The sequence below is a fragment of the Sorex fumeus genome, unplaced genomic scaffold, assembly GCF_029834395.1.
Source record: "Sorex fumeus unplaced genomic scaffold, SorFum_2.1 ptg000072l, whole genome shotgun sequence".
NCBI lineage: Eukaryota > Metazoa > Chordata > Mammalia > Eulipotyphla > Soricidae > Sorex > Sorex fumeus.
In genome coordinates, this window is record NW_026606129.1 from 31,173,926 (window position 1) to 31,318,104 (window position 144,179).

At 37.8% G+C, this 144,179-nt stretch overlaps 3 protein-coding genes across 4 annotated transcripts in view; 2 read left to right on the forward strand and 1 right to left on the reverse strand.

Annotated features, from left to right (window-relative positions):
- The first annotated feature begins 18,052 nt into the window (after positions 1-18,052).
- Positions 18,053-73,948, forward strand: CMC1 (C-X9-C motif containing 1). The gene is made up of 4 exons (XM_056129518.1): positions 18,053-18,273; positions 27,741-27,830; positions 68,747-68,837; positions 73,570-73,948. The coding sequence occupies exons 1-4, from the start codon at positions 18,255-18,257 to the stop codon at positions 73,688-73,690; spliced, it is 321 nt and encodes a 106-aa protein (XP_055985493.1). The 5' UTR covers positions 18,053-18,254; the 3' UTR covers positions 73,691-73,948.
- A 2,254-nt stretch (positions 73,949-76,202) lies between these two features.
- On the reverse strand, positions 76,203-105,019 carry AZI2 (5-azacytidine induced 2). Of its 2 annotated transcripts, none has more exons than XM_056129500.1 (8): positions 104,736-105,019; positions 95,251-95,465; positions 93,808-93,933; positions 93,286-93,385; positions 91,984-92,132; positions 85,816-85,874; positions 80,800-80,918; positions 76,203-78,703 (listed from the first exon to the last, which is right to left on the reverse strand). In XM_056129500.1, the coding sequence occupies exons 2-8, from the start codon at positions 95,458-95,460 to the stop codon at positions 78,294-78,296; spliced, it is 1,173 nt and encodes a 390-aa protein (XP_055985475.1). In that variant the 5' UTR covers positions 95,461-95,465; positions 104,736-105,019; the 3' UTR covers positions 76,203-78,293. The 2 variants fall into 2 exon arrangements, with proteins under 2 accessions (XP_055985475.1, XP_055985474.1); XM_056129499.1 differs by having other exon boundaries at positions 104,662-105,019.
- Positions 105,020-129,612: 24,593 nt separating this feature from the next.
- Positions 129,613-144,179, forward strand: part of ZCWPW2 (zinc finger CW-type and PWWP domain containing 2) — a gene marked incomplete at its 5' end in the record, with an annotated part of 99,115 nt that continues 84,548 nt past the window's right edge. The window contains one exon of the mRNA XM_056129501.1: positions 129,613-129,929. Within this exon, the coding sequence (XP_055985476.1) occupies positions 129,613-129,929 (317 nt within the window). The remainder of the gene's footprint in view (positions 129,930-144,179) is intronic.

Below are 144,179 nucleotides of genomic sequence, written 5' to 3' on the forward strand. Positions count from 1 at the left end.
TAGAAAACTGGTTTTTAACATAAAAAGGAAAATTTTATTAAAATGTCACTTTTCAATGAGATAGTAAGTTTAAATTTTTTATTGAGGTTCTGTGATTTAAAGAACTGTTATTGGTAGTTTTCCATTCACATAATTTTAACACCTCATCCATCACCAATGTACCCACCTCCCTGCCCCACTAGCACTACCTTTAAACCTCTCCCACAAGAATTTTTTTTCTTTTATTCTTCATTTCTGTGGTACATAGTGCTTATTTCTAAAATATAACAGTTTCAAATTAAATGTTATATCATATTTAGCCTTATAAATATGATTTTTGAGAAATTATGATGAGATAAATTACTATATGAGCTAGGGAGAAATTTTATTATAATATGACAGTCATTTATTTAATATACTTCTAAGCTTAATGTGCTTCAAATCACATGATGCATTATTAAAAATTATTTACAATGATGTATCAGTTTTCAACTTGATTAGATGCTTCTCCGACTTTATGAAAAGCAGATAGTACATCTTACAACTTGTGAAAATTTTTTTACCAGTTATTAAAGTTATTTACTTGGTCAATAATGCCTGGCAAGTGTACAAAAAGAGCTTCAGAAAAAGTTATCAGATGATAATTAATTTCATTTTTTCACTTAGAGACAGTGTACCTTTGGATCCAAAATTAGTCAAAGCAGCATTGGTGGCATACTGGTTAGCATAGCTGCCTTCCAAAATTAGTCAAAGCTTATGCTTTAAAATCACATACACATATATGAATTCCACGTGTCCCTTTATTTTCTATAATCTATCCATAGCCCTTAGATTTGTGCCAAAGTTCAGTTTTCTAGGTCATTTCAAACAACTTTAATAATCATGACAATGGCTGGGGAAATAATTCAGTGGTCAGAGGCAAAGGCTTTGCATTCACAGGGACAAGAGTCTATCCCAGAATTGTATGACACCCTGATCACCTCTTAGTGTGGCCCTGACAATCCCCCAAGCCCCAATGGGCTGATCAATGTGGTATCACCAAGCCAAACACTATCTCAGAGTAGTTTGCTAAAGTTTGTTGAGAGTGGGGTGGTGGGAGCGATACTAAGATCACTGGTGGTAGAGAATGGGCACTGGTGGAGGGATGGGTACTCAATCACTGTAAGACTGAAACTCAAGCACAAGTCTGAAAGTCTGTAGCTATACCGCATCATGATTCACTAATAAAAAATTGAAAAAAAAGTTGTTGAGAGTGCTGCTACCCCCTGAGCACTATTTGTGAGAATCCCCATTATAAAAATGAGAGGTGTCATTCTATCTGTCTGTCTGTCTGTCTGTCTATCTATCTACCTATTCATCCATCTCTCTGAGTGTCTGAATGTGTGTGTGTGTGTGTGTGTGTGTGTGTGTGTGTGTGTAGCACTATAGCACTGTTCTCCTGTTGTTCATTGATTTGTTCGAGCAGGCCCAGTAACGTCTCCATTGTGAGACTTGTTGCTACTGTGTTTGGCATATCGAATACGGCACGGGGAGCTTGCCAGGCTTTGCCATGCAGGTGAGTTACTCTCGGTAGCTTGCCAGGCTCTCCAAGAGGGGCGGAGGAATCAAACTCGGGTTGGCCAGGTCGGCCACATGCAAGGCAAACGCCCTACCCACTGTGCTATCGCTCCAGCCATAGTAATATCATTTCAGGTGAAAATACAGAATGAAAACAACAGAATCCATCATTGAAATAGGGGTCTTAGTTTTCATTTATTTATTTGCCTTTTGGGGAAGGACAGATTTTGGAAACACACCTGGCAGTACTCAAGGACAATGCCTGGACTGGTTCTCAAGAGTCACTCCCAGTGGTGTTTGAGGTACTATGAGGTTATAGGGCTCAAACTAGGGCCTTCCGGATGCACTAAGCTCTTTGAGCTAACTTCCAGACAGTTAAAAAAATAAAGAGGTCTTAAATGAAACAATCTGAAACATGATTTTAAGGTCAGGGCTTTAAAAAATTAATATGAAAAGATGATATTTATATAAGCTAATGATTGCTGTATTTCTTTCTTTTGGGGAATGAGGAGATTGGAACTACACCTGCCAGTACTCAAGGATCACTCCCAATGGTGGCTGGGGCTTGCAGGGATTTAACTGGGGTCAGTCACGTGAAAAAATAGCACCTTAATCCATGTGCTACCTCTCTGTCCCAACAAAGTATTTCTTTTTATGTATTCTTATTGTAATAAATACTTGGCAGGAATGAACAAGTAATTGCAGATGTTAATTAGAAACACAGAAAGTTTAGTCTAAGTAAAAGCTACAAAAATATTACTGATGCATTTATAGATTCACTGACTTATTCTAGAAAATATCAGAGCTATTTTCTTCCCCTGGGCTGGAGCGATAGCACAGCGGTAGAGCATTTGCCTTGCACGCAGCCAACATGGCCTACCTGAGTTCGATTCCTCCACCCCTCTGGGAGAGCCTGGCAAGCTAACCCGTGACATACTTGATATGCCAAACACAGTAACAAGAAGTCTCATGACGGAGACGTTACTGGGCCCGTTCGAGCAAATCGATGAACAATCGGAGGTCTGTGACTGACTGTGATTTTCTTCCCCAAACATTACTGAATATTTACTTTATTTAATAATTCCTTATAAAGATAATAGTTATTTTAACTCACAACCTGAAAAAAAATGAACTTTGTTATATATTCATTTTATTGAAGTGGTAAACCTTATTGAAAATAAATTTTCATATTATTTTCTTGAAATAAGGCAAATTATTTGGCTAAAACAGTTAAATGGGGTCCTCTTATTGATGTTGAAGAAGTTCTTTCTCTTTAACAAAGAGGATAAAAATGTCCATAAAAATGCTCTTCATACATACACTTATTTCCTAATACTTTTTACAACTTGAAATAATCTAATTCTAAAATAAACATAGCAAGGAACTTTGTCTTGAATTGTTCTGTTTGTAAAACAATATTGAGATTTCTCAAAAAACTTATAATTGAATTTCCATACTACTCAGTGATTCTACTTCTTGGCATCTAACCCAAGGATCCTAAGATTCTATTTTGAAAAGAATCTGTGCTCCCCCACTATTCACAATAGCTAAGACATGGAACAACTCAAGTGTCCAAAAAATATGAGTGGATAATGAAATTGGTATATATACATAGTAGACAACTACTCAACTATAAGGAAAGTTGTATAATTGTAAATGATATTTGTTTAAAATTTTAAATTTTTATAATTTTATACAAATTATATAATTTATATTTATATGAGTTGTATAATTTGGCACTACCTGGATGGAACAAAAGGGTATCTTTGCTGAGTGAAGTCAGTCAGAAAGAGAAGGACAGATATAGAATATTATCTCTCGTTTGTAAAATATAAAGAAACAGTAGTGGAACGAGAGATGCAACAGAACTTGAGAGCTGGTCTACAGAACTGAGTTTACTTAGTGCAGGGAGTGGGATGGAAGAAAGGAGTCCTTTGGACATTGGAGGTGGGAAGGAAACACTACGGTGGTGGAAGCTGGAACAGTGCATGTGTGAAATTGTTATGAACAGTACTGCAATTCACAGCACTGTAGCACTGTCCTCCCGTTGTTCATCAATTTGCTCGAGCGGGCCCAGTAACGTCTCCACTGTGAGACTTGTTACTGTGTTTGGCATATCGAATGTGCCATGGGGAGCTTGCCAGGTTTTCCCGGGCGGGTGAGATACTCTCCGTAGATTGCCAGGCTCTCTAAGAGGCACGGAGGAATCAAACCTGGTTAGGCCAGGCCGGCTGCGCACAAGGCGAATGCCCTACCACTATGCTACACTCCAGGGCTGCAATTCACAGCACCTCAATTAAAATGGGGGAACATTGTACTAGTCCTGACTTTTTACATATACTTTTTACATATATTTCAAAAAATTCTTATGGTCTTTATGTCTGATGTCACATTTTGTCCTTAATAGAAATGCTTTATAAATAATAGGAAATCTAAAATTCAGAACTACATAGTTGTTTCTGGATAAAAGAGATCCTCACCAATATCAGTGTTTTGAATTATCTATGTATTTGTGGTCCCATAATAACCTATTAGAGCAAGATTCAGACAGTGTGAGTGAGACTTTTGTCTCTTTTTAGTGAAGAGTGAAACTACCACTATGATAGGAGAAGGAAAGCCACGCCATGTGAGTTCTTGATCACTAGAGTGTAATATTCTCAGATAAACTTTCAGAGTACAAAAGGAACTGATGAACTTCAAACTGGTTACTTAACTGTTCATGTTTGTGACATTCTGAGCCATTGTGACATGATGAGACATCATGATGAGACATGATGAGACATCATGATGGAGGGCAGGTTGGGCCACACCCAGCCCAACCTGCTCTGTTTCTCAGGGCTTACTCCTGGCTCTGTTCCTAGGTATCACTCCTGGTGGACTTGGGTGCCAGGAACTGAACCTGGTTGGCCTGCATATAAGGCAAATGCCCTGAATATTTTCCTGATCCTTGTTATTCTTTTAACAGGATTTTTCACTTTTAATTTTTAGTTGTATTGTTTATGTACATGAAAATGAGTTTAATCATTTATTAAAGGGGGAGAGATTTTAAAAAAAGAAATACATATGGAGAACCCCCAGGCTCTCAGCACCTCCGGAGAACTCCCTTACCAAAAAGCAAAACAAAGAAAAAACTCCAGAATACATTAATATATGGGTGATGATAATCAGAGAATTCCAAAATATAGTCTTCATAGAAATCATGAATAGCTATGAGAACTAACTGTTTAGTAGAATAATAAGTTATAATTTTTAAGAAATCTGTAGTAATTTGAAAGCTTCTATTTTATTTTTGTGTCTACCTGATCTTTCAGCATCAAATTTGTCACCAGTCCTACTAGACAATAAACAAAGAGCCCATGAATATTTATCAACTTTTCTTGTCATTTTGAAAAATATAGTCTATGGCTCAAACTCAATTGTGAAAAAATAGAAAAAGCAATGATTCATTTACAAATGGAGAACTATGTGCCCACTAAAGTATCATGTTGGATAGGTGAAGCATCTAATTAACTGTTCATAATACACATAGAGATTTGGTGACCATATTCTTTAGGATAAAAGTGGGCCAGAACTACAGCTTTTGAAAGAAGAATAATTTGCTCATTGTAAAATGAATCCTTGGTCAATGTCTGTTTTCGAAGCCATCTTGATAAGATCTCTGGAATCATTATAATTGGTTTATGTACTTCAGAAGTTCCTAACCCTTTTTGAGCAATAGAAAAATCTAAGAGTTAGTGTATGTAATCACTTTGATGGTTTATTTGAATATTTAAAGTTCATGTATTGAAAAATTGCTCCCCATTTAACTATGGGCTAGAAATTGATACAGAAATTGGTGATGAATAAATCAATGCTGTTATTCCTGTAGATTCGTATGTATTTTAATTAACTCATAATTACTGTAACTAATTTGAGACACAGTAGGAAGTTGTGGGGCTGTGTCACATGTATTTAGGAGAACCTAATACAAGCTGGGTTGGAGTGGGACTAAAGGGGAGCAGTAAAAGAAACTGACATTCAAATGTGATATTAGTTAGACAATTGAGACTTCAGAAAGCAAGACAGAAGAAAGGGTTTCAGATTAAGGAAAACACGGAAGGAAAAAATCTTAGTAGGTTCATAAAACCTAACTCATATGGCTGATGCTTAGACTGCAGACACAGGCCCCTCCTTCACCCATATCCTTTGCCTGAACATAAAGAACATGAACATAGTTGGTTTTGAACCTGAGAGCAAAGTCATTAAAATAGTGAAATGATATGAGGTTATATCTTATATTCAGAACAAGATATTCTAAGTCCCAGAGCTCATTCACTGGGGCTCAGAATGTCACAAACATGAACAGTTAAGTAACCAGTTTGAAGTTCATCAGTTCCTTTTGTACTCTGAAAGTTTATCTGAGAATATTACACTCTAGTGATCAAGAACTCACATGGCGTGGCTTTCCTTCTCCTATCATAGTGGTAGTTTCACTCTTCACTAAAAAGAGACAAAAGTCTCACTCACACTGTCTGAAGCTTGCTCTAATAGGTTATTATGGGACCACAAATAACAGAGAATAACAGATGTATCAGGTCCCATGGAAGAATTCATTTTATTAATGGTGAATCTTAGCAATTTAAATACTACAAGTTTCTTGGCAATTAAGATATGTTGGAAAAATAATAAAGTAGCTCAGTTCTGAATCTAATAAACTCTTACAGATTTATTCTTTGCTATATAAAGCCTTTTTCCATTACCATCTAGTCAGAGGCAAAATTTAATACAGATTTTACACAAATATTGACATTTTTTATCTTCTGAGTTACTGACAAAATAAACATAGAATATGAGGTGAATAGGAAAGTTGACTCATAGGTTTTGTTACCTTTCATTCTTATATATTTTGTCATTTTTTATACATTGATAAATTTCAGGTTAGAACAATAGCACAGAGGGTAGGGTATTTGTCTTGCATGGGGCTGACCCAGGTTCGATTCCTCTGTCCCACTTGGAGAGCCCGGCAAGCAAACAAGAGTATCCCTCTTGTAGGGCAGAGCCTGGCAAGCTCCCCGTGGCGTATTATTCGATATGCCAAAAAAAACAGTAACAACAAGTCTCACAATGGAGATGTTACTGATGCCCACTCTAGCAAATCGATGAACAGTGGGAGGACAGTGCTATAGTGTTACATTGATAAATTTATTACTGATATATTATTGATATACACTGTCCCCATTTCTTGTAGAAATCTCCCAAGATGATTACTCTTATGAAGAAAGACAATATCTCTTCAAACTTAGGAAATTGCCCACTTTTTGAAGAAGAGATCAAAGGATTAAAATAATGTTTAAATAATGTTTTTTAGATTATATATATCCATATATATGTATATATATATATCACCTATTATCCTGATTTGTTACCAGCACATTCTTTGAAGTGATCAAATATAATGAATTTCATCTATTAGTGATAAAATCAAGTTCTTGTAAATGAGAACTAGTTTCTGAAAGGAAGAAATGTCTCACTTGGGTTAATTTTTTTAACCAGTTAAAACTTTAAAGTTATTTGAAACTTGACATAATGACTTACTATCATCACTTGCATCCATCTGAAGTTGACAGTTCCTCATTGTATAACTGAAACCCAAGCACAAAAAATTGTAAGTCTACACCTGTACCACATGGTGTTTCACTAATAAAAATTTAAAAAAAGAAGTTGACAGTTCCTTCTTGTTTGTATCTAATCTACTGACATTATAGGGGAAATATATTATCACTTATTTATACTTAAACCAGGTCTACAAAGAAAAAATAAGCTATAAATTTGAGATGGTGTATTTCACTGTGAAAGTAAACAGATCATGCCATTTTTTCATGGCTAGTAATTTATATAATTGGAATATGATATTCTTCTTTGAATATAATTCTAATATAATTAATAATAGCATAACTTCCCAGCATAAGAAAAGAAGTTTCTCTTTCTTCAAGTTAGTTTCATGGATGTATAGGATAGTAAAGCTGGAATGATAAGCAGAAATAACAATGCAGTTACAGTTAATCTTTTAAATTAACCAAAGTTGACTGTAGAGGCCCCTCGGAGCTCAGTGCTCAGGAGTTGGCTTCTGGTGGCGTGGAGCTAAGAATGCAACTTCTTGCATGCCGAGTATGTGCTCCAGCCTATTGTATGATCTCTTTATTCCCACTCCAAAACTACTTTTCAATTCAGCTTAAATAATTTGATAGCATTTATTTTATCCTCGGGCTGGAGCGATAGAACAGCAGGTAGGGTGTCTGCCTTGCACACGGCCGACCAGGGTTGGATTCCTCCGCCCCTCTCGGAGAGCCTGGCAAGCTACCTAGACTATCTCCCCTAGGTTACTTCTTGCACGGCAAAGCCTGGCAAGCTACCCCTGACGAATTCAATATGCAATAATAGTAACAACAAGTCTCACAATTTGTTGTGAGATGTTACTGGTGCCCACTTGAGCAAATCAATGAACAACAGGAGGGCAGTGACAGTGACAGTGATAATTAATGAAGAGTCAGGTTATTTATATCTTCTGGAAATCGGGCTTATGTTGCCCTTTGTATGGTAAATGATGAGACTGTAATAATATCTCATAGGCAGATTACAATTATATTTCCTTCTTTTCCACAGTTTTTTATCCCCTTTTATAATTTAAAAGTTAAATAATAAATGACTTAAAACAGTAAATAATGCTACAATCTCATACCATTGTCTCAGGCAAGTCCTGAATCAAGGAATAAATATAAGAGAGAACTGATGAGTGATGGAATAATAAATCAAGACCAGTAGAAAAATGTTGATGTGTAGGCAGTAAGGAAAATAGAAGGTAAGGAGGGAGATTCAATGTGAATTCTTTCTCCTGATAACAATAACTGCCATGGGATAGGCCACTAGTCTTGTGACTATAACAAGTTTCAAAGTCCAGGAATCAGTGAACCAAATCAGATGAAGCAAAATGTCAGTGCTATTTTAATAGGAAGCAGAGGTCTGGGAGACAAGAGATCAGAGAACTAAAGAAAATAGTCTGATCCCAAAGAAGCAAAGAACTAAACCCAGGCAAACTGTGGAGTGTGCTACAGAAGAGCCTGCTTTAGAAACTCTGGAATGAAGGTCAGCTACATAGACATGTTGAATGTGAGATCTCATGAGTAAGGAAAGCAATGTATAAATAAGTTAAAATGCTCCTTTGATAGATTTTCAGATTCTTAGAGAATGACTGAAATCTTTTAGAGCATCAGAATTAACACATATTCTATCAATGCCTTAAACCTTTTACAAGTAATTCAATAAACTGTAAACAGAAATCCAACATCTAGAAAGCAGATAAAGCAGTGTTGCTTGTCAGACACTATGAGAATCATCAGAACTATAAAACCAAGTGAGACATGACCTTAAAGGTCAAAACTTAAAGACTAGTTAAGGAGAAAGACGTAAAGCAATCTAAATGAAAAATAACAGAAAACAAATATTTTAAAATACTCAAGAGAAGGGACAAGGATATAGTGGTGGAGCACAGACATACCTTCCATGTGTGAGACTCTGAGTCATGAGCTGAAGCTGGTACCACATGGCTGTCAGTACCGCTGGATGTGGTTGTGGTAGTCTCTGTGCACTTGGGGCTTCCAGTTATATCATCAAACCATCAGGCCTGCACAGCTCAGCCAAGCAACACTGGAAATAGTTCCCAGGTACCACCTCCTCTAGCACAGCAGGAGGCCCCTATTAAAAATAGAAACAAGCTTAGATATTAAGGGAAGTCAACATTTCTAAACTGTTTAGGAAATAGACTTCATTAGGCATAAAGGAATGTTCCAGGCTACCAAGTACTCGATCCAGGCATGCTGAAAATTTGTTGGTAGAATTTAAAATAGTTGGGGTTAAGAGGAGGAGTTAAAGGCAGGTAGAGGGAAGAGCTGTATTTAGCCTTACCTATAGGGCACTGCTTCTCAGAGTGGTTCAAGGATCAGTTGCATTAAGCATCCTTAGAAAGGGAAATTCCAAAGGCCTCACCTGCAGACCTTTGGAATTAGAAAGCCTAGGGAACAGACTCTTTTTTTTTTTTTTTTTAAAAAAAAAGCCCTCCTAGTGATTAGAGTACAGGATAAAGTTTTAAAATCATGGTTGCAAAAGAAAGTAAGACTTATAGGGATTAGTTAAGTATGGTCACAATTTCTTTTTAGGAGGAGAGCTTACCCTAGTATGGATGATGGACTAGACATAACTGAAGACCATGGTTATTGTAAAATATAATAATTTGCATTGCATTTGGCATGATGATTAAGAAGATACTTCATAGTCTATCACAAATTTGGTGTGGCTAATTAGGGGAGGACCAAATATCTCCAATGTTGAATTGTTCTGGGATGCATTCCTAAGAAGCAAGCATGAGAGTAACATGAAAGGAAGAAAAGAATGCATGGCTGTATTATAGTTTTCCACTTTATATTTGACTACTGCAGTATTCCAGAAAACCTTTGTATTATAAAATCTTCTTCAGAAATATCTTCCCAGGCTGAGGGCTAAGTGAAGAAGGAGAATGAGGATAAATTTATCCACTGCTGCATTCCATATATTATTTATCAAGGCAGTCACATGGATGCTAATGTCCCCTGAACATTTGGGTTCTATATGTGTTAAGACTCAGGGTCCACAGAGATGTTTATACCATAGTGTCAGGAAAACAGGTAAGAGGTATAAAGTATTGCCAGGTTGTACCTACAAGATGATGATGAAGGCTTCATGAAATTTGTGGTCATATATAAGGTTTGGAACAGAGATTTGAAGTTATAGACTTATCCTAAAGACACGTTTTTGATACTTTGAAAAAGAGTGAAAACCTGAAAAAGCAGCCATAGAGCTGAACTTTAAAGCAAGACTACCAGAGGCTAAAATTTCACCTGCACTTCACAGTCTGAGATCTTGAACCTTTTTGTCAAACTTTACCTTTCTGCATTTCATAGAGATAGTTTTCTCTACATGTTGAAAAATTTATCTCACTTTAAATATGAAAGACATATTTCTGCTTGATACCTTGCTCTTCTCTTAGATCATCTCCTAATTGATTATATGCTTTCTATGTCCACATGTGCTTTCATGACATCTTTAACTATACTCTATGAACCAACAATGGATGCCTAACTTTGAATAAGTCAGTCAAGCTTCGCCCTTAAGAAATTTTTTATTTGGATTTAAGTATATCTTTATTTTCCCGAGATTTGCTCGAGGCCCTCCCGTTGATCATCGATTTGCTCGAGCGGGCCCAGTAACGTCTCCATTGGAGACTTTGTTGTTACTGTGTTTGGCATATTGAATACGTCACGGGGAGCTTGCCAGGCTCTGCCGTGCGGGCGAGATATTCTCGGTAGCCTGCCAGGCTCTCCGAGAGGGGCGGAGGAATCGAACTTGGGTCGGCCGTGTTGGCTGCGTGCAAGGCAAACGCCCTACCGCTGTGCTATCAAAAATTTAAGTTATAGAATCTATTAGAAGATAAATTTCATCTTATTTATCTCCCTGGGATATTGCACAATGTATGACACTTGAGTAGTTTCTCTCATTGTGGGGGGGGGGGGGTGGATTATAAATTCAGAAATTTTGTCCTCTGTCAAAATAGCAATACAGAATCATTTGGTTTGAGTATTAAACTTTGTACTAACTTTATTTCCTACAAATAAGCAAAAGATCCCTGAGATGCATCCAGGGCCATTGTCCTTCTAACTAGAATGTCATTGATATTTCAGACTCATGGATAACAAAATGCACCACTGCTTTTTGCTTATCAAGTTTGTTGATTTCTGTGATAAATTATACAAAGGATCCCCATCATTTGCTCAAGACAAAGGTAAGAAAGCTCCACTATATCAGTTCATAGTATTATTATTGCCTTTAGTATTATTTTAATAATAAATCTTAAATCTTAATAGTAATAATAATAATAAATCTTAAAAATCTTAATAAATATTAATCTTAATTTTGTTAAGATTAAGAGTCTCTGACACCAGAGAAAATTGTGGTCGGTCTAAATTAGGCCACCTGGAAAATAATAAAAAGTAAAAACAAAACATATAATACAGAAAGTCTGCCACAGAGGTGAGAGGTGATTCTTTTCACACCTTTTTTTTCTGACCTGATAAGTGATAGGTGCCCTGTTAAATCTCCTATGCTCATTTTATGAACTTTCACATACACTGATTTAAAAATATAGTTACCTAGATTTCAAGATTTCAGAATAGCTCTGAACTACTGCATTAAAAACTATATTTAGAGTAGTACAATAATAGGCCAAAAGAACAGTTTTCTTTAAGATAATCACCCCAGTAGCAAAAGCAAGAATTTATGAGTCATCTAACAGGTATAGTACTAATAGGAAAGTACTATCAGAGTCTATTATAAGTGAACATTAATTTTCAAATTAATCCTGCAAAGATGGTGTTACTAAGAACACTCAGATTCAGGAAGAGAAATAATTTGCCAAATGTAATATTAGAAATAGGAGAGGGCTAGAGAAATAACTCAGTGGGATAGAATGTATGTTTTATATGAAGGAAAAAGTCAGTTTAAGTTCCAGCACTGATGGGATGGTTCCCCAAGCACTGTTGGGAGTGGAACCCTGAGCACAGAAGTATGAGTTTTCCCTGTGCATCAATAGGTATGCCTCCCATCCCTGCCAAATGAAAAACAAAACCCAAATAAATAAAAGAGCAGATATGTCCATCTATACAATAATATAAATCTCACATTTGAGCAAAAGAAGACAGAAAAAACTGCACTCTATATGACTATGTTTATAGAAAGCTTTAAAATATAGGGCGGGGGGAATCACACAGAAGTCAAGAGAGCAGCTACTTTTGTGGTGGGATGGGATTTGACTTGGAGGACATTCTAATCTAATGAACATTCAGAATGTTTAGCAATATCTATATCTTGAGATAATTTGTAGTTCAAAAGTTTATACATAAGTGAAAGCCACTAATTTGCTCAAAGTTCTGTGCCCTCTAAGTTTTATCTCAAAAAAAAAAAAAAGCTGGGTATATTGAGACACAGGACAGCAGGCAAGTTGCCTTTCACATGATTAACCCAGGTTCAATCCACAGCACCCTATATGATCCCTTTAGCCCTCCAGTAGTGATCCCTCAGCATAGATCCAAGAATAAATTCTGAGCACTGTTGGGTGTGATTAAAAAAAAAGCTAAAAAGAAAACTGGAAAGAAAAAATTAGACTTGTTTAATTGTTTTATTAGAATATGTTCAATTTCAAGGGTCTTATCACGTACACTTTCTGAAATCTATTTCAAATTTTTATATTTAACATGGGTCTTATTCATTTGTCTGGGGTAGTATACAGAAAATTTTTCATATATACTTCAATAAATGATTATAAGTAAATTAATATCATGAGTACCACAAAGTACAAAATCTTATAAAGGATGGTATTTAGAATAATTTGGAAATCGTCATGAATCTTGTTAAAGAAAAAAGGTTGGTTTTTCTTTTTTATGTGGGAATACACCGTAGGATTTTAGAGAAGAAATTTTTATAACTGTATTTGGTATTGTGAGTGAAATGGATAAGAAAATGAACAGGAAAAAATAAAGATCAGGAAAGAGAACAATTAGAAATTGTAATCATCTCTGAATAAAGTAAAATGATTTGGGCTAGGGCTGGAGCAATAGCACAGAGGGTAGGGCATTTGCCTTGCATGCAGCCAACCCGGGTTCGATTCCTCCATCCCTCTTGGAGAGCCCGGCAAGCTACCGAGAGTATCCTGCTCGCATAGTAGAGCCTGGCAAGCTTCCCATGGTGTATTCGATATGCCAAAAATAGTAACAAGTCTCACAAAGGAGACAATACTGGTGTCCACTCAAGCAAATCAATAAACAGGATAACTGTGCTACAGTGCTACAGATTTGGGCTAAAGATTATAATGTGTGGCTGGCAGATGAGATATTAAAAATGTAACATAGGGGCTGGAGTGATCGCACAGTGGATAGGTCATTTGCCTTCCATGCTGCCAACCCGAGTTTGATTCCTAGCATCCCATATGGTCCCCTGAGCATTGCCAGGAGTAATTCCTGAGTAGAGAGTCAGGAGTAACCCCTGAGCACTGCTGGGTGTGACCCAAAAAGAAAAAAAAAGGAAATATAAAGAAATGAAAAAAAAAACTATGGAATGAATTGTGTCCCCCATCCCAAATTAATATGTTGAAGTTCTAGGCTCCATTACCTTCAAATGTGACTGTATTTGAAGAAAGAATTTTTGAACAGATACTTAAGTTAAAGTGAGGTCTTTGCAGGTAGACCAGAGATGAATGGTTTCTTTATAAGAAAATAAAATTTGGTATTCTCATATATAGAGATAAGATGGTGTGAACATACAGGAAAAAGAATGCTCTCTACCAATTAGGGAGACATCAGATTAGACCTTGACCTTGATCTTGGAATTTTACCTTCCAAATGTGAGATGATTTATATTGTTTAAACCAACCGCATGACTGTGCTTTGTATGGCAGCCCAAGAAAATGAATTCAGATGTCAACCTGGACCCAAGTCCATTGAAATCAGAGAGAACATAGACTCTGGGATGCTGAGAGTTAAGTTAAATTAAGCTCAGAAAGCAGCCAGGATGACCAGCAACTCTTGGCGTATGATGTTCCAGTCAAGAACTAGTTCTAAACTCCATCTACTGGTAGAGATAGATAGGGCTTATCAGATTCTCCCAAACAGTTCTCACTGGCTTAAAGCAGCTCAGTACTATATGGGGAGAATCATTTATTCTGATTCTGAGGAGAGTGAGAAGCAAGCAGGGGCTAAATGACTATCTCAATTCTAAAAAGTAACTGGATAGAAAAATTAAGCAAGATGGAATGCTCAATTCAGCCAGAACTGACTCCGTCAGCAAAGAAGATTGTATCTGAATGTTCCTTTAGTAGTAAATATATGTATATGTGATAGTATTGATGTTCAGTTTACAAGCTAAATACCTCACTTTTCTTTACCTTCATGTAGTCTGCCATAGATCGAGCTTTGTCCTTGTCCTCTGGGGTTACTATGACTTCCTTTTAACTGGTTTCTGTTTCAGGACTGTTTCCACAAAAGCAGACAGCTAAGGCATGAATAGGTACACTGCCTGTATGTCACTTGTATTTATACATTTTCCAAGGAACAAGATCACATAGAAAATCTTTCTGATTCTTTGTTCTAATCTCATAACTCCAATTATGAAGATTCTTAGCAATTATTCTCATGCCCATCCTTTCCTTTTACTTCTAGATATCTTGGTACAGGCTGTTTGTGATCTTGTGTAAACTACTGCAACAGACTCCTGTATTGTTTATCTACCAACTTTCTCCTCACCACCTCAACCTATCTTGCACACAATCTTTAGAAAATATCATTTAACCACAATGCTATTTTCTACATTTTAAGTAGAAAAATGACTGCCTATAGCATTGAAATATGTTCAAATACCTGTAAGCCTCATGTGTTATGCTTTGGGTACTTGATCTTGCCCACTATTTACAGTCTCATTTATTATTCATTTCCATATCCTCATATATACTGAGATTCTTTCAGGCATTGTCCACCACATACCTGCCATGTATCCCTGGGCTTTCTATCCCCATGCATTCTTTTCCACGTACCACATATTCTTTAAAAACAAATCTCAGCTACCTTTACTTTTTCTCCTTTCTTCCATGCCTATTCATTCTACCTGTATTTCAAGGGAAACCATAATTTATATCTCTGGTTTGAGGTCTTTCCAAAGCACCTTCTCATTCAAACCTTTCTGCAAGGTTACCGCAGAGCTATTGGTTGCCTAGTAGTTTCATATCTCTTAGTTGGAAAATCTCAATTCCCAGGTTAATGTACTTTATTCCCTCATTAGGCTCACGTTTTATCAACTGCCTAAAATTGTCTATGAGTAATGCATTGCCAGGAAATTTCTTTTCTCTTGAACTGATGATTAAATTTTCTTGATTTAACTTAAACATAATGATTTTTGAGGGCCAGAGAGATAGTATGGTAGGCAGAATATATACCTTGGATGTGAATGACCTGAGTTCAATCTGCAGCATCCAATTTGATCCCCTGAATCCTCTAGGAGTCATCTCCGAGTGTAGAGCCAGGATAAGACCTGAGCATCACTAAATGTGCTGCACCCCAAGTCCTCCAAAATAATAATGTCTCGGGGCTGAAGAGACATTATACCGAAGGTAAGGTGCTTGCCTTGCATGAGGGTAATCCCAATTTGAACTCCTCACCACCTCAACCTATTTTGCACACAATCCTTAGAAAATATTACACTCTCTTTAGAAACATTGCTTTAGAATTCCTGGCACTGCATATGCTCCACAACCCAAGAGTAAGCCCTGTGCATCATCCCACGTTGCTCAATCCCCTCCTCCAGTGCAATGATCTCTCTTCTAGTAAGATTACAAAGATGGACTTTGCCCCCAAAGGATTCGGTTCATTATGAAAGAGAGCACTACACTCCTGGTATTATGTAACTAGCATGGAAGGATTAAATTTCATAAAGGCCATACCTGGTGCTGTTTGGGGGCTTAAAATCATACCCTGTGGGTGCTGGGCTGGGGTCATGCCTAGGTTAGAAGTTAAATCTTCACACATGCTAGGCTGGTGTTTTACCACTTGAGCCACATCCCTAGCTCCTAAGGTGCTATTTTTCTGGTGCCTCTTAATGTGGTATGCGTAGTCGTCTATTTTGCGAGGTACACAAAAACCCATGACTTTACAAAATTATTATCAGGATAAAGTTAAGCTAGAGGGTGTCCACTAAATTTTTATTTGTATGTGAAATGCTTTAACTAAGAATATGAATGTGTTAAATGATACTCAGCTATGGTTAAAACTATAGAAGAGGGCTTTCAACAACCTAAAGAGTTATTATACGCTGTAACACGCTTTACAATAAGCGTTCATGTTTCAAACTCAACCCCAGTGAAATGCTGGAAATAACTCAAGTCCAGAAGCTAGTAAGGTCAGGATGCAAGTACTTAGGTAAAGATACTCAGGTCTCTGACTAAAGCTCTTCAAGTTTCTTGACCTTTACTATGATTCCCTTTTGCAAATAGGAAAATTCAATGTAATTATGCAAATGTGAGTGATTGGCTTTTGTTTTTATATCCTACTTTATTTCCTTAAAAAAAATTACTTTCTAAATTAAATCCCTTGTCTCCAGAATAGGAGCAGGGGTACTTGCATGTGTTTTGGTGCTTTTCTAGGCACATTTATAAAACATGCAAGGAAAAGGGCCCGGTTTTCTTACTGGCTAAGCGAACCATTAATTCTTCACCTTGGCACCTCAACCTACAGCTGTAGCAGGGGCCGTTATGCCCAAATAGGCCCTTAAACGGAAGACCTGCTGAGCCGAGACCCACTTTCCCAGCCCTGCTCAACTGCCTTGGCTTTTCTGCCAACTGACCAGGCGGAAGCAGCAGCAGGGGAGGAGGGCCCGCAGGTAGGTGGGGAGGGGATCATTTTGAAAGCCTTAAATCCCTCACAGGGAAGAAGCAGCTGCTCCCTGTTTTTCTAACATCTGTCCCATCTGTCCCCGGACGCACCTCACCCTTTGGCGTCTCTAGCTCAACTTGGACACGAAAGGAAGCATTTCTGAAGGTTGACCTGTGAGTGGAAACGAGAGTGACTGGCACTCACAAAGTCTCTCTCCCACTCAAAGAGACGGTTTGGTTCTTCAGGAGGATAACTACCACCTCAGCCGTCTTTTCTTTCCTCACCAATAAATAAACAAATAAATAAAAATAAAAAAAATAAAATACAGATTTTGGTCGACAGGATTTGAAACATCTCCCACAGCCGACCGGATGCTCTGAGAATATTACTTCACAAAACGGTGGTACTCCAAATTTGGACTGGAACCTCGCGAAGAGGGTGTGTGTGTGGGGGGGGTGGTAGGGGGTCGGATTATCGACTTGTAATGACACTGTACGTACTCTAACCACTCACCTCTGTGCTACAACAAGCAGCGCATCTCGCGCGCGGGTGTCGCTTGTTTCCCCCCCCCCCCCCCCAGCAGCCTGTGGCGTGCATGAGAGACTTAACTCTTGGTTCTTTCCCCCTACTATTCAGAACGGTGACGGTAACCTAGCGGCCAGGAAATCGACATTTAGGAATGAACGTCGGCAGGTGTCTCCCTCGGGTTCTCCGAAGGCACGCCAGGAGCGAGCGGCTGGCACTCGGAGCGGGTCGCCCCGAGAGGCGCAGTCCCTGAGACCCTCGGCGTCACAGGCCCCAGCCGGGCTGCCAAGCCCCGGAATTCACGCTGCGCGGAGAACCAGGCGGCGCGCGCCCGAGCCGGCCCCGCCCCCCACGGCGGGCGCAGCCACGCCCCCTTCTCAAATCTCGGCCACTCGCGAACGGCAGAGCTCGAGGGCGGGGCCAGGGGACAACTCGGAGGCGGGGCCACGGTGGGGGGGAAGAGTTCGGGGGCGGGGCTAGAGGTAGCGCAGGCGCCTTGCGGGGGGCGGAAGTCTCGAGTAGGGGCAGGAAGCGGGCAGGGTCCCCCTCACCGGGCGAAGGGCAGCGGGCTCCTCCCTCGCCACCGCCTTCTCCTCTAGTCTTCCTCTTCCCGCGGGAAACTCCGGGCTCGAGCAGTTTAAAGCAGACTCCTCCTCTTCCCGCCCCCCTTGATAGGGAGCGGCCCAGCGGGCCCCTACCCCTGCGTTCGCGGTGATGGCCCTAGACCCCGCAGGTACGGGGCGGGGGTGGGTTGGCGAGCGGGGGTTGCGGAGGAGGCTGGCTGGACCGGGTCTCGTAACCGCGGGGCCTGCAAGCAGGGGGCCGGTGTGGGAGAGGAGCCGATCTCTGAGGTCGCACCTCTTCCGCAGGCGCCCGCTCCCCCACGGCCGGCCCCCTTTCGTGTTCCTGGCCGACTCCAAGCGGCTTTTTTGCTGTGGTCTTCAGTCATCTCGTGCTCCTTTGGGGTTAGGGCCTGCGGCAAGGGTGCGCGTTTTAGGTAAACTCGGGTCCCTTCGTGGCTCACACACGTTCTCCTTCCTGCGCCTGCTCCTCTCCGCATTGCGTTCCCTTTTTCCCATTGGAGCGCAGACTCCCCTAGTTAGCAACGTGCCCAGCTATTCCACAGGCCTCATGCCCGGTGGCAAAAGTCACGTTGCCCTGGAAAGGACATCCGGAGGCTTGGTCAATGTTATTTTAAACGTTGAAGCGTCCATCCACCCTACTAACATCTGCAGTTTCAGGTGCCCCTGAATTTCCCTCCTTTAGTGGTAGCTCCCACCTGTGGCGTGTTTTAAACTTTAAGCAATTTAGATTAAAAAAAATAATAAATGCATTTTGCGGAGCACCTGTAATTGGTCTCATCCCTTCCCTTCATTTGGTGGATATGAAAGCTCAAGGAATTGGGAGGTGAAAAGGCTTCAGAATTTTTGGAGATTTAGAAATGAAAAATCTACCCTCCAGAACCACGAACTTGTGTAGTGGACATTTCAGGAACACTTTATAATCAAGCCGAATTCAGCTTTCAGTTATCCGAACAACCCTTATGTGGCATGGAACCTCTCTGTTCTAGGGGTTAGAACGTCTAGGCTGAGACGATCAGGGCACACTCCAACATGAAGCATAGGGGGATTTCTGGAACACAAGAGTGATTACAAGAGTTTGGGACCTGCTGATTGCGTGAGGCTGTGAAGAGGTTCTTCATTGATCTGGGCTTTGGAGATTTGGGATTTCAGTGGTGGGATTTGGATAAGAGATGGCAGAATGAGCAGATGTGTAGGCAGTATCTTGCACAGCGTGATGTTTGGTTGCAGGGGAAATAACCCCGATTTGGTTGAGAGAGGGTATGAGGGGAGTGAAAGTATAGATCAGGAAAGGTAAGGTTGGAAAGTAAGTTGAGGCTCATATAACTGTAGTATTTCTGAGCTGGAAGACCTGTTCAGAGTAACCTCAGATTACAGATGAGCAGTTTTGAAATTTGACAACAAAGAAATATAAGAAAAGCATTTCGTAGTTGCCTTTACTTTTTTCTTTTCTGTTTTCTTACAGTCCATTTAATCTTACACATGCACTAGCCCAAGCTAGTTGCTTTATAGAGTCAAGTGTTTGGAAATAACTCAGATAATTTCATTTCCTGCTGAGTAGTATAGGCCATACCACCTCTTGAGTATTTATTAAGTAACCAAGTGCTCATACCATGTCATGTTCTATTTTAATGGTAAAAAAAATGCATATACTTAGACAAATTGTAATTATGGGATAAAATAACCTGTCATGTGGTGGGTGTTGAAGAGGGAACTACATTACTTCGGTAGTCCTATGAAGAGCTCTATGAGTAAGAACCTTTTGAGTTGGAATCTGAAGAGGTAACAGGCAGCAGTCCCCTGAAGAAATAGGCACTGAGTGTGCTAGCCAGTGGAAAGGGCAAATTCTGGATGAGGCAAGATGTGGAGGAGTTAGGTGATGGAAAAGTATGTAAGAGCAAGAAGTTGTAAGGCCTTGATGGCTGTCATAAATAAGAATTTGGACTTCCTTGATGTAGGAGCGGCAGTTGGAGGTTTTTAAAAGTGGCTTGTATTATTAAATAATTCCTGTCTTTGCTACTTTGACTGCAGTACTGGTAGAGGAGAGCCAGGAGACTCGAGATACACTAATCAAAGAGGAAGTCTTTGTAATTTGCTACCAGAATGGATGTGGAGAATTTGATATTGAGCAAAGTTACACAGAGGAAAAGAGATACAGAATGATCTTCTAGTACAAGATATAGTTGGAGAATAATAAATGCCCAAAGGCAATAGAAATGAAGAGAATGAGAACTGATCTTAAGTTAGAGGCTTGCCACTGGAGCATTGGGAGGAGACCAGAGAAAGGAAAGGCACAACAATAGTCAAAGGGCAATGGGCACTCCCGAAGAGGACTTGGTGCTGAAAGGGGGTAAATGGGTATGCATCTTCCACAGTATTGTAAACCACAGTACCTTAAAGGAAAGGAAACAGTGTCTGCCCTAGAGGCAGGCTGTAGGGCAGGAGGGAGAAGTAACATCTGGGAAGGGACTTAGGTACTGGTGAAGAAATTGGTATTGGAACATTTTACACCTGAAATTCAACCCTGAACTATCAATAGCTTTATTACTTTGTAATTCACAAGTTGGAGTTAGTGGGGGGGAGAGGGGACTGTAGTCATTCAGGCCAATTTTGTTAGTTTCTTGGCCTTGGATGACATTAGGCCATGGAGAGGAATTGTCTACTTGATAAGTTTTGTAGGAGAAATTGACGGGATCCGCAGTTGCACTGAATAAGTGCTGTAAGTGGGAGTGAGGGAGGCATAATTTCTAGGCTTTTACATCACAGGCATTGGGTTGGATAGTCTGATCTAACAACGTGATCTTTGGATATTTTGACAAAAGTGGGGAGGGAAGCAAGATTGAAATGGAAAGTAAGAAAGTAGAGTTTATTTGATAGGACATTTTATGTCCTAAATCTCCCTGTGTGTTTAAGTTTTTTAATACTAATGGATTGAAGATATTTATGTATTTTTTTCCAATCTAATTTTTTTTTGCTGCAATTCTAAGTAGAAGCATAGTTTCGTTTCACACTTGATATTATGCTCTTTTGAGGTTAATGTGACTTCACTTCACTAAGCGGTGTTTCCATCTACCTGAGAGGAGAGATGCAAATGAGATTTTTACTGTATGCCCTATCTTCAGTAAAGATTGTTTCATTATTGCATTTGTTGATGTTATACAAATTTAGACATTTGTGAGCTGATTTGAACTCATCTGTTGGATCCATTTTTTTTCCTCAAAAAGCTCTGGCCCCAGGAGTTGCAACAATACAGGGTGTAAATTGCATTTTTTGCACAGTAACCTAAGCTCCTCATAGTACCCACAGAGTACTACCAGGGGTGATCCCTGAGAACAGAGCCAGGAGTAAACCCTGAGCACTGATGGCTGTGAATCTCCCCCAGCCCCCCAGTATCTTCCACGAAACTTCAAACCCTACAACCATATTCGGGTTGCATATTTTATATACTTAATAATTTTTTTTTCATACCCAGCGGTACTCAGATCTTACTCTGCTCTCAAGAATTATCGGTGGAAGTTCTCAGGGAACAGTATGTGGTGCCTGCGATAGAACTAAGTTCAGGCATGTGCAAGACAAACACCCACTATACTATCTCTTCAACCCCCCCATACTTAATATTAGCACTTGAATCACTTGTCATCCGGTTGCTCATCAGTTTGCTCGAGCGGGCACCAGTAACCTCTCCATTCGTCCCTGTGGCGTGCTAGTGTAGTCCAATGTTGCCTGCTCGCTCCAGGAACACGAAGAGCATCAAACTGTTCATTCGGGGCTTTGACGAAGTAGTTTTGCTTCGTCCAAACTTAGTAATATATACAGATTTATTTTTCTTTTTGTTACTGTAATCAGTTTAACAATAACATGAGTTTGATTCTTCCGCCCCTATTGGAGAGCCCAGCAAGCTCCAAACACAGTAAGGATTGTCACAGTGGAGACATTACTGGGCCCGCTCGAGCAAATCGATGAACAATGGGAGGACAGTGACAGTTGTTACTGGAGAAGTAACAATAGCATTCTTCAAATTTTCATTGTTTTTTCTTTTTATTTGAATGCAAAGAGAAAAACATAGGGTCTAAAACACCCAGAAAAAGTGGCTGAGGAGAAATATTAAACTTTTAAAAGATTCAGTAAGTTATTTACTTAGTTTATCAGCATCAGCTGGAGCGATAGCACAGCGGTAGGGCGTTCGCCTTACAAGCGGCCAACATGGCCGACCCGAGTTCGATTCCTCCGCCCCTCTCGGAGAGCCCGGCAAGCTACCGAGAGTATTCGATATGCCAGACACAGTAACAACAAAGTCTCCAATGGAGACGTTACTGGGCCCGCTCGAGCAAATCGATGATCAACGGGAGGGCCTTTATCAGCATCAGACTAATGCATGTTTCCTTGTTTTCTTAGTGACATGAGCCATGCTACAAGACTAGGGCTCAACCAGTAGGATAGAGGGACCAAAAGAAGGAAAGAAGGTTGGAAAAGGGCCATGTTTTTTTTTTTTGTTTTTAAGTTAAAAAACACTGTTTTACAGGACAGAGATCTGAGTCCTGTAATCAAAGAGACATTCTGGCCAGACTGTAGTCATTCTTACTAGGATGATAAAGTTAAAAGGAAAGGGACAAGGGAGTTAAGGTAGAGGTACAGGCTGGAAAAATTAAGCTAGCATAGAAGTATCTTTAGGAGTAAATAACTATGAAACTTAAAAAAGAAAAAGAGGGATTTCCGTATAAGAACCAAATTGGTTCGAACATTCTCATTATTAGAAAGGTGTATCTTATTCTTTTACTTCTTTACCTAGGAAGATTCTGTTAGATTCTGATTAGCTTCCCGTTCTTTTTGTGGATTCATAGCAAGTGCGGTTGTCAGTAGCCTTATAATCTAGTGCTGCCCATATTGCAGGAACACGTGTGCCTTAAAGCAAAATCTGAGCTAACAAATTCAGCCGATGAAAAAGGTGAAAATTGACTTTCAGGTGATGATAGAATGTCGGGAAGTTAGAGCCTTGGAAATTTTCTTGGTGGCGTTATTCTGATTTTTTTTTTCCAGTATAAATTCATGTGCCTATATCATAGCAAATTCAAAATTTGATTTTTTTTTTGCAGGCTTTTGTGAAAATGTGTATAACATGTGCCCCACATGATATTGAGAGAATCACTTTAATTTCATGAAATTAGAAATGCTATGTTTATAATATTACTTCTGTTGAGGTATTTAATAACTTTGAAATATGTATAAAATCATAGCTGTCATAATAATTAATAGTGTATGGTGTGCTGTTAAATAGGATAATAAACAACAATTTTTTTTGTTTGTTTCTTTTGGTTTTTAGGCCATCCCCAGCAGTAGTACTCAGGACTTATTCCTGGCTCTGCACTCAGGGATTACTATTGGCAGGGTTTCAGGGGCCATATTGAATTCCTGGAATCAAACTCAGGTCGGCCAAATGCAAGACAAGCACTGTACTCACTGTATTATTGCTCAAGCCTTTCAACAGAATTTTTGAGATTCATTTATGTTGAGTATATTAGTAGCTGTTTTTTTGTTATTGGGCATTTAGGTTTTTTCAGTTTGTTACTATTTTGAATAATGCTTCCATACAGCGAGTAGGGCGTTTGCCTTGCACGCAGCCAACATGGCCGACCCGAGTTCGATTCCTCTGCCCCTCTTGGAGAGCCCGGCAAGCTACCGAGAGTATCTCGCCTGCACGGCAAAGCCTGGCAAGCTACCCGTGACATATTCAACATGCCAAACACAGTAACAAGTCTCACGATGGAGACATTACTGGACCCGCTTGAGCAAATCGATGAACAACGGGAGGACTGTGACCGTGATCTAGTATGGAAAAATTAAGAAACACCTGGGGTATGCTCTGAGTCTTAATCATAGTGCTCTTCAAAATAAACTTGTACATGTTTTATTATTATACATTTTCATTTATCTATGTTGGGTAGGTTAATACCTCAGAGAGGAAAATAGGTTGGGTGTATATTTAGTTTTATAAATTAGCAAGCAGTTTCCTAGAGAAGTTTTTCATTTCACACTCCCACCAGTTGCTCCACATTCTCCCCAACATTTGATGTCGTCAGTGTTTTTAACTTTAGTCATTCTGGTGGTGTGAAATGATATCATGGGCTTAATTTGCATTTCTTAATGACTAATGAATTTTCAGTACTGCTTCATATATGGTTTTACAATTTGTATATATTTTTTTGTTAGTCTATTCAACCCCTGTACCCCATTTTGTTAGGTTGTATTTTTTGTTATGGACATATGGTTCTTTATAAAATATGATTTTGAGTCCAATATATATGTAAAATACATGAACAGTTTGATACAGTTTCAAGTGAACAGTTTCTTTTGGCCTGTGGCTTAATGAATTGTAGATTTCATACATGACATGTAAAATATATTACCTTTTTCCTACTTGATGTCTTTGTAATCTCTAAGAAGTATGACTGTTTTAGTGAATTGAAGGATTTCTGTTTCAAAGTTTCCATTTTTTACACTGAGGTTTATGATCCATGGCAAGTTGACTTTGGGGATTTATTTTGTGATAGGGAGGTCAAATTTATTTTCATGTTTATCCACATACACCATACTTGTTGAAAGTACTTGTATTTCTTCATTGACTAGTTAATTTGTCAAAATGGTAACACTGTATATACATGGAAGTATTTCTGAACCTGACCAATCTATTTGTTTATTCTAATTAGTATATCACACCAGTTTGGCTGCTTTTTGTAGCTTTGTAATGGGACAATTACTTGTAACTTCAATGATCTGTAATTGAAATCAGGTAATGTAAGGCAAAATGTATTTGTTCTTCTTTTTATGGTATTTTGACTAGAATCACTTCCTCTATCATATATAACTTAAAATTGTTTTCTTATAACCTTACTTTGAAATAGTTTAATAATCCAGACTGCCAAATAGAGCAGTTTTCATGTACCTTTTCCGCTTTCCCTAAGTATCACATCTTAGGCAACTTGTGCTCAATAGGTGTGCTAACTGCTTTAATGAAGAAAAATTGTTATTGAGAGAGAAAAATCACCCCGTTAGATTATTCTTTTAATGTGTAAAACACTGTTCTATTTGTACTATGTGACAAAAAACATATCTATGGCATTCACACTTCCCTGGGACCAGATAGAAGAGTATCTGAAAAGGGTCCTTTGCAGAGAGAAATGAAAAACTAGTTAGGACACTGCTGTAATTTATTGTCACTAAGAAAACAAGGAAATATGCATTAGTTTGATGCTGATAAACTAACTTATTGAATCTTACCAGTTTTTATACGCACATTTTTACATGCATATATATAGTGCTTATGTAGTTGGATATTTTATTATGACTTGAGGAACTCACCACTGTCAGCATATAATTTAGAATTATTCTGTTGCCACAAAGAAAATCCTTCCTGTTACCCCCTAATAGTCACACTGTTTCTTCCCTTCTAACTATTGATAACCAGTACTGTTTTTCATCATTATAATTTAGTCATTTTAAGAATACCCTGTGAATGCCCTTGAGGTCTGTGCAAGTTCCTGCTTTTGTATGTTAGGAACCCATTCTATTATTGACAAACAAGTCATCATTTGAGAAATTGTTAATTCTACTCTTTTGTTGAAGGGTTTTATTTCCAGTTGCATGTTCCACTGTTATCCCCAGGTGAGACTCACTGAGTTCTCCAAGTCAGTTTTTTTGTGTATAAGCAAACCTATTGAAGCATAGAAATTCTGTGGGTTGTTTCCTTGCAACAGAGTTAGTGACTTCTTGATTCATCACTATTGAATCTCCTCACTATGTAGCTCTTCAACAGATTTAGACAATTCTTTTGCTCATTCGTTGCTGATTTCTTTTTTCTTTTTTCCCCTTATGACTATTTTTTCAAAATCCTTTCTGCAACTACTGTATCATTTCATAGCTATCTATGGCCAGAGGTTTTTGGGAACCACCCAATACTGGGAAAAGTTTGAGTTTCTGGTCTTCGTAGGTGTCCCTAGATTTACTACTGTTATGCACAATCTGAAGGCAGCAGAAGAGATAACCTGCTTGGTTCCTCCTGAGGCATTTCAACCATGAATGTTTTGGTTTCCTTCAGCAAAGTCTCTTGCTCTGCATTTTTGTTGCTGAGAGGTGAAGCAGGGACTGCCCGGTAAGCTCTTTAGACCTTGAGAAATCCTGTGATCCAGCCCTGCTACAAGATGAGACACACACAAATGCTTCTCATAGGTTCCCCATGGCCCATCTGCCTGTATAGTATAACCCACAGATGTTGTTATAAATGCCCCTGACAGAAAAAAAGTCCTCTTGCCCCTGCTTCAGAGCATGGAGCAGCCCCCACTTTTGACATCAGTATTTTTCTGGGGACAGTCTTTCAGTATATGCTTTCTTCCTTCTGTCTGATATCACCTACCTTTTGTCTATAAGAGATTCCTGTCTTTTCACGATCACAATCTTCCTGTTGATCTTCGATTGCCTTAGCAGGCACCAGTAACGTCTCCTTCGACCTAGCCCTGAGAATTTAAAAAGTGCCATATTCAAGGCTCTTTCAGGATTAGGAGAATGAGACCCATCTTTGTTACTGGTATTTGGCATATTGGGTACGCCACAGGGAGTTTGCCAGACTCTGCTGTTTGGGCAGGTTACATTCGGTAACCTGCCAGGTTGTCCAAAGCAAGAATGAGATAATAAGATGTCACGTGGCCACTTCTGGGAGGTGGGTTTTATAGTCACTGGGTCTTGGCCGTTGATGGGATTACACAGCGCTAGGGGAGAGGGGGTATCAGTTGGTGGGTGTGACCCCTGCCTACTGGAAGATGGAGGCTCTGGGTGGAGGATGCTCAGCCCCGATCCGAGCAGGCTTGGAGATCTCAGCCCCGGGACCCGCATGCCTTTGTTCCTCTGCCGGTACCTTCATGCATGTGGAGAGTTCGCTCAGCATGGTTGTGGCTGGTTCTGGAGGCCTTCGGCTGCCTGTCTTTTCATTCCCTGATAACACCCACCTCTTTGTTTTTCCTGGATTATCTAGGAATTAAAAGAAGGGGGGTGATTCTCAGCAGGTAAATTCTAGTCGAGCATAACTTAGACTAATTGTGGCCTGTGTGTAAAATGTGCAGAAACCTCACATGCGCTGTTTCTGTAGAAATTCTGCTTTTTTTGTCTCACAGTTCTTTTTTCCCCGTTAGGCTCCTTTTATTGCTCCATAGAGAAACTACTCATATAACTCTTTTTCTTGGCTCTTTCTCTCTCCTTAGATCTCAATATTGATAAAAGTCCTTTAGCATGAGTTATTTCAAAAAGGAAATGATGTTTTAGTCTATAAATATTTGGACTGGACTCCATGGAATATATGCTTAATAAAAGTTTCTCAGTATACTTTGTGAACATCTTAAGAGAGCTGTTGACTGTGTTTCCTGTTGTCTGTAATGCATAAGACATTTAGAATCATTTTCATTGAAAGTAAGAGAGTAATACCAATTTTATCGTTTATTAAAGAATCAAATTTTAATACAGTAGTGTAGGTGTAGGGTTTTGTTTTTAAGAATCCTGGAATGCTTACTTCCTCCTTAACAGCTAATTTATTTTGATTTCTACTATGTTAAAGACTTTTTAAATTTTTTTCCAGATCAGCATCTTAGGCATGTTGAAAAAGATGTTTTGATTCCTAAAATAATGAGAGAGAAGGCCCGGGAGAAATGTTCGGAACAGGTTCAAGGTAAGATTCAAATATTCATATAAAGATCAATTTCATTTTTTTAATAATATGACTGAATTTAATCCTTAGTCTCAGAGTCAAGTAGTCAGTGAATTAATATGTATGAATTACTTCTCACCCTCACACTAAGCTACCAGTATGTCAGCTTTCAGAACTTACTGGCAGTGTTCAATTCATTTACAATTTAACAATATTCTCTCAAATTACTGGTAAAAATTTTTCCCCAGAAGTGGTTTCATGTAAAGAAACTTGGTATGAGTATTTTGAAGAAACAAATTATTATGTGATTTTAATAGGGAATGAAGATATGTACATATAAAATGTAATATGTACCTGTGTTTTGTCTATCAACAATTCATATAGATATATATTCTAATGTGACTTTCATTGGTGTCATTGTTTTACTGAATTGCTAATGGAACCCTACTAGTACATGCGGTTGTTCTGATTTAGTTAAAAAAGAATTGTATAATACATTTCTAAGTGGAAGATATTTATTTATTCATTTTTTAAATTTTTATTAGTGAGACATTATGAGGTACAGTTGCAGACTTACACATTTCATTTTTGTGCTTGGGTTTCAATTATACAATGATCAAATACCCATCCCTCCACCAGTGCCCATTTCCCACCACCACAGATCCCAGTATCCCTCCCACCCCGCATCTCCCCCATCCCACCCTGCCTCTGTGGCAGGGCATTCCCTTTTGTTCTCACTCTCTTATTGGGTGTTGTGGTTTGCAAAAGAGGCAATGGGTGGCAATCATGTTTGGTCTATAGTCTACTTTCAGCATGCTTCTCCCATCCTGGGAGGATCCTCCCAACACCCTTTATTTGGTGCCTCCTTGTCTATCTGAGCTCCCTTTTTCCCTAGCATGTGTGGTTGGTCTCCAAGCCATGGAGTAAAAATTCCTGGTACTAATCTCGGCCATTCCTGGGTGTTAGTCTCCTATATTGTTACTTTATGTTCCCCAGATGAATGCAATCTATCCCTTTCTTTTCTGAGTCATTTCGCTTAACATGATACTTTCCATATAGTACCACTTGTATGTAAATTTCATGACTTCCTCTTTTCTAACAGCTACATAGTACTCCATTGTGTAAATGTACCAAAGTTTCTTTAACCAGTCTTCTGTTCTTGGGCACTCAGGTTTTTTCCAGATTCTGGCTATTGTAAAGAGTGCTGCAATGAACAAACAATTGCAGATGTCACTTCGACTATACTTTTTTGCCTCTCTGGGATATATTTCCAGGAGTGGTATTGCTGGATCAAATGGGAGCTCAATTTCTAATTTTTTGAGAATCGTCCATACTGTTTTCCAAAAGGGCTGAACCAGTCGGCATTCCCACCAACAGTGTAGGACTGTCCCTTTCTCGCCACATCCGCGCCAGCACCAGTCGCTTCTTGTTCTTGTGGATATGGGCCAGTCTCTGTGGTGTGAAATGATATCTCATTGTGGTTTTGATCTGCATCTCCCTAATGATTAATGATGTGGAGCATTTTCTCATGTGTCTTTTAGCCATTCGGATTTTTTTCTTTGTGAAAGTTTCTATTCATTTCATCTCCCCATTTTTTGATGGGGTTGCATGTTTTCTTTTTGTGGAGTTCAACCAGGAAGATACTTATTTAAATGCATACACTAAACATAGACATATGCATATTTTGTTTGGAAGATGATTTTTACCTGAATAGTTCTGAATGGTCCTTAACATGAATAGTTGTTTTACATGAATCTATAAATAAACCTTTGAATATGCAAAATGGTGGATAATGTGACAATAAAAGTGAAAGGTTAAAAAAATAAACAAGACCATGATGGATAATTAGAAATGCAGATAGCAATATTATTGTAATTATGTTCTTTTTAAAAGAAGTTACCTCTTGGAATGTCAGTCTAAAAGAGTAGTAGATAAACATTTTTTTTTTGTAGATTTTTGACACCACCAAGAACCCCAATAAACCCCCCAACCCACCCCGCTCCATGCCTGTGAGACAGATGATTTCCACTTAACTCTCTCTCTACTGTGATTACATTCATCATTTTTATTTATTTATTTTTTGCTTTTTGGGTCACACCCTGCGATGCTCAGGGGTTATTCCTGGCTCTGCACTCAGAAATTACTCCTGGCAGTGCTTGGGGGACAATATGGGATGGGAATCAAACCCGGGTCTGCCACGTGCAAGGCAAACGCCCTACCCGCTGTACTATTGCTTCAGCCCCTACATTCATTATTTTGACAAAAGATGCACCATTATTATTTGGAATTTTACCCCAACAATCAGACCTGCTGAAAAGGCATCGTGAAATAATTTGTTTTCTATTGCTGGTTATGAAGACCATATGATGTCGTGCAGCCACAATAGTGGCCATGCGATTTTGGATTTCTGATATTTTACTAATTAAGTCTGAAGGGATTTCTGCCAAAAGCTGCTGGGTTCCAAATTAGGTCTGTGTGCCTCTGGGGCCATGGCTGTGCTGGAGAGCTGCTGTGGGGGGAGGGCGGTTGGGGGGGTGGTTGCAACTCGTGGTCGCGGTAGGGCCAGAAGGACGTACCGATTCCACCCCCATCCCATGAGGCCGCAGTTACCCTGTCTCTGCCTGCTGATACCTGGCTGTCTTATGAGCTCTGAGGCAGTGGCCACTGTGCTGTGGAGCAGGGGGAAAGGCAGAAGAGACAAACACCCTTGGTGCCTTAGCTTAATGCATAACCCATTCACATTTCTGCCAAAAGCTGCTGGTTTCCGAATTAGGTCTGTGTGCCTCTGGGTCCATGGCTGTGCTGGAGAGCGGCTCATGGGGGGCAACTCGTGGTCTCAGCAGGGTGGGAAGCTTTCTTTTCTGGCTCTCTTCCACTTTACCCCTTATTATCATCGGCACTAAATGATTAGGGCAACTTAGAGCACCACTGTGAACTCCAGTGGACTGGAGTTCCACTCTAGGTTTTTCTATGAGGGAACCAGGCTCTATCAGCTAGATTGGTCTGTGTATTTGAATGCTGCTAGCATTTAAATGCATACTAATGGGGAAAGGGAAAGTAGATTCTAAGTCTTGTCATTGTGCATAGTCATTTCCATTTCTTAACTAAGTTACTGTGGCCTATTCCAATTTCGTCATCTATAAATTAGTTAACTGTAAATCCATCCATAAATATTAAGAAATTGTCAGTACTCTGTTAGTAATATTCTGTAGTATTACTTCCACTTTTACTATGAATCAATTGTTTAATCAGAGCATCTTCATTGTAGCTCCACCCCTAGGTGTCAGGAGAAATTAACCCAAAGGCAACTGCAATCAGGCTTGAAGCACATCAGGCATGGGCTGAGGTCAGGCTGATAGTCTCGAGATAATTCTTCACCTATCTCCTGGAATTTAAAAAAATATATGTTGAATCAGGTTAAGGAGAACAAAATTTTGAAATGGGAAATAAAATTGTTGGGTTAACTTTATTACTAGGAAAATGTAATCATTACCAATGTAGTCAAAAGTTGTACTTACTTTAGAGTGGCATTTTTTTTTTGTAACACATTTTGATATATAGGATGAGAGAAAACAGTCAAATTCAATTGAGTTTTTACTCACATCATTTGGATGAAAATGCAGATTGATACTGCTTTCTGTTTCAGAACTGCCTTTTCTGACTCAGTGAAACATAATTTTTGGTTTTTAAAATGAACGTATAAATTAAAAAAATGTGTGTGTATTCACTGTATCACTGTCATCCTGTTGTTCATCGATTTCCTCGAGCAGGCACCAGTAATGTCTCCTTCGTCCTAGCCCTGAGATTTTAGAAATTGCCATATTTGAGGCTCTTTTCAGGGTCAGGGGAATGAGACCCATCATTGTTACCGGGTTTTGGCATATTGAATACGCCACGGGGAGTTTGCCAGACTCTGCCGTGCAGGCAGGATACTCTCGGTAGCCTGTCGGGTTCCCCAAGAGTAAGAACTAGATAATAAAATGCCATATTACTACTTTGTAAAAAGAAAATGTTTGAAATTTATATTTTAATCATAAGGTAAGTTGTTTAGGATGAAAATATAGTTATTTTATAAATAAAGTCTTAAGACTGAAAACATCTTAAAATTGAAATACATTTGAGTGAAATGCATTTGTCTTTGTTAGTACATTCTATAACAATTTTTGTAGTATTTGGATTGTTATAGATAATAAATATTGATTTTTATGCCTGGTGGTTTAAAACTATTTTAGAAACAAAAAGTTATTACTACATAAGACTATGTTTAACCTTATAATTATGAAAGAACATATGTTGGTATTCTCAAGGAGTAGCAGAACAACTACAGTTAAACAGTAAGATACAATTTAAAGTCAAGACACTGCTACATTTTATTAGGTTTTTCTTTATTATATAATTATAGGTTTATACAAAAGAACTATGCATGACAATTGTATAGTTTTTTCTTAGATAAAGATATGGGGATTTTGATTAGTCGTTTGATTTTCTGCTAAAGGCCTGAAACATGTAGGAGAGCTTTTCTGTTTGATTTTTATTCCATGTCATTTCAGCTGATCATAAGAATTGGGTCATACTGCCAGCAACTTAGGTTTCTGAAGGGAGTGGAACAGGTTTTCCAGGGACAAAGAGAAATGAAATCACTTTCAATGAAAGAAAGATGTCTCATTATAGTCACCAACAGCAGTTATTGACAACTACACTTCCTATTAACAAGGATCATTTAACTAAGAGTTTGGCTGTTGGATCTTTGGACTTGATCTAATTTGCTAGCATTAATTAGTTTCTTTTGAGCACAGACACTTGGTGCTCACAGCTATAGATTTGGAGGGCTAATTAGGATAGAAAATTGAACAGAATGGGGTAAGGCATTAACCTTCAACCATTACCAGCTGGGACATTGATAAAGACCACAGAGTCCAAATGCTCCCTATTGATGTGAAGAGTACTCTAATGAATATCAATTTCAGCCAGGTTGCTATATTCTTACTAGTTTTCTCTTCATTATAAATTTTAACCAGCTTCCATAATACCTTCATTTAACACACACACATACACACACACACACACACACACACTCACACACACTCTCACTCACGCTCACTCTCACTCTTTCTCATTTTTGCAATACACTGATTTAGTCATAGTTGCATATTTCACCTTATGTTTAAACAAAATTAATTTTTTTTAAGTAGCAGGAAACATTTTAAATGTTTCACCTCTATATTTTAGTGCTTTAAAAATGTTACTTTCATTTATAATTACCCTCTGTTTTAATTTTAATTAGATTCTGATTCCAAAGTGAGTATGAATTCATATTTAAATAAAAATTATAACCGAATAGCCTTAAATTTGGTTATAATTAGTGTTTTTAACTAGTGTCAACTTAAAAATATTTGCCTTTACAAAATAGATATATGTTATTTCTCTTTGGAGAGAAAAGTAGTGTTCATAACTATTTCTGAAATTTACTTGGATTTGATGAGTAACAGTGACTTTGCTCAGAGTTTAGAAGTCTGATTTTATTATGTACATTTAAAAAATATGAATTTTATATTAAAAGTGATTAAATGATTGAACAGAAAATACTGCTTTAGATTTTTCTTCTTTTGCCATTTATGTTATCAATGACATATGTAGCCACCAAAATAGATTAGCAAAGCATATTGATAGACATTAAACAGTGTACCCTGAGTGCAATGAAAGTGGACTTGAAGGGAAGTTCTAGAATGTATGATCTCTCTGTTACCCTGTTTCACTCTTCCACCTTCTTTTTAACCAAAACAGCAATCCCTTTCCATCAGGTGTCTTGATGAAATTACTGCATTTTAAATATGGAAATTACTAAACTTGTGTTTTAGGAAAATGGTTTTACATTTTGGAGGTAAGTTTCTACTGTGTAACTGGTTCCATGTGCTTATTTAACTTTGTGATTTTAATGATTTAATAACACAGTGGTTAGGGCGTTTGCCTTGTATGTGGCTGACCTGGGTTCAATTCCTCCGCCCCTCTCGGAGAGCCCAGCAAGCTACCTAGAGTATCCCTCCTGCACGGCAAAGCCTGGCAAGTTACCCGTGATGTATTTGATATGCCAAAGATAGTAACAAGAAGTTTCACAATGGAGACATTACTGGTGCCCGCGCGAGCAAATCAATGAACAATGGGGACAGTTCCAAAATTTTTTTTAACATTATTGTTAAAATATTATAAATTTCTCTCCAAGGGATGGAGAGATAGGGTGTTCGGGCTCTTGCCCTGTATGTAATAGGCACTGGTACACCCCCTTCCCCTCAAGCATCACCCAGAGTGATCCCTGAGCAAAGAGCCAAGAGTTCAGTCCTGATCACTGCCACCGGGTTTGTGGCCCAAATACCTGCCCCCCCCCCCCCTTCTCTTCCAGTTTCCTGGAAGAGAATGAGGAACCAAATTGCTTTTTTTAGTAGTAACTCCCAATTTTTTTTTTCTTTTTTGCTTTTCCAATTGCATGAGTGACAATACGAAGTCTCTATATTGAGTAATGAAATTTGCTTTAAAAAAAACTCCTTCCTCCCTCCTTCCCTCCCTCCTTCCCTCTCTCCCTTCCTTGATGGGATTTAATGATTTAACTACTTGTGAAATAAAACAGACTGCTGATTCTTAGTTAGAAGAAAACTAGCTAATATTCAGCAATTACATGTTTTTACAGAATCATATTTTGACAGAATTCTTGTTTTCCTTTTGGAAAAATAACAGTGGCAAGTTTGGTGACACAGAAGTGCATCTGTTAGATTTTGAACGACTCACATCAGATTTTTAGGTTGGAGGTACAATTTGCTTCTAACTATAATGTTTAAATCAGAGTTTTGAGAAACTCAAGTTATGTGGCTCAACTGTATTTTTATAGAGCAGCAATAATTTTATAATTATTTCTGTTACATTTATAGAGCCACTATGAGAAAATTTATTATTTCCAGAAAATTATTTTAAATTAAAGAATTTATAGGTCATAGTTTAATGTGTATCTCCTTCCAGTTCATTTTTGTGATTTTCTTTTGGGATGATAACAAAATATAGTAAATTGTAGATCTCATGAAAAACAGGCTCTAAATAGGATTGCTCACATTTTTAAAAACATACTGTGCAAACAGGCATGATAGAAATATTATTCTGAAGTTTTCCTGTCATCATAATTTAACATGTTGTCTCCAGTTGTATTGACACTTACTTGGTAATGCTATTTTCATGTATTTTAGTTAGGTTAGTGTTGTTTCTCAGCCTTTTTTCCAGCTGACTGTGACCTCCTTTTCAACCTTGTTTCCTTCCTATGCCCCTCTGCCTCCCACCGCCCCCATCATATTGAGTCGCTTTCTAGTCTTGTGCCATGGCCCCTGTTCATGCAATTTTCACCTGTGGCACAGTCTACTGCCTCCTCCCTCCTCCTGCCTCTCCCGCGCCCTCCCCCCTTCCTCCCAATATCCTGGGTGCCCAAAGTTAGGTTTACAATCAGTGTTTTTAAGAAATGCTGAGTTACATGACTAAAGATGTAGTTTTTACAAAGCAAAAATACATAATTTTAAGATTCCCTTAAGCATTCGAATGGAATTTTAGAGTGATATAGAACATAGTACTTCAGAAATAGTGCATATTTTCTGGATGCCAGTCAGCATTATATGAGTTGTGACTAATACAGATTTTAAAAACAAAAAAAATCTTTCTATTTAGTCTTTATATTCAGTGAAGGAGGAAGATGAAAAGTTACAAATGGAGATACGTTCTGGAGAAAAAGGTAGATGATAAGATAATAGCAGTGGCAAGTGGGGAGAATGGAAACTCATGGAACTTTTATGAAACTTTTAATGGAACTTTTAAGATTTTATAGGGCCCACACCTAGTTGACCTTAACGGGGCTAGCACCACTCCTGGTGATGCCCAATCCTGTGACCTGGGCTTGGGGATTCAAAGCTCGGCCTTGTGATGTGCTGCTGCTCAGGCCCAGAAGTGCCTGGGGGTCTCCAGGGCACTCTGTCTTGTGCTCAGGGGCCATGTAGTACTTGGGGAGGGTTAGGGTCTCCACCTGCTGGTGTGTACTCTGCCATATGAGCTATATCTCTTACTGAGGGCTGCAGTTTTTAGAAGGTGGTTTGTTATAGTATTATTGAAACAGTGCCATTTGGACAACATTCTAAAAGTTCGAGGTGAATGAGTAAGACATGTGACTATCTCAGAAAAAAGATATGAAAAGAAGGAATAGGTGGTGCAGAGATTAAAGCAATAAGTGACATGTTCAAGTAATATCAGAAAGGTAAGGGTGGGATGAATGAGGAGGTCTTGAAAGTGGAGTTAACAGAATGATTGGGGGCAGAATCATTGGAGAGAAATGGAAAGACTTCCGTGGCTTAGAGCAGTGGGGTGAGAGAGTCTGATTTACATTTTAATAGCATCACTCATTGCTGTATTAAGAATAGATGGAGAAGGGCAAGGGCAGAATTAGGGACGCCAGTTTAAGGATGTGATTGTGTTAATTCAGTGACAGATGATGGTGGATTGGAAGGGTGGCGGCACTAGAATTGATGGGAATGAACACAACCAGGATAATAAAGATACAGTCCACAGAGAAAGACATGATTGATGTTTGTTCTAAATAAGTAAAAGCTGGAGTTATAGTCAGTGAACACTAGTGATAAAACCCTGTGCACAGATTTTAGTATTTCAATTTAATCTGGCGATTGAAGATCAGGGTTTAGATTTGGGCATGTTATCTTTGAGATATCTAATAAATCTCTTAAGTTTCAAACCCCTTGTTGGATACTAATGAACACTTAAAAGAATGCACTTAATAGTTAAATATCAAAGGAATAGAATATGTACCCAATTGTCATGATTCTGGCATTTTAAAAAATATTTTTCTGAGAATTGTACAGGTTTTTTTTGTGTGTTTGGTATATGCTTTTATCTTGGACAGAAATAGATTCGAAACAGGTGTTTATATTCCCTTTCCTTTTAAGATCTTGCATGAGCCCTTGAGTTCTAGAATAAATCATTATTGCAGTGATTTGCATATCCAGCAGACTATATCACTGCTAAGGGTAATTTATTATGAAGAATACAAGGATATATTTCATATATTTGACTTGTTAATGTATCATTTGATAGAATATAGGAATCTTGATTTCCAATTTAGTGCTCTTTATATTATAACACTATTCTACTACTATCAGAGAAATAGTGGTTCATCTGTGCTGACTAATCAATGGAGAGTAGCTGCCTAGCATGTTATGAATGGGACCAATCAGTAAGTGTCATTAGACAATTAAATCTGTCATGAGTGGTAAATTTGGTAGGTGATAATATGCTTTTGATATTTGTTCTAATTGCCACCTTATTTCTAGTTATGATTTTATATATTTTGTGTTGTGTACCATGTCATTTATCTCATACTTCATCTGAATGCAAAAGTTAATTTCTACCTGTAGTATAAACACTTCTTATTTTTAATTAATTTCTGGGGAACTAGCCCTGATAATATTTCCTGTAGTATTTGTTTTAGGGACAATAATTTAAAAAACTACAAATCATTTATTCATTAAAGCTGTGATAATAAGCTGTGATAATAAAGAAATGTTGTTCTTTGGTAGACACTTGCCTTGCCTACATGTGAGGCTCTGACTTCAATCCCCAACACAGTAAATTAACTTTTAAAAACCCTGCTATTCATTAAAGAAGCAATGATGTGTTAAATGTTTTATGACTTATAATTAGGAACATTTTTTTTCTTTGCTTTTTGGGTAACACCTGGCGATGCTCGATGCTCAGGGGTTACTCCTGGCGGTGCTTGGGGGACCTTATGGGATGCTGGGAATCAAACCTGGGTTGACTGTGTACAAGGCAAATGCCCTACCCGCTCTGCTGTTGCTCCAGCCTTGGAACATCTTTTAATTTTGCTTAGCTTTTACTAAAATTAGAACTTTTCTTGCTTTTCATAATGTTATGTCTTGTTATAAAACGCACTAGTGATAAAAATTAATTTTATGAAGAATCTTTAACAAGATTTGTTTATGTCAAGTGAAACAAGTACGTTATAAAATAAAATATTACTTTTTTTTTTTTTTTGCTTTTTGGGTCACACCTAGCAATGTTCAGGGGTTACTCCTGGCTTTGCACTCAGGAATGACTCCTGGTGGTGCCCAGGGGACCATATGGGATGCTGGGGGATTGGGTCAGCTGCGTGCAAGGCAAACGCCCCACATACTGTGCTATCCCTCCAGCCCTGAAATACTACCTTTTAAAATAAATTTTTAAATAAAAATGTTTATGTTCATGCAGCTAAAAAGCTTAAAAGTAAATAACTTTTTTAAAAAAGTAAATAGCTTTATAAATTTTGACAGAGTTAGCATATGTCTATAACCACTATTTGGGTAAAAAAATAGAAATTACCAGAAGCCAGTATCTTTGACATCACTGTCCTTTCCTTGCTCTCAAGAAGTGATCATCCATCATGTTTACTACAAATGTATAGATTGCCCGCTTTTTAGCTTAAGTAGCATCATACAGTATGTGTTTCTGTATGTCTGTCTTCTTTTATTCAACGTTATATCATACTTACCCATTTGGGGGGCCCACACCTTACAATTTTTGGAGACCTCCAGAGCCACATACCCTTGAATGGGGCATGTAAGACATGTGCTGTAGCCATTGGGCTAATCTTCCCTTGTTCATATTTTCTATCTAGTAGCAGTTCATTTTTTATTGACAGTAATACCGCTTAAGAAGTTGAAATCATTCATCCTGTAGTTATACATTACTTAACTAATTACCTACTTTTAAACAGATGTCTATAGTGTGTCCTTACTCATATCCTTTATTACCCGAACATAATATATCTTATTACAAAAACCATTAAACTCATTTCTGTTGATTATAATTTTGCCCTGCTCTGTTGTACGTATGTAATTATGTATGTGATATAATTAAAAGATTCCTAATAGAGTAAGGTGTTTTGGTATAACCTATTACATTTTTTTGTGTAGGCTGGCAGCGAGGGCTGCATCTGGCAGTACTCAGTGCTTACTCTGCTTACTCTTGACTCTGCACTCAAGGGCTCTTGACTGATTCAGGGGACCTTTGGGTGTGCTTTTGGGGAGCCAGGGATTGAACCCGAGCCAGCTACATACATGACAAACACCACTCTGACTTCCAGCCTGTTTACTTATGCATGTCTGCCTACAGATAACTATATAAATTATGAACAAAATTTTTAAAAAATTTGAAAACATAGTTGAATAAACAAAAGTAAATAGACTCCATGCGTCAAGGAAAAAAAATTACACTGGGTAATCTTTTTGTAGGGTAACTGAGGCTTTCACCAAGCAAATAGCTCATCAGAGTTGTTGGTTTGAAGAATCAAAGACAGGGTTCGCTCTTAACTGCGGGCCCTTTGGAAGTTTTTATTTTGTGTGGTGGGGTGAGGGGAAGGGAATAGCAGAAATCACAACATAGCCAGAGAAGAGGAACCTCACATTCTCTGCTTATAAATAGCTCAGTCCTAAACTACAGATTGAACATATTCTAAGCAGCTCAGGGTTTAAAAGAACCAAAACAAATTTTGACCGATTTTGCCGTATATACATACACATGGCATGTATATATACATACATATACATGTCATATGTATGTGTGTATATATGTACATGCATACATATATGTATATATGTCTTGAGTTCAGTGAAGAAAGTGGTCTTCTTAAATTAAAATAATTCAGAATTTTTACATAATATCATAATATTCATGAGATGATACAGATTATTCAGTGTGCACAGTAATGAAAAAACTTGTCAAGAGAATCAGAATCAGCCAAGACTAACTACAAGAGAACCATGTTGCAGAAATTCAAATTCTTTTTTCTTTTCTTTTTTTTTGGGGGGGGGCATTTTGGGTCACACTTGGCGATACATAGGGGTTACTCCTGGCTCTGCACTCAGGAATTACTACTGATGGTGCTTGGGGGACCATATGGGATGCTGGGAATCGAACCCAGGTTGGCCATGTGGAAGGCAAATGCCCTACCTGCTGTATTATCACTCCAACCCTAGAAATTCAAACTCTTAACAATAATTAATTAAAATTCTAGAACAGTAAAGTGAGCTATTTAACTTCAGAATAGAAGTGACAGGAGTCATGAATCTTGATGTAAATCAGCTAAATTGTTTAATCTAAAGATAAGAGGGGGAGAAAGATTTTAAAACAGGAACAGTTTTATAGATAGGGTTCAGTAGTAGAGCACCTGCTTGCATATGTGAGGCTCTGGGTTCAATTCCTGGCACTACTTAAAAAAAGCAAAAGTAGTGTTAAGATGAACAAAATCTTGGGAAAATGAAATTCATATAGTTGAACTTTTAATACCATAATGAAAACTTTAACAATATTCATGAAACACAGACCTTCCAAATGACCCTAAATCTCTGAGAGAAGAGAAATGAAATTTGTTCAACAGATTTCTTTATTTTGGTGGAGATGGGGGCCTTTTGTCATACCTAGCAATGCTCAAGGATAACTCCAGACTCTGGGCTCAGAGATTAATCTTGGAAGGGCTTGGAGGAACCTACGTGGAGCAGGGGATTGAACTCAGGCCAGCTGCATGCAAGACAAGCACCCTACTGTATTATTTTTCTGATCCTGTTAGCAGATTATTTTTGTACAGTAAGACTAGTTTATTTAGAATAATCTCAAATTGAGAATATCCCCAAGCAAGGGACAAGCTGTTTTTGTCCTAATATATTATTCAGCAGTTTTAGAATGAAAAGCAAGATAATTTATTCAATGGATATTTAAAGTGATATGCAAAGAAATCTATGAGAGAATGTTGACAACTTATTTCTAAATGTTGAGGACACTAGTCATTTTTAAAATTTATTTTTTTAAGATTTTATATGATTTTTTTACCTTTAGCAACTATTTTTGATTGCATAAAAGTACATAATGGGGCTGGAGTGATAATAAAGTGGGTAGGGACTTAAGTTGCATGCAGCAGGACCATTATCTAGTCTGTAACCATATGGTTCCCCAAGCCCACCAGGAGTGATCCCTGATTGCAGAGCCAGGCATAAGCCCTGAGCACTGCTAAATGTGACCCATCTTCCCTGACCCAACTCCTCCCCAAATGAAGATTTGGGACAGAGAGATGGTACAGCAAGTGTCGTGCTTGTCTTGCTTATTTCCATTCCCTGTTTAATTCCCACCACCTTGAGCATTGCTAGGAGTGATCCTTGAGCACAAAGCCAGGGGTAATCCCCGAGCATTGCTGGATACAGACTAACTCCTCTGCTCTACCACAATGCCCTACCACCACCATGAGAATGTAACTTTTCTTCAGAGAATCAAAAAAGATGAAATAATATTGATCTTAGATCTTAGTTTACAATCTGTAGAGCTGATTTCATTCTTAATGAATATTGAGTGCCTCTCATTTAACATTGAGAAGTGTGATAAGACAAAGTAAAATCATGAGACTGACTTTTTAGGTATTTGGTGGTTGGGTTGACAAGAGATAAACCAGGACATACAGTGGACTTATGTTAAACGCTTTTATAAAGAATACTCTATCTTAATATAGAACAAGGGTGGGGGATCTCTGACTCACAGGGAAATCATCAGTCTTGCCCTCTACTTGATGAGTTAGATACAAATGCATCTCATCAGCTGCCCATAGGTCTGTTAGTCTATATTATATGGCCCACAAGTGATGTAAATATCCAACTAGCCCTGAGCAGTAAAAAAATATCCCCAGCAATGCCCTGTCACAGAGGCAGGGTGGGATGGGGGGATGAGTGTGGGAGGGATACTGGGGTCCGTGGTGGTGGGAAATGGGCACTGGTGGAGGGATGGGTACTTGATCATTGTATAATCGAAACCCAAGCACAAAAATTTGTAGATCTACAACTGTACCTCATGGTGTTTCACTAATAAAAATTAAAAAAGAAAAAAGAAAAAAGAAAAAGATGGTGGAGGAGAAAAAAAAATATCCCCAGCCTCTTATTTTGGGAAGTAAAAGCCACTGAATTTTCATTTCATCAGGTGAGACTTAGGTGGATGAAGAACTAGAGCTTGAAGTATGGCTACTGATTTGGGTACATATAGAGGAGCTGGTTAAGCATGTCAGATGTTAGACTCGGCACAGGAAGCCTGCAAGTGGGAATGAACATGGCTTGTCTTCACAAGTAAGGATGATCTTAAATCCTAGAAGTGGTTCATTTGAGACACCGTAGCAAAGACTGAGTCAAGTCTTATTTGGGCATGCCTTAATAATCTGACACAGATGTTTAGATTTGTTTTCTGGAAAGAAATTGGAAGCATCCAAAATGTGTCTGCTTTTCCTTGCCTTCCTTCCTTGCGTGTTCTCTGTTATTTACTGCTTTCCTGGTAAAGGACTTTATACAAATAGAATTTAAAGAAGATTATATAGTAACATACAAGAGAAATAGACAACTTTCTTTTCTAAATTCTGTTTTTTTTTTTTTTTTTGCATTCTTTGAGACCAGAGACAGTAGATCAGAACATTGATAGGCAGTGATGTCTGTTTGCCAGAGCTAATAGGACAACCTTATCTCAGGTTGCTGTAGTGTCAGGCACTGCTATGTTAGGATGAGTATCAGCTGCAATAGAGAACTTCTACAGAGTTCATTCTGATAGCCTTTGTTGTTGTTCTTACAGATTTGGCATTTATTATATTATCTATTGCAGAGAAATTGGTTTCTCAGATTTTTAAATCTAGCATTTTAAGCCCCCATCCCCAACAAAAAGAAAATCCTTTGGTCTAAGAATGGCTAAATAGTTAAGTGATGGTTGACTTTTACATGCATAGCCTGTAAATTCACATTATCAGGCTGCTGCTTTTATCCACCTAACCAAAACCAGTAGTTTGTACTCTGCATTCTAATGTAATTCTCATTTCCTTATCTTTAAAAATAGCATGAATAGATCTGAAGAGATAATAGTGGGGTAGGGCACTTGCATTATGTGAGGTCAAAATGGATTCAGTCCTCAGTACCCATCTGGTCTCCTGATCCTTGCCAGGAATGAATGATCCCTGAGCAGAGCCAGAGTAAGCCTTGAGCACCACCTGGTGTGACCCAAAACCAAAATAAATAAATAAATATGATACATGCATAAAGAAGTCTGCTTCCTTGGGTTCTTAAAAATTATTTGACATTATTCCTAACCTTAAAACCAGCTTTAATGATTACCAAATTGAAAATGTAACTCAGAATTCTTATCACTTGATATCTTACTTTATTTCTATTATCAAATATCACAAATGTCATATTGTGTTTGCTTTATAAGAACTTATTTTTGAGATTTCCCTGCTATTGTTCAACCTTCATCTACTTCACTTAAAAATTATTTCCATACTTCAGCTATACACTTACATTCCTTAGTCTGTGATTTTGATAAAAAAATCAAGTCAAGTCTTGAATAAAATTTAAGAAATAAGCAGTCTTTAACTTTTTCAGTTCTTTAAAAGATTAGATCTTAATATTTTAAAAAAATGGTGAAAGATTAGGTAAAGGACTACTGTTAGATCAAACCAGGTATTGATTCCAGACCCAAGTAGAATCACCATCTTTCCAAAAACATGGTGTCACTCTTAGTTTTTGAACTAAGCTTAGTGGGTTCTTGAACTTAGGTGTTTCCTTTTTCATTATGACTGACTTCCGAACATGCGACCATAGAATAGTAAAGATAATTTTGAAATTTGATATTTACTTTGAAGGGAGCCTTATGTGCATTTACTGAATTTTGGATTATATCGGCATAAGTTACAAATGAATGTTTGTGTTATTCTCTTCTTTGCCTGGCATTTCTCCCATAGATTAACATAATGTTAAGCTCATAAAATTTAAGCCTTAACAAGTGAATTTCTTATCCCATTGGAGACTATAAACATACTTTATGATGTTTGAGGGTGAAAAGTCTCAACTGCTTTTCTTATTTTGGTATCAGTGGATCATATGGTCAATTTTTTTATGATTAGCATTATTAAGGAACTTAACAAATTCATTAATCTTCATTATTTTCAGAGTACATGTATTTATTCAGTGGCTCAGTGACTAAGACACTGAATAAATACATCCACTTGCAACTTGCCCTGTATATTTATCTTTTCTTTCAATATCATCCGTGACCAAATAATTTTAGTTGATAAAATAAAAATTGTCATGTTATGTTAGAAGTACTACTCTGACCTTATGATTAAGGTACAGTTTTGGGAGGGTTGCAGGGCCACTGATAAAGTATGTATTCCATAATGAGATAATTGATATTTTATCTGTTTTCTTTTCACTTCCCTTGCATCTAGAAGAAAAATGAATAAATATAAGGTGATAGTGTCTAAAACCTGGAGTTATAGTTTTTAAAATAAAATAAAAATGGAGGCTCAGTTGCCCTCTAGGAGTTTAGTTTTAAATAACACGTGTAGAAATGATGTAATGGTGTCTTTTGGAGGGGAGGGTAGATCTGTTCAATAAATGAGTACTCTTCTTTCCTTTTCTGTTAGTGTGACTGGTCAGAATTAGGCTCAGGAAGTGAGAATATATCTCAGTTTTGTAACCTACAGTTTAAATATCCTTTTTGTTTTGTTTTTGTTTTTGTTTTTTGGGCGGGAGGGCCTTCTAAACACAAAGCAACTGTACCAGGATAATTTAACACATATTCAAGGGACTGTAGAGATAGCACAGTGGGTAAATTGTTTGCCTTGCACATGGCTGACCTGGGTTCGATCTCTTGACACCCCATATGGTCCTCCAACCACCTACAGGAGTGATCCCTTAGCTCAGCGCTAGGAATGAGCACTCCTGACTGTGGGTCCAAAACCAGAGGAAAAAAAATCATTTGGTGGCCAAACCGTGGGTTCTTTTGTCTCATCAGTGTTACTTCTGGAGCACTTCTGGAGGACTTTTAGGTCAACTCTCCCTCTTCTGCTTACACCCCCAAACAGTGCCATGGACAAATTGGGAATCTCTGCTTTCCGAATATGATCAGCATGTAATTTTTTTTTTTCCCAGCACCTTTGATTGGTAACTTTGGATTGGTGGGAATAACTTTCTCTAGAAACACACTGGCTATTAGTTGTCTGGTCTAAATAGACCCAGCTTTGCATTGCTCCATGCCTGCTTGATTCTGTTTGAAATATATTATTGTGCAAAGCACTTGCCATTGTAGAATTTAACATCTCCCTGGCCCCTTGGATCATTTATTTTATTTTTATAGTGATTCACATGTTTGCAATATAGTTTGGCTATTACAATTATTTTATTTTATTCATTTTTTTTATTGAATCACAGTGAGATACTGTTACAAAGTTGTTCATGATTGGGTTTCAGTCACATAGTGTTCATAATATTGCAACATCTGCTCCTTTACCAGTGTACATTTTAGCATTTCCCATCACCAATGTTCCCAGTTCCCTTTCGCTCCACCCTCACACATGCCTCTATAGCAGGCGCTCCTCCTCATCCTTTTCTTCTTTCTTCTTCTTTTTCCTTTTCCTCCTCTTCCTCCCTCCTCCCCCTTCTTTCTTCTTTTTACTCTCTCTCTCATGCTCTCTCTTTTGATTTTAATGTACGTAGTTACATCATCTGCATAATACCCAAGTATCTGAGACCCCTTACTAGTCTCTGTATGTTACACCAAATTCTCCTCTTTTTTCCCCTATGTCCTATTAGAATCTGTAAAATAATTGTATCACCATATCACTGTCATCCTGTTGTTTGTCGATTTACTTGAGTGGGGGCCAGTAATGTCTCTGTTTGTTCCAGCCCTGAGATTTTAGCTGCCTGTCCTTACTCATCTTTCCCAATGATTAGAGGCTCTTTCAGGGTAAGGAGAATCTGTTTTTGGCATATTGAATATGCCATGGGGAGCTTGCCAGGCTCTGCCCGTGTGGGTGGGATACTCTCAGTAGTTTCCGGGTTCTCTGAGAGGCATATATATATTTCTCACTATGATTGCCTACTGTCTGAACCCCATCAAACATGGTGTGGTAATTATGGAAAATGGGTAGGACGTGTCCTATGGTGTGTCCAGTGGCCTGGAATGTGGCGGCTGCCGGGGCTGGGTCCCTTGGGCGGGGAGGGTTCTCACCCTCCCCCCTCTGGGGAGCCCTGAGTGAAAACAGCCAGCAGGGAGTGGCTTATGGGTGTGACCCCTGGGTGGCCAGAGACTGGGAAGCAGGTGGAGGATCTCTGCTCCCAGCTCCCATTGGACTTAGAGTCCAAGGTCACAAAGTTCTGCATTACGTGAGTTCAATGGGACTTCACTCCTGCGTGAGGCTAGGCCTGAGCGTCTGGAAGGCAGTCTGTAGTGTGGCGGCGTTTGGGTAGTGGAGGTCAGCTGCTGGGGCTGGGTCCCTTGGGGCTGGGAAGGCTCTCACCTGCCCCTCTCTGGGGCGCCCTGAGTGAGAAGAGCCTAGCGCAGAGTCCAATGTAAAATACATTGAGAAAAATTTAAGCAAAGTGCTCCAAGATCTGGACCGCAAAGATATTATTAGTGATTTGATTTCATTAGCAAAGATAACAAAAAAAACTAAATGACAGTGCATCAAATCAAAAAGTTTTGCATATTCACCATGAAGCAACTTGAACCTAAGTAAAATATTCTAAGCCAAATGGGAGAAGATATTTGCACACAATGCATCAAATGCAGAACTAGTATCAAGAAACCAGTAACCCCATCAAAATATGTGAAGATCAGAAAAATAATACAGCAGGTAACATATTTGCCTTATTCACAACTAACCTGGACTCTATCCCTGGCACCACCAAGTCTTGCCAGGAGTGATTCCTGAGTGCAGAACCAGAGTAAGCCCTGAGCACTGCTTGAGTGTGTTCCCACTCCTAAAACTGTGAAGAAGAGAGGAGTACTTACCTAAAGAGAACATATGTAAGGAGTCATTTTTCAGCATCACTTATCAAGGAAATCCAAGTGACAGTGATATCCCAATCTCACATCAGTGAGGGTGGCATTTATCAAAAGAAAAGAAATACATTCAGCAGGGAATTGGTGAAGAAAGAACTTTCATTCATTCCCATTGCTAGTGGGAATGTTGTCTGATTCAGTCTCTAGAGTTCTCAAAATATTAGGAATAGGGCTCCCCTATTACCCAGTGATTCCCCTACTTGTCATCTGCCCGCCAAACACAAAATCACTTATTCTAAACGTTAAACTCTTTTGTAACCTACTCATAGCTGTGACATCTCCATATCACTTTATTTTTGATTAGAAGTGAGTCTCTTGGTTTAACCTACCAGGAGAGGAATTTACACAAGAGCATGGATACCTGAGCTTGCAGACGCCTCTCGACAGCTGCTGGCCACCAGATTGCCTCTAACACCTGGTTCTTTTTTTTTCTGTTTACACTAACCTTTAAAAAAAAATCCTTTCATGTTTACAGTGATTATCTTAACATCAGTCTCAGAAATCTCTCACTTGAATTTTAACTGATGTGTGTGGTTTTTTTTAAATTTCTAGTTTATGTATTAGCAGTGTTACAGTTTCATTTGTTTATTTCTATTTTTCTATGTTTTATTTCTATTTTACTTATTCATTCTGTCTTGTCAACAATTCCCTGAAGTCCAGTTTTCTTGAATTTATATTTTTATTAAGTTCTTACATAGTGTGACATTTAAGATTTTTTTTTTCCTCCCTTAGGGTCTGTTTGCAGTGTTACTCTGCTCTTTCTTTGAAAAATTGTTGGTGAATTCTCTTTAACACTTCTGGCACCTTTCTGATATATTTGCCTTCCCTTGTGGGCTACAGGGTGAGGACTGAGGTGTTCTGTGTACTTCCCTGAAGCCAGGAGGGAGGGGAGGCAGAAGCATATCGGTCAATGCAGTGTTTTTGTTAAATACCCTTCAGGAATTTCTCCTCTTCTGTGTTGGGGACTACCTTTGACTTATCCTTTCTCTTAAGTGGGGAGACCTGAAAAAAGTCCAGAATGCTTTGCTAATCCTTGCTGAGATCCTTTAAGGTGGGTAGAGCCTTTATTCTTTGGAGGTTACTTTTTATTTTTCTTTTGATTTCATTTATTCCCCCAATTTGCTTCTCTCCAGAATGAGGAGGGAGAATAGTGAGAATCTTCAAGATTTTTAAACTCTTTTTTCTTTCCCCAGTGTCTAGGGGTTGGAATTGGGATTTACGAACCAATGTCATGTTGAGTCTAGCCACAATCTCTCCCCCACCCCTTTCCCCAAATGTAGACTATTAGTACATTTTGCAGTTTCTGGTCTCTTAACCTGTTTGTGTTAGCTGACCAATCAAAAACTTCCTTCTACAGTAGAGAACAAATCAATTCTTACTAACTTTCAAATATCAGATCAACTTGGGGTAATTTTTCATTTATATATATTTATTTGGCACCGCTAAGTATTAAACTCAGGGTCTCACACAGCAAGGCAAGTGTGCGGCCACTGAGCCAGTTCCTGGTCCCTGGGAGAAATTTATAGAACTTTACAAAATAAGTAAAATAAAGAATTCTTACAGCTATGAGAAGATTAGTGAATACAAGAAATTAACTAAGAGAGTGCTTGCATTTCATAAGAAACAAGATTCTCTGACTCAAAAAGCTAATGAAAACTAACAAATAAATTCAGATCAACATAAAATAATACCCGAAGTCCTAAGTTTGGTCATGCAATTTCAGTCATTTTTAAAAATTAAAAGTTTTAACTTCAGATCCTTAAGCCTTATTTTTCATGTATTCTCTTTAAGAAATATATGCATGCTCATTGACATAGATTAAAAAAATAATAGAGAACTTAGATCTAGCTCATTCTAACCCAGTTATTTTTAGATTTGTCATTCCAGTATATCAGCCTGTACGTACATTTCAGATCACTTGGGAAATTAGGTTTGAAATCAAGTTTTGGTTATTAACTGAATTTATTTTTTCAGTCTTTGTTTTCAGGTAGAAGTTGTAGTGCTGTTCAGTTTGTGCTACTGATATCGTGAGGACTGAAAGAAGGAGAACGTTCTATTTTTACACTTAGCTGCTCTAAAACTCTTAATGAAAAATGTTTTCTCTGGATTCATTTTAATTTGAGATCTGTTTTGCTTAAATTTTTAAATGAATTTTTCCACATGTCTTTTGATTTTAGTTTATTTTTACACTTTATGTACATGTTTAGATGACTCTTGATTCCTGCAAGAGTAAGTTACTTGCTATAAGTAGCTACACCATTATTTTTTCTTCAGTGTTTGGTCAAGTGGACACTTGTACAGTGCTTTAGAATATAGTTCTGGAAATTAAGTTTTTATTATCTGTAGTTTTGGTTCATGTTCATTTTTCTTACCAGTATTATTTTATTTGTCACATACAGTATTAAAAGAATTTGTTTTTTATTATAATGTCATCTGGCATATAAATGATGATTTTAATTCCTCACTTTTAGGTCTCCCCTACCCAAGTTTTTCTTTATGGGGGCCTGCTTTTCGAAAACTTATTTAAAATGTAGGCCGATTTCTGTTCTGTCTTCTCCCTTGCTGCTAGTTTTTTCCCCCTGTGATACTTGTATTACTCTAATGTACACTGTTATGTTTCTTGTCTGTCTCATCTTTTAGAATAAGCTTTGCAGAATTAAAGGACTCTTTTATTCATTTTATCCCAAGTTTTCTTCCAAGTTTAAAAAGGGTAATAGACATAATAAAAAAAAGTAATGAACTTGATTTTCCTTTTATCTCAGGGTACTGTTTAAAAGTATATTAATTTCAGAGGGATGTTTGAGGATTCTTTAGAATTTTAGCTTTTGGTATCTGGTAAATGATGTGAAGTGAAACTCATTTTTACAAGACCTATGAATAAATTTTGAAATTATTTTATAAATATTAACTTTATTTGTAGTATACAGAACTTCTTTCACATGTATACATGTTTTAAGTGTGATTTTCATTTCTTGTTGAAGAAGGAGAGCTTTTGCTAATATGGAAGCAAGTGGTTAGGTGATAGTTAAAACTGTAATGGAATTAAAAGGCAGCCACCATCAGATTCATTTTGCAATCTGAATAAAACCAGGACCAAATGGGTTAGGAACAGATTGTTGGAAAACTGAATTTCTCTCTTCCTCCAGCTGTTCGAAGACTTATCAAGCCAAGAATTATGCATGCATTCAGTTAACTAGACTCTGAGAGATAACTCCCATAAAAATTGTAATGCTGAAGCTCCTTAAGTTCAGCTGATTATTACTGTAATTATATTTTATATTAAATCAGTAGGAAATAACTTTTTTGTATTTGACACATTAAAAATATGATGACTCCCTAGTTTTAAAGTTTGTATGTTTTGAGAGGAATCTTTTTAGCTTAATGTCAGCGAAGCAGCTGCTGTTTGAATTTACTTTGTAAAACACTGCATTATTCATTTCCATAAACAAAACTTCCTTAGTAACTATTTAGCATTAATTTATTTCTATTTATTTCAATCAACCCTGTTGACATTCTATTTTAAAATTAAAAATATTCTTTGTGGAATCTAACAAGATTCAACGAGCCACTTTCTCTACTTTTCTTCTGCTATGAGAAAAAATTTACAATTAAAAAAATTTTTACATTTGAAATATTTTGTAGTAAAATGTTGAGTGTTTTTATTATCCTAATAAAATTCATTAACAATATGGAGCTAAAGTAAAATTCTTATTACTGATGCCTTAAAGTAGTGGTGTCTTTATTAAAGACAAACCTCGTGTTTTTGATCTGGTTGATTTTCTCAGATGACTTTTTGTGTGAATATATTTAATAGTACATATACAATTTATCATTTTGCATTCCGATAGCATAAAGTTATTAGATATGTTTAAAGTAATTTATCATTTGTACTCACAGCTTGTTTTTATAGACTAGTAGGGCCAACAGAGGAGACATTGTGGTTTCACATGTTTTGAAATTTTTCCATCTTTGCAAATACAGGAATAGTCTTTGGAATTTTATGCTTGCCTTTACCAAACTGTGTGAGCCCTTCTTACTCATTATATGCACTCTCTTTGGGAAATTAGTCTTTTACTATGCCCTGTGATATTGGTTGTCATTTTCCTACAACAAATACAGGAGCAAGTTGCTATTTTATTTTGTATTGTTTAATTTTAAGCAGGTCATTGCTTTAAAGAGATTGGGAAATCTCTTGAGCAGTTAACCAGTTTTAGCTTAATAACTAGTTATTTAATAGAGGAGAAAAACAGAACTTTTATTAAGTAACATATATTTATTTATTTATTTATTGCTTTTTGGGTCACACCTGGTGGTGCACAGGGGTTACTCCTGGCTCTGCACTCAAGAGTTACTCCTGGCGGTGCTCAGGGGACCATATGGGATGCTGGGAATTGAACCCGGGTCGGCCGCGTGCAAGGCAAATGCCCTACCCTCTGTGCTATATTTCCAGCCCAAGTAACATATATTTAAAAGAAACTTTCTTTTTACTAGCGCCTCATAGAGCATACATTTAGAGAATAGTAGCATCTTTTAGAGAATACATTTAGAGAATAGTAGCATCTCGTATGATTGAGGCACATAGGACTGTGGAAAAGATGAAGCCCATGGAATTAGAAACTCCAGAGTTAGAGAAGAAACTCCTTGTGTCTAAAGACTACAGTGCTATTTGAAGTGATTCTGAGAGACTGGCTTTAGTGATAGTCATTTTTGAAGGGAAACTAAGTCCAGCATAATTATTCTAGAGCCCGTATCTTTCATTTTGACACGGACTTTGACCTTGAGCCATAATGCAGACACTTTGGTCTTCCCTCTGCAGTATTTTAGAAAACTAAATTAGCTCAACTATTAAAATAGTTAGATTTTACATAAAACTAAAAAATCAGGTTTAAAACAATATAAAGTCCTCAGATCTGGTAGTGTTGTAGTGTTTCCATTTCTGCAGTCACCTGCACTTTTAAATACTGGGCATATAAATTACATTGTTATAGGCTTTGTATGTATTTGCACATATATAGAATGTATAGAGAAATAGTTCTCCAAAAATATACTTCATTGTGATTTACATAAGTAAATCAAGCTTTGATGTCCAGTTTAAGGAAAAAGGCATAGGAGTTTTTCATGAATGAAGAATGTTCTTTCTTTTTTAACATGCATATGGTTAGGACTCACATTCGAGAAGTCTTTGAGAGTATTATCAGACCTTCACAAATTCTAGTTTTAAAACCCTTAATTATGGTCTGTAAGTAAATTCCAGGACTGTTACATATAGGATATGAATTTCTAAAATCTATTTTCAGGACATGAGTCACAGCACATCTAAAAAAGAGTAATAGCAATTAATTATTTAGTACAAAATTATAATCTACTTTAAAAAATTCTAAAATAATAGATACAATAGAATAATAATGCACTGTATTATAAAATGTATGATCTCATAAACTATGCCTTTAGGGATGGGGAAAATATGCCTCTATAGTTTTATGTTTTATATTTATACAGTAAATTTGCTTCTCAGAATTGTCTTTACAGATATGATATAGAGTACATTTAGTTGTGATTTGTTCTTGTATTATTTCAAATTCAAAAGTTTTCTCTCGTTTTTATTTAAATTGTTCAAGTAAAATAATACTTTATGTTCAGTTATTCCAGCAAATAATTCAGCTATATTTTCCTGTATGTTGAATGTAAAGGGATATAGAGTCTTCAGGATAATGTCTTCAGGAATATGGAGGAGGAAAATCTTTTTCATACTCTCTTTAGTTGAAAGAGTTACAAATAACAAGCACTTTTTGGGATTCACTATTTCCTTTCTCAGCAAAAATGGATTGGTATATTTTATTTTTTTCAGAAAAGTGGTAAAGAAATTATATGATGTTTTATAGGTGTGTGCTCTTTGGTGGTGGTAGTGGTAGTAAAATAATTAGGGTCTAACCAGAACTATTTGCCCACCCTATAAATATCTGTATCTGAAACAAGACTTTTCTGAGAGCAGTCAATCTTTAATAAAACTGTATTCCTAACTACTTGAGCTGATAAATAGGTTTGTTTTAAAAGAAGTCAAGTTCATTTTGCCAATTTTCTATTTGCCCTGTATAAGATGTATTTAATTACTTTATTACATCTATGTGTTCAAATTAATCAGATTCTGCTACATATTGGTGCTCAAATTAGAATAATTCTTTAATCAACTGTGTTATCCATGCCATGGTAGACAAGAATAGAAAAGCTACTCTTGGCATATTGAAGATGCGTGCGTTTTATTTTCTATTGTAATTTAAAAGTAAAATCAGAAATATTGATTTCTACTTGACTGGAGAGATGATTTAGTTTGAATATCAGTCTGATCTTAATCAGGTGAGAATTAATTGAGTTGGAGGTATTAGATATTCAGTGATGTTAACTGAACCATGATCAATCTAGAGAAGCTTTCTTTTGTACTATGTTAGAATTATCAAATAGCTCATACGCTGCAATGTAAAATAATCTTTTCATGTTCATCATTCTACCATCTTGTCTCATTAAATGCACCACTAAATTCATTCCATACACAGACTAATCTTTGAAGTAGCAAGCTAATAAATCACAATTTAATAGAAAATTAAAAGCATAATAATTTTGTCATAAAATGCTGTTGTTGTCAGAATTTTATCATGCTGTATTTTCTAGTGCTTAGTTTTAAAACCAAGTGGTTTAAACCTCTGCTTTTCATGAATATTTGAGATGTAAGAAAAAGATCTTGGTTTTACATATATTATGTTTGACATTACAAGATTTAAGTGAGCAATACAGAATTATTTTCTATCCAGAAATAAAAATAGAGTCTGTAGCATTCTGTTGATCTGAAATGTGGCATGGGCTTTTCATTTATTTTAAGAGTGTGATAACAATATCATAAGTGTTGTGAAAATATAAATGGTGAGATAACACCTCCATAGGACTTGTTCTTAAGTAGTAAAATTGTAAAGTCTTTAAATAAATCGCAGCAGCTCTGAAAGGATCGATTTGCCTTGTTAACTGGGGATACTACACTTATTAAATGTCTAATTAAATTTAGTTTAACATATCTTTTCTCTTTCTTTTTTTTCTCTTTAGAACCTAGCAATTGAATCTACTTATTAGCAAGGTTCTGCATGTTATGATTGTTGGAGTCTTCATTTTGGCAGTTGATGTGACAGTGTTAAATTAAGAGAAAGTCAGTAGTGTGATTTTTGATGGTGTCATTTTACCTTGGAAGGTCGCTTTTCATTTGGTAGGGGTAAAATGGCAATAGTAAGATTTATGTGGCTGTGTACTTTGTGAAAAGGCATGCTGAAATTCGGATTAGAGAAGAACTGGCATTTAATGAAACTAAGCTATATGTGCAGAAATAGCCCTTAGAGTGTGAGGAATGGGATCTTCTTAATGAGATTTAGCAGGGTTTCCCCACCCAGTTGTTGCTATAAGTAGCAGTGCCCAGAAAGAGCTTGTTTTGGGGATCGGGAGGAGGGGGGAAATAGAGTTGACTGTTCCACTGTGCACGTCAAATTCGGTTCTCTTAACTGGATTCCCTGTTCTCTCTGTCACAACTGTTTCTTTTGTTTAAATTTTGTTTTGTGAAGTTGGCATCTGTGCAGAGTACCAAAGCACAGTAAAAACATGTTTCTTCAATTCTTATCTCTCCCCCATTTCGCTCCTAACCACCATGTCGCTGTTCTTGTGTGAGGTGGTCACTAGTCTGTTTACAGTGACCCAAGGGTCCCCTGGGTGCATTCTGGGCCAGTCACCATCCCCCTTCCGCCCCCCCCCCCCCTCCCCTGCCCTGATTGTCTGACAGCAATGGATGCATGAAGAAGGGGATGGGGGCCACTAAGCTGGTTGGTAATCAGTGACAGTTTATTCAAGTCTTACAGCGTTAGCTATAGAGAAGTCATGAAGGGTTGGGGGTAGCAATTAACACATAGGTATGGTTGAACATTATCATGAACAATGAACAGATACAAAGCCCTTCCTTCAGGGGAAGTTTTTCTAGGAGATAGTCAAGGACAAAATCTAAGTCCTGAGCATTCTAGATTTCTGCTAGGAGATTTGCCCTTGGGCAGAATTCCATCTAAGGGTGTATTGCTTGCCCCTTTCCTTAGCCAGTATCCATTTTAAACAGTCATCTTAAATTTACTTCTTATTAGTATTTCTGGGCCGGAGCCATAGCATTGCTGGTAGGGCATTTGCCTTGCATGTGGGCAACCTGGGTTCAATTCCTCTGCCCCTCTCGGAGGGCCGGGCAAGCTACTGAGAGTATTCCTCCCGCATGGCAAAGCCGGGCAGGCTACCCGTGGTGTATTTGATATGCCAAAAACAGTAACAAGTCTCACAATGGAGATGTTACTGGTGCCGCTCGGGAAAATTGATGAACAACGGGCGTGATATTAGTATTTATAGTCATACAGTTCTATTAGTATTTCTAGTCATTTTGTTATGGACACAGTACGAGATATATTAAGCCTAAAGGGTGGCTCTTCCTGGCGACATCTCACTATATGTTCTGGACTGCAGTCCTCAGGCCAGGTTATTTTTATCTAACCCCACCAGGGTCCTTACTCAGTTACTTCTTTTTGGGTCATGATAGAGTTTCTTCCATGACCATCTCTTAACTTAATGACTCTCAGCCTGTCCCTTTTCGATGCCAGTGTAGCTTACGGCTTGCCCCGGGTCCATCATTGTCCCTTGGAGAAACTTCTATTTTGGGGTGTTAGGAACTAAGGACATAAGGATCTTAAGTAAATATGACGGACACCCAGGAATAAATATTATTCAGTTAACTCCCAAGTTACAAAAGCATAGCATTAACTGTCTTCCTATGTCTATACAAAAAAGACACTGCTTTGCAGTTAACTATGGAAAGGACATAAAGGAAAGAGAAAAGCAATATTTCACTTACATATATATACCAAAAACTCTCAATCCAGTCATCAAAGTAAAAATATAGTACCATGAATTACTATGCAGTCACAAAAAAAGAAAAAAAGAAACAAAAAACAAACAAAAAACATGGTGCACAGATAGAGAATGAGCAATCTCCAAGATTGAACAGTGAAAATAATTGGAAGTACCGAATGGCATGTTTCTATCTCTACTTAAATAATGCATATCCCTGCATGTAGACAGCATGAATGGATGTTGGCAAAACATAACATGTGGAAGAATATGTAGTAACACTGGTTATTGTGGTTGGATAACACTGGTTTGTCCTTTCTCCCGCCCCTCCCCGGTTGCAGGGAGTTTAGGCTTACTGAGTAACTCCCACCACAGTGCTCCTGAGGCACACCCATTCTTCTCCTGTTATTCCCTTTTATCTCCAAATTAGACCCTGTGACTATTTAACATTTACACGTTAAAACATATTAATTTGTAAAATCAAATTCTTTTTGGTTTGAGAACAACTTCCTTGATTAAGATTTTAGATTGTGACTTCTAAATTTTTTTCCACTCTAATCATTTAGAGAAAGGTTCAGTACTGAACCCTCCATGAGTGGTGATTAATAGTCCTGGTTAGCTCATTCTGGCTATCCCCAGAGTGGACTGTAAAACTGCTTGCAAGAAAGAAAAAGTACTGTTTTCCAAAAGGGCTGATCCAGTCGGCCATCCCACCAGCATTGAAGGAGGGTCCCTTTCTCTCCACATCCGCGACAACATTGGAGGATGGGAGATGCATGCTGAAAGTAGACTATAGACCGAACATGATTGCCACTCAGTGCCTCTTTTGCAAACCACAACACCCAAAAGGAGAGAGAGCACAAAAGGGAATGCCCTGCCACAGAGGCAGGGTGGGATGGGGGAGATGGAGAGTGGGAGAGATACTGGGATCCCTGGGGTGGAAAATGGGCACTGGTGGAGGCATGGGTACTCCATCATTGTATAATTGTAACCCAAGCTCAAAAATTTATAAGTCTGCCACTGTATCTCATGGTGTTTCACTAATAAAAATTTAAAAAAGGGAAAAAAAAAGAAACAAAAAGTACAGTAGGCTAGTTAATTGCAAGTATTACTTGCAGCATTAAGTGAATGGGAGAGGTTAGAGTACTGAGGAGATGTTAAAAATGCTCAGAGGGCTCCATATTTAGAAATTTGCCTCTGTGGTTGTTGGTTGTTTGATCAGTACCTATTAATATAACTACTTTAAGTAGAGGAACAAAGAAGGCATTTAAGAAAAACATATAGTGGAAGACAGACAGATTCATTCACTTACATTTCTTTCACATTTCATAGTCTTTTTTCCAACTCTATTAGTAACATGTATGTATTCTTATATTTAAAAAAACCTCAGAATAGTCTTTTGAAAAAGATGGGTGCTGCTTTCCTCAGGCACATTTGCCTCTGCTCATGTGCTACCTTTCCAAAGCAGATCGCACTTGAAATCTGAACGTGGCAGTTCAACATTTTTCTTTGTTCTTTTTGGACAAATCACTAACCAGTATATGGAATACTTATTTAAATGTATTTTACAGAAATTCTGGAAAGTGGGGTGGGAAATCAGATACTGAGATATTTGATGTTATTTTAGATCACTGCAAAACTGACATTCAGCATAAAATAGAGCAGTCATACTCAATTTTTTCCTATAATAATATGTGGTGAGCCATCATCACTCACTTCCCAGATCCTAGATGTAGCATACTGTCTATCTCATAACTGGCCCAAGTTAAAACTGTTCTGTGGACATAGACAGTTCTGCTATGTATAGAGGTTCTTCCTCTGTTCTGACTGTGGAAAGGAGTAAATGGAATTTAACAGTAATTACAAGCATTTTTCCTGGAGTTAGAAAGACCCCGTTTTAGGCCAGTCTGTACCATACGGTTTGATATTAGGAATATTTATTCCACTTAAGAATTTCTTCACCTGGAAAATGAAGATTGCAAAAATGCTTATCTGATAGTGTTTTTTTTAAAATAAAATTCAGAGATCTGATAACGGTAAAGTGCCTGATACTTTATAAATATTTTGTTGTCATTATCTTGTTTATTTTGTTGTATTGCTGACATCTTTAAGTACTTTCTCAAAAACTATTGTAATGTTAAATGGGAAAAAAGGAAGAATGAAAAGATTGTCTGAAATTAGAGTATCTTCTTTTTTTGATTTTTGTTTGCGGACCACAGCAGGCAGTGCTCAGGGCTTACTCCTGGTTCTGCATTCAGGGATCATTCCTGTCAGTACTCGGGGGGTCCCTGTGGAGTGCCGGGAATGGAACTAGGGTTGACTGTGTGCAAGGCAAGTCCTACCCATTGCACTGTTTCTCCGACCAGAGTATCTTTTAATGAAAAATCAATTTGGGACCATTTAATGTAGTATTCCTTTTGAATGTAAACGGAATCATTCCCATTTCAGGTGCTGTATACTCAGTGCTCCTTTTGGAATCTTTTTTTTTTTTTGCAGTGAAATTACAGTTTTTATTTGGGGAGTTTGAAGAGAAAGAGGGAGACAAAGTGGGAGAGAGTAACCTGCTCAAGAGAGAGCCCGGGCTTCTTTAAGGGTGGACAGGTCCTATACACATCACAGCATTAGTCATGAAAGTATGAAAGTACACATCTCAAGAGGGGAGATGCGGGCAACTCATGTGCTTGGGCACCACATGTGCTTGGCCACATGGGTGTAGGCAGCACATGGGCTCAAACAGCATGTGTACTAGAATCACTTTTTAGTCTCACTAAATTTACATTCTAGTAAATGGAGATAGTGATAAATATCTCAGTAAAAATTCTATTTCAAATTTTAAATGTCTGTTAAAGTTTTGCTTTTTGAAAAATGAAATTTGAATACAGCCATAACACAAGAGTTGAGAGCAGCCTCAAAAATTATTTCTGATGAGAGCATAAGGTAAAGCACTTAGGTTACAAGAAGCTGACCCAGGTTTGCTTCCTCGTGCTGATGCTTATGGTCTCTGAGCATCCCCAGGAGTGATGTCATGATCCTTGAGCACACAGCAGGAGTAAGCCCAGAACACAGCTGGTTATGGCCCTAAATCTGCCCCTGCCATTGCAATGTAGAAAATAATTCTTCTGTTTGAAGACTATAAATAATTGCTTATGCCATGGGAGAGGCGAACAAATATCATGTTTGTAAATATGAGTGAGTTTAATCGACTTAAATACTATCGAAAGTCACAATTTTAAATTGACATTCATTTGATTGATTTATTCACCTGCTTAATAGCAATCAAGTGATAGATTTTATTGAATGACAATTTATACTTAGCTTCTATTTCCTTAAATAATTTGTTTGGATTAGAATTATTAGTTTAATAGGCTTTAAGAGGATCATTGGATTGAAAAGCATGTTTTTAGAAAATAAGAGCCTGCATCACTTTTTTCAGAATCTTTCTTCACATTCATTTTCTAGCTTGTCTAATAAATGGTCAACGATTAACTTCATTTTTCATGATCCTGGAGGCTGGAAGTCCTAGGTCATTGTATCACCATCTCCAGGATGCAGACTGCTGACTTCTTAGAGGGAACAAATTCTCATGACTCTTCTAAGGAGCCTTAAAACTACTTTTGGTCTGCCAAATGACTTTCTTACTATAGGTCCTTAAATATTGGTATTCCTCAGTGATTGCATTTCACTGTAATGCAGTCAGGACAGTTCTGCTGAGTGTTGCACAGACCTGTAGCTAAACATTGCTTAAACATGTTCTCTTTACCCCTTCTCCTTCCCTTAGTCCCCACAGAGAAAGGCAGCAGTCATATACTTTTCAGACCCACAGTCTGCCACAGTGCAGCCAGGCAGAGATTGAGGATTTACACTTGACTCCATCTGCTATTCTCAAAACTTGTTGTATTCCTAGTCCTGTCAAGTTTCAGCTTCTCCATTCCCCATTCTTCTGACTTCTGCATTTCTTGCCGTCTCTTGTTGGGATAATTGTAGTGACTTCTTAACCAATTTTATTGTTATTGCCTACCTCCTCTGCCTGACCTAGTTCTCTGAAGAGGATGATCTGATTTTGCCATCAATTGTTTCAAAATTCTTGAGAGGGGAAGAGGGAGCAGAGGGTGGAGGAGTCATAGGTGGACTGTGGTGGAAGATCATTTTACTTGGGTGGTGGGTGTGGTGTGATAGAACATACCTTTGAAGAGGTGTGAACCTGTACTCAAAATATATCTAGTGTAAACCAGCATTACCACAAAGCTGAATAAAATAAAAACCTTCCTGTGGATCTCCGTTATCGTTAGGACAAAGACTAAACATCTTAGTACTGCCTGTTTGTTTTGGAGCCACACCTGGGAATTCTCAGTACTTACTCTTGGCTTTGCACTTCACTCCTTTGGGCTTAGAGAACCATATGGGATGCCACGAATCAAATCAGGGTTGGATCTGTGCAAGGCAAGTGTCCTATCTGTAATACCATTGCTCTGATTCCAGGGCCTTTCTTCCTGAAACTTTCCTCTCTCAAATGCATGCACAAGTATGGGCATACACATGCACGTGTGCTGAGACCTTCAGATGTATTGCTGCTTAGGCCCTGTGGTGCTGGAGACCATCTGGGCCACCCCAGTGGTTCTCTGGGACCAGCTTAGGAGGTCATGGGAACATGACCTGTACATATACCTTTGATTGCCTAAACCTGGGATGAGCACATGTCTTTCATAAGCCCTCTCTCTTGTGCTGTCTCCATGACTCACAACTGTTCACTTTTATTCTCTCTCTTCCTCATGAACTATCCTTAGCTTTCAGAGGACAGGAATCCTGTTTTATTTATGGAAACCTCAGAATCCATCACAGTGCTAGGCACATAGTAAACAGTTTGAAAATGTTTGTTGAATGACTTAGTGATAGTTTATGAGCTTGTGGATAGGTACCAAAAGAGTAGATGGGGGAAATGTTACTGAATCAGCACCATTGAAGCTTGAATAACTTGTCAGATGGTCCCAGGTTCATAGTAAGCACAGCAGATACTAACTAGTATTACTCTTGTTCCTGTAATGAAAACAGGAATGTGAGTGATTTTCCCTCATCTTTTTTCCTACTTTAATAATTTCAGGGAAAAAAATCAATGAATTATTGACAGTTAGATCAAGTGCTTCGATAAATTAAGGTGATAATATTTGATGGTTTTCTGTCTCTAGTACTGTGCATTTAACTTTGGAATCAAAAACATTTTTAAAGGTGTGTGTACAATGAAGCCACTTGTTCAAAAGTTGTACCTCCTCAAAGATGCTAAAGTCTCTGAATATTATGTTTGTTCCATTGGGGTACTGATTTTATAGATGTCTTGGGCAATTACTTGTGGAATCTCTGGTTTTGTTGTTTTGTTAAAATGTTTGCTGGTAAATACTTGCTGAGAAGTATTTACTTTTCACAAATATATGTTTCATAAATGAATTCTCATCAACTTTTTTCCTTCATACTATATTGATAACAGTTGGCTCTGTCTGTAGGTTGAATTAGGTTAAATTATTTTTATGAGTTAGCCAAATAGGATCATTGATTCAGAGGTTTCAAAGAGACTCAAGTTTTTTTTTACTAAACTTCATAAGTGAATGTAAATAAAATTAGAATTCTGTAAAAATTTTTACATGACCTTCATGAAGTACGTTTATGCTGTTGGTTATGTAGAATAAATGTGCTTGTATCCTTATGATCTTGGTTTCTTTCAGTGTAGAAGTCCTTCTTTAAAAAAGACGCCAGACTACTGTCTTCATTGTCTTTGCTTTGGACCTTTGCTGCTTTTGAAACTGAATAGGAGGGTGACCTCCTATTGTCTTTGGGCGCTTTTTACTTTACAGCTTCCAGAAGAGATGATGATTACTGAGAGCAGTTCAGCACTTGGACATTTTCTCTGAGGATCCAACACTAGACTGCACTGCCATTCCGTTGTTTAAAAATCCTTCTGAGAGGGGACGAGGGAGCTTAGCGTGGAGGGGTCACAGGTGGACTATAGTGGAAGGTCATTTTACTTGGGTTGTGGGTGTAGTGTGATAGAATATACATTTGAAGAGGTGTGAACCTATACTCAAAATATATGCAGGGTAACTCAGTATCACTACAAAACAAATAAAATTAAAATCCTCTTGTGGCTCTCCATCACCTTTAGGACAAAGCCTAAACATCTTAATACCACCACCTACTTGTAATTGATACATGCCTTTTTTGTTGTTGTTTTGGGTTACACCCTGTGATGCTCAGGTCTTAACTTTTGGCTTTGCACTCAGAAATCACCACTGGGGTACCAAATGGGATGCCAGAGGTCGAACCTGGGTTGGTCCTGTGCAAAAGAAGTGCCCTATCCATTGTACTTTTTTATCTATAATTTAAGAAAATTTATTTTTGTGGTTGATTGAATGTTAAAATATATTCAAAATTATATCAAATAATAAAGGTAAAGGTAAAGGTAAAGGCCCTCCCATTGATCGTCGATTTACTCGAGCGGGCCCAGTAACGTCTCCATTGGAGACTTTGTTGTTACTGTGTTTGGCATATCGAATACTCTCGGTAGCTTGCCAGGCTCTCCGAGAGGGGCGGAGGAATCGAACTCGGGTCGGCCATGTTGGCCGCTTGTAAGGTGAATGCCCTACCCGCTGTGCTATCGCTCCAGCCACCAATTTTTATTTCCTTTTTTGTATGTTTTTGCTCACACCTGGCTGAGCTTAGGGCTTACTCCTATCTCTCTGCTCAGGGATAACTCTTAGTGGGACTTGGGAACCATATGGAATGTCGGGGATCAAACCCGGTTAGCCACATGCAAGCCAACAGTTGCCCTACCTGCTGTACTACCACTCTGGCCCCAAGTTCATTATTTCTCTTAATGATTTTATGTTGAGATTCTTCAAAACTTTTTTCTATACAAACTTGAAATCATATAGAGAGCTTATACTTAGATTTTTTGTTCATTTTCTACTTTGCACTAAATTTAGACTTTGTTTCCTAAATATACTTTATTTAAATGTTATTATGTCCTCAGAATATTTTTTACCAGAGGTTCATATTTTTTTTTTCCCAGAGAAATGTGTTTTTAACTCAGAAAATTTCATTAGAGTTAATGTTGTCTTTCAGCACATTTCTTCAAACTTTGGAATAACTTAACCACATAGGCTCACTGTGTGTTGAATTCATTTGCATTACCTTAATGAATAAAAAATATTTTATATAATAATAATTAAAACTATTTATAGAAAGAAGCAGGTGTATAAATTCTGCAGCATTTAACATAATGTTGGAAGAGGTTATTTAAAAATGGCTTTGTTTTGATTTTAGAAGTAATTTGGCAGTATTAGTAGCATCACTATTATATGAATGTATGCTAATGTTGTATGAAAGAAAGAGCCTCATTAAAATCTTGTTGCTAAACAAGTGACAAAAACCTTACAAACAGCTTGACGCTTGAGGCCAGTCAGTGACTCCTAAAGAGATTTGGACAAGTGTGAAAATACATAGACTGTGGCTTTACTGTGATCATAGCACATAAATGCTATCCAACATTAATTCCCTACTCAAACATTTTTACTCACAGCAGGGAAAACAAATCTTATTTTAATTCCAATGCATTGTGTTGTGAAATTTCTCTGATATAAAAGTAATTGGCTTATTAAATTCAGAAAGTGAACTTTTGATGATTAGAATTGGTTTTGAACTCACATTGAAGATGCTAAAGATGTCTTTTGTAGATACTATCTGAATGAACTAGTCTGGTGTAGGTCTAGCAAGGCTACAGAGAATCAGCCCATGCAATGCTTTCTTAAAGAAGCCTTCAGCCAGGATTGTCACTCTGGATTAACTTTATATATTGATCAGAATAAAAATTCTTGCTTCTACATAGGCAGATTTTAATTATCAAACTATATGTAGAAAAAATTAACTTTCTAATACTTTTCAGAGTTAAAGTTTGATCACTTTTTGATAGCTGTCTATCCATGCACTCAGAATCTCCACAGATAAATAGCTAGCTTTAATGTAAGGAGTCTTTAGTTAAAAGATAGAAAGGAGGGCCTGGAGTGATAGCACAGCGGGTAGGGCATTTGCCTTGCACATGGCCAACCTTGGTTCGATTCCCAGCATCCCCTATGGTCCCCTGAGCACTGCCAGGAGTAATTTCTGAGTGCATGAACCAGGAGTAATCCCTGTGCATCACCGGGTGTGACCCAAAAACCAAAAAAATTATATAGGAAATTTTATCAGTCTTATTTGGCCCATGTGCCCACATTGTAAGCACATAAAGGAACATTTTTGTTGTTTTGTTTTGTTTGAAATAAATAGGTTTTATTTGGAGGGTTTTTTGAAGGTGTGTCGAAAACAACAAGCTCCCGGGAGAGCACAAGGCAGAGTCTCCTACCCTGTGTCTGACTATCCTCGCCAGGGCCCAACAGCTGAAGACTTCCAGGCCCCAACCAAGGCCTTACTGGAGCCACTCTCCACACACTTGGATAAGCCTCAGACATAACCGAACTGGCAGAGGAACCCAGGTGTGTGGGACCCGGGACTGAGATCTCTAAGCCTGCACGGATTGGGACTGGACCTGTCAGTAGCTAAACAGTTACACCCTCCAACTGCCGTGTAACCCCAACAAAGGCCAGGATCCAAAGATTATCACAACAAGCTCCCGGGAGCGCGCGGCCGCGAATTTATTTATTTAATAATTTATTTATTTAATAATTTTCAGGATACCTTAAATATCCTTAAATATCCAACCCACACGGCAGAGCCTGGCAAGCTATCCGTGATCTATGCCAAATAGACCAAATTGATATGCCAAATCCAGTAATAAATGGATCTCATTCCCCTAGCCCTGATTATGCAGAGTCGAGAAGGATATGGAAGGAGAAGCTGATAAAACACCAAGGCAGACATGGGCTGCCAAAACGCAGAAAAACAAAAATGATTGTCTGTACTTTTAATGCTCGTACGCTGGCATCTGCTGCATCCATTGAAGACCTTATGGTACAAGCACGAAAGATCAAGTACGACATCATTGGTCTGACCGAAACGAGAAGACATCAATCCCATCATGCTGTTTTCGACACTGGAGAAGAACTGTTCCTTGGAACATGTGATAAAAGAGGCGTCGGTGGTGTCGGTATCCTTGTCAACACAAACTTAGTCACAAGCATTGATTCATTTGAATGCCTAACAACCCGAATCGGACGATTACACTTGAATAAATGTGGCTCACTACCGGCAGTTTCTATCTTTGTTGTCTACGCACCAACATCCAGTTATGGTGAAAAAGAAACTGAGAAATTCTACATGGAGCTGGAGAAATTCTATAAAGAAGATCACACCTTCTACAAGATCATTGTTGGTGATTTTAATGCCAAGATAGGACCAAGAAGATCAGTTGATGAACTCCACATCGGAACCCATGGCCTGGAATGGAACGAACAAGGTGACAGACTGTCTGAGTTCATCATGTCAACCAAAACCTTCCATGGTAACTCACAATTCCAAAAGGCTGAATCTAAACGTTGGACATGGGAGTCTCCCGATGGACGGTTCCACAATGAAATAGACCACATCATATTCAATCGGCGGTTTTGCCTAACCGATGTTGCTGTTGTCCCAAAATTCCAAACGGGATCAGACCACCGTCTTCTTCGTGCAAAATTCTACCTCACAGAACGAGGAGAAAAGAATGCAAGGTTTAAGAAGAAGACTCCCAGAACAACCACCAACTGGGAACTCTTTGGCTCTGTTGCAGCAACATGGGAAGATGCCGTCATTGACAACATTGATGAGGAATACGATCGAATGATTCAGCACCTCCATGATTGTGCAAGGAATGCCAAGAGAGAGATAACCACAAAAAACCGTCTTTCTTCGAACACTCTTGAACTTATTCGCCAACGTGGCGTGGCACGTGCCTCAGGCAACCACAAGCAAACGTCCGAACTGGCAAAACAGTGCAGAAAAGCCATCAAGGATGACCTCAAAAACAGGAGAGCAGCAGTACTGGTAGATGCAGCAGAAGCTGGGAAAAACATTCGTAATGCCCGCCTGTCCTTCACCAACTACAAAACCAAGATGACTGCCCTCCGACATCATGATGGATCTATCACATCTTCCAGAAGGGCAATGGAGAAGATTATTCATGAATTCTACTCAGATCTCTTTAATAGCCACATCCACTTGCCCACATACCACATACCACATGATGGATATGTCGTTCCCAATGTTCTCCCTTCCGAAATCCAACATGCCATCTCGTCCGTAAAGAAACAAAAAGCACCTGGCCCAGACAAGATCAGACCTGAACACCTGAAGAACTTACCATCAGTACTCATCAATACATTAGCTCGACTCTTCACACGCTACCTGTCTGAATGCAAGGTTCCATCCCAATGGAAAACCAGCAAGACTGTACTACTATACAAGAAAGGAGACATCCACGACATTGGCAACTATCGCCCAATCTGCCTATTGTCTGTCATCTACAAACTATTCACTCGAGTCATCCTGAATAGGATTAGCAGAACACTAGATGAAGGACAACCATGTGAACAAGCTGGATTCTGAAAAGGATTCAGTACCATCGACCATATCCACACAATAACCAAGCTCATTGAGGTATCTCGGGAGTTCAAGATGCCGCTCTGTCTAACGTTCATTGATTTAAAGAAGGCCTTTGATTCTGTTGAGACGGAAGCGGTCATGGAAGCCCTAGTCAATCAGGGCGTACAAACTCAATACATCAGGATCCTTCGTGAGCTCTATTGCGGATTCACTACCAAGATCTCACCATTCTACAAAGAAGTAATCATCCATATCAAGAGAGGGGTTCGGCAGGGTGATACCATTTCACCAAAACTCTTCAGTGCCACCCTCGAGAACATCATGCGACGACTAGAATGGGAAAACATGGATAGATGGTCGGCAACTACACCACCTCCGCTTTGCTGATGACATCGTTCTAATAACACCAAACATCAGCCAAGCGGCACAAATGCTTGCGGACTTTGACCGTGAGTGTGGAAAGGTTGGACTACAGCTGAATCTTACGAAGACAATGTTTATGAGAAACAGCCTTGTTCCTGACGCTCCATTCGCTCTCAACGGAACCACCATCTCCGAATGCAACAGTTATATATACTTAGGTCGAGAAATCAACATGATGAATGACCTGGCACCTGAGTTACGCAGGAGGAAGAGAGCGGCTTGGAATGCCTTCAAGAGCATTGAAGAAATAACTAAAAGGACAAAGAACCTCCAACTACGAGCACATCTCTTTGATTCCACTATTCTTCCTGCATTAACATATGCCTCAGAGACCTGGACCCTACGAAAACAGGATGAGAACACTATTCGGGTCTCTCAAAGAGGAATTGAAAGAACTATGCTTGGAATATCACGATTCACTCAAATGAGAGATAGAATCCGGAGTTCTGATCTTCGTCAACGCTCAAGAATCAGAGACGCTGTCTCATTTGCCAAGACATCAAAAATCAGATGGGCTGGACATGTAATGAGGTTTACAGACAACCGCTGGACTAGAGCCATTACTGATTGGATTCCACGAGACATCAAAAGATCACGTGGACGCCCACCTATAATATGGTCAGACTTCTTCGTCAAGACCCTAAATGATCGGTTTGAGGCTCTACATGTTCCTAAAACGAACAGATACCATTGGGCTACGCTAGCACGCAACCAGGATGAATGGAGACGTTACTGGCACCCGCTCGAATAAATCGATGAATAACGGGGATTAAGTGATTAAGTGATTAAGTGATTAAGTGAAGTGTCGAAAACAAAACAATGTAACAACAATATTTTTTTGTTACACATTAAGCATGTGTCTTCCTGGAGACTGTTTTTGCTTTAAAATATTTCTAAAGTATATTTCTTAGTAACTTTCCAGTTACTAAGTAACTGAAAGTAAACTAACACATCCCTTAGTAAAAGAGGGAAGTCTAGTAATTTCATAATAAAGGAATTTTATAAGATACTCTCCTCTCCCCACTTTTGGAGAGCCCAGCAAGCTACTGAGAGTGTCTTGCCCACATGGCAAAGCCTGGCAAGCTACCTATAACGTATTCGATTTGCCAAACACAGTAACAAGTCTCACAATGGAGACCATTACTGGGCCCGCTTGAGCAAATCGATGAATAACGGGAGGACAGTGACAGTGACTCAAAATATTATACTTTCTTTTTGAGGAGTATATCATATTTGAAGTGTTACATGGAAATAAATCTTGCTGTTATATACAGCATATTGGAGTTGGCAGTGCCTTGAACCAGAGCAGCCAGTATCAGGAGGAAGGATGAATAGTCAGGAGAGTAGTGTGCCAAGGGTGGGAGCAATGCTCACTGTTCTGTGTAAGGGAAGATGTAAAACCAAGTCTGACCCAACGGGAATACAATTCAGGTAGCAAGTGATCCAACTTTTCTAATGGTGGTTCTGGAAGGCAAGATACCAAAGAAACCAGTCAAGTTGAAAGAAAACACCAGAATGGAAATTAATCACAATGGCCCTTAGGATTTTATGGGACATCAAGAATTAACTCGAGAAAGTATGGGGGTTCTGTTTCTAGGGTAAAGCATCATTGTGAGTTGTTTTAAAGAAAGAGGGTGCCTTGATGTCATCAGAAGACATGCAGAGACTTAACACCAGATGCTGAAATCTGGAAACTATGCCACTTTTCCTCTTATTCATCTCATATTAGAAAATGAAATAAAGATACTGTGGTATCTTTATTAGAAAATGAAATAAAGATACTGTGGTATCTTTATTAGAAATCATGCATAATCTCTACCTTTCCTCTGCTTCCTGAAGCATCTTTAGTCTTCTTGTCTCAAACCTTATTTTTTATTTCTACAAAGCAAACAACACTTACTTTATTCTGCCTTGTACTTGTCTCTTGTGGAGCATGTCCTATGTTCCAGAGTACAATGAAGGTATTAAATAGCTAGCGAGTAAATAATTTAGAATTGTTAAAAGACATATTGATGTTGTGGGAAAAAAAGAAGCCAAACAAAAACATATTGTTGTGATCACAAAGCATTTTCCTTCAATTTTTTGTTTTTCTCTTTCAGATTTTACTAGATGTTGCCAGGACTCTGGATTGCTTATGGTGGTAAAATGCCGGAAAGAAAATTCTGCACTGAAAGACTGTCTAACTTCTTAGTAAGTAGTCACCTCGGTGTTTTGCATCCGTGTATGGGTCTTTAACTTGTGTGTATCAGCAGGTCAGGGGCCAGAGATATAGTACAGCAGGTAAGGAAATTGCTTTTCTTGTGGCTGACCCATGTTCAATCCCTGGTACTCCGTATGGCTCGCTGAGCATTACCAGGAGTCCTAGGAGTAAGCCTTCAGCACTGCCAGGTGTGGCCCAAAAATCCAAAGGGGGGGGGGGGGGGGAAGAAACCAAGAGGTCAGCAAAAATATATATTATTTTTCATATTATTTAGCAGCTCCCTTTTTATGAACAGATTGATCTAGGGAATATAAGTGAGTTTATAATTCCCTTGTAATGAAAGGTACCACGTTAGATAATATATAAAATCTTTACCAGATTTGTAATTTTTTTTTTAAAGTGATGTAATTTAACTCTTGGGTATAAGTCCAGTGAACGAAAAAGGTAAATTTAGATTCTTTTGCCAGTCCAGATTAATAAAAAGGTAAAAGGTAAAGGCCCTCCCGTTGATCGTCGATTTGCTCGAGCGGGCCCAGTAACGTCTCCATTGGAGACTTTGTTGTTACTGTGTCTGGCATATCGAATACTCTCGGTAGCTTGCCGGGCTCTCCGAGAGGGGCGGAGGAATCGAACTCGGGTCGGCCATGTTGGCCGCTTGTAAGGCGAACGCCCTACCCGCTGTGCTATCGCTCCAGCCCAGATTAATAAAATAATTCAAAATGTTGTGTTCATTGATATTTCATTGTATATTCACAAATCTTATTTTTTGGGAGAAGGGGGAGACACCATGGTTATACCTGTTGTGTTTAGGAGACAAATATGTTACCAGGGATAAAGCCTGGTACATTCAGGGCCATGCAAGGCTTGTGCTCTATCATTTGGGCCACAGTCCCAGTCCTGATTCTTTCATTTTTAAGTTTTAAAGTAAAAGTATGCACTATCACTATCACTCTCACCCCGTTGTTCTTCAGTTCGCTCAAGCGGGCCCAGTAACGTCTCCATTCATCCCCGTCACGTGCAAGTATGGCCTGATGACATATTGGGGGCTCCTTCAGGGTCAGGGGAATGAGGACCATTCATTATTACTGTTTTTGACATATCGAGTACGCCACGGGTAGCTTGTCAGGCTCTGCCGTGTGGGCGGGATACTCTTGGTAGCTTGCCGGGCTCTCTGAGATGGATGGAGGCTTTTGGGGCAGCCTCTAATCACCTTTACAGGTGTTTCTAGTCAGGCATATAGGTGGGTATGATACTCTCAGTAGCCTTCCGGGTTCTCTGAGAGTGAGAACTAGAGAATAAGAGGTCACATGGCCGCGAATGCTTGGTTTTATAGTCTCTGGATAGCCGTTGATGGGGTTACTGGAAGGTGGGGGAGCTGGGTGGAAGAGGCCCAGACCCTAACCGAGCAGGGTTGGAGATCTCAGCCCCAGGTCCCACACACCTGGGTTCCTCTGCCAGTTCCTAGTCTAAGCATGTGGAGAGTGGTCTCAGCATGGCTTTGGCTGGGTCCCAGAGGTCTTCAGCTGTCAGGGCTCTGTTCAGGGCAGAGAGGGAAACTCAACCCGCCCTCCTCCAAGGGGCCTCGGTGAGGACAGCCAGGCGCAGGGGCAGTATGCAAAGGCTGTAAATGTTTTCCTTTTTTAATCCCATATTTAATTACATATTATTGATAAAAAGTACTGTGGAATACCTTTAGTATAACCTTTCTAAACCGTGAGTCATATGGCCACATGTGTCCCACGGTATTCTGAGGGACAAGTAAAACTGTAAAAGCCAGTGGTGGGGATTGGGGGGCTGGGGAGGGTGTCAGCAGGCTGTGGAACAAACTGTGGTGGTGGAACAGGAGGGCCTCAGAAGGAAACAAGGTTTGAAGAAGGCCATGGTCAGAAAAAGGTTGAGAAGCACTGCTGCTTCAGTATGTTTTGTTAATTGGTAGCTGTGAGATGTGAGTTTTGTCAAATCCTTATTTTCTTCTATAGTCTGTTTCCCTAGCCCCATATTGAAGCATATATCAATATGATTTGATTAGAGAACTAAATTTTAAAAGTGGTTGGAATAGTAATAAGAAATAATTGTTTTTATATGTCTGCCAAGGGAACAGGTTGGGGAGTAGGAAGGAACCTTGGGACATTGTTGGAGCGAAAGGGGATATTGATGGTGTGATTGTTCTTGGAACATTGTGTGTCTGATACAACTCTGTTGGAACAACTTTGTAAATCACACTGCCTTAATAAAAATTGAAAGAAAAAAGTGATGACCTGAATCTCATCTTTTTTAAAAAAAAATATAATGTACACCTAAATTTATAGAGTTTGGGTTATCCTTGGGGAGATAGTTCAAAGGACTTAAGAGCCTTATGTTGCCTGTAGAAGGCCCTGATTCCTCATGTACAGTACCTGGAGTGGTGCCTGTGCACCACTGGGTGTGGCATCAGGACAAAAACAAGCAAAAATTGAAGACCTTCTTTAGAATGCTGAAGATATAGTGTTTAACCATAGAGAGGTTAAGAGTTTATCCTATGACTTCTTCCTGTTCTTTTCCTGAGTTCCTGTTTACTAACCTCTTAAACTCTTTTATGTCTTAACTTGTTAAATTCAGTCTTAGTTATTATCTCTCCTTTGAGCACTAGAGGCAGGATGAACCCAGAGAGGGCAGCTTGGACTCAGCTTCTGGACACATCAAAACTTAACTAAACAGGGCTGGAGCAATAGCATAGCGGGTAGGGCGTTTACCTTGCATGTGGCTGACCCAGGTTCGATTCCCAGCATCCCATTTGGTCCCCTGAGCACCGCCAGGGGTAATTCCTGAGTGCAGAGTCAGGAGTAACCTCTGTGCATTGCCAGATGTGATCCAAAAAGCACAAACAACAACAACAACAACAACAAAAACCAAAAAAACAAAACAACCATGTGTCCGTAGGTGGATTCCTCACTAGAAGCAATTTCATTAGTAAATCATTTTCCCACATAGTAAGTACAAAATAATGCCTGGCCCCATAGGAAGTACACTGTTAGCTATTTTTTTTTTTGAAAAAATATGTTAGGTGGTGGGAAAGACATCTGATTATCTTTCCATAAACTAGTAGGAAGAGAAAACAGGTTCTATCTTGGTGGGGAATAACTGGTATCACTGGGAGATAACACTATCACTGTCATCCTGTTGTTCATCGATTTCCTCCAGCAGGCACCACTAACGACTCCTTCGTCCTAGCCCTGAGATTTAGAAAGTGCCACATTCGAGGCTCTTTCAGGGTCAGGAGAATGAGACCCATCGTTGTTACTGGTTTTTGGCGTATTGAATACGCCATGGGGAGTTTGCCAGACTGCTGTGTGGGCAGGATAATTTTGGTAGCCTGCCAGGTTCTTCAGAGTAAGAACTAGATAATAAGATCTCGCTCAGTCAGGAGCTGGTTGGTGGGTGTAACTCCTATGTACTGGAAGATCTGGGGGATCTGGGTGGAGGAGGCCCAGTCCCAATCCGAGCAGTCTTGGAGATCTACACTCTGAATCCCACAAACCTTGGTTCCTCTGCCGGTTCCTTCATGTGTGAGGCTCGTCCGAACATGTGGAGACTGGTCTTAAGCATGGCTGTGGCTGGAACCAGAGGTCTTCAGCTTACAGGGCTCTGCTCAGGGTGGGTAGGGAAACTCAACCCACCCTCCTCCATCTTGGTGGGGAATAATTGGTAATGGTAGGACTTTATAAAGCTGCTTGTTGTATTTAGAAGAAATAAGCAGTAAGAACAGAATTTCACATTTGTTGAAAGTAAGCAGATCCTTTACAGAAAGATTTTTACTTGACATTAAATCTCAACGTCCTCTGGTAGAGTATATTTTTCATCTTTGCCTAAGAAAGTACTCTTAACGGCTCCTCCCTTGGCATAACTACTCATCATTTCTTTTCTGGTTTATCGTAATTGTTTATTGCACTGTTTGTCTCTATTTTGCTGTATGTTTTAGCCTGCTACATATTGTTAGCTTCATATCTTAGTCTCTAAGATATATAACTGATAAGACGTTCTGTTAATAGTATCCATCACCCTCAGGATAGATGGTTTTCATAGGGCTCATCCTGGTTTTGTCCTTCCCCTTCTCAGTTAGTTTAGGTCTGTATCATAAATGTGTAATTTTTCTCTGATGGCACTTATCTGCTTGCAGGTCTTTATACATCAGCTTTTCCTCATCTTTGTGCCTTTCCACATGATCCTCTATATGTATTTTTGTTGATCCTTCACAACACAATAGATTCTTCCTTCCGTCACTTCTTCCCTGTGAAACATGGCAATGGACCTTAGTGTTTTTCATAGCACTTTGTATGCTGAATTGTAATGTAGGTTTAATTTGGTTGTCCTGTAACAACTAAGAGCACCTTGAGGATAGGACTGTGCTTCTCAGGACTGGGGCAGTGCTTTTCAAAAAAGAACCATATTTCTTTATTTTCTGTCTTTTGATTTGGTAGCTTAATATTTATAATCAATTTATCTATAACTGAAAATCTCCTTCTAATGATGGATATATGAATATTAGCACTGTAGTACTGTAGCACTGTCTTCCCATTGCTCATCAATTTGCTCAGCAGGCCCAGTAACATCTCCATCATGAGACTTGTTACTGTATTTGGCATATCAAATACATCATGGGTAGCTTTATATGAATATTATTAAAACTAATACTAAATACTATAGGATAATTTGCATTGAGATTTTAATTTCCTTTTTATGTAGCTATAAAGATCCAGCATTTTATGAAGAATGCAAAATGGAATACCTGAAAGAGAGGGAAGAGTTTAGAAGAACTGGAGTTCCTACCAAGAAAAGGCTACAGAAGCTTCCAACAAGCATGTAGGCAAATAGTAAAATAATACACAGAACTCTAATGCTGGTGGAAATCACAGTCACTGGAAAGGATGGACTCATGGATGGGTGTTTACCTTTACCACTTTATCCTAAATTATGAAAATACTAATTTTTATTTGAAATAAAGTTAATTGTAAAGTTTTATTATTAAATGGGATGGGGTAAACTATAAAATGATATAAAATTATCTAATTACATATTTTTCATAAAATTGTCTACAACTGTAATTTTATAGTAGTGGTTATTTTTTGGGGGGATATGAGGGAGCTTTGGGCCATATGTGGTAATGCTTCGGGGATCTTCCTGGCTTTGTGCTCAGGAGTGATCCCTAACAGTGTGAGGTGAGAACTTTGTGGTGCTGGGGTTTCCAGTTGGGACCAGTATGATGCAAGGCAGTTAACTTAAATCTCTAGTCCAGCAATACTGATTTTTAAGGTCTTCTTCCATTACTTTCTTCCAGCATATGGACTAATGGTTTATCACGAGGGCCAGGAAAGCAGAATGGGAAACCTTCAAAGGTATTAATAGTAATTAGTTATTATAGCAGAATGTCCATGAATCAAAATCATTCCTTTAGGAAATAAGAATCATTACTGTGAAGATTCAGTAAGTATTGCAGTAGGGTTTGTGGGACAATGCTTCAGACATGTTAACTTTATATAGTTAATGGGTTATATTACTAAGGGCATGTTTAAAATATAGGAAATACTTATAAATTAATTTAGATTTTTGGTGGAATATTTCTTAAAATGTCTTGTTCTTTGACCTATTTATTTGGCTACTGAAAATATTTTGATCATTTTTAAAGTTAGTATAAATTAACATCTGTAACATAGTTTCAGATATCCTATCTCAGTATGATTTGATTCTAGATTGAGTTTTTATATAAGAAGTTGCTGTTTTTGTTTTATGAACTGTTAGTAGCCTCACTGTAACCATTGTGTGTGTTTAAATTACAAGTAGAATTTACTACCTCTACTAGGATAAGACTTCATTCAGTCCTGATTCCATGACATAGATGACTTAAGAACCCAAAGCAAATAAAATCCTGACTAACCAAAGAGATGTTCAAGTCCACACTTTACTGAAGTGAATCAACCAAGGAACTATTTATTGGATCTTTGTTTTGGGGACACATCTGGCAGTGCCTGGGACCATTAGACAGTGCTTGTTGGTCAGGGGACCATATGATGCCAACGACTTCTGCACGCAAAATGCTCCAGCCCTTTGGGCCATCCTCCAGGTTCCCTATTTCACCTTTACTTGAGATCTGGAACAGTCAAATTTTTCCCAGACTGCAGATTATAGATGATTACTAGAGCTGACGAAGTAAAGCAAATAGAGATCTGGAGACCATATAGCAGCAAGGCAAATGGGTCTATATTCCTGTTAAACTTTCAGTATTAGTGCGCTTTAGTTAGAAGCATTTTAATTCTTGTTTTTATAGACTTAAAGGCAAGAGTTACTTTCAGTAGTGACATATTTAATATGTGGATGTTGTAATTTTGATACAAGGGAATATAGGTATTAATTTCCCTACAGTGTTAGACAGAGTAGGTTAGTTTTATGGTTGAAAATGTTTATCCTTCTTTATTATCTTAAAAGCTAAACCGTTCATCGGAACATTCTGGATATCCATGCCTATCCATACTCAAGTCTACTTGACTGGTATAACTACCTCAGATGTGTCTTGCTCATTTGTACCTCTGCTGATACTGTGGTAAGTCACAATTCACACATCTACCCCTTAAAGGTTTACTTTCAAGAAACCTTTTTGGATACTGTTCCCGTGCACTTAACCTTCTTCAGTTCTCTGGAAGTCACAATTTCCCCAGTTCATTTTGATTTTCTAATGTTTTACATTGTTTATGTCCTTGACTCTTATAAATTCCATCTCAGTTTCTTTTCAGAAGAGATGCAAATTTTAGCTAGTAAGAGATAGCAGAAGAACAAGTTGCTTTTCTAATATATGTTGCGTTCTTTTCTGTTGAATTAATGAATTTGCTGAATTATGTTACCTGAGTAGAAATATAGATGAAAGAAATTTTCGAGAAGCCATTTTTAACAAGTTTCAGTTAGCATTAAAAAAGTCACCATATAGTTTGTATGTATAGTCTGTATTCCATATAAATGATAAGCTACAGATGGGCTGTTCTCTTCCTTTTGAATCTTCCCTGTACAAGAAATGATCACGAAGTATACTAAAAATTTCTAGCATGGTAAAGAAATTTGGGTTAACTTTTATGTAATAGTCTTCACACTTCGTTTATTTCACACTGTAAACGGTCAAGAATATACACTGACTTCTAGGTTTTTTGTTTTTTTTTTTGATGGCTAAGCTCATCCTACTATTTAAAAGGAAAGTCTTTCATTCAAAAGAGCTTTGATTAGTAAGAAAAATGTCAGTTATATGAATCAAAAAATCCCCAAAACGTAGTACCTGACTTCAGGACATACAAAGGTAAGGCAAGGACATTGCACATGTACTTAAATTTTAAATAAAAATAATTTATTTTAATTAAACAATTTCTTGATATTATGCAAAACATTAATCAAGCCATTATGCCATATGACTTAACTTTCTTTACAGAGAAAAAATTCCAACCTTAGTTTTAAAAGGCAACCAGTAAGGTACATTAGATTAGATATAATACACAGCCTATGCAGCCACATGAGAAATAGTTTTTGCTGCTTTGTTATTACACAGGTAGTTGCTTCCTTCAGCTAAAGCCTGGAGTCTTGTATTTGTTTTATGCATATTGGGTTTGTTCTATTACTTGGCAGGAGATTGTACTCCCTTGAGTCAGCTGTGTTCATTGGTCAGAATAAATTCCAGTATCTGACACCAATTCCATTAATCAGAGACAAGCTTGAATAAGTGAGTAAGATAATAGAAAGACAAAAATATCTGGTGAACAGTGAACATTATGTATGTATGCTATTCAGTTAATATAGAAGAGATCTGAGATACTCTTCAGTTCAATATATTTGAAACTGTCTATCAAAAGGGATAAAGGCCTCCTACAAACAACTATCTTAGGCAAAAGATGTATGAGTCAAGTAATATATTAATAATATTCTTAATATTACCACCCTGAAAGAATATGAATACTTTCCATGTGACATCATTCTTATTATTTCCTCACTTGTTTATAAATAGGCCACTGAAATCAATGAGCTAGGGACAAGTCATGATTGTATTATATCAATACAGCATAGCATTTTATTTGGTTTCTAGAACTAAAGTCCTCACTTAACTAATTATTGTCACTGTCCTCCCGTTGTTCATCGATTTGCTCGAGCGGGCCCAGTAACACCTTCATTGTGAGACTTCTTGTTACTGTCTTTGGCATATCGAATACGTCACAGGGAGCTTGCAAGGCTTTGCCCTGCGGGCAAGATATTCTTGGTAGCTTGCCGGGCTCTCCAAGAGGGGCAGAGGAATCGAACCCAGCTCGGCCGGGCTGGCTGCAAGCAAGGCAAATGCCCTACTGCTGTGCTATCACTCCAGCCCCCTTAACTAATTAAAAATAACTTTTTCAATGAGTATGTTACATTTCAAGATGAAGTTAACAGTTACAAGCTGCTGCAAAACCTTTGAAGAAATTTATATAATTATACATATTTTTAGATTTTTATTAAGGACCACTGAAGGAATAGAAGAGACTGACCTCTGACTTCTGTGATTCTCTTTCTACTTTAATTGGGTGACTTATAGAATTCTAATAGTTTATTCATACTTCACAGTTTTAAACTGTGCATCATGTTTTTCAATTAGGATCTGAAGGATGACTGGCACAATTTTTTTTTTAGTGACCAGATTATTTCAGATTTTAAGTTTCAAATTGAAATTCCAAATTAGTAATTTAATGCTGCCAATCAGCCTTGTGAATTTAGAAAAAACAAATAAGCCTTAGGAGTGCTCACCTAGCTTAGTTAGTAGAGCATGAGACTCAGTTAAACCTTAGGTTCCAGAGAGATAGTATGGGTGATAGGCTGCTTGCCTTACAAGCAGCCAACTCGGGCTCCACCCTGCCCCACTCCAGATCCTATATGGTTCCCTGAGCCTAAGTGCAGTGCCAGGAGTAAACCCTGAACGTTGCCGGGTGTGCGCCCCCACCCTTGTCCAATTAAACCTTTAAACACAGTAACACCGAGTAACAATCATTTTTCTTATCTTTATGCATTATTGTAAATTCAACAAAAATAAAATCTATTCACATTTTCTCCTTTATGCAACTTGCAAATTTTTCTGATATTAATGACTTTATTTTCAAAAGCAAAAACCATATTTGAAAACTTCAAATCTCATTTTTTTGAGGCAAAAATTTATATTATCAAAGGTAGAACTGTCCTTTTGAAACACCATTAGTTTACTAACATATTAATAACATATTTTTGATGATTAGCCACAATATAGAGCTGGATGGCAATCTTTCATACTGGTAATCAACTACATAATATGGTATAGCATGTGCAAATGTATGTGCTGAAGAACTCTACAAAATTTAATCAAAACCCACTTTCGGTTTGTTAAATAATTTCTTGAGATCCTCTCTGCATCCTCGTGACCAAATAGGATCTCTTCAGAATTAATTTTTATAAACACAGTTTTGATTATGCTGATCCACGTAGTGAACTGGTGGCAGGGTGGGTAAAGGCAAAGTCTTGTTTTTAGTTTCCCCAAATGCCGTCTCACTTGATTTAGGTGGGCTTGGAAATACCCAAGAATTGTCTTCCAGCGAATTTCGGCCCAAAGAGTTGTGTTCCTGAAAGTCTGTACCATCATGAGTAACAGATCGCTCATTATCCGTCCATGATTGGAGAACTGCTTTCTCTGATAAAACCTTCATATCTCCTGGTACAGGGGAAGATGTACTATGACAAAGAGTTTTCCCATTTGGGGAGAGAGGGGAATGTCTTTTGTATGTTGCAGTAAAATTTGCCAGGTGCAGTTTTGTGCTGTCTTTCCCAAGGTCTTCCATGCATCCTGGAGTATAGGCTACAAAGAAAGCAAAAGCTAAAAATCAGTTGTCATGGCTTTTGTGATTACAAAATATGTAAGACTTTACTTAATTTGGTTGCATTCTGGAACTGAAAATAGAAGTTTACATTTTCTTTTTTTTTTCCCTTTAGAAGTTTACATTTTCAAGGGGCATTGCATGTTACAGAGCATGATAGATGATCTGAATTTAATTTTACCTTACTGATGATGTGACTTTAGGTAACTCATTTTAATATTTTATCTGTCATTTCTCTCATATGCAAAATAGACATTAAAATCTTATCTTGTAATTTGTTAATGTGGCTAAATAAGGCTGACCTACTGTGTCTGCAAAAAGTAAATTAGTTTCTTAGTATGTACAGAATATTTTGCTATTTGTTTTTTTTCCCCCCCAAGATTATGAAGAATATTTTCAAAGAGTTTTTGTGAATTTGAGCCCTAAATGAAGTTTCAACATACAATCAGTAGGCTTTGGTGGATAAAACAACTTAAATAAAAAAACCATAAAAAAATTTTGACACATGTAATGGGAGATGTAAGTTCTCATATAATATGTCAACTAAGGTAACGTTTACGTGGTTTAAAGCACCAAAGATATCATTCACCAGCTAAGAAGCTCCAAAACAAGCCATTTCCAAATACTATGACAGAACATTTCTCCTTTTACTCTCTGAAGCTACAAAAAACAACACTTACTTCAAGTTACTGTGAGTTATCTTTTTCAGGTTAAGACTTATTTCTAGCTCCAACTAATAAGAAAATTTGAATACAAAATGAGCCATACAATTAAGTACTGTATTGTTTTGACTGATTCACAAGTCATACTAGAAATGAAAGGAATCATGAGTGTAACTTTTCAATATGCAACATCCCCCACTAATAAACACTCAGGGGGAAATTTATTCATTGTAATACTCTTGCTCCCTCTTGAGGAACAATCTGAAGTGCAAATCACAATTCCTGTCTTAATACTTATTACTTTAAAATGTTTTAGTGCATTCACATTTTTATTATGCAATGTGTGAGAAATATAACTATTACTATGTAACAAAAGGTACAAAATGCACTGTTGGTACTCCTTTCTCAGGTATAAAAACACTTTAGCAACGTAATCACTATTAATAAAATTCAATCAAGGATATATACGAAAGGTAGGCAATGAAAAATTTTTGTTTAGTTTGACAAAAAAAGGAGTTATCAAGTTATTCTTCAAAGAATAAAGTTAAGGTCACAAAAATTGCACTGTAGCACTGTCACTGTCCTCCCGTTGTTCATCGATTTGCTCGAGCGGGCCCAGTAACGTCTCCATTGTGAGACTTGTTGTTACTGTGTTTGGCATATCAAATCTGTCACGGGGAGCTTGCCAGGCTTTGCCATGAGGGCGAAATACTCTCAGTAGCTTGCCAGGCTCTCTGAGAGGAGCGGAGGAATCTAACCTGGCTCGGCTGGGCTGGCCGCTAACATTAGATAAAATTGAAAATAAAGTTTTGCTTTTGACGGCAAACTAAAAAAGTTAGGTCTTTATTGTATTTTGTAGGATTGCAATAACTTCTAGTTGTCTTGTTTTATATATATATTTACATATAAAGTACTTCTGGTAAAATGTCAACTTAGAGCAAACTTAACACCTCAGCCGTATACACATAAGCAACACCTGGTGAGAATAAAAAGCCACAAGGGGAAAAGAATACAGTACTGGAAAAAAAACACTATCGCTAACACCTTTATGTGTGAAGGTGATCAGTCTGAGACTACTAAAGCCAAAGTAGAGAATGGGTAAGCTGTGAACATACTCTCAATAACTTTGGCTTAGCAAACTTAATTGATGTGATTGTTTTGTTTTTTATTTTGTTTTGTTTTGTTTTTGCTTTTTGGGTCATACCCGGCGATACACGGGGTTTACTTCTTGCTCTGCACTCAAAAATTACTGCTGCAGTGCTCAGGGAACCATATGACATGCTGGGAATCGAACCCGGGTCGGCCGCGTGCAAGGCAAACGCCCTACCCGCTGTGCTATAGCTCCAGCCCTGATGTGACTGTTAAGATGAAATACCTAGTTGATCTTTGAGCAGTTCTAGTAAACAATTACTTGCCTTTTTTAATTGCAGTTGGAATTTTCAGTTTTCTTAATAGTTCAGTTTGTACTTGAGTCACCAGATGTAAATTGGACATCTCTTTCTTCATTTCCCAGTATGCATGTTGCATATTATCACTGAAATACAGGTTTTATTTTTTTTAACTTAAAGATCATTATTCTTATGAACAGAAGACACTAACATTAAAATAAAAATAATGCATATCTGCATTTATTTTTGAATCAGGTTTTAATATAAGCAAGTAAAATGAAACTTTCTCATTAAGTATTGAAAGACTATTAAGGGATTATTATAACAAGTGGAAACAATTGTTAACAATAAAATTCTAGTAGCTATAACAAGCAGAAGGGGATTGCAAAATTTTTTAACCAGCGAGTTTCTTCCCATTCAGAATTGAGCTTTTTATATAGCCTCTAATCTGCAGTAGTGTGTATTAATATATTCGGTAGTATGAAATAAGTTCATTTGCAAGTTTAAAGAGGCATAATGTATAGATTTTAAGTTTGTATTTATCTTATAATTGATCTGATGTTGTAAGTTGAAATGCTATGTCAAAAATTTTTCGATGTACACCTATCTCACATTAAAATAAAATATAGGTTTCATATACTCAATTCTTTATGTTTGACTGGGCTGTCTCATATTGTTGGTTCTAAACCAATGTGACATGACAGCATAAGACATCAAGAGTCAAATGATTTCCTGGTAAAGGAAAAGATAATTCAGAAAAATAATTATAGAAAATATAAAAAGAAGAACCAACTCAAAGGTATTTTAATTGTCTAAACCATTTGATAATGGAATCATTATTGATAGCTACATTTTAAAGTTTAAGCTTCCCTTAAACATTCCCACCTGGCTATTTATGATGGGGGGGGGGGTCTTAATTCTCAAAAATATATGGAAATATCCAAGATGTATTTTTACTTTGCTACACACACACAATGAAACTTAAATTCAACTGGGTCTCCTAATGTTTAGCAACCATTCTCCCTTCTTAGGACAACACTAAGAATGAAATCATGAGAAAAAGTGCTACGTGTCTTAATTTTTGTCTGTAGCACTGTCCTCCCGTTGTTTATCGATTTGCTCAACTGGGCCAGTAATGCCTCCATTGTGAGACTTCTTGTTACTGTGTATGGCATATTGAATATATCACGGGTAGCTTGTCAGGCTTTGCTGTGCGGGCGACATACTCTTGGTAGCTTGCTGGGCTCTCCGAGAGGGGCGGAGGAATCGAACCTGGCTAGGCCAGGCCGGTCGCAGGCAAGGCAAACGCCCTACGGCTGTGCTATCGCTCCAGCCCCATTTTTTTTTTTATCTATCCATAAATAGTTCCAAGGAATATCATTCTTAATATCTTTAGTTATTATCTTAATCAAATTAAAAATATTCTGATTTATGTACGCCATTACTGTTTTTAAAGGAGGACTTAATTCTTTTAGTAAGTGTAGCAGAATTACATTTTATTGATTTTCAAAATGATCTACTTGTGTTAAATCTGTTGTAACTAGAATATTAAAACTCGCAGTGCTTTTTTCATAATTTTGATAGGTATGAAACAATTATTCTTCAAAAATTAGTTAACCCCTCTAGTATCACTGGTAAATAGCTAAGATGTAAGTTACAATAATTGTTTCACATAAGAATCTGTCTTCAGCGTGAAGAGAGTTTGGTGGTTCAGCGTGAAGAGAGTTTGGTTGTTCAATAGCACAATTATGGGCTCTCAGTAAGCTTACTAGTTTTATCAGTTAGCAGTCAATGTAAATATTATACCTGTACTAATTCATTGTCATGATATGGATAATACAGTGAAAAATGGTTTATTATGGGCATAAGACAGTAAAGAAGTATCTGACTTGGAAAAAAGAAAAATGAATACTAAAAGCAATTATTTCAGTATCATAATATTAATCAAATACATCTACCTATTCAAAATGAGCATGTAAAATTACTATGGAGGTGTTAGTGTGGAATTACACATTTCCCAGCTTTTTATTTTTTTTAAATAAAAGCTTTTATATTAGGTTAAACAAAAAACTAAGTCATGGTTTAACATACATCTTTTCTCAGTTTACTTCAATTGAAAGTGGAGATAAAAATCTATAATTATTACTAAGGATAAGTTCTCCCTCTTGTGGATAGCCCAAGTAATAGCAGTATCACCCATATTGCAGTTAAAAGTGCTATGATCTTCAAATATTATTAAAAATTACCATGTTTAAATCATTAGTGCAATTAGGAAAGCTAATCCCGCACATATTAGGAGGGTCCCAATGGAATCCATTCTAAACAGTTTTGAGATTCTAAATCATATATATACACCTGATAAATATGTATGCACATACATAGCTACAAAGAACTTACAAAACTAAATATTACAATCCAGCACTTATTCCAAATGAAAAACATAAAGTTAAACTAACAAAATTTAATTTGCTCGAACGGGCCCAGTAATGTCTCCATCATGAGACTTTGTTACAAGTAGCTTGCCAGGCTTTGCCGTGCGGGCGAGATACTCTCAGTAGCTTGCTGGGCTCTCCTAGAGGGGTGAGGCAAACACCCTACCATTGTGCTATCCTAGGCACTTATTGTCTCCACCGCTTAGGTACAGGATAGGTACAGGATAAAATTACTCTTCTCAGACATAGATATTCAAAACTATCTTTTAATTATCCAGCGACTGATCGCTGTCCTTTTGGGGTTAAGACTATCCACTTATCAACTATATATAAAACAATGCCAACACAACTTTTTAATTCATAGTTTAAACCTTTTTAACTATTTTAAATGAAAGGAAATCTGCTTATGTACATCTTTGAGATGGGGCACATGTTCTGCTTCACAAAATAAAACTAAAAAAGCCCTGTTTTCTTAATTGACATTAAACATTCAAGTTTTATTAATAAAATGAATAGTATTTATACAAGAAAAATCTACTTTGTTTTTATACTACTTGTTTTTTTTTTTCCTTTGGCTTTGTTCTTTTGTTCTGTTTTTGGGTCATCATCAGTGATATTCATAAGTAACTCCCAAGCCATGCTTGGGGGTCATGTGGTGCCCTGCTGGAAACAAGACCTGTCCTGTATGCCCATGTACTCAGCCTGTAAAGCTATCTCGCTCACCTATCACTTGAATGTTTATCCCCAGGAACTTAAAATGAAATTATGATACGGTTTTAAGCCAAGAGCTACAAACGTAGAGCAGCCATACTGAACCCTCTGTTTTACTTCAGATTTGAGTTCACAAAATTTTATGATCACTAGGAAAACAGCATATTGAAAAAATGCTGTTCTACTTCGAGATAAACATTTTAAGAAATTTCAAAATACAAGTTCACTCCACCTAGAGCTGGTTTACAAAATCTATAGCAACAAAACATTATATTGGCAGGAAAATGGCAGAGCTGTTAAGTGATAATGTATACAGTTAATGACATATAAAAGCACTTTTGTGATTAAAATAATCTTGAAAATTACCTAAACATTCAGAGGACACTGTCAAGATGATGATAGTGGGTGCTCCTTGTTTTTATGCAACAAGAGTAACAACAAACAACCAGAAACGGGACATTAAGAGAATCACACAGAACAGTGGTAAACTGAAAGAGCTTCACAACTCAGACGACAATGAGAAGATAAGAGTCTCAATTCAGTGGTAGTGTAATGGAAGGTGGGCTTGAGAGTGACACACAGGGCAACTGTGTGCAAATGCGGGGGATGGGTAAAGATGGCTTGGCAGCCAGTCGAACCACATACAGGCCCTACAGAGGAGAGAGCTCTGGGTATGGTAGAACACAACCCTACCCCAGGTAACATTTTATAATACTTAAGTGCTCCAACTGGCCATCATGAAGAAACTCAATAAAACTCAGAAAAGCAATTCAATGAACAACTGAATAAAACTAAGAGATTAACAGCTTTAAATAAAAGATGAGATTTCAGATGTACCAAAACTCAACAAAGCTACAGAAAGCTATGGAACTAGATCGAAAATATGAAAAGTTAATCACTGAGTTCAATGACTAGAACCCAGAAATATACAAAAATCCACTGCATGTCTACATGCATATGACAAGAAATAAAACAAATCATACTCAAATGGATTAAAAATCTTTAAATGAATTTACCCAACATGTGGGAAATCTGTGCGCTGAAAATTATAAGATACTGTTAAATGGAAGACACAAAGATATGGAAAGGTATTTCGTGTTCATGAATTAGAATGGTTAATATCATTAATATAGTTATATAAGAATTACATAAAACCAATGGAATTTCTCTCAAAATTTCAATGGAAAACAATTAAAAAAAAAACAGCCTAAGAGAAATGGTTCAGCATGTAGGGCACATCCCTTGCACAAAGCCAGTTTTGATCCCTGGTAGTCCACATGGTCCACAGAGCATCACAAGGAGCAGAGCCAGAAGGAAGCGCTGAGCACCACTGGGCTTACTGCAAGTACCCCAAAAAGAAAAACAAAAAACCCACAACCCCAGAAAATTTATTCAGAACTATAAAAAAGTCCAAGTAACACAAATCCTGGGGATGGGGAACAACATATATCACACCAACTGTTGTCTAAGCCTATTATAGTACAGTGCTTAATAATCAAATCAGCATGATCAGAGATCATGAATAGAAATGAGAGAATAGAAAAAGTCCTACACATAGACAACTTATGAAAAAGGAGTCAAAAATATTTGATCATAGAAATCATCAGTAAATGGTGTGGGGGAAAAGTGGAAAGCAACACACATACAAAAGAATGAAACTAAATAAAAATATTTCTTAAGTTTAATAGTTTAGTCTAAGGTATTAACATTAATTTCAGTCTTATTACTAAGGAATAGTTAAGTGTTTTCAACAAATCTACTGTAATCAGGGATTATTTCCAACTGTCCACAGAATATGTACTTGTTTTTAAAAGTTCAATCCTAATAGAAATCTAGTAATTAGTAATATAATCTGGCCTGAGGGAAAAAATTAGTTTTGGATTCTAAAGAATGTTCATACCTTGTAATGCTTAATCTTTGAAGATCTCTGCTCTGTAGATTTTCTTCCTGAGATAAATCCTGTCAGTTATTTAAAAAAGAAAAGTTGAAAATATTGTATTTTATTCTAGCACTTTATGAGATATTTCCAGTTTTACAGAGCACATCTAAGGCTAAACAGCATAAAATCAGATTTAATTTTAATAAAATGTCGCCAGTGCATTCCAGGTATTTTTAAGTCACTTCCAATTACTTTAAAAATGTGTGCTCAAAAGAAAACAATCTAAATATACAAAAAAATGAAAATACTTGTTAAATTACTTTTCCTACATAGGGTAAAGGTGAATACCATAAAGAAAGGAAATTTACTCAGTTTCGATTTTTTGGGGGGTAGGGTATTTTGGGGTCTCACCTGGTGACGCTCAGGGATTACTCCTGGCTCTGCACTCAGGACCATATGGGATGCCAGGGATCGAACCCAGTCTACTGCATGCAGGGCAAAAACGTCCTATCTGTTGTACTATCACTATTTAAAAAGTTGGAGCTGCAGCAGCAATATTACAGTGGATAGGGTGCTTGCCTCACACATAGCTGTGGCCAGCCTGAGTTATTCCCAGCACCCTATATGGTCCCCTGAGCATGACCAGGAGTGATCCCTGAGCACTACCAGGTAGTGAAAAGTACCAAAAATTTAACTGGTTATTGTTTGAATATAATAATCGGATAAAGATTTTATGAAGTCCTTATAAAGGTATATTAAAAAGTTCATTACATTTTAATAGCTTAGATAATAGATATGACAACATAAGACACTTAAATGTGGACTTAGAATGTCTGACAATTCTAGTATATTTGCAGTGCATTTTCTCAAGAATCTCTTAACATGAAAAAGAATATTCATTTCACAGTATTATTACAAATTCTATTGACAGAAGTGACCAGTGAAAACAAAAAAACCCTCAAATTTTACAATTTCTTACTATGTAATTAAAATATGCTCTTTTTCTTTTCGATGGGGTATGCTTTGGGTTGTACCCAGCTTTTCATACACAGCTGTGACCAAGGCTTACTCTTGGCTGTGCTCCAGGATCATTTCTGGCAGTGTCAGAGATCATATTCTGGCATTGAACCTGGGAAAGCAATGTGCAAGGCAAGTTCCTTACTTGCTATACTATCTCTCCTTCCAAACCTTAAATTATATTTTATGTTTTGGGATGTTTTGTTTTGTTTTGTTTTATGAGCCATGTCCTGAGATGCTCAGGGGCTACTCCTGATAGTGCTCAGGGGCTGGAGGTGGGAAGGATAGGGCCATAAGGAATGCTGGAGATTAAAATGGGTTGGCCATGTGCAAGGTAAAGGTACTACCGTTATGGCCCTCTTCAATTTTATTTTAAAGTAGAACATTAAAAAGCTGCACCAGAACTTCATGAGTATAAGTAAAATATGAAAAATGTTTGTCATTATAAAATTTAATACACTTCTTGATCTTGGTTCGGAAAATACCAATTAAGATAATTTGTTTTTTTTGAGGGACACAATGCAGCAGTGCTCAGAATTTACTCCTGTCTTTGCTTTCAGAGATTCTTCCGTTACTGTTGAGGGGACCAAACTGAAGTCTGTAGCATGCAAGGCAGGTGTTTGAACCAAGTGCTATACTATCACTTGACCTAAAAAAAGGCCCTCCCGTTGATCATCGATTTGCTAGAGCGGGCCCAGTAACGTCTCCATTGGAGACTTTGTTGTTACTGTGTCTGGCATATTGAGTACGTCATGGGTAGCTTGCCAGGCTCTGCCATGCGGGCGAGATACTCTTGGTAGCTTGCCGGGCTCTCCGAGAGGGGCGGAGGAATCGAACTCGGGTCGGCCATGTTGGCTGCGTGCAAGGCAAACGCCCTACTGCTGTGCTATCGCTCCAGCCCACTTGGCCTAACCAACTGAAATACTTTGTAATAATTAAGTGGCAAGTAAGAAGGCCTATCAAGATTAGAAAGAACTGACCCATGAATCAGTAAAAGTTTGAGTACTGGACACAAGATTTTGGGTATTTCTCTTTCCTGTTCTCTACAATAAATAAGGTCAGTCAACTTTTGGGTTTTTTTTTAATAACACTTTAAATATATACATCACACGTATTTCACATTTATGCACACACATATGTAGTGGAACATTTTGGAAGTCAACTTGTAAAGCCATTTTTAAAGCTATTATATGGAAAAACTGTAAGAATCTTTGAAGTATACACTTTCTCTTTTAATTGTTTTGTTTTTAGGCCACACCTGGTGGTACTCAGGACTTAGTCCTGGCTGTGTATTCAGAGATTACTCCTGGCAGGAGGACAGGGAACTATGTCAAGTGATGGCGATGGAACCCAGGTCAGCCACCTGCAAGGCAAACACCCTATCTGATATATACTATTCATTAATTTGGCCCCTACATTATTTTTTGAAGCCAGTTATATTTAAAAATTTTAATTTGGGGGATGTAAAGGTATTTTTTCAAATTACTGCCTAACAATTCAGAAAGGCTAAAGTAAGTGAGAAATATAAATGTCTCTTAGTATTCCAAGATTTGGTCGGTCTTAGTTGGCCACTAGTTTACCACTGTACAGGTAGTTAAGAATTTGTTTCCCCAAAAGTGCCATATGTTGTGGGAGTTTCACAGAGACCAATGGCTCCAAAATGACTGGGAAACAATAAGAAGTTTCCTTACTACATACTTCAGAACTTTCAGTAAACTCTAACACACTGTGAGTCAGTCTCTTATGGATTAAATTATTAAGTAATTAGGATATCTCCACCAATCCCATTGTACTCATCCAAAGTTTCTTTTTGTTAGTCCCAGAGTCTGTTTTTTGCAAAGGCTGTAAGACTGAGGGATACAGGCCTTAAAGCAGCAGAGTGGAACTGACACTGAACCCCAATGATCACATTAATACCAAACACTAATTATCTAAGTTCATCCAATACCGGGCCAGAGCAATAGTACAGGGAAATATGTGTCATTACTAGAAAAACACAAAGGGCCAGAGGGATAGTACAGCAGGTAGGGCACTTTACCCAGCTGGCACCCCGTATGGTCCTCTGAGCACTGTAAGGAATGATCCCTAAGCACAGAGCCCCTCTAGGAGTGGCCCAAAAATCAAAATAATATGATGTAAACATAAGATACTATTTCATATTTAAGATGTTTTTAAATGTTCAATAGTAAGGCCTTTAGGTCTCTGTAAGTTGTACCCTCAGTAGATGTAAGGAAAATTATTAATGTGAACATAAATAGAGCCCGTTGTTTCATTCCCATGTCCATGGGGAATCTGATCTAAAACCTTTAACCAAGATTTCAAATTACAAATACCCCAAAAATCAAGATTTCAAATTGGAACGCTTGATAAATTGATAGAAGGGATTTTTCCTCTTTCTGGTTTTCTTTGTATTAGTTGTGGGCACTGGGCAGAGGAGGCCCGGGATCGAACCTAGGTTGGCCAATATGCAAAGCAAGTACCCTGTCTATGTCCTATCTCTCTGGCCCCATTCTGAGTATCTCTTAACCCCCACCCCCATGTCCCCGCACTTATCTACAAAATCCAATACTTCTGGTAGTAGAGACTATCCTGTCTGGGGGGAAAAAAAATCTACATTTATTGTACTTTCAGCCTTTCAAGCTTCTTAGTTTCCCAGACCCTTTTATTAGTAAAAGAAATGTCGTTTCCAGAGTTTGCTGAAACCATAAAAGTCTTATTCCTATGATTTATGGCAGATGAATTAAACTAAGAGCAAATCTACTCCTTAGCACCATCTAGTGGAATAGAGTAAGGTTAGAAATGAAAATATGCGTACAAACAATATACATACCTTAGGAACACTGCTTTTCTGGACTGCCCTAGTTGATGTTTTTTTGAACAACAATCACTTTACTAAATTGATTTTGTGCTGGGCACTATTTGTCTAATCTTCATGAAAAGAAAGGTGTTAAATGCTAGGTAAAGGTAAAGGCCCTCCCGCTGATCATCGATTTGCTCGAGCGGGCCCAGTAACGTCTCCATTGGAAACCTTGTTGTTACTGTGTTTGGCATATCGAATACGTCACGGGGAGCTTGCCAGGCTCTGCCGTGCGGGCGAGATACTCTCAGTAGCTTGCCGGGCTCTCCGAGAGGGGCAGAGGAATCGAACTCGGGTCGGCCATGTTGGCTGCATGCAAGGCAAGCGCCCTACCACTGTGCTATCGCTCCAGCCCTGTTAAATGCTAATGTAGCAGAAAACAAGTACAGAAGTTAAATGACTTAATTTTACATTGTTACTCAGTAACAACATAATTATAAGCCAAATTTTTATGATTTCAAGGTAACTGCTTCCTCCCCTCTAGGGGACTAACCATTATATGCAAAAGCTATAGGACTTTTTCAAGTACAAGTACAGTGACTAGTAGAATTCAGAGCTTCAACATAGAGCTTTATTTCAAGGACACTATTTATTATTGCTTTGTTTTAGGTCACACCTAGTGGTGGCTCCAGGGTTTACTCCTGGTTTGGTGCTTGCTCCTGGTGTGGTGCACAGGGCACGATGTGGTTTTAGTGATGGAACCCTGCCTTATCCACTAAGCAATTTTCTTTACCACCACCTCTCTTCCCCCCCGCCCCCCATCAGATGACGGTAAGGGATTACTCCTGGCTCTGCTAGCAGCCCAGGGGACCATGTCAGTGCGCCGGGGGATCAAGCCTTGGTAGGCCAAGTGAAAGACAAGCACCCTACCTGTTGTACTACTGCTCTGGCCACCCCACCAGCCGTTTTTTAGTCTCTTCGGTACATGGCACATAGACTTGTGAGACAGGGTGCTGGAAGCCTTTGAGGGAACTGTGATAAGTGGTTATAGGTTCAAAGCTGTAAATAATCAAATTCAGCTGTCAAGTAGGGGAAAAAAGAAAACCAAACATTTGGAATCTGTTAAGTATAAGTTGAGTAATTTTTGTAGTATTTCCTCCTCCTGAGGTTTAAGGACCAAAGCAAGATCATTCAATTCAGAGGTATTAGTTTGATCAAGGCAGAATCTTTATTGTTAATATGTCTCATTCTTAACCAACGAGCAGTGACATCATTGATAATGACTATATGGGGCAAAAAAAGTATCAGTTCTACGGACACTTGGGACTCATGGACAGAGTCATGATAGAAGCTTGGAAGTGTGGGAAAGATCTTGAGTAGATGTTACAGCTCAATATTTTTGAAAGCTCTGAAGGGTAAAATGGTTGAGAAATAATAATGAACTGCTTCCCATAGCTTAAAATACTTGGGTGCATATAATGTACATAATTTCAAATTGGCTTCAAACTACTAAGCTTTTCAATTTCTTGAAAGAGCTATTTTAAACTTTACATTTGGGGCCAGAGAAACAGCTGTAGATAATGCTTTGCAAGTAGGAGACCAAGTTTACTTGCTGGCACTAAATGGTTCCTGAGCACTGCTAGGTGATGTCCTGCCCAACACAGCTGAGAGTAGGGCCTGAGCAGTTTTTAGCATGCTTCCCCCCTTATCCCACAACAGAACTTTCCATTTGTTCATTATTTTCACATTCCCCTGCTCTCAATTTTTTTTTATGCATGACATTTGAAAACATGTTTCCAAGTTTATCAGAACCCAAAGTAAAGCATTTGTAAATTACCCTTTGGTTTAGAATCCGAAAAAACTTGTGTTTTATTGACTGACTAGGGGAACTACATTTTGACTGGCTGGAAAAAGTTTGTTTTGCCTCCCACATATGATCTTGCCTTGCACATGGCTGATCCCTGACATCCTTTGCCAGCAGTAAACCCTGAACAATGACAGGGTTGGCTCCAAAAATAAAAAAAATAAACAAGAAAAAAGAGAGAGAGAGAGAGAGAGAGAGGGAGAGAGAGAGAGAGAGAGAGAGAGAGAGAGAGAAAGAAAGAAGAAGAGAAGGCTTAAAGAAAAGTTTACTTCTGTGGTATATATAAATCAACCAAATGATTACTTTAAAGTAGAAAAGGTAAAATTTGAGTTCACTTTAAACCTTATAGGAAAAAAACAAAGAAAATTATAAAGGTAAAGGTAAAATCAAGTTAAGTTTTTTAGAGAATGAGAGTAGTCACAATCCATGTTAACTCTACGATTTAATAGTTTGAAAACCTCATATGATACACACAGATACTGAATTAATCAATTTACTAATTGTGCAGTACCGTTTGTTTGGTTTTTTGTAGCTCGATTTTGAGATCGCTACATTCTTTCCTCATCAATTCCAGTTCCTGTTCCAAACCATGGATCCTCAGGTCACAGCTCAACTTTTCTACCTCCCAGTTTGATGAAGGTGGATTTAAATTCCTTATCACTACAAAAATGATGGACATTAAAATAGTTATTTTTGCCCTTCACATAGCAAGTAAAAAAAAAAAGGTTTTAGTGGTAAAGTGTAGATATAAAAACAGATATAAAACATATTTTTGAATACTAGTTTTTAGAAACATATTCCTGGCCTTTTTAAGTCAGTATGGAATGTAAAAAGATGCGACACTAAATCAAGCGTATGCTAAATTATAGACACATCGATTGTTATATAAGGTTCAATTAAGAAAATGCTAAAACACTGAGTCACAGGCTCACTCAAGCTAATCATTCCACTTGGTCCTTTCAGAATATAAAATATGACAGCTAGCAAGCCAAGAACATGAGATCAAAAGAATCATACAAAAAAATATTCTATATAGGAGTGAAATACAAATGGACATGAACTTATACTTGAATTAGTGCTTTTTCTATCTAGAAAAAAAAGTCCTAAACAGTTACCATAACATATTTCATTTCAGGCCCTACGTACCACTCTGGGGCAAAACTGGGTAATCCCCAGTTTTGCAAGGTCCTCACAGAAATTCACCCATCAGCCTTGCATTGAACCTCTGACGTGGTTGGCCAAGAACTGCCCAAAGTAGTTGGTATTCTTTGACACTGCTTGAAAAGTATCGCCAGCTATTGACTCCCACCCTCTAAAAATATCTCAGCCTCTATCAAAAGATCTGTTACTTGCCAACTCTTTAGTTTTTCTCATCAGAATGCATGGTAACTAAATAGCCATGCTCTCCCAGAACAAATTTTTCATCCCAACATCTCATCTCTTAACAGTCTTCAAAAGAAAATGATGACTGTAACTTCATAACACTATGTCTGACAATGGATATAAAGTTCAACTGGAAGTGAAACGCCAGAACACACCAGTCAGCAACAGACTTTGACAAGACAGGGTTCTACTCCTCTTTTCATCTATTTCGTCACAAACTAGTGTTGAATAAAACCGTCAATTTTAATTTTAATCTAAAGAAAAGTTAAAGGAATGGATACAATGTGAAAGTAGAAGAAAAATTAATACAAGCCTAAAGTATGTTAAGATCTTAACACTGCGATACAGAAAATGTATCAAGGATATGACACATGAATGGAAGAGGGAATTAATTCTAATGGAGAATATTTATAACATGTAAGTGGCATACCCTGCTGAGTTTCCACCTCTGTCCTTAGTTGGAGGAGTTCTACTTCTTTAGATTGTAGTTGTTCATTCAATAGTTTCAAAGATTCAGAGTTGTCTTTATTCTGAATTAAGCAGGAAAACGCCAAATTAAATTCAATAAAATCTGCAGGCTAGTATTATATATTATTTTCAAGAATATGTTGAAAAATCTCTTGTAAGACTGAAATAAACTTATTTTCGCACTAATTTCTACTCTTTTCTAACAATATTATTCACTGGCTTTTTAGTTTTTAAACACAATGACAATTTCTACCAAATTGCAGTGTTTCAAAGTAAGTTAGTGGTGTTAGGTGTACCTAAGTCCTAAAGGCCATTACTTATGCTGTATAAAAATAAATTATAAATTTCACTATTAAAATGTGGTTTTAACCTTGACTAAATATTCAAGTTTGTTTCATAAATATAAATACTTCATTTCTAGCCTGAACACTGGAAGAAAATGCGTTTGTAAAATATAGATAACATTCTTTACAAACCAACTTACCATTTTGTCCAATTTGCTCTTTAAATTATCTCTATCAATGCAAACTTCTCGATATGCATGATAGGCCTTATTTACTTGTTCTCGTCCCACAGGACTTGTTTCTTCATCAAATCGAGCTCCTATAAGCTAATGGTATAACATCAGAAGAGAGAGTTTAAGGAAATATTCTACATTAAAAAAACGTGTTCACAGCTTAATCACTAAATTGTAGGGATAAAGCCTGAACTCAATTAAATGAACTCTGCCACACAAGGAAGTTTTATTAATTAAAGAAGCACAAAGGTAAGTCTTTTATGCTTTTTATTCAGTATTTTATACATTGTTTTATAACATATCAATTCATCATACTCAAACAGTACATAATTTGTGTTTTCTAAGCCATTTATATTCATTTCCATTACCAATAAAAATAAAATATTGTTCCCTGACTTATTAAGGATTCAATGTACCAGTTTAATAAGTCTTACATTATTCTAGAATAGTAATTCAAAGGATTGTTAGTCAGAAAATATTTAACTATTAACTATACCAGATTGCATATTTACTGAACTTAGCTCCAAATAAACATAGCTCCAAGCTTCAAGTATTAGCTTTTTTATTCTAGTGTATCAAAATTTAATTACAAAAAATCCATATGAATGCAAATTATTTTTATAAGCGATTTCCTTTTCCTTCCTCCAAATGAAACAAACTTTATCGGCCCCATCATTAAGTTTTTTATAATAAGATGATTTTCTTAACTGCAAATCCATTCTTCCCACAATGAGCAAACCTTGTAAAATATGAATACATTAATTTAAAACTTGAACTAAAAGTTTAGAATTAAAAAAAAAATAGATATGTGAAGACTTCACAAGCCAAGAGATTTGGTGATTCATAAATGATCAGCTACTTTGTTTTATTACTATATTCTCTAACATTTAGGAATGCCAGTTTAAGGAACATGCTTTGCATGTGTTCAACCCTGGTTGAATCCCAGCACCACATGCATCAAGTACTGCCCTGGAGACCCCCAAAAGCACCATTTGGGAGACCAACCCCAGAAGCCATCAAAAAACAAAGCATAACTCTGTTTCCACATGCAAGGACCACAACCAGGTATCTATGTGATGTACAGTCACCAAAACAAGAATAAAAGGAAGAAGAGGAGAGAATTGAAAAAAAAGTCCAGATGAAGAAATTAAACAGAACAATGTCCAAGTAGTTTCTATGACACTTAAATAGTTATGAGGATAAGGTACCAAAAAATGTTAGAAGAAATATCTGAAATATATCTTCTCTAAGTTATGTTCTACATGTATTCATCAAGCCTATGACATGGAAAATAATGTAATAATTACAATCTTATGAGTACTGCTGAGTTATTCTTGGAAATTTATTATAATCTTCTAAGATAAAAAAAATTCTTTGCCATTAAACATAGTTAAAGTTTTACATAATTACCTTTTCTTCCAAAATTCTTATCCTTTTCTTTAAGAAGGAATTTTCTTTCTCTGAATCCTTAAGTCGTTTTTTGATGTCTTCATATGCAGTGACAAGAGCAAAATGGGAAGCAACAGACTCATCCCCTGAATATATTGAGACTGGAGTATCTCTCCTATGGGCTTTTTCATGGTTCAAAATGCAGATATCATCTTCTACCAGTGCATCCATGACAGCTATGTAAAAATAAAAATATACAATGAGTAAATGGCCAGAGATTATGGACTTAAAATAATGTCAATGTTGGAGACATGTTTCATTTAGAGAAAATACAGCACAATAGTAAGCAAGAGCATGGACTCCAAAAACAGACTTCTTACGTTTGAATCTACCCATGACTACACAGTGTCTGTGTGACTCTGGACAAACTGCCTAACCTTTTTGCTTCAGTTTCTTAATTTGTCAGCTATTCAGTATAATACCAACTTCATCACACCCTTTGTTGTTTTGGGAGCATACCCGGCAGCCTCGGAGCTTACTCCTGACTCTGTGCTCAGGGATCACTTGAGGCAACAAACATGGGCACTTGTGGGTCGGCCCCTTGCAAGGCAAGCATGTTGCCTGCTATACTATCTCTCTAGCCATTCTCATAGAATTCTTAAAAATATGAAACAAGTTGACATAATACAATTAAAGTTGTAATATATGATAAATTTTACTAAAAGTTGTTGAAGATCACTGTATTAAAGATAAAATACAATTTAAACTTCACCCAGTATTTCATTCTTATCAACATTTCCATTTTAGTCTTACAGCTTCCCAAATCATACATTTTCAAAAACATTTTTAGTGCATTACATCATATTACAGAAGTTATAATGCATAATCTACAAAATCATTCCAAACCAAATGTTTATTGTATATTAGAACCTAGTTTCTTAAGCTGTGGTTCACAATCCCATACCTGAATGGACAAACAAAAAGTTTTTATTTTAAAACTAAAGGTAAAGGCCCTCCCGTTGATCGTCAATTTGCTCGAGCGGGCCCAGTAACGTCTCCATTGGAGACTTTGTTGTTACTGTGTTTGGCATATCGAATACTATCGGTAGCTTGCCGGGCTCACCGAGAGGGGTGGAGGAATCGAACTCGGGTCGGCCATGTTGGCCGCTTGTAAGGCGAACGCCCTACCGCTGTGCTATCGCTCCCCCGGCTAATTTGTGATTATCAGTAAATTTTTTATTTATATCTATTTTATAATCAGGGTTCACAAAAAATTGTGTAGTTGAGTAGTGAGTGGAACAAGCTTAAGCTCTGCATTAGAAAACAAATGAATTAACATTTGACTATACTATGCCCTAAGTACTATGTATACAGTAAATTTCTAATATTTACATCATTTAAATTCACCCAAACAATTCAATAAGATAGGCATCACTTTATTATGGGGTCACATCTGGAAGACTAAGGGCATACTTCTGGCTCAGGGATCACTTCTTGTGGGCTCAGGGGATTAAATGGGGTGTGAGGGACTGAACCTGTATAGGCAATGTGAAAGGCAAGTACCCTAATCTTTGCACTGTACTATATCTCCCACCTGGTATCATCTAAATTTTATAAGATGGGGTTGGAAGGGAAAGTAATCTGCCAAAGTTAAAAATGGTAATAGAATAGTAGCTCTTGAAAGTGGAGGTTATAGCTGTGTTGAGCATCATTGTGTCTTCAACTCATCACAGTATCGAGGGTGCTTAATAAATATTGGCTAGAGAATGCAAAGCAGACAGACTGGCAATCAAGCACAACACAACCCCAAAACCTAAGTCAGTTACTTCATTAGTTGGTGAGCAATTTGCTTGCACTTCCATTTACTTGGGTTAGATTTGTCATTACTTACCCATGTGAAAGTTATGTTCCAGGAAAACAATGTATAGGAGAAATTGAGGGAGAATTTTTTAAGACTGTATAGGGAGAACAGCATAAGAGGGTTTGCAAGTTCCAAGTAAAAAAATCATTAAAAATATATTGAGCCATAGACCTCGATGAAACACCATGCACAAAAGTCAGATCAAAATGGATTAAAGATCTCAACATTAGGCCAAAATCCGTAAGATACATTGAAGACAAGGTTGGCAAAACCCTCCACGATATTGAGGCTAATGGTATCTTAAAAGACTGACCAACCGAGTGGAAATAGAGATAAACAAATGGGACTATCTCAAAATTAAGATGCTTCTGCACCTCAAAAGACACAGTAACCAGAATACAAAGACAGTCTACAGAATGGGAAAGGATATTTACCTAATACCCATCTGATAAAGAGTTGATAGCAAGCACAAAGCACTGGTTGAACTCTACAAGAAGAAAATATCTAACCCCATCAAAAAATGGGGTGATGAACAGAAACTTTCCCAAAGAAGAAATCCGAATGGCTAAAAGGCACATGAGAAAATGTTCTACATCAATCACTAATCATCAGGGAGATGCAGATCAAAACAACAATGAGATCTCATCTCACACCACAGAGACTGGCCCACATCCCAAAGAACAAAAGCAACTGGTGCTGGTGCGGATGTGGCGAGAAAGGGACTCTCCTTCACTGCTGGTGGGAATGCTGACTGGTTCAGCCCTTTTGGAAAACAGTATGGACTATTCTCAAAAAAATTAGAAATTGAGCTCCCATTTGACCCAGCAATACCACTACTGGGAATATATCCCGGCGAGACAAAAAAGTACAGTCGAAATGACACCTGCACTTCTATGTTCATTGCTGCACTATTCACAATAGTCAAAATCTGGAAAAAACCTGAGTGCCTGACAACAGATTATTGGTTAAAGAAACTTTGGTACATCTACACAATGGAGTACTATGCAGCTGTTAGAAAAGATGAAGTCATGAAATTTACATACAAGTGGTACTACATGGAAAGTATCATGCTAGGCGAAATGAGCCAGAAAGAGAGGGACAGACATAGAAAAGTTGCATTCATCAGGGAAATATAAAGTAACAAATTGGGAGACTAACTCCCAAGAATAGCAGAGATAAGTACCAGGAGGTTCACTTCATAGCTTGGAGGCCAGCCGCACATACTGAGGGAGAAGGCAGCTCAGATAGAGAGGGGAGCACTAAGTAAAGGGTGTTGGCAGAACCCTCCCAGGATGAGAAATGCATGCTGAAAATAGACTATAGACCATACATGACAGCCATTCAATGCCTCTTTTGCAAACCACGGCACCCAAAAGGAGAGAGAACAAAAGGGAAAGAAGCTGAGAGCATTGGAGGTGGGGAATGGGCACCCGGGGAGGGATGGGTACCCAATAATTGTATAACTGAAACCCAAGCACAAAAATTTGTAAGTCTACAACTGGACCTCATGGTGTTTCACTAATAAAAATTTAAAAAAATAATATATATATATATATAGAGAGAGAGAGCGAGAGCGAGCGCACCAGAAAAGAGTACAGAAGTTAAGGTGCTTGCCTTGTTGCAGCTGACCCTAGTTCCATACTTGGAACAGCATAAAGATCCCAGGATGGAGCACCCAACCCCCCCACAACCAAAATAGGCTCTTAAAACACTACAAATAGCATCCCAGAGACTATCAGTGGAATTTCATGTATAATAAATTAGTAATTAATAACTACTGACTTTATAAGAATGCTTATCAGATGGACAGAATTTTTTCAAGTGGAATCATTACCTACATATACTGAAAAACAAAAGAGAAGCATAAACTGTTCTATACGGTCAATCCTGAAGTACTACAGTTTATGCACTTAAGGTTCAGTCTTCTTATATGCTTTTGTTTTTAACTAGTTCGGCTCTGTAATTTCCTGAAGGAATTTTTTACCAAGGAAGGAAAACCAAAGTGGAAGACAACTATAAAGTAATATCAATTAAAAATTTCTACAGACCTGGACATAATTCAAGATTGTCAAGAATACTAATAAATTCGTATCATATATTCACAAGCAAAAGAATCAATTTTCTAATTGTCTTACAGACAGTGTGCTACTTAATTCATACCACTGCCTTTAGTTAGGAAATCTTTATTACACCTCTTTCACAGATGTGAAAACTAGGATCTAGAAAGGTCATTAAGCTTAGCCAGTACTAGATACTGAATATATACAGCACATGTACTTGGATTACAAAGTCTGAGTTATTAGTATTCTTTTCCTCCCAATGAATTTTTTATACATTTAATTCAAGAACTATGACACTAGAAACACCTTGGCAGTTTGTGAGTACCCCAGATGGAAGAGGGTATATTGATAATAACAATGGCACATTTTACATATCTGGTCATTTTTAGGGCAAAATGAATAGTTTAGTTGACATATTTTTATATAGGTTGCCTATCTCATTCATGAATTCAGCAAAAAGTTGCCCATGATGGTTTCTAAATATACTGAATCATAATTTGTATATTATGAACATGGCTTATACACTATAACGCATGAGAACTGTTTGTCCTAAAACCTATAATAGACATATATTAAAGCACAACCATTAGAAAACAAATTGCATCACCCCTAACTATATGCAGTTTTTCTCACTTGAAAAATCATTTCTAGGGCTAAATGGCTCCGGAGTGAAATACAACTATCTTCACACACTTTCAAGTAAGGAAATTTTGGGGATAATTTTTAGTGGATTATTCATAACAAGCAATACAAAATAAATTATTTAGATACTGAAAAAAAGGGTTTGGAGGTCGGGCTGGAAACATTCAAAATATGGTGGTGAGTAGGTTTAAGGGCGGTAGGCGTGGTGTTAGAATATTAAATGTGACAAATTACTGTGAACAACTTGTTTGTTTGTTTTGCTTTTTGGGTCACACCTGGCTCTGCACAGGGGTTACTCGCTCTGCGCTCAGGAATTACTCCTGACGACGCTCAGGGAACCATACAGGATGCTGGGAATTAAACCCGAGTCAGCCACGTGCAAGCAAACGCCCTACCCACTGTGCTATTTCTCCAGCTCCACTGTGAACAACTTTATAAAAATAAAATAAAATTTAAAAATATCACGGTCTTTAACATCATTGTAAAAAACAATTTCTGTCCTTTAAAAACAAACATGAACAGACCAAGTATTAGGAATACCATGTTGTATTTGTCTATACAAAATATGTTTCTAGAGATTAAAACCTGAAGGGCAAGGAAAAATGAGGATCTTAGTCACCTAATTATATAATAACTAGGTGTCTAATTATATAAGGGAGATATTCCATTGTATCAATCACGACACTAAGAGAAAACTGCTATCAAAGAAAAACAAAATAGGCTATGTGTTTTTACACATTGTCTAATTTGTTTTTCTTATTGTTTCTAGAAACTTTGGTCACTGTCACGGTCCTCCCGCTGTTCATCGATTTGCTAGAGCGGGCCCAGTAACGTCTCCATTGGAGACTTTGTTGTTACTGTGTTTGGCATATCGAATACATCACGGGTAGCTTGCCACTCTGCCGTGTGGGCGAGATACTCTCGGTAGCTTGCCGGGCTCTCCGAGAGCTATAGCACAGCGGTAGGGCGTTTGCCTTGCATGCAGCCAACATGGCTGACCCAAGTTCGATTCCTCCGCCCCTCTCGGAGAGCCCGACAAGCTACCGAGAGTATCTCGCCCTCACGGCAGATACTCCAATTCGAGTAGGCTTGGAGATCTCGGCCCCGGAACCCACGTGGCTTTGTCCCTCTGCTGATACCTTCAGGTGTGCGGAGAGTGGTCTCAGCATGGTGGTGGCTGGTCCTGGAGGTCTTCGGCTGCCAGGGCCCTGGCCAGGGCGGGGAGGAAAGCTCAACCCGAGCTTTTAGTAATATTATTTTAGTAATATTTGGTAATATTTTAGTAATATTCAAAGAAATTGGCTCAGAAAGCCTAACTCACTTTCATACTTAACAAAAGTACATCACACTTGAATATACATTTGGGAAAACAAACTTTATACTGTGTATAATCTTTTTACTATAAATTATATAGCTTTTCCTTTTTTTTTGTTTTTGAGTCATATCATCTGGAGGTGCTCAAGATAGACTTGTGGTTCTGTGCTCAGGGATCACTCCTGTTGAGTCCGGGGACTCATATGTGGCACCAGGGACTGAACGCAGGTCAGTCACATGGAAGACAAGCAGCCTACACAATTACCAGCACTCTGGCCCAACTTAAAGTATCTTAACATAACAAACTCGTGTTTTAATGTATGTACTGGCAAAATATTATCAAAGATCAGAATTATCAAGAGAATTGATATTTGTAAAAACCCAGCCAAAAATTTTTTTTAAAAGTTAAACATATTTCAAACATATTAACCAAATACAAGGTAAGTGGCTTCTCTCCATCAAGAAAATGAAGCTACTAGGACATGCAACAAATAATTTTTTTTTTCAAAATAATTTAAGAAACTGGAAATACCTGGCTTATTTCATAGTGCAGTCTGCAATGCAACCCATAACATCTCTGAATAATGCTGTACTAAAGTTATTATAGAAAATCTTAAGTTTCAGTCTTCAGTATAATCAACACTGACATTGTTGAGATATATACAATGGGATGTGAGATTCTAGAAAACACAGAAATATTTTCTGACCCATATTAATCTTTAATATTAATCTTTACTACTGCAAGAGCAATAGTACAGTGGGTGGGGCGCTTGATGATTTGAGTTTGATCCAGATCCAACACCATATAGTCCCCCACTAGGAGTATTCCCAAGTGCAGAGCCAGGAGTAACCTTAAGCATTGCCAAGTGCAGTGCAAAAATTAAAAAAAAAAATTAACCTGTAATAATTCTTCATGTCTATCTTTATTGATCACTTATCACATGCCAGGCTCCACATGCATTTTCCTAATTCTTAGGCAACTATTATTCAAATTAAGTCTAGACAAAAATATCTTCAGAAATATCTTATATACAGCTACAAAAGTACTCACTGGCACGGTCTATATGGGAACTTTGATAACTTGTCTTACAAATTTATGCACTAAATATATTTTGAAGTTAACAGAACATTATTCCAAAATGTACCTGGGAAAGGCAGAACTCAATACTGGAACAATAACCTGGGAGTCAGAAACTTAGATTCTGTCTACAATCCGCTGCTTTAAAACTGATTAGTTTCCTTTTCTGGATCTAAAATTTCTCATCAATAAAATAAGAACATTGGGTTGCAGCAGTAAAATGCTACCGGTTTAAATAAGAAAGGTAGAATTTATACAAAGAATACTAAAACAAAGGGGAATTCCTATTTCAGCCTTTTGATTCAGAGGTACAGTGCATATATTACCTCTTGTGCAACAGTAAGTTGATGAGAAAAGTATTATCAAAATCATAGATGAGGTAACCAAGCTCACAGAAGCAAAATAATTTGCCTATAATTACACTGGGGTTATGTAACAAATTTAGGATTTGAATCAAAGGCTACTTAGTCTTTTCATTTTATATTGTCTCCTAAAACAAATCTTATTTAGAATTCCCATGATCTTTTTTTGGGGTAGGGCAGGAAGTTTGGGCAGGGGTGACAATATAGACCTAGCAATGATCAGAGATCACTCATGGAGGAGCTCAGGGTATCAGATTTAGCGCCAGGGGTAGAAACCAGGTCCCCACTTGCAAGGCATCAAACCCAGGTTCATCACTGTACTAATTCTCAGGATCTCCTAACATCTTTCTTACCCCCAGTATCCATTTCAAACAGTCAAGATAATATGTGTAGGATTAAGTTTTATCCTCTTTCACTGTTTTCAAATAAGGGAAAGAATGTCCTCATTAGTTAAAATGATAAAGAGCTAAAACTCAACCTGACATGTATTTTTTCCCAAGATACTGCCACTTTAGCACTCCTTATAATTTGGCGAATGCCCCCCTCCCCCTCGGAATTAGCATTAGATACACGGTACACCTTTTAATTTTATTTGATTTTAATGACATGGTTGAGTTAGCTCAGGAAAGAAATTAGCCCAGGAATCAGTTTGTATGATTAGGGAATCAAAGGCTCTTGCAGGTTAGCACAGATATGAAGAGCAGTCTACCTCTTGTCATTCCTTTTATGAATACATCTCAGTGCACCAATTATAAACACGATGTCACAAGAAGTTACCTATATTACTGTGTTAAGATTAGCATACTCAATCCAGATTCTAAGAACAAGACTTTTTTAAAGTTACATTTGTTCATAACTTCAATGATTATCAAAATTTCCGTCACATTTTAATGAGTGTTCTGTGCTCTGATAAGTGTTCAATGTGCTTTCCTTTTTCGGGCAACTATCTCATCTGCTCTTTATGATTCATTAAATCTGTAGCAGAACTCTAAGATAGGGAAGAATTTCCTGTTATCAGGGGTGCCAATAAAGAAAATCTGCCAGTTGCCTCTAGTCTTTAGCTCCTTGGAGTAAGCATTATGCATCTTAGAGATGTGGAAAAGGAAGAAGTATTTCTTTAGCCTCCTAACCCCTGTGTATTGATTTTATGGAAAACTCAGCGTTTGGATGGTATGTGAATGTTCTTACTTGCTCTTGGGTGCACCTCTGCTGACTCATTAATATTAAAGCTTTTCATTCCTATGCAACTTTCCATTTCTCAAAGGACACCGCAGTAAAAATTTCTAAGGACCCTAGTGTGGTCCTTAGCATTTTTCCCACGCAGAGACGATGAAGGAACTGAGAGGTTGGGCAACTATGGTGCATTTAGAGAACTGGAGTTTAAAAGAACGCCTGGAGCTCTTCCTCAATACAAGATTCCAACCAACAGCAAAGGGAAAAGTCTCACAGGACTAAGGGGCAAGGGCCAGTTTCGGTCCACAAGACCAAGAGGCAAGGGCCAGTTTCGGTTCACAGACGTCGGCGTCCTTGATCAATTCCGGCAGCGTCCCAACACCACATCCCCGGAGCCCCGGGTCATTTCGAATCCCACTTCCCGCACATTCCCTCACTTTTGAGGCACCCGAGTTCTCCGTTGGGGACGCTGGTGGGCGTGCGCCTACCTGACAGAAGCCACTCAACCCAGGACCCACACACCCACTCCAAACACACAGATTCGACCTCGGGGGGGTGGGGGGGGAGACGCTCGCCCTGCGATCGCGCTGGGCAGGGTGGGCACAGCCCCTCGCCCTTCCTTCCCTTCCCACACGAACGCCGCCTCAATGAATGAGACGCGAAGACCCGTGGAAGCGCCCCCACCTCCCCGATCCCCCGAAACCCGGGCGCGGAAAGGGAAGTTGCACCAGGGAAAGGGACGGATCTGGAGGAGTCTCTGGCACCGGGGCGGCTGGAATAGGCACTAGTCAGAAAAGAATGGGGAGTGGGAGGGGACGGCCTTGAGACGCCAAGTGACACCTGACGTGGATCCTCACAGCAGCAGCAGCAGCAGCAGCCGTTGGGGGAGGGGCCCCCTGCCCTGCCAGCCACCCCCCACAGGCAAAGCGAAAAGCGACTCACCCCGCCGGACTGGTTAAGGACGGCCGCCCACAAGGGCCGCCGAGTTTCGATTTCCCCAGTGCACGGAAACAGACCGAAAACAAACCGGGTCGCCTGGGGGTCACCACGGGCTTCCGGTTTCCTCGAAGACGCCGCCGCTCCCCCGGCGAAGGCAGCCGCTTCGGGAACGCCGCGGAGGGATTCCCATTTCTTCAGCCGCGGCTGCACCGGCAGCGACGCGGCCCCGTCAGTCAGCGGAGACCCAGAGGGTTCCGGAATGAGGCGGCCCCCAGGGGCCGGACCCGGACGGTCAAGCCTCCAGGGAGGGCCCGTTACCCGGCAACGACCGCGCGCGCGGCGCAGGCCTGGCTGGGCCCCGTCCGCGGCGGGCTGCGGCGCGAGCGGCGCGGCGGAGGCGAAGGCCCCCGGCGAAGGGCCCCGAGGAAGAACGTGCAGCGCGCCCCCGGAACAGAGGCTTCCGCGGCCAGGGCTGCGCGAGCAAACCGGAAGTCAGCGCCGGGAGGTGGGCGGGCGTTCGGGTGGCCCGTGCCTGGGAAAGGCGGCAGCGGGAGGAGACCCAGGGACGAGGGGTGGTGCGCGACGTACTACATGTCCCGCGAGTCCCCGCGGCGACTGGCGGAGGCGGAGGCCGAGCCCAAGTTGGGTAAGAGCGTGAATCCCCCGCCCGGCCGGCGCCCCAAGACGTCCCTCCCGGTGACTGTCGCGCGTGTCCTTTTCTAGTGACGGGACCTCGAGCTCGTGTGGTGGGTGTGGGCGCCGCTTAGGAGCGCCCCTGTCGATTATGGGCAGCGCTGTCGCCTCGCGGTCGCCCCGGACCCGGAAGGCGTGACGTTGAGCGCTGAGAGGGGAGGGGGGCGTCTAACACACACATGTACCACCACAGACACACCACATCTGACATACACGTCGCGTCACACACACACACACACACACACGTCTGTGAACCCTGGGAACGAAGAGATTTGGAGTTCGGACGTTGTGTCCAGTTGTCTCCAACTTGTTACCACTTTGCCGGCTGGTGGATTTTGTTTTCTTTTGGGAGGGGCGGGCCGCGCAACCGGACGCGACCCTCTCAAGTTCTAGATTTAATTTTGCGTAGATGAATAAATGAGAGATTGGCAGTTCAAGGAAATTTATCCTCAAGAACCGCCTATTGGCGGCAAATGCCTCCCAACCTTTTTGGAGTGTATTTTTTAATACTGTTAAGTAAGTGGTCCTGTTGGAAGATGGTTTTACACGCCTTTTTTAAATTTCACCTTTCCAACTGGCTGTACCCGCGGGCAGGTTTGTGTCAGTTTCCAAATAAGTTTCTGCTGACAGCTTTGTTAGTGCCCGCTGCACTTGATCTAATGAAAACCCCACCACTACGGCCAGGGATGTGACTCAGAGAAATCCTTTTTTTATAGGAAGCCCAAAGTTCTGCCCGAGGCACCCCATATGACCCCTAAGACGCCTACTTGCTGCACTCCTGGGTGTGGCCCTCGTGGGATCGAGGTCTAATAAGCAGACTGGCCTAGAAGATAATAGGATCTTTAGAAATAGTGTGTTCTAAAGTAATTTGGAGGGTGGGGGGAATGTCACGAGAAGGTGTTTTGGCCACACGCGTCAGTGCTCAGGGATTACTTACTCCTGGCTTTGTGCTCAAGGATCACTCCTGGCGATGCTGGGTAGGTGGCATCCAAGGCAAGTGCTTCAGCAGTCTCCTAAGGTAGATTCTTCTGTTTGGGAGCTACACCTGGCGCTACTTAGGACTTACTCCCGACTCTGCACGCAGGATCACTCCTCTCGGTGCTGAAGCACCCAAGGTTGGATCGTGGCTGCTGCTCTATGCTAGGCAATCACTGTCCTGTCTCTGGACCTCAGTACACTCTTGGAACGTGTGTGGCTCATTAATAGCAATGAAAGAGTTGGTGCCAAAACTCATCAGTTAAAATAACTATTTTCTCATACTAATAATCAGCTTTAGTACCATTTCTTCATCATATTTCAAAACTTTTTCTCTTTCCCATGTCCAGATTGAGTTTTAAGGTAAAGGAATGGTTTTAGTGTAGAGATAAAGAGCAAATTCAAAATAATGCCCAAGCCAAAATAAGCTGGTATCTGCCGCCAGTTTTCCCCTTTTCTGCTCAGATCTCATCTCACACACATACACATACCAGTAATGAACAAAACATATGCAAAAGATTGTAAACTACTTAATGTTCCTTTGCTACTGTATCAAAGCATGAGTACATTTTAAAGCAGCGATCTGCAGACTTGAAAATGCATATCCAATGGAAAGGGCAGACCACTGGTCTACTGCTTTGGTTATAATTTCCTGATCTGTAGCCTGGTATTCAGTGCAGTTGCTATTTCTTGGTTTTAAGAAGTTAACAAAAGCTTATATAAGTCATAAGAATAAAAATTGGAGCCTGAGAGGTAGTACAGCAGGCATGACACGTGCCTTGTACACAGTAGACCCATATTTGACTCTTGGCAACCTTTATGGTCCCCCAGCCTCTCCAGGTGTGATCCCTGATCACAGAGCCAGGAGTAAGTCCTGAAAACTGTTAGGTGTCACCCCAGAAACAAAAATAGACAAAGACAAGAATAAAATTACATAACCTGAACCCTATTTCTAGGAAGAAACAATATACAGTCTGAACACATAGCCTCACTGGGGATTAGGGAAAGGCAGTATCCATTTTTTTAAACAAAATATATTTTACAAAAGGTTCACATCTGAAATTTCATGATAATTTATAATATATTTGATTAGTAGTGTTCTCAGTAGAGCCTGGCAAGCTCCCCATGGCGTATTCCATATGCTAAAAACAGTAACAAGTCTCACAACATTACTGGTGCCCACTCGAGCAAATTGACGAACAATGGGAGGATAGTGCTACAGTGCTGCAGTAGTGTTCTAGTAATCTAATAATACAACAATAACGAAAAGTTTTGGGATTTACATTTTTGGGCACTTTGTTCATTTTTATTGCTGCAGAGTAAATGGATAATATGATCAATTTAAAATATTTTCAAGCACAAAGTATGTTGTTCAAGGAAAAATTAGTACTAAGTTCCTGACTCTTAAAAGAGCACCAATTCACGTGGTTTTCAAGTAAATGAATGCATATGAACACCCAGTCTCACTCAGGGTTTACTCCTGGCTCTGTGCCCAGGGCATATTTTTGGCTATGTGCAAAATACAGCCATCTGTGGTACTAGGAATGGAACTTAGATGAGATGTATTCAAGGAAATTACCTTACCATCTGTACTAGCTCTTCAATTCAAAAGCTTGATGCTTTTCCACAAAGATAACATAAAAGACAAAGATATACCTTACTATTCCTTTCCAATACTACTAAAACTCCTAGATATTGCAATGTACAAAGAATTAAAAGCTATAGATGAAAACGAAACAAGTTTCTGTTTACAGAATCTGGCATCTGTAGATTTTTTTGCTTTTTAAAAAGCAATAGAAATACACCTCGAATTAATAAGAGAATATTTCAAGTTTGGAAGTACAAAATTAATAGACAAAAATCTACCTCTTTTCCCCAAATTGTAAAGAACAAGTGACTTTTGCATTCCAAGACAATACCATTTACTTTAGTAAAAGTAAAGTAAAGGCCCTCCCGTTGATCATCGATTTGCTCGAGCGGACCCAGTAACGTCTCCATTGGAGACTTTGTTGTTACTGTGTCTGGCATATCGAATACTCTTGGTAGCTTGCCGGGCTCTCCGAGAGGGGCGGAGAAATTGAACTCGGGTCAGCCATGTTGGCTGCATGCAAGGCAAACGCCCTACCCGCTGTGCTAACCCCCTAATAAAATACATAATTATAAATATTTATATTTAAAAGTTTTATTTAAAAACTAAAACTGACATATAAAAACTATGAATGCAATATATGGAGACAACAGTTCATATTAATGGGTAGAAAAAAGATGTCAGTCTTTTTTCAATGTAATTTATAGATTAAATTCAAGGCAAGTGAAAATCTTAGGAAGTTCCTTGTAAATATTGGTAAATAATGGTATCTGAGGAAAGTAATAGGACCTAAACTACCCTCCTTCATATAGAATAGATTTTATAGGGAGGTATACTTTATAGTGAATGAAAGTGACCATACAGAATGTAATTCTGACCCCAACAATGATGTGTAGTCTTCCCACACAATAAAGCAATTCTGACACCAAGTTGGTTACCTACTGAGGTATCAAGTACATTATACCTGGAGATAGAGTCAGATCCCACAGATGGAAACTCAGTCCTGTCAAATTGCACCCCTGTACTATCTCTCAAAATTGCACCCCTGTAACTATACATTATACATTGTACCTGGAGATAGTGTCAGATCCCATAGATGGAAATTCAATCCTGCAAAATTGCACCCCTGTCAAATTTGTTGCAAATTCAGGGTATTACCTATTCATTTAATTATGGCTATAAATCTGAAGTACGATGACCCACTCCCTTTGTGTTTTAATGAGTCAGCTAAAGCTGCCAAAAGAGTCATTTTACTTTCTATATAGTCAATCTACTATTTAAAAAAAAGATACGATTTAGAAATGATCAGATTAGGACCAGAGTGGTTAGGACGTTTTGCACTTGACTGACCCTTGTTCAATCCCTGCCATCCCATATGGTCCCCTGAGGCCTGCCAGTAGTGATCCATGAGCTCAGAGCCAAGATTTAGCCCTAAGCATTGCAGGGTGTGCCCCCCCCCCCCAAAAAAAAAAAGGAAGGGACTGAGGGAGGGAGGGTGAGAGAGGAAAGAAAAATGAAAAGAGAAAAGATTATATCATATAGAGATATGAGATATATGTGTGTGTGTGTGTGTCTGTGTGTGTGTATGAGTCCACTAGGTACCTAGTGCCTTATTTTAGTTTCTATAAAAATCACCTATTTTCCTAAGTTCTCTCATCATTTTGGAGAAATCGAGGAATTCTGTGCCAGAAAGGAAACAAAGACCAATGTGACATCACAAGGAACAATGGGAAATGACTATTAAATATGTGGTTCTTAGACAACTGGATATTTAAGGGATATTAAGGAAACTTAATCACTATAGAAATATGAGGTCCAGATAATAGATGATTGCAGTACCTGTGAAAAAATTATCTGAACAGAGTAGAATAACATCCTGTCCTTGGAGTAAAAACATTTCATTTTCATAAACAATCCATTCTTAGTGTAAGAGCAAGTATTGATATTCTGGATTTCATTGAGAATTTCCACTTATATCTGTGACATTACTGTACACAAATAATGAACTAGAAAATTTAGAAAGACTATCCTTTTCAAAATATATATAATAATATATAACTGTCCTCCCGTTGCTCATCAGTTTGCTTGAGCGGGCCCAGTAACATCTCCATTGTGAGACTTCCTTTTCAAAATAGCACCCAGAAATGTCAAATACATAAGAATCAAGTTAACAAAAGAGAGGAGACAAGAGAAATGGAAAGACATTTTTTGTTCATAGACTGGAAGAATTTACATTGTTAAAATGTCTATCCCACCCAAAGTACTAAATAGAGTCAATTAAATACTTATTAAAATTTCAATGAATTTTGGCCAGAGAGACTATAGCAGCTAGGGTGCTTGCCTTGCTCACAAACAGCATGGGTCTGATTCCCTGGTAACCCATATGATCTCCCAAGCACCATTCGGAGTAATCCCTGAGTTCAAAACTAGGAGTAAGCTTTAAAAACAGTTGGGTTTGGCAAAAAACACAATTACAATGACTTTTTTTAAAGACATAAAAAATTCTACTGAAAGTTATATGGAACCATAGAACTCCCCTCAGATAGCAAAAGCAGTCTTAAGGGCAGGGAGAAAAGATGAGAGATGTTGCCTTTCCCTACTTTGAACTATTCTACAAAGCTGTAGTGATCAAAACTGCATGGTACTGAAATAATGAGAAACCTGCAGACCATTGAAACAGAATCAAGAGTCCTGAGTTATCCCTAGATTTATGGACAATTCATCTATGACAAAGGAGCTAAGTGTATGAAGTGGAGCGAAGAAAATCTCTTCAGCAAATCTGGGAAAACTGGATAGCCACATGTGAAAATAAAAATGAAATTAGAAGTATCTCACACCATTCACAAAAGTGAACTCAAAATGGATTAGAGAGATTAGACCAAAATCCATAAAGTACATTGATGGAAGCACTACATACAAGAACTGTCCAGAAAATTGACTGCAGAGGAGTCTTCAATTAGAACACCTTGGTGGAAAAGACAACAAAAATATTTTAAAATAAACAAATGGGACTAAATCAGTTTAGAAAGTTTCTGCACATCTGAAGAAACCCAAACTCTAATAAATAAGATGCCTTGCTGAATGGGAAATAATGTTTGTGCACAGTACATCAGACAAAAGGCTGATATCTAAAGATCTATACACCACTCACAAAACTCAAAAAAATTCAACAATCCCATCCACAAATGGGGTAAAGAGATTAAAAGACATATTCCCCAAGGGAAATATATGGATATCGAACAGGCATATGAAAATACTGATTGTCACAATTAGGTTACAAATCAAAACAACAATGAGACATCATCATGTCCATTGAATGGCCCATATCCAAAGATCTGGAAATAGCCAGTGTTAGTGGGGGAAGCAACCCTATACACTTTTGGGAATATCATCCATTTCAGCCTTTATGGAAAGCAATATGGAGAACTATGCAAAAATAGAACTAGTACTCCCATACAATACCACTTCATGGCATCTTGCCTCTAAACACAAAACCATTCATTTGAAAGATATATGCACACCTGTGCACATTCTCACACTTAGTACAATAGTCAAGATTTGGAAAAAATCCAAATGCCAAACTACAGGTGAATGGATCAAGAATTTGTGGTATAAAGAATAGTAGAGATAAGTACCAGGAGGATTGCTCCACGGCTTGGAAACCAACAGCACACACTGGGGGAAAAGGCAGTTAGATAAAGGGACTACCAAGTAAAGGGTGCTTGGAGGGCTGGCTCAGAATAGTAGATGTGTTCTGAAAATAGACTATAGACCAAACACAATGGCCACTCAATACCTCTGTTGCAAACCACAACATCCAAAAATGAGAGAGAGATCAAAAGGGTATTCCCTGCCACAGAAGCGGGGCGGGGTGGAGCGGTGAGGTGGGGGTGGGGGGAGGCACACTGGGATCATTGGTGGTGAAAAATGGGCACTGATGGAGAGATGGGTACTGAGCATTGTATGACTGAAACGTAACCATGAAAGTTTTTAAGTCTGTAACTGCACCTCACGGGATCACTGGATCAAACAAGCAAACAATAAATAAAATTAAATGAATACTAAAAGAAATTGTGGTATACAGATATAATGTAATACTATGCAACTTTAAGAAAGATCAAGACTATGCAATATGCAGCAACATGAATGGAACTAAAGGATATCATGTTGAGTGAAGTCGGGAAAAAGGACCATAGGCAACAACATGATAGGAGAATTTATCCACAAAATGAGTTGGGGGTGGAGGAGAGGGTTGAGGGGAGAGACATTCGAGTCTTTGGGGATTCACTGGTGATGGGTGTGGTGTTGGTATTATGTGCATGAAAAGCCATTAACAGTATATTTTAAACCACAGAATATCAATAAAAATATTTTTAAAAATGATTTTTTTTTTGAGGACAGAGAGATAGTCACGATCACGATCATGACCATCCTGTTGTTCGTCGATGGCCTCGAGCAGGTGCCAGTAACGTCTTCTTCGTCCTAGCCCTGAGATTTTTTTTTTAAGTGCCATATTCAAGGCTTTTTCAGGGTTAGGAGAATGAGACCCATCATTGTTACTGGTATTTGGCATATTGGGTATACCACGGGGAGTTTGCCAGACTCTGCCGTGTGGGCAGGTTACATTGGGTATCCTGCCAGTTTGTCCAAAGTAGGAATGAGATGATAAGATGTTGCGCGGCCGCATTTGCGGCCGCGCACTTCTGGGACCTGAGTGTGATAATCTCTGGATCCTGGCCATTGTTGGAGTTACACGGCAGTTGGTGGGTGTATCTGTCTAGTTACTGGCAGGTCCAGTCCCAAACCGTGCAGGCTTGGAGATCTCAGCACACACTTGGGTTCCTCTGCCAGTTCTTTTATGCGTGAGGCTCATCCAAGTGTGTGGAGAGTGGTCCCAGCATGGCCTTGGCTGGGCCCCGGTGGTCTTCAGCTGTTGGGCCCTGGTGGAGACAGTCAGGCACAGGGTAGGAGACTCTGCCTTGTTCTCTCCCGGGAACTGAGTGTGATAATCTCTGGATCCTGGCCGTTGTTGGAGTTACACGGCAGTTGGTGGGTGTGACTGTCTAGTTACTGGCAGGTCCAGTCCCAAACCGTGCAGACTTGGAGATCTCAGCACGGGGTCCCACACACCTGGGTTCCTCTGCCAGTTCTTTTATGCGTGAGGCTCATCCAAGTGTGTGGAGAGTGGTCCCAGCATGGCCTTGGCTGGGCCCCGGTGGTCTTCAGCTGTTGGGCCCTGGTGGAGACAGTCAGGCACAGGGTAGGAGACTCTGCCTTGTTCTCTCCCGGGAACTGAGTGTGATAATCTCTGGATCCTGGCCGTTGTTGGAGTTACACGGCAGTTGGTGGGTGTGACTGTCTAGTTACTGGCAGGTCCAGTCCCAAACCGTGCAGGCTTGGAGATCTCAGCACGGGGTCCCACACACCTGGGTTCCTCTGCCAGTTCTTTTATGCGTGAGGCTCATCCAAGTGTGTGGAGAGTGGTCCCAGCATGGCCTTGGCTGGGCCCCGGTGGTCTTCAGCTGTTGGGCCCTGGTGGAGACAGTCAGGCACAGGGTAGGAGACTCTGCCTTGTTCTCTCCCAAGAGCTGAGTGTTAGTACTGGAGTTAAAGTGTATGCCTTATATGTGCTGACCCTGGTTCAATTCCTGGCAGTACATATGGTCCCCTAAGGACTGCAAGGAGTAATCCCTGTATACAGAGCAAGGGCTAAGCCCTAAACACTATTAGGTGTGACCCACCAAAAGTTTTTTTTAATTCTATGTAGTATTATAATTAAAACAAAACTTATACTGAAAATTAAAGCCAATAACAATATATGATACAATTTTTTTGAAATGTATATGGAAATTTATTACAGATACATGTTAGGTCACAAAATAATTGAACAAATATACACCTTAAATCAAACTCAGTACCCTTTTATGACCACAGTGGAAAGAAACTAGAAATCAGTAATCAGAGGAAAACTAGAAAATTAACAGGTCTGTGAAATTTGAACAACACATTCTTAAATGACTAATACTGTTTTAAAAGAAAAATTTAAAAATGTGACAGATAAAACTTTAAAACACAGCTAGTCCAAACCTATGGAATGTAGTAAAAGCAGTACTGCAAAGAAAGTTCAAGGAAAGTTTCTGAAACCAGTAAACTGTATCAGAAAATAAATTGTCTGGTTTTTGTGCCATACCTGGCTGTGCTCGGGGCTTACTCTTGGCCCTGCACTTAGGCATTACTCCTAGTGGGGCTAGAGTTCATGACAATGATTATTTTGGGAAAAGAAATGATAATATTAAGGGGTAAAAAAAGATTTCTAAGAGATTGTTTATGCTTTATTATTTGAAATGGTTGCTGATTCTGTGAGTAGTATAATTTGTGATAATTCATTCAACTGTTAGTACTTAATTTATACACTTTAATGTTTTTAAGATAGTCACATAGTTATAAATGTCTTAAATGTAAAACAGTCTTAATTTTTGGATATTTAACTTTAAAATTCTCAGTTGAATGCTTATATATATATATTTATGTAATGAACTGTGTAAGATTTGTTACTTCAATGGTTAGATATCAGTATCTTAATTTGATTTTGTTATAATCTGTTTTAAGAAAAAAATTGTACTGACACTTGTTAAAATGGTAAGGAAAACTTAATTCAAGGCATCTTGAAAGGTGTTACATAGTCTGTGGAGATAACCCCTTTAAAATTATAAACCAGGGCTGGAGTGATAGTACAGTGGGTAAGGCATTTGCCTTGCATACGGCCAACCCGGGTTCAATTCCCAGCATCCCATATGGTCCCCTGAGAACCGCCAAGAGTAATTCCTGAGTTCATGAGCCAGGAGTAACCCCTGTGCATCGCCAGGGGTGACCCAAAAAGTAAAAATAATAATAAATAAAATAAACTATAAACCAAATTTTATGAACTCAAAAATATTTCCATTGTCAGATTGATTTATACCAATAATTTCTCAAAGTCACGCCATGGTTTTGTTTAGTCTATAACTAAATAGTAACTTTGATGTATTTGATTTTTGTTTCATTGAGTTTTGTCTCACATGCTTTTGTCCTAAGAAAGAAGCATACTTTTTTAATAAGATTATCTAACTTCTTCTAATTTCTGTTACATGAATGGAATATATTATAGCTTCTTAAATTCTTTTCAGGGCCCTGTTATAAGAATATAATATTTTGCTGCTGGGATTATTGTTTTATTTCATTGGACTTTGTATATCTTATACTAGAAATTTATACTACAGTCAGAGATCTTGTGTATCTCATTCATGACTGTGCGTAGAAACAAAAGCTAATGATTTTGTTTTGTGACAAAATCAGTCACTCTAGCTATGTAACTCTAGCTAGATGATGAATTATTTTTTCAGTTTATGTGTTTGCCCTTTGGGCCTTACTTACAAAGGAAAACTGAGTCAAAGTTATTTGCTCTTAGCTTTGCTTTTAGCTTATTAACTTATCTTTGTTTATTTTAATTATCTTAAGGTTAGTGACCTGGAAGCTTAAGAAATCTTTTTCTTTGTTTTGTCAAAATAAAGACAAAGAGCCATTTTTTTCCCCAGTTATATCTTTTAAAAATTTCTTTGGAAAGACTTCTCTCATTTTGCAGGGGGAGGGTGAGAGAGTTTGGGGGCTTAGTAAGAACCTCTGAACTGCCTCTTTCTGAGTGATAAAGATCTTCTGGAAGATTCACTTTTATCTCTACTCTGGAATTTTCTTTAGGATGGTCTATGTTGATACTTTTAGGGTTCTATTTCCTATGATAATTTATATACCCAGTTTCTCTCTCAATACTTATTGAAATAATCTATGCCCGATAATGACTCTTCAAACCATTCTTTGTATCTGCATTTATATCTGTCTTCAGCCTTTAATATTAATTTAAAAAAAAAGAAAAAATAAGATAAATAAGCCTGTAGTCTTGAACAGAATTGAACAGTTTCCCATATAATTACATGTATAATCTAAGCATTTTAGTTTTGAGCCTCAAAATAAATTTATTTCTTAAATATGTATTTAGAAAAAAATTTAAAAATATTTATTTAGACAGCTTGATGAAGTTAACAGTAAAGATCACAATATTTTTTCAATATTGAAATCACTAATGATCTTTTTGTGTTTTATCAGACATTGTTTTAGATAACTTTGATTTATTTCTTTGCATTAAGAATCTAACTTATTACTGTTCTCAGTGTGACATTTAATCTGCAAATTTACAAGAGTATGTTGAAGCATTTCTACATTTTGCATTATGCAATTTAAAATTACCACCATTTACATTTTCATTTTAACACCCTATAAAGAGGTTGATTTGTCTTAATATTTGTGTAATGATTCATGAAACAATAATTTTGTAATTACTAGATCCAGAGTAAGAAAGTTATCACTCTTTATTAGCATTAGGGCATTCATTTTTATAATGAGGAAAAATGTCATATAAATCATTTTGACTGACAAGTTGAAATGCTATAATTAGGTTAACTTGTGGTTTTCCCTCCTCTCCTCTCCCTGCAAATATTTTTTATGTTTTGTGGTTTAAAGAATGTGACCAACTTAAATAAAGACTGTTCTGAAGAGAAAGATTGCCTGAAAGTAAATCAACTGTGTGACTTTTATGACCGTATATCTTAGGTGTCAATTGAAAATGAGAGCATAAAGGATGTTTTAAATAACTGAGAGGATCTAAAATATAGTGCTCTCTTTATTTGTTCTGTGAATATAATTCTGCATTTATGACACCATCATTTTATAAATTGTCTTAAGAACTTAATTATTTTTGTTGAAACTGTTTTACTCCTACAAATATCAATATACTGAAACTGGGATATTCATAACAATTCAATTAGACCTAAAGCATATAGATCAGTTACTAAAGTGATTAGTTAGCACAAATTTATTAACTTTTAGTTATCCACGTTTCCCTTAAAAATCTTAAAGTTACTTAAATACACTTTCTGAAAAGATACGAGCCTTTACACATAATCTTATAGAAGATTACTGGCAGTAATGTATCAGTTAGATTATCAGTTATCCTCATTATTAAACAAACAAACAAACACTGTCCTCCCATTGTTCATTGATTTGCTGGAGCAGGCCCGGCAACATCTCCATTTTGAGACTTGTTGTTACTGTGTTTGGCATATTGAATAGGTCACTGGTAGCTTGCTAGGCTTTGCTGTGCAGGTGAGATACTCTCAGTAGCTTGCCAGGCTCTCCAAGAGGGGCAGAGGAATCAAACCCGGCTGAGTGAGGCTGGCTGCGCACAAGGCCTCATTATTAGGGAAAGGTAAATATTAAGCATTTTGGAACTGTGCTAAAAGCTTTTCAGCAGTATCTTTGTAAACTAAAAATTCCCTGAATTATAAACATTGCCCTTTTTTATCGGTAACAGATTCTTAACAAATTTCTGCTGAATAATTAAGTATAATTTGAGGTTGACATATAGACATAGTTTGTTAACTAGGTTAATGGATGAACAATAATTGTGAAATTTGCATAATGGAGAAATTAAGAATAAATGAATTTTAAGAAAATATTATTTTGGTTTGACTGGGGGGCATACCTGACAGTGCTCAGGGGTTATTACTGGCTCTGTGTTTGGGATGGGGGGAAATTTACTCACTGTGGTGCTCAGGGGTCATGTGGGTCTTACGCATAGAGCGTAGGCCTTCTCTAGCAAATCTTGCACTCTTGCATGTTCAGCTAATTCTCTGACCCAGATAAATATTTTTAAAATTTAGAAGCAAATTAAACAATTATTAACTTTTAAACAAATAATTATCTGTTGATTTGAAAATAATCATGAAGGAGAGATGAAATAAAGTTCTCATTTTGTGTTCTGCATATTTTCATTTTCTCTTTAACTGTAAGTATAATTAAACTGTAAGTATAATAATCATTTAAAAGTAGGAACTCAAATATTTGTTATAGTCTGTGTACCAAAAGGTTTTTTCATATGCTCTTTCACTTTATCACTAAAACTTTAGTTTTTTTTTTTTACTTCCATCGACATGCATAGAGGATAGAATTATGTTCAGCTTATTGAATTTACCTTGTTACACATTTTCATAAGAAATGAGATCAGAATTTTAGCCTAGAGCAGGAAATGATATCCATCTGGAATACACTGCTACTATAGTTCTAAAGTTGTGGTTATAGTATTTTATGTCTTATGATAGTTGTTTCTCTTTGGTAGGTTATTTTAATTGTTAGGGATGTAGTGAGTAAAAATAGAAAAGAATCTTGCTCTAAGTGAATTTTTCTTGCTTTTTTGGGGACTACATTAAATAAAAATGCAGTTTTCTAAGTAGTGTGTAAAGGAAGTAGAATTTTATGACTTAATTGTTTACAAGAGTTATTTGTTGGTGCCATAGAATTGCAGTAATGAAGATTTGCTTCTTTCATTAACTACTATATTTCTGAAATCAGTTGTGGTGTGCGTTGGTGATTTGTTCATTTTTATTACTTTGTAACATTCTATGTGAATATATTGCTTTCATTGTTGTGTTCTATTCTTGAGTTGTTGACGGTTTTTGATTATAGTTTTGGTTTATAGAGTTTTTGAGTATAAATATTCTGTATATTGATATAGATAAATATAGGTATTTATTTTAGATATTTACCTAGAAGCATATTCAAGTTAATTGAAAGCAAATGTACTCTTGCCTAATCATTTGGCAACCCAACCTAAAGTAAATGAGAATTACTGTTTGTTTATATTCTTGCCAAGAGTTTTTATTATTATTAATTTTAACTTTGCCTTTGCTGGTGGTTTTGTGTGGCATATTAATGTAGCTTTAATTTGCATTTTTTGTTGTTATAGAAAAAGTGCAGCTAAGTTTAAAGCCTTTAGCTGTTTCAGGAATACAGGTTCTTGACTGCTATAGGAAAGAATTTGAGAGTGAGTCAGAAAAATAAAGCCTAGACATAGTTTAGTAAGGCTAAATATACACTTAAGAATCATAGGGCAAGGTGAACCCTGAGACAGTGGCAGAAGGAAGGCACTCTGGTGGATGGTGTGGGATTGAGATACTATATGTATGAAACTTTGTTATTAACAAACAGTTTTAAATCATGGTAATTAAAATAAAATGTTTTTAAATTATAGAAAGAAAACAGGGAAAATATAACCTGAAGAGAGTATCTTTGTTTCTAAGATAAATTGATTACTAAAAGTAAGAGTGTTCATTCAGAAAATCAGAATGCTAGAGAATGAATAGTATTGTTTCTCAGACAGGCTGTTTATTAAATGCAAAAGTACACAGTGAAATAGAGGGCAAACACACTAGACAGAGATGTACCATTTCTACAAATAAAATCTACATTGTTCATATATATAAATAGGTATATATAAAAGGGAGAAGAATGCATGGCATATGAGAAGAACTTGGAAAGTGGGCTATTAATTTTCCAAAATCAAAGCACCATTTAGGTTCTAACCACATTTGGTTCCTCATGGGGTTAATATGGAAGTTGTGGGGCTGGAGCAATAGCACAGTAGGTAGGGCGTTTGCCTTGCACATGGCCGACCCGCATTTGATTCCCAGCATCCTGGATATATGGTCCCCCAAGCATCACCAGGAGTAATTCCTAAGTGCATGAGCCAGGAGTAAGCCTTGTGCAACACCATGTGTGACCCAACAAAGCAAAATATATATATATGTATATATATAAATATATATGTATATACACATATATATGTTGTAAATGTCACAAAATGGGAAAATGGATATGATTTTTATAATGTAAATGTGTTTCAATGAGCATATGATGAAGTTGGGGTTATCTCTCTGTCACTTATTCTTTTTACCTGGCTTTAACTGGTCTTAGACCTTACTGTTTACATCCTTTGATGTTGAACATTTTACCTCATTAACTACTTCCAAACTTTGTATACAGGCTTGCAAGAAAAACCTGCTCAAACATGGAGACAGATAATAGATTGAAAGGTGTGGTGATTGATGTGACGTATAGAAATTTCAGGAAGATGTATGATAGTTACTAGTACTAGTATAAGCATGTAGCTGTTTGCTTAGGGGAAAACCAGAATGTTACAGTTGTTAAGCTGCACAGTCTTCACAAAGTGGTATTTTTTTCTAGGAGAGGCAAAATTTTTGATGCCTTTTCCATCTAGGTCAAATGTATACTGGACATACTCCTGTCTTTACAAGTTTGAGCATATTTTCATATTTATTGGTCATTTGAATTGCCCATTTATGAAGTACCTCTCAACAGTTTTTCTATTGCACTTTTTAGTTTTTGATGGGGAGTACATCTGAACAAGGAGTTCTGTATGCACTTATCATCTGTAACATGAGCCTCACTTTTGCTTCTCAAATGGACCTACAGTTTCACCTTTACTAGGATCTGTATTGTCTGTCTTCAATTTTCTAGTTTTAGTTTACATGTCACTTTTTCCTATATGCTTATATTGACCATATTTTCCTCCCCAAACATCATGGATATTTTTTTTATCATCTTAAACTGTTTGCCTTTAGTATATATCAACACTAGAAATTATCTTGTTTTTAATCACTTACCTTTCCCTTCCTTCAAGGAAATAATTCTTGCTCCCTTTGTTTCTTTCTCTGTTGCTTCCCTAGAACCTGGAATTTTGATAACACATGAGAAATTCACAATAAATAAAGATCTGTTGAGAAAATAATGAGAATGATTTAATGCTTAGTTTGAGAAATTGTTCATACTGATATGTTTACAAGAAACCAGGTGATATTTTTCTAAAGAACTGTTTCTATCGATTACATGCAATATCCACAGACTATACTTAAAGATTTTGTTACTAAATACAAAAATAGTGGTCCAGAGAGAAAACTCAAATATCTGAGGTATGTTTTACTTGCAGCAGGCTTGGATCCAGTACTCCCAATACCACATGATCTCTGAAGCACCGCCAGAAGTGATATCAGAGCACAGAACCAGTAATAGTCCCCAGCACTGCAGGATGAAACCCCAAATAAGCACAAAACCAACAGCATAAATGTTTAAGATTGAGTCTTGTATAGTAAAACTGACTCCTGTGCTAAATAAAGTAATAATTCTGAAGTCTTTAAATCCCCTTCTAATGAATTACATTAGGGAATTGGGGGATGGGTATAGTAGGGGATGGGTAAAGTAAAATAGGGGATGGGTAAAGTAGGACAAAGCTTCTGTTTCAGTCTTACTGCATTGGGAAACAATGGTTAATATCTTTTAAAGATGACTGACTGATCATTATTTGTTGCCTCATAATAGATAATAGATTCTTAGTGACAAATTTCTAGAGCCACATGACTTGCCTTTAGAAACATTAGCTAACATTTTTGAATTAAGGTTTTGTTTTTTGTTTTTTGTTTTTTTTTGCTTTTTGGGTCACACCCAGCGATGCACAGGAGTTCCTCTTGGCTTAAGCACTCAGGAATTACCCCTGGCGGTGCTCAGGGGACCATATGGGATGCTGGGAATCAAACGCTTATGCAAGGCAAATGCCCTACCCACTCTGCTATTGCTCCAGCCCCTTGAATTAAGGTTTTTACCAAGGCTCTGATCACCTAACCCTTCACTACTAAAATATTACCAAGGACATACTAAGCTTTCTTAAGTAAGTACCTTGTAGGATAAATTTATAACTATAGTGAAGTAACTTGATTACTTATGTTGCCTCCCTTTATGTTGATTTGATAAAGTATTTCAAAATAATGATTTTCCTGAGGTCAAACAACTATTCAATTAATGTTCTTAGTCTTAATCTAGGTCGCTAGTAGTAAAATTCAGACTGTTAACCATTGCACTGTAGAGTTATAGAAATTTAAAATAATGAAATTGGGTACCTTATTTTAAGTTACATTGACAATGGGAATCATATGTTTTAGGAAGGGGATCATTAAATAAAGCATATGAGATTAGCTTGATGTCATTAATTAAAAAATTAATTTGAGAATAGAGATAAAGTAGACTAACAGATTTGTAAGGCTATAATCAAAGACTGAGTGAACTAATGAGACAATGAACTGATTTTGTGTGGTAGAATAGGATAGCAGTTGGAATAGAGGTAAAATACCTTAAATTCTTTTTAAGTTAAAATACTGTGGCAAGTTTTGAAGCAAATAAATGAGAAAGTAGACAGTTTCACAATTGATCAAAATAAAATTTGAGTTTGGTAGCAGTAATTGGGAGAAAAACTCTCTGAAGGAAAATTAAAATTAATTTGGTAAAAGTTCAGGGAACTTGAGGGCCATCCAGTAGGCTTGCAAAATTATTTGGAATGTAGGCATTAAAGTGAGACTTTAAACAGCTATTTCCAGGAGAGAAATTGGCAAAGCTATTTAAATGAAATTTGTAAAGAACAGAATATAGAAAAAAAGGTTTTAATATAAAATCTGGAAAAGGCCTACATTTAGAAATGGGCCAGGGGAGAAGAAAACTAATAGAGGAATCAATTATATTCAGAAATTTAATAACATAATTTTAGATAAGATAATTAGAAAATATTGAATACCCTTTAAAAGGAATGTTTTGTAAAAGCTAGATTGCCATTCATTAAAGAGTGAATGGATGCCTAGGATTTCTAGTAACCAGTACTGTGTGACTCTTGAACTCTGAGAGAGTTTCTTAGTTTCAGGTTTCTTAGAAAACACATAAGCTTCTTATATTTAAAAACAAAAGAAGGTATTTTTCCTGTTTCCTAGACCTCTGGCTTCTTCCATTTTTGTGGTCTCATTTGGTTGCTCACAGTGATTCATTTTTCTGAGAAATAAATATTAAATTAACTGCCACTATCCTCTCTCTTCCTTCCTTACTGCTATAAATCTTCCCATTCCTTCCAAAAGCAACTTTTGTGAGACCAGAGTGCTAGTACAACAGGTAAGACACTTACCTTGCACTGCCAGTTATGCCTCCCCCCCCCCCAAAAAAAAAAACCAAAAAAATTATCCAATCCCAAAGTGGACACTTAACTTTTGTTAGATTTTTTTATTGCCAAATACTGAATGTTGTGTTCTCACAAATGTGATATTAGGTGGTAAGAACCTTTGGGAACTGATTAGGCCCCAGCGTAAGGGTGCTCATAAATAGATTTTGTACCCTTATTAAAGACACACAATGAGACAGAGACAGAGATAGGGTAATATGCTTACCCTTTTCATCATACAAGATTACTAAAAAAATGTAGCCAATTATTGATCAGGAAGTTGTCCTCTAGCACCCAATTTGCCAGCCCCTTGGTCTTAAAATTTCTTGGTCTTAAAATCTCTAGATCTGTGATAAAGTTAAATTATTTGTGTCAAGCAGTCTGTAGTATTTAATATCACAAATGGATTATGATAGAAATTTATACCGAAAAGGAGTGTTATTTTAATAAAGATCTAAAAATGTGGAAGTGGTTTTGGAACTAGATAATGAGCCGAGATTTAGTGTGTACTGAAGTTCATTCTAGAGAAACGTCTATATTACCACAAGTTAATAACATAATTTTAGATAAGTTGTTTAAGGAACAACTCTGAAGAACCCAAAATAAAAAGAACAGTAGATAAAATTATGCATTGTTTGGTTGTTTGCTTGTTTAATTTTTTTATAGATGCCTTAGTAATTTAAACAATTTTGATAGACATGAAAAGTAAAAGCTATTCTTATAAGATTTTAGATTGAAATGAGAAACATGTTACTAAGCATGGAGAAAAAAACAATCCTTATTACAAAGTGCAAAAAGTTGATGGATTACGTGCATGTCCTAGTGTTTCATGAACGTAGAATTTGTGAGCAAGGAAACTAGATATTGGACTGAGGAAATATCTAAGCATGGTTTTGAAAGCACAGTTTAGCTTCTTTTGACTGCTTACAGTCTTACAGTAAAGTGCTAGAAAGAAGAAAATGTTTAAGGAATTAAAAGAAAGAATTAAATATTTGGAAAATTTTCAGGTTATCCTTATTAAAAATAATGAACAAATTATTGGGGAGAGAACATGAAGCCTGTGGCCACATAACTATCTATGAGGAGATTTACCAACCATCTAAACTGAAGAGAAAATAGAAGAAAGCAACTCAGAAATAAACTATGTTTGCACTTGACTTTCACAGACCCAGAATGCAAAAACCTGGACTATAGAATGATTTAAAAGGAGGGACCATAGCAGGGATTAATATCCATAATTTATGAAGAATTTATAGAACTCAATAAATAATTTTAACTGGGCAGAATATTTGAAAATACTTCCCAAAGAAGATATGTGTGTTGTGCGATGTGTGTGTGGACGTCCAACATGAAAATGTGTTCCATAACATTTTTATTAGGAAAAATGCAAATAAAAATCATAATAAGATCTCATTTCACACCAGTGAAAATATACTGCATGAAAATGACCAAAAAAATGTCCATAAAGATATGGACAAAAAGGAAAGCTCAGTCACCCTTGGTAGAAATTAAATTGTACAAGTTTCAAAATTAAAAATAGAGCATCAGAGCAATAGTAGATAGGGTAGGACACTTACTTTGCACATGCTTGACCCAGGTTCAATTTCCTGGAACCCATATGATCCCCTGAGCCTACCAGGAGTGATCCCTGAGTGCAGAGCTAGGAGTAACCCTGAGAACTACTGATATGGATCCCCCAAAATTGAAAATAGAAAAACCTTTATAATCTAGAAATAAAGCTTAGGAATTTATCTGATGAATTTTAAAAATACTAATTTTAAAAATACTAGCTACCAATATGTATATTGGTAGTACCATTACTCACAATAAACAGGACAGAAATAAACTAAATGCCTATTGACAGATTATTGGATATATATAAAAATATATATTATATATGAATATCTATCCAACAGAATACTTCTCAGGTATTTCAAATTAAATCTTGTCCTTTGCAACAACACTGATGAAACTTGAGGTGATAATTTGAATTAAATGTGACAGAAAGTGAAAGTCAATTGGAATGGCATCTCATATATGGAATATAAATAATCAAAGGAAAATCTAACCAAATGCAACAAAAAAACTCTCAGACTCTCAGATATATAACAATATATGACAGAATAGTGTAAATGACACTAGATCTTTTGGTGGTGGGTATGATAATGTATATGCACATGTAAAGGTATGAAGATACACTAAAACTTTGTATAGTGTTGTAAACTGATGGTAACCCAGTAAATAATTTATTTTTTAAAAATGGTTTTATAGGCATATGAAGTCTATCTTCAACATAAGGCTTCCTTCCATTCCTGGTTTATGTTGACCGCTAGTGGTGTGGCTTCAAGAAGTTCCTCTTGCCTGACCACTCCTATGAAGGCAGGAAGTAAATTGCTATGTTCCATGTGGTATTCTTTATTATTTTTTATTCTTTATTAAGTTCGATATGCCAAACACAGTAACAACAAAGTCTTCAATGGAGACGTTACTGGGCCCGCTCGAGCAAATCGACGATCAACGGGAGGGCCTTTACCTTTACCTTTTACCTTTATTAAGAGCGATAGCACAGCAGTAGGGCATTTGACTTGCATGCAATTAGCCTGGCTGAGCCAGGTTTGATTCCTCCGCCCCTCTCGGAGAGCCCGGCAAGCTACTGAGAGTATCTTGCCCGCACAGCAAAGCCTGGCAAGCTACCCGTGACGTATTCAGTATGCCAAACACAGTAACAGCAAGTCTCAAAAAGGTGACTTTACTGGGCCCGTTCGAGCAAATCGATTAAGAGTGTTTCACTGTCATCTCAGGGATATTATTTCAAATCACAGTAAAATTCTACAAGTTTCAGTGTTGATGCTTTTTTCACTTTCTAAAGTATCAGTGAAAATGTGGTTTAAAGAAGTCTTTATTTTTTAAAAAATGTTTAATGGTGGTAGTTGTCTATCATGAAGAAAAACTCATGTTTCTTTATCTCTCAGTGAAATTTTACTTTAACTCATAAAGTTCATTCGTATGCAGTCAGTGACATTTCATCATGACTGTAGAAGGCCATAAATTGGAAGACACATGATTTTTGAGATAAGATGTAAAGGAGTGTGCCTTTGAAACTATGAAATAAGTTATTTGACTTTGTGATGATTTTCCCAGCCTCAACTGCTGCCACATTTGCTTCCTTTAAAAGGGTTCTTGCCATGCCTGACAGCTCATTATTTTTGTGTATGCTTTGCACTTTTGCAACTTTGCTCATTTGCACATACAATTCTGTCTGCAATATGCTCCTTTCCTCCTCCTGTCTCTGGTGAACTTACACTTATCCTCTCAGACTCAGTTCAGAGGTCATCTGTTTCATACATCTTTCATGGAGTTTGCCTGTCCCAGGAAGAATTTTTTTCTTATGTGGGTTTGCATAGATTTTGTACATTATAACATCACCCCGCATGACATTTACCCACTTTTTATGGAACTAGGTTTTATCTATTTTTGTTTATCTGTATGAACTGAAGAACAGAGATTATTTTTTACTCATCTTTTGTTCAGTCCCCTTGAAAGTCATGTCTAACATTTAGAAGGAAATCATTGTGCCTTTGAATTAATGTTCAAGGTAATTCATCCATTTAACAAATCCTTATTGAGTGTTGAAAAGATGCTGTACTCTGTGTGAGGTGCTCAATATACGTAGGAAGGGTTTTAATTATCTAAATATGGAGGATCAAAGATTTAGATCTGTTAACAAGTTGACCTACTAAATAGTGGTAGAGCTGCTTAACTGGAAATTTGGTATCCATTTCTGTTACCTGGAATGAATGAATACAATGATGCACAGCTAAATTTAGGGCCTGTATAATTTAAATAGCCATTCTGTGTTTTCTCTTTTCCAAAATGTCATTAGTTTTTGTTCTGGTCTCTAGTTTGATATGTTAGTTATGGTAAGAAATAGAATTCAGACTGAAAAGATAGTCCCTTTTTTTTTTTAAGATATGGAATTTTAAAAGAAATTTAGTAAAGCAATTTTGTGTAGCTTTACATCTGCCAGTGACTATAAACTAAAACTTGGCCACTTAGGCATGCCTTTATTGAGATCTCTTCAAAGAGTCTAGCACTCTCCTGACAACTACCTTCATTTTATCTTCTTCGTTAGTGTCTTCTGTACATGGCAGTTTTGCCATAGTTTTTGGTTTGGAGCCATACTTGTTGGTGTTGCAGGCTTACTTCTGACTCTATGCTCATGCCAGGATTGAAGTGGTGTTGGCCATATGTAAGGCAAGCACCTGGCCCTTATACTGTGTCTCTAACCCTGTGTCAGTAATTTTGAAAATCAACAAAGTATTGGAGAAAATGTAACAGAAGTAATGAGAATCTATAAAAGACTAAGTATTTTATCTTCTTCATTATATACTCTATTAGCTTGTATAAACCATATCAAATCTAAAATACCAAGAGGTTTAAGTTTGATGCAATTGAAAATGATTATCACTATTTAAGTAATAATGACATTTTCTTATTGTTAATTTAACTTTTCAGTGTTATTCTCTGTGAAACCCAACTTCTTAAGAAAATCTAAAAACTTTATCTACCACTTAAAAGTAATCTCTTAATCCCCTTAAACATTTTATAATAGGCTATCATAAAGGATTTTCCTAAGCTTCCCATTGATGTGGTGCCATAAATTTAAGAGAACTTTCTTTATAGCAGCTCTGTGGTTGCAAAATGAATAAAATTCTAAGCAGCTGAGTGACAGATAATAATCATTTTCTGCTTTTCTGTCTCTTATTTGCGTAGTATTATTCTCTCCAACATAGTGTTTCTCTAAAGTACCACCATTTTATGAGAAACAGTTTAACCTAGATAATATGATTTCTAGCCTATTTAATTAGTTAAATACATTATAATATAGAAAAAGTAAATGAATAATTGAAAAAAACTATGTGAAACAGCCTTAGTTGTATCTTTATCCATCCTAGTAGGATATCTTACAGCCATTTTGAACATTTGATCTGCTTTTTTTGTATTCTATGTGACTATTCTAGTATCAGTTTAGCATTAAATATTAATAAGCCCTATTTCATTTTAAATAAAAATCAATAGGAATTTGAATGGTTAGTCTAATTTTTAAAGGTTGTATTCCAACTCTTTACTTCCAACTTAATTGTTCAGTTTCCCTGTACTTACTTTAGACTTAAAAATTTTCACAGCTCTCTCTTTATTTGATTTTTGTATTTGTAATCTTCATCTAGTACCTAATGTCACGGTCTCCTCCTGCTACTTTTCTCATACCTCACTCTGAGGGCCTGTGAAGTTTGTATAATAATATCCTGGAACATACATGTAGAGGAAACCCTTGAAGAAATAATTTCTTTCATTTTTGATGACCAGATATATATGTGTGTGTGTGTGTGTGTGTGTGTGTGTGTGTGTGTGTGTGTGTATGTCAATCGTCAAAGCTGCATTAAGATAAAGAGGTCAAATGATATTTTCTTGGAGTTTATATAAAAGTAAGAAAAGTGCAAAAGATGTCAGCATGACGGAGGAATAGAAGTCTCCAGACTTTCCTTCCTTCCAAAGAAGTACTGAATATAGCATACAGTTCTCTAAGAGAAAAATACAAAAACCAATTGAATGATTTGTATAGATTACATTAAGTGATTTAGAAAATACCAGTATTGAAACAGGAAAGGTAGCTGAGACACATTCATGCCCTTGGTCTATCACCTTACTTAGAAGAAGACTCTGAATTCCCAACTTAGCCCTGTATAGCAAAATATTTGGTTCATACAATCTAGCTCCCCAACTTTTATGCTGTTACTTAAGGTATTGCTTGTCACATACCCTGGTTTAAAAAGCCAAGAGATTCTGACATTCACAAGATCTCTTACACACACACACACACACACACACACACACACACACACACACACCAAAAAACAAAACAAAAACAAAACCAGCTAGGTATCTTTTAAACAAACTTGTCAAGCTCTTGCTGGTGCTGTCCTCCCAACAAAGAAAACAGGGAACGGAAAATAATATAGCTGCTATAGAAAACAGTGGTATAGTGATTTCCTCAAAAAGTTAAAGATACAACTGCCTCATGATCCATTAGTTTACCTCCAGTTGTTTATCCAAGAGATAGGAAATTAGGATCTCAAGAGACATATTTGTCATTTACGATCTCTGAGCTAGCTAACATATTCTTTTCCTTTGCTTCATTTTTCATTCTAAAATTAGACATTCTAAAAACTTATATAGAAAGACTATATAACTATTTACCTGAGGTTTTAAAATAATATCATAATAAACTTTTCAATAAGTTTTAACTGTTACTATGATCAAAAAAATCAGGATACCTGATTGCTTTGTACTTCACCTCTTCTCTTATGCTCTCATTTTAATTTTGAAGCATTTTAACCTTGGGGTTATTGATGCTTCTATTTTTCCTCTGTTTATAAATAGGCGTAAAATATAAATAACAACTATAGTTATGATAGTGTAGAAAGGAGAGGAATGAGGGAACTAAAAAATAATTTCTCAGATGTGTGTGTAAGCCACACCCAACTTGGTGCTCAGTGATACTCCTAGTAGTGCTGGGCATGACTGGTAAGAGGTGTTTGGAGTTAAATTAAGGATCTTGCATATGATAGGCATATATCCTATCACTTAAACTATCTTCTTGGCCTTATTTCTCACGTGTTGGGTTGAATTTTCTCTCCTACCTTTGAATGCTTACTCATTAGTTTTCACAAACTTTGTTTTGCAGATTAATTGCATTTATGTAAAAGGAAACATTGGATGATACTTAATAGTTGAAAATTGTAATATTTCAATAAGTTCTTTGGTGGAAAACAACATGGATGTAAACCAAGTGTGGGTTCAGTGTGAAAATGAAAACTGTTTGAAGTGGAGATCATTGTCAAGTGAAGATGCAGCCAGAATTGATCACAATGAACCATGGTACTGCTTTATGAACACTGATTCAAGATATAGTAAGTGCTCTGTTTCTGAAGAAGAATTTCCAGAGGAATCTCAACTTCATCAAAGTGGGTTAAAGTTTGTCTATTCACAGCTCCCTCTTGGAAGCCTGGTTTTGGTAAATTTACGGAATTGGCCAAGGTAAAACTTTCTTTATTATATAATGAATTATTAAAATTCTAAATTACTGAATTTTTAAAAATCTTTTCAAGAAACAACATTTTCCTATTTATTAATTTTTCATTGTTCTTTTTATTACTTCATTAAGTTTTGTGCTTTTTTTTCTTTCTTATAAATTTGTGTGATTGAAATCTTTATTCTTTCTGACATAAGATGTTGAAGCTATATTTTAGTCTGTAAGGACTTATTTAATTACATCTCACAAATTTTGATGTGTTATATTTTATTATCATCCAGGTTGAAATATTTTACAGTTTTCTTTGGAACTTCTTGAAAATAAGTTATTAGGAGGCTTTATGTATTATCCAGTTAAAAATCTTATGTCAAGAAGTTCCTATTTAATTATATTTTAGTTGATTTCATTGAAATTTTTCAAATATACTTAAATTATATATTTAAATTGTATTTTTTAGTCATGTATCATTTAAAATAACTAAAAAATCAGTGCCTGCATATGCTATGTTTTGTTTACCACTAAACATTCAACTTTATCTTTCAAAATGAAGTTAACCTCTTTAAACTAATTTACCCATTCTCCTTATAACTGAATCACTTCGTGGGAGAGAGACCTTCCAAGCAGGTCTCAAGGGACCTAGAAGCCACTCTCAGTGATACTTAACCTGACTATGGGAGACTTGACTGTTCAGTGCTTGGCCTGGCTTTGTGGTGCTGTCTGAGTCACAGTGATTACTGAACTGACCAGTACTGAAACGGCAGGGCATATGGTGCTAGACTCGGAATTTGGGGCTTGCTGTGTGCAAAGCACATGCTCCAACCCTTTCAGCTCTATGCAACTTCTCGATTCTTATATTTATAGCCAGCATGGCCTATCATTTTTTATTTTTTTAATTTAATTTAATTTTTATAAAATTGTTCACAGTGATTTATTACATCCAATATTCCAGCACCAATCCCACCACCATTACACCTTCCTACCACCGTTATTTCCTATTTTCCCAACCACCACCCAAACCTGCCCCAAGAGCAAGCCCAAGATGATTTATTTTTGTATAGTTGTTATGATTGATTCGCTAAAAATGATCCAAAAAGATTTCATTAGAAGGAAGGGTATGAAGATCATTGTATCTCGCCCCAGAATAATTAAGCTCTTGTATAAGATATTTGCTCGAGCGGGCCCAGTAACGTCTCCATTGGAGACTTTGTTGTTACTGTGTCTGGCATATCGAATACTCTCGGTAGCTTGCCGGGCTCTCCGAGAGGGGCGGAGGAATCGAACTCGGGTTGGCCATGTTGGCCGCTTGTAAGGCGAACGCCCTACCCGCATATTACTATCCTGTTGTTACAGGTTAAGCCTTGTGTGTTAATATTTTCTTAATCGATATTGGTTGTCTTCTACTTTACAACCATCCAATGGAGTATGCTACTCCTGGGATATCAGTAGAAAAGTATCAGATGCAGAGTAAGAGATGTCACTCCAGGAATTCTAAAATTTAAATGGAGTGATAAAACTGGCATTAAATTTTTAACTGGATGATGATTTTAGAGTCTGGAAGCATCTCTGCAGCTCACTGATCTCTTTTGAGATTTATTTGAGCTTATTCAGCTATTTGGTATTGGAGGCGGTTCATGGACATGACTGCCAGGCTCCCGAAAGAACAGAGGGATGAGAGGAAGTCACCCATCGCTGACTCCATAGCGGACTGGTGATTTTTGTCACAAAATCTACATACCTAAGTTTTTCAACAGATTCATTCATGGATGAGGCTTACCTTAAACTGTGGAATCTGGACATGAGCATGGCAGCCACTGGGTTTTGGAGGTTTTCAGCTGCCAGGGCTCTGTTTGGGCAAGTGGAGGGATTCACCCACCCCCCTCCAGGGTGAGTTTGGCCGATCATCAGAAGAATATGTATCCTGTTGTTTTCTAGATGTCTAAAAGTTTTTTTTTAATTCTTCAAATTTGTTTATATTTACCATAATATATTTTAGTATTTTCCATTATGGGTTGATTTTTAAAACTGTGGCATATAATATCAGGTTATAGCTTCACTTAATCACTTAATCACTTAACTTCCCGTTAGTCGTCGATTTGCTCGAGCGGGCGCCAGTAAAGTCTCCATTTGTCCCTGTCGCGTGCTAGTGTAGCCCAATGGCATCTCTTCGCTCCGGGAACATGGAGGGCCTCAAACCGATCGTTCATGACCTTGACAAAGAAGTCTGACCATCTGGTAGGTGGGCGGCCACGCGGTCTCTTGACATCCCGTGGAATCCAATCAGTAACAGCTCTAGTCCAACGGTCGTCTTTAAATCTCATTACGTGACCAGCCCATCTGATTTTCGACACCTTGGCAAATGAGACAGCGTCCCTGATCCTTGATCGTCGACGGATGTCAGAACTCCGGATTCGTTCTCTCATTTGAGTGAAATGTGATATTCCAAGCATAGCTCTTTCTATTCTTCTTTGGGAGACCTGAATGGCGTTCTCATCTTGTTTGCGTAGGGCCCAGGTCTCTGAGGCATATGTTAATGCAGGAAGAACAGTGGAATCAAAGAGATGTGCCCGGAGCCGGAGGTTCTTCGTCCTCTTAGCTATTTCTTCGACGTTCTTGAAGGCGTTCCAAGCCGCTCTCTTCCTCCTGCGCAGCTCGGGTGCCAGGTCATTTGTCATGTTGACCTCTCGACCTAGGTACACATAGCTGTTGCATTCGGAGATGGTCGTTCCATTGAGAGCGAATGGGGCATCAGGAACAAGGCTGTTTCTCATAAACATTGTCTTCGTAAGATTCAGCTGTAGTCCTACCTTTCCACACTCACGGTCAAAGTCGGCCAGCATTTGTGCCGCTTGGCTGATGTTTGGTGTTATTAAAACAATGTCATCAGCAAAGCGGAGGTGGTGTAGTTGCCGACCATCTATCTTCACTCCCATTCTTTCCCATTCCAGTCGTCGCATGATGTTCTCGAGGGTGGCACTGAAGAGTTTTGGTGAAATGGTATCACCCTGCCGCACCCCTCTCTTGACATCAACGATCACTTCTTTGTAGAATGGTGAGATCCTGGTAGTGAATCCGCAATACAGCTCACGGAGGATCCTGATGTATTGGGCTTGAATGCCCTGATTGGCTAGGGCTTCAATGACCGCTTCCATCTCAACAGAATCAAAGGCCTTCTTTAAATCAATGAACGTTAAGCAGAGCGGCATCTTGAACTCCCGAGAAACCTCAATGAGTTTGGTTATCGTGTGGATATGGTCGATGGTGCTGAATCCTTTGCGGAACCCTGCTTGCTCACATGGTTGTCCTTCATCTAGTGTTCTGCCAATCCTATTCAGGATGACTCGAGTGAACAACTTGTAGATGACAGACAATAGGCAGATCGGGCGATAGTTGCCAATGTCATGGATGTCTCCCTTCTTGAACAGTAGTACGGTCCTGCTGGTTTTCCATTGAGATGGAACCTTGCATTCAGACAGGTAGCGAGTGAAGAGCCGAGCCAGTGTATTGATGAGTACTGACGGCAGGTTCTTCAGGTGTTCAGGTCTGACCTTGTCTGGGCCGGGTGCTGTTTGTTTCTTTACTGACGAAATGGCGTGTCGGATTTCAGAAGGGAGAACGTTGGGAACGACATACCCATCCTGTGGAATTTGGTATGTCGGCAAGTGGACATGGCTATCGAAGAGATTTGAGTAGAAGTCATGGATAATCTTCTCCATTGCTGTTCTGGAGGATGTGATGGATCCATCAGGACGTCGGAGGGCAGTCATCTTGGTCTTATAGTTGGCGAAGGACAGGCGGGCGTTACGAATACTTTTCCCGGCTTCTGCCGCATCTACCAGTACTTCTGCTCTTCTCTCTTTGAGGTCTTCCTTGATCGCATCTCTGCACTGCTTTGCAAGCTCGGACGTTAGCTTGCGGTTGCCTGAGGCATGCGCCAAACCACGCTGGCGAATTAGCTCAAGAGTTTTCGAAGATAGGCGACTTTTTGTGGCTATCTCTCTCTTGGCGTTCCTCGCACATTCATGGAGGTGCTGAACCAGTCGATCGTATTCCTCGTCAATGTTGTCAACAATGGCATCTTCCCATGTTGCCGCAATAGTACCAAAGAGTTCCCAGTTGGTGGTCGTTCTGGGAGTTCTCTTTTTGAACTTTGCAGCCCTTTCTCCCCGCTCTGTGAAGTAGAATTTTGCACGAAGGAGACGGTGGTCCGATCCCGTTCGAAATTTTGGGACAACAGCGACATCAGTCAGGCAAAACCGTCGATTGAATATGATGTGGTCTATTTCGTTGTGGAATCGTCCACCGGGAGACTCCCACGTCCATCGTTTAGATTCTGCCTTCTGGAACTGTGAGTTACCATGGATGGTCTTGGTCGACATGATGAACTCTGACAGTCTCTCACCCTGTTCGTTCCATTCTAGGCCATGGGTCCCGATGTGAAGTTCTTCAGCTGATCTTCTCGGTCCTATCTTGGCATTAAAATCACCCACAATGATCTTGTAGAAGGTGTGGTCTTCTTTATAGAACTTCTCTAGCTCCATGTAGAACTTCTCGATTTCTCTTTCATCATAATGAGATGTTGGTGCGTAGACAACGAAGATAGAAACTGCAGGCAGTGAGCCACATCTATTCAAATGTAAACGTCCGATTCGGGTTGTTAGGCATTCAAATGAATCAATGCTCTTGGCCAAGTTTGTGTTGACAAGGACACCGACGCCTCCAACACCTCTTTTATCGCATGTTCCGAGGAACAATTCTTCTCCAGTGTCGAAAACGGCATGGTGAGATTCGTGTCTTCTTGTCTCGGTCAGACCAATGATGTCGTACTTGATCATTCGCGCTTGTACCATCAGGTCCTCGATGGATGCATCTGATGCTAGCGTACGTGCATTGAAAGTACAGACGATCATTTTTGTCTTCCTTCGTTGTGGCAGCCTAGGTCGGCCTTGAGATTTTGTCAGCCTCTCCTTTCTCATCCTTCTCAGTGCTGCCATGTCGGTGAAGCCTTCAGGGTCAGGTGAATGAGACCAGTTGTAGTTACTGGTTTTGGCATATCGAATACACAGCGGATAGCTTGCCAGGCTCTTCCGTGCGGGCGGAATACTCTCGGTAGCTTGCCAGTCTTTCCGAGAGGTATAGAGGCTTTTGGGGTGACCTCTAATCACCCTTGTAGGTGTTACCATATTTGAACCCTATCAAATATGGTACGACAATTCCAGAAGACGGGTATTTAGTGTCTTATGATGTCCGGAAAGCGTCCTGGAGTGTGGCGACATAATTCCTTTTTAGAATTATAAGCACTTTGTTCTCTTAAATTGATTTGATTTTTCATTTTGGGATTCTGATGTGATTTCTGATGGGTAGTCGTGGTTATTTTGGGGTTTTGTTTGCTTTAAATTTTTTCTTTGCTGTTTTCATTTTTAAAATACTGAGTTTTTGTGTTTTGGGCCGCATCTGGCAATGCTCAGGGCTTACTCCTGTCTCTTTACTCCGAGATATCCCCTGCTTGAGGGACCAGATATGTTGTTGGGGATTGAACCAGGGTTAGCTACATGCAAGGAAAGTGCCCTAGCCTTGTACTTACTATTTCTCTGGCCGTATTTAAATCTTTTTTTTTTTTTTAAGCAGGCTACTTCTGCTATATTCCTGGAAGTTACACAGTGTGAGTTAACTTTTGGTTACTGCCAGATAGAATTGGAAATCCTGGTTCAGTGTTCAACTTCTGATGACTTTCTGGGGCGAAATACGGGAGTTTTACTCTAGTCAGGTATCAGAATTCTAGCTCCTTACTCAGTATCCTGGCTTAGTGGGGGATGGGTATAGTATCTTCTTATCTCGTTCCTCAGCTAACTACCTGCAATAACTGTGGTAAGAGGACCTTTTTAGCACTGGAAGGTAGTGAAAACCTCAGCTGCCCACTAGACCTTCTCTGCAATTATTTGAGTTGAGAGCTAGAAGAGCTAGAGCTCATTACTTCCATGTAATTGAAATACAAATTCATTACTTAACTTTTGCTGGTAGAAAAGGACATAAGAGACTTTATTTTTTCCACAGTTTTTTTATTAGGACAAAATGGTTAGTGGGTAGTGGGGTTAGTTTTTTTTTTTTATTCTTTTGTAGTATTTTTTGCTTTTTTTTAAATTAAAGAATCATGATGTACATAGTTACTGATAGTTGGATTTTAGGTATACAATAATTAACACCACTCCCTCCACCAGTGTTAACTTCCTTCCACCAGTGTTGCCAGATTCCATCCATATCCCAACCCCCCACTCCACCAGTGCCTATCAACTTGATAGGAACATTATAAAGTTCAGTGGTTCTGTTTAGATGTCATGCTTTCAGTTTTGTTGAGTCTGTGTTTTGGATATATGGCTATTGCCCTCATTCATATCATTGGTATAACTGAAGCCCTGATGCCTGTTCACCCATTACTTCTCATCCTCTCCTCCCCACCCCCACCACCTTGATTTATTTCCTTCTCTGTCTCTTCTCTAAACACTGGTATCAAGGATGATCTAAGCACCCCCCTTTTACTGCAGTACATAAAATGATCAGTGTTTGAAATCTTCCTGAATTCGATACCTGTTCCTTTGGCTATAAAGTGCAGGCTTTAGATGGCCCTTTCTTCATGCTTGTTTACAGTTATTAGTGTTTCTGTGTAGTGAGCCTTTTCTTTGCCCAGTAAATGATATGTGAGGCATAAACAAAGTTCATTTACTCACTGTCATGTCATTCTTCACATCCCCAGTTTCCTGTATGGTGTATCTTCTCAACCTTTCAGAATCTTCTTATATTCTCTATATCCTACACAGGATTTTCACATATACTTAGTAGAATAAAAAAATTATATCTAGTATTTTCAAAAAAGGAATTTACAGAATTATTATTTTTTTTAAGACTAGGTTTGGGCCATACCGACTGGCATTCAGAGATTACTGTTCCTGACTCCACAGTGGGATCACAGCTTGAAGGGCTAGCGGGGACCATATGTGGTACTGAAGATCAGTCTTGGGTCTGCCATGTGAAAAATAGTACCCTCTGTACTGTCTCTCCACAATATATTTAATGTTTTTTCTAGATATATGACTAGTCCTTATCTGTTGTTTTTTCAAAATATAGTTATTTTATGAGATTTCTTTAGCTATTTTACTTTTATTATTTTTAACTTTTGATTAACTTTAATAATGAACTTAACTTCCTGGAAGTTAAGTTTTCTAAACCTAAAATTGTTTAGGTTTAGAAAAATTGAATATGAAGTACAGTTTTTAGGTATTCCCTTTCCTGCTCTACCTCACTAGCCATTAGTATGATGTTGAGGGCTTGAGAGATAAGCAGCAGGTAAGGTGCTTGCCTTGGACAAGGCTAACCCAACTTTGATTTCCAATGCCCCTGTGGTCCCCTCACTACCTTTAAGAGTGATCTCTGACCACAGAACCAGGAGCTAGCCCTGAGTACTGCCAGGTGTGATTAGAAAAAAACAAAGAATCGTAGTGGTGACTAATTTTTACTTTACATTTCCCTTATAATGTACCTGGTAGATCATCTTATGTGATTTATTTCCTATAAATAAATGTGTGTTTATTTCCTATAAATCTTCTTTAATGAGGTTTCTTTTCAGATATTTTATGTTAGCTTTAGCATATCAGCTTTTTCTTTCATAGATCCTGTCTTTGGTGTTACCTTCCCACTTTATTTGTATCTTCTCTTTCCTAATTTCTTATTGATCCTTTCCTGTTCAGTTTGCATTTTACTCTTAGAAATTTCTCATCATTTTAAGTTTTTGTCTGGAAAAGAGCTCCTTTGATTAGTTTTAAGGTATTCATTGGGAACATATCATTCAATACCTTCTGATTTTGTTGCACTTCCCCACACAATTTTGGCTATGTCTAGTTTGACTCATTGTACTTCCAGTATTAACTTTTAATTTTTTTCTTTTGGTGCCAGGAATTGAACCCAGGTCTTATGCATACAAGGTACGTGCTTTGCCATTGAGCCACATCCACAGTTGCAATTTTGAGACTCTCTTTTCACATACCCATCAAACCTATGATTGTCTTCCTCTTCTTATCCTGTTCCTCAGTGACATGTTAATTACATGTGGCTCTCTTAAGTCTCAGTGACTTATTCCTGCAACCTCTTATTTTTGTGTGTGGATAGCTTGTTACTTAATACTTTAAATATGCTATACATCAAATTGTAGATTTACTATTAAAGTTGCTTTACCTATACTTCTGAGGAATTCCAGGAGATTGTGAAACTTTAAAACCATTACTGCTTTTCCAGAATCTTTTACATTTTATTCTCCTACAAAACATTCTCAAAACTGGAATACTCTAATATTATCTTGTTTTCTTTCATATTCAACTATTTTCAGTGAGTAATATGATTGTTTCTTTTCATAGAGTCTGTGATGAATTATTCTGATACAGTCTAACACACGCATACACAAGGCCTTCAAGTCAGTATCTAGATTTGTGCTCTTGCTCTGCTGTCTATTGTTATGGACTGAATTGCATTCTCTCAGTTATCATAAGAAGAAGCTCTAACTTCCGAATGTGCCTTATTTTGGAGCTGAACATTTAATAATGTAATTAAAATTAAAATAAGGTTGTTAAGGTGAGCTTTAATTCAGTCTAACTGGTGTTCTTTTGAGATACATTAAGAATTGGGACACATGATGAAACATTAGAGACATTTGTGCTCAGAGAAAAATACTGTGTGAGTACATAGCTGTAAGGCAACCATGTCTAAGCAAAAAGAATCCTCAAGAAAAAACAGCCCTTAGGGCAGGAGGAGTAGGTATACAACAGTTAGGTTGCTTGCCTTGCTCATGGCCAAGATCCCCAGAGTCCTGTCAGGAGTGTTCCTTGAGTATAGAGATAAAAGTAAACCCTGAACACTACTGGGTGTGGCCCAGAACCAAAAAAGAAAAAAAAGGAAAACTCATCCCTATTAATATATTGACCTTTAACTTATAGACGCCAGGACAATAACAAAATAAATATCTGTTATTCAACCTACCCAGTCTTCTTTTCCTAAAATGGCCTTAGCAAACTAATATACCCACTCTTTTTATAATTGGGAAATCTATCTGAGATATATATCTTTTGTTACTGAAATATTTCTAGGGATAAAATGTGCTATTATATAGTGTGTATGATGTATGGCCATTTGAATTTTAGGTGATAATTTTTAGGGTCTGAAGAGAGAGATATATTAAAAACTTTACATGAATATGAACAATCATTTTTTGAGACTACTTGGTAAGGCTTTTATAGTTTCATATAACTTTTTGTTTTTGTGTTGAGTCATACCCAGAGATGCTCAGGGCTTCCTCTTCCTCCTGTTTCTATGCTCAGGGATCATCCCTGATGGGTCTCAGGGGACCATATTTGATGCCATGATGGACCCAGGCCAGCTGCATGTAAGGCAGGTACTTTATATACTATCACTTCAGCCCCCATGTAACATTTTGAAAGTAGAAAGTTCCTATCTTCTAATGGAGATTATGAATGGATTTGTTCATTGCCACTGATGTTAGAAATCTTATTAGGAATATCTTTGCGATTATGTGCTAGTAATTCAAGGTTAGAACTTGGAATTCAAATGAATCATATTTAACTCCTGTAATTTTTTTCTAATCTATTAGTAGGACTATCAAATGCCTGAAAATGGCAGTTGTTTCTACCTTATTGCTTATTTTTAGAGAAGTATGCACTTGCTAGGTAGTCCCAAATATTACTCTTTAGGAACTAAGTATATATGAGCACAAAGTTAATGTACAGACTGAGAAACTTAAATCTAGTAATGCTGTGTATTCAGTGGTATGAACATATAGAAAGATGGCAATGATAATTGTATTTGTAGAATATAAATCTAGAATTATTGAAAACAGTCAAACATCAGTTCTTTATTTAGTAGTATTATAAATATTGAAGTTTCAGATGGAAATTTCAATCATTTGGATGCAAGATGGTTATGTACCATCATCTGGGTCGATTTTTGTTAGACTTACTCCCAGATTTTAAGGTTCAGAACTTTGTCTCTCTAACATCTCAGAATTATATTTGTTTTTTCAGAAAAGTTGACACTCTAAAAAAGGTTAAAAGAACTGACTCAGAAATTAAAATACCTATTTGATTTTTATATAATGTGAAGCAAAATTGTTAGGAGACTAGAAAATTATCTTTTTCTATTGGAAAAGTCCATGGAAAATCAAAGTAAAAGTTATACTTACATCTACATTGTGAGATAATACCTTATATACTTATCAAAGTATATGTAGAGCCACTTAATTGTGCCTGCTCAAGATAGAGATAGCAGATTATACCAGCAAGAAAAGAACAGTGTTTAAGCAACTTTGACTTTTTAAAATAAACCAAATAACATTGTATTGTTAGCTCACAGAAATTTGAAGTAAAATATTATGGTATATATATCATTTAATATTGATAGAATCATTATCAAATAAAAACTAGACTTATTCTCCAGGCATTTACAAAGCTTTCTTATGAATATGAAAGTAAATTATAGAAAATATGTGTTGTATTCCAAATAGTTCATTTAAAAATTACTTTAAGAGCACATCAATACTTATATTTTGAGGTTTCTAAGTTGATGTTTTTATAAATTGAGATTTATAAAATTGAGATTCAATATGCCAAACACAGTAACAACAAGTCTCATGATGGAGACGTTACTGGGCCTGCTCGAGCAAATTGATGAACAACGAGAGGACAGTACTACAGTGCGACAGAGATTTTACAAATTTATAAATTGATATTTCTGCTATGTCCTTTTATGTGGTGGGAAACATCCTCTTTTTTTTATCACCCTGCAGTTAGTTCCAGTAGAGATTTCTTGGAACATATAGCAGTCAGTTGTTGATGATGATTGAAACTCATGCATTTTTTTCCTCCTGGGTTATGAATGAGATCCAAGTATAATTTGATCTCTTTTTAAACGTACAAATAACAATCATACCTTTTTTATTGGGTATAAATACATGAGAGTTGAAACTATTCTTAAGTTTCAACTTATATTGAAACCAGTAGTTATCTTATTCTTTTCCTGATTAAGAAATGTGTATCAATTTATTCATGATATATTTGCAGTCCTTGAAATTACTTGTTTGGCAAAATTTTCCTTTTCCTCACCAATGGATTCTAACACCTAGCATATATTTGACCTTGTATTCACTATTAACTTCCTACCACCCACAGATTCTAATACTGATTTTACACTTTCTTTGTAATTTTGGTCCCCTGCTATTGGGCTCTCTGTTCTTACTCTGCTTCTCCATATTTAAGGCCCTAGGAAGCACTTCAGAATTCCTCATAAATATGCTGGAGTGATAGCACAGAGGGTAGGGCGTTCGCCTTACACGCGACCAACATGGCCGACCTGAGTTCGATTCCTCCGCCCCTCTCGGAGAGCCCGGCAAGCTACCGAGAGTATTCGATATGCCAGACACAGTAACAACAAAGTCTCCAATGGAGACGTTACTGGGCGCGCTCGAGCAAATCGACGATCAACGGGAGGGCCTTTACCTTTACCTTATGAAAGTGAAAAATTAGTTTCTAGAAGCACACAATGTTTAATCATCATTGATGGTTTGGAACTCAAATTGATATCAGAATGAGGGTAAAAGATAGACACCAGTTTCTTCAATCACAGCAAATCAAAGAAGATGATGGATGCAGCAGCTGGAGAGATGTAATGATATTTTCTGTATCTTTTGCCTTTCCTCAGCTTTTCTTGCAGTTCGGTATATTCCATTTCATCAGGGACATATAGGAGTCAGACAATTCCTCTGTACTGCCTAAAGAAATATTGAAGTACCACATTTATTTCAACATTTTATAATATATTTCATAAATCATTTTAAATAAGCACACAGTATTTTCTGTAACATTCTTTAAATAATGAACTAAAGCTTTATTTTATTAGCTAATAAAGTTACTACTGTATATATTTTTATAGAGTAATAATTTCAGTTGAATAATTTTGAGCCCGATAGATTTGATGTAAAAAAATTGTATTAGAATTAATGTTAGAAAAGTAGCCACTCATCTGATACATAATAGATGCAAAATATTTCTCTCTTATCTTAAATATTAGAAACATTAAGATAGAATAGCTTATATAGCGCATATACTACTTATAATTTGATACTGTTTGGCAGTAATTCTTTCTAAAATTACTGTGAGGCCACAGATGTCATTCAGTAGCAGAACACTTAAATTTGTAAGACCCTGAGTTTGATTCCCCACACCACTATCAGAAAAAAAAAAAAGAGATGCACCAAAAGAAACTGAAAGTCTTGGGCCAGGGAGATTGTTCAAAGAGATGGAATCCATGCTTTGCATGTGGGATACCCAGGTTTCACATCTTGCATTACACAATCTACAAACACCACCATAAATCATGGTCACGGTCCTCCCATTGTTATAATATAGATATATTTTGATTTTATGTAAAAATACTCAAGATCTTCCATAGAATTGGATATATCTTTTCAATCTCTCTCACCTTTCACAGTTCATAGTGTTACAGACTTTTTTTAACAAACCAATTTCATCATTAATAGCCACAGAACTAAAACCAGCTTTAAGAATGTGCTCCATGTTAGTTTTAATTCCAAATTAATCTTTTTTTATTTTTATACATCAGACTAACTCTGGAATGGCTTAAAGCTGTCCCACCTTTAATCACTCAGGTGTCTCAGGTGCTTCACTTTTCTCCTCATGTAGCCTGTCTGGCCTCTCTCCTTGCACTAGCTTTCTATTTTCAAAATATTGATGTCATCACCTTTTTTCAGGCATCCATCACAGTCACGGTCCTCCCATTGTTCATCGATTTGCTCGAGCAGGCCCAGTAACGTCTCCCTTGGAGACTTCGTTGTTACTGTGTTTGGCATATTGAATATGTCACGGGGAGCTTGCCAGGCTCTGCCGTGCAGGCGAGATACTCTCGGTAGCTTGCCGGGCTCTCCGAAAGGGGCGGAGGAATCGAACTCGGGTCAGCCATGTTGGCCGCTTGTAAGGCAACTGCCCTACCACTTTAATAACACAACTAAAAATAACTGAGAGGTATAAATTTGCTTGTACTAAGCTTGAGCTTCTTAAATTTTTTATTCAAATCAAATACCATATAACAGTAACAGTTCAGTGGCTTTTATAGCAATTGTTAATCAACTTGAGGGACCAATTGTCAATTTCTAGAAAGTGGAATCTGATAATGTAGTCCTCAGTGAACTGCCACTCATTCTTCGTCATTTGTCTGTCTATAGAAATCTTTTAAGTGGATATCTTTATAAATGTTTATTTCCAATATAAATTTAAAAGATAAACTCTACTTGATTTATATATAGAACTAGAGAGTGGATCTCACTATTTGAGCCTTGTTATCTTTCTATAATGCTATAAATGGAAATAGAAACTGATATATAATTTTTTAATGCTTGGTCATATTACATATGAATATTTGATTTCTTGATTCTCACATTTTGACTGTACTTTCCTTAGTCACAAACTGTAAGCTTATTTGCTGCTTTTCATTCCTGTTTTTCTGGAGAGTATTTTTTTAACAGTATATCAGTCTCAACAGCTTAGTAAACTGTTTAAAACTTAGTTGATATATGTTTCTGTTAAATGGAAAAAAAAATATAATGTATCAAGAAACTTCTAGAGTTTTATGTCTTTAAAGAAAATACTCGTTAAATGTATTTTTAGAATAGGATTCATTTATTTCTAGTACTGAGGACTTTTAGCAACTTGGTCAGCAGCCAGTGGAGCAGATGGGGGAAAGGGGAACAGCATAAAACTGCTGAGCTCTATTTCTGTTATTCCCGAAGTAGTTATAATCTTCAGTGTAATCACAGCATGGATACTACATCTCCTTTGGAAGCCTTAAACAGGAACTGCCAACTTTCTTTACCCTATCGTTGGATTAATATTTAAGTAATTAATCATTTCAGTTGGCCAAAGTTGATTAAAACCTGTCATGAATATGATTGATCCTTTCTTATCTTTCCTATGAGAAGTACCTATCTCTTACTCTAGATATTTCTTTTTTCTTAAAATTCTTCTTTTATGATATATTCTACATATATGTATACATATAATGTATATATAGAGTTAAATACTATTTATATAAAACAATACAAATACTACATTTGTGACTTTCTTTATAAAATACAACTGATCAAATACTATCTTTAAAGATAAAAATAGGAATAGGTTTAAGTCGTTTTA

What these genes read in the sequence shown, in the direction of transcription:
- AZI2 (XM_056129500.1), bottom strand. Translation starts at nt 95,460, where the DNA reads ATGGATGCACTGGTAGAAGATGATATCTGCATTTTGAACCATGAAAAA. An exon ending in TAAGAATTTTGGAAGAAAAG is followed by an intron (nt 93,934 to 95,250) that starts GTAATTATGTAA and finishes TTATACCATTAG; the next exon opens with CTTATAGGAGCTCGATTTGA. An exon ending in AGAGCAAATTGGACAAAATG is followed by an intron (nt 93,386 to 93,807) that starts GTAAGTTGGTTT and finishes TGCTTAATTCAG; the next exon opens with AATAAAGACAACTCTGAATC.
- CMC1 (XM_056129518.1), top strand. An exon ending in ATGTTCGGAACAGGTTCAAG is followed by an intron (nt 27,831 to 68,746) that starts GTAAGATTCAAA and finishes TTTCTCTTTCAG; the next exon opens with ATTTTACTAGATGTTGCCAG. An exon ending in AAAGACTGTCTAACTTCTTA is followed by an intron (nt 68,838 to 73,569) that starts GTAAGTAGTCAC and finishes CTTTTTATGTAG; the next exon opens with CTATAAAGATCCAGCATTTT.